This window comes from Melospiza georgiana, chromosome 9 (genome assembly GCF_028018845.1).
Source record: "Melospiza georgiana isolate bMelGeo1 chromosome 9, bMelGeo1.pri, whole genome shotgun sequence".
In the NCBI taxonomy this organism is placed as follows: Eukaryota; Metazoa; Chordata; class Aves; order Passeriformes; family Passerellidae; genus Melospiza; species Melospiza georgiana.
The window spans coordinates 20407208-20518871 of record NC_080438.1 but is presented as its reverse complement, the minus strand read 5'-3'; the positions used below and the strand labels follow the sequence as shown (position 1 = coordinate 20518871).

The following is a 111664-nucleotide window of genomic DNA, read 5'->3' as shown; positions in this document are numbered from 1 at the left end:
TCAGAGCTCCCTCACATATTCTCTACCACCATTTTTCCTGTCTGGTGTACCAAAGAAAACATGCTTTGGCTGGTTTAAAGTTATGTGTAGACTTCTAGTTCAGGTAATAAATGTGAACTCACTCACTGTTTGCTGCTTCCTCCCTCTGAGCAAACTGAACAAAAAGAGACAATTTAAACTGCTCCTGCCTTTCCTTCATTTAAAGTTCTAGAAGGGGCTCTCTCCTGTTATCTGACTGTTGAGCTGCATGAAACTCATGCCTATATTTGAGACCTTTGTTTTTCTGTGAAATTAGTTTCAAATTACCAGTGAAATCCAAAGTTACTTAATGAAAGTAGACAGGCATGCAAACAAGCAGTGTGTCTGTGATAACAGGAGCTTTGTTTGCATTGGGACATTAGGCTTACACAAAAATAAGTGGGAAGATGGAGGCAGTGATTTATTATTCCAGTGGACACCTTTGCTAACTTTCAGGACCAGTTATAAGGCAGATTGCTGGTTTCTCCTTTGGTCACAGACATGGATGGGCTGAGGTGAGGCAGCAGTGAAACCATTGGAGGTTTTATCACTTTTTGTGCTTTTTTTCATCCTGTTTGATCATATGACAGGTGTCAGTCATTTGTTTTTTAAGAGGTTGTCTTGGCACCTGGAGAACTGGAGGTGCCTGTGTTTTATGTGTTAGTACTAGAAAAATAGATCAGAGGTAAGGACAGAAGCAAAGTATGCAGAAGCAAACTCTGGGAAGAGATTTGGAGAGGTCTGGATTGCCAGCTAATGGGGAGGAGAGGAAAGAAAAGAGCAGGCTGACCTTTCTGTGGTGCCCTTCTGAGAGGTCAGAGGAATGAAACAATAATGGCAGCCTTCCATCTGCAAAAGGGCAGCAGGAAGAGAAGGGCAGCAGCAGAACTCAGCCACTGCTATATAGTCGATTAACATTTGCTGCTCACAATCCCATAATTTTTCACTGAGTAGGAGCCAGGATAAAAGCCATCCTACTCAGTGTCCATTTCCCAAAGTGAAATCTAATTAGTTAAATGCTTAAAAGTTAATGAAGAATACTCCATGTCAGAAAATATGTTGTAGTGTAAGTGCAGCCCTCTCATGCAAGCACTGGTGCTGTTGTGAGCTCAGCTGATGTAAATAACACCTCAGTGCCAGTGCTGTAGCAGGCCATGGAGATGGCCCTTGGCAAAGGGCCACGAGGATGCTGTGCAAAAACATCCAATGATCTCCTTAGGGCTCAGCTCCAGCATTAATGAAAGCTCCCCTCGGACACGTACATGGAAGGATCTTCTGGAGTTTGTGTTCATCCCCATCTGTACTGCAGCATGCTGGACAATAAACCAGAGGGAAGGTGTTTTATCTGGGCATGTGGGATGCATGCACTGCTTTGCTTTAGGACTGCTGCTCATACATAGGTGCAATCTAGCTTGAAATACTTACCCAAGAAATCAAGGGGAAAAAAAAACCTGAGAATTGTCTGATGAGTTTCAGATATCACTGGAATTCTGAGTTGTCCAGCTGCAAGTGCATTTATTTGACAGGTAAATACTTGATGCTTGAATACAGAAGTTGGAATATTGCATTTTGAGAGCTCTAATATCTCCAGATGAAAATTTCTGCTACAGGACTAAAATTCAATATTATGTAATATAATATTTTGCCCCATACATGGTGAAATTTCAGCACATTCATCTCTGGAAGAGTTTCCAGGAATTATTACGCTTTTCCAGGAGATGCATCAGAAATGAAAAAAAAAAAAAAAAAAAGTCTTTGAATCAGACAAAGGAAAACCTGTTAAAAAGAAGTATGGGGTGCAATAGTTCCACAGAGAACAAGGCCAGATTGTGTGTGGGAGTACATCAGCATTGCTCCATTGAAGACAAATGGATGATCTGGACTGAATGTTGAGTCCTACAGGGATCTCAGGTAATTTCTTTCTGAGCCTCTGTTCTTCTGTCTGAAAGCTGGTCGATTGCACCTTAACAGAATCTAAGTATTGTAATTTCAAATGCGTCCTCTTCTTACAATAAACACTCATGAAAATTAATTTCAAACTGGTTTGTCAAGATCTAAATACAAGTAATATCCAGCTAGGATACAGGCAAAGCACAAAGCCTTTTCTCATTATATAGTTATCAGAAACAATCTAAAAACTACAGTAGGAAAGACATTTTTTGCTATTTTGATCTATGAGTAATTATATAAAATAGAAGGGGTTTTTTTTAGAGGGAGCTACAGAATGATAATTCTGTGATTTGAAGAGAAGGAACAAAAGGTTGTAGTTGGAAAAATTATATTTTTTCTTGAAGAAAAAATGTGAAAGAAAAATCAGCTTCCAGCAAAGGAGCTAGATGTGATTAGAAAAAAAGATATAAAATGATCCCTAAAGAGTGAAAAGTAGAAACTGTTCAAAGAGGTGGCTGAAATGTAGTGAAAGAATCAACTACCAGGCCTCTCTGGAGGACTTACCCATAGCAAAGTGCTGAGGAAAAATGAGTATACTTGAGACTTGATGTGTAGTATGTATTCAGGCTCAGATAAATATTCACATTTCACAGCCTTTGCAAGAGTAGCTGCTGTGAATATTTTAACATTAACCTGGAGATCACCTGTAAAAGCTGTCACTGTATTTCCTACTCTCTGAACTGGGTTGTTTTGTTTTGGTTTTTATTGGCAGCTGTGGTTAGTGTGAAAATCCTGGTGAATAATAAGGATTACTTCCTACTTCAAATATGGTTGAGTGGATTGTGGGACTGATTTTGATTCATTTTTCATACCTTTTTTACCTAAGTAGTGCATGGGAATCAGATAATCTGCCGTGAGGAGGAGTCCAGGGAGGGTTCAGTGAGATAACAATATTCAGATGTTTGCATTCCCACCAGTCCTTCACCCCAGGGCCAGCTCCTGTGTCTCTGAAAGGCTTCCACAGCCATGTTTTGCCAAAAGAAGTGGTCCTGGTGCTGGGCCAGCAGTGAGCAGGGACTGGGGCACGTTGTGGAAGCTGAAGGCAGCCCAGAAGGACCTCTCAGGTGAACTAAATAGGAGCAGGATTAATCCACCTATGTAGGATGGCTGCAGATGCTCCTCATGTCTGAACACCTAGCAATCACTGAACAGTTAAAAGATAGGAGATTCCCTTTCTCCCTTTTGAGGGTTCTGGAGAAGTATGTAAGTACTGCAGCTGCCTTATGTTAGACTGGTTTTGCTAAGAAAACAAAATTCCTGAACCCATTTTTAGTTTTAAAGATTTTGTCATGTTTGGATTTTTTCTTTTGTGTATGTGTTAATGGCATAGTTTACAAAGACTGGTAGAACACTAGTTACAATCACCTGAAGTTGACAGCATTTCTTCTGCTGTACAAAGAAACTCTGTGGACTTCATTTAGGACTTTTGTCTTGGCTGGTCAAATATTTTGAAGAGTTTTTATCATTTGGATGAGATATGAAATTAGGAAAGGAGCAATTCATAGGCTCAATGTGGCCGCTTTTAATTCTTGAAACCAGGTCCCTCCCATAAAACAGGTAAATATATTTTATTAGTACCTTTGTAGTTAAGATATTGATATTTCTGTGGCTTCCCCATGGACTTTTTAGTGAGTATTTAATGTTTGAATGATGTGAATGGATGTCTAATCACATGATATTATTCCTGTTCCTTGAGTGGATGCCCACAATGCTTTTAATCAGAAAATGAGTTTTGGTAGAGCCTGTTAGGCAATTACTGCCTAAAAAAAGAGGAGAGATGGCTAAGTGAAGGGGAAGGGCACAATATTCTGTTTGTGTTCCTGAATATTGCACATGAAATAGCAAGGACTGCCTGCCTAACTGACTGTTAGCTTTTAGTAGTTGTATTTAAGTTATCTTTAGCTTTTCTCTCTTCAGTGCCCTTCCATGCTTCTCTTAGCCTTACTCTTTACAGAGAATTTCAGAGATGAAGGCATAAATTTTCTGACATAAGGTCTATTTGTGTGTGAATACACTTAGAGAGGGTCCATGAACATTGAAAAGCTCTTCAGAAGATGAAAGCAAAAAGCCATTTTTCCTTATCCTCACTCTCTCAGGCAGGATGAGCACACTCAGAACAGCCATGCCAAGGATATTTCTAAATTTATTTAAGAACAGGTGATTAATTCATGAGAGCAGATTCTCAACTGGTGTAAACCACATATTTCATTCATTAATCTTGCTGTGCTGATTTTCACTGAGAACCATCTCCATAATTTTCAGAATATCATCCTACATGCTTCTTGCCCAGAGTGCTGTCTCACAGGATGGTCAGATACGATGACAATGGATGTGGGATAAATAGGCAGAGACAGATCTCTGAAGGGATTGTTTTGAAAGAGCCAGATGGCAACAACCACATTTATTTCTTTCCCAGTGTCACAAATATGCTTTGCAGTAGGGTTGTGCTTTTTCATTCCAAATGAACCCAACCAAAACCCCATGTATCTTTTTCCATGTATATTTCAGTTCCTCAGGGAGACATCTATGGGCACAATTATACAAAGTCCAAGCCTCATTTTACTGATTTACCATCCAGGAAATGCAGTGACATAACCAGATTGCTTATAATTGTGGTTTTTTAATTGGCTTCCTGAAACATTAAAAAAGAAACAGTGAAAAGCACAGTTGCTGATACAGGGTCCCATGCATACCACTGCTTTGCATGAATAAGCCTCTGATTAATTCTGAGATCCCTTAAACACATCTTAGTCATCCTAAAATCTCAAACCTTTTCTGTGTTCAAACATCCACATCACTGACTCAGTACTTTGCTCTTGATATTTCTTCCACTTCTCTGCCATTTTTTTTCTGTTCTATCTTCTATCAGGTGGCAGAAGTTCATACCTTCTCCTTGATAATTCTGTGCATAGGAGACAGTAGCTTTCAGATAAATAAAATGAGTTTCTCTTCCCTTACCGTGTCTATAGCCAAGTGAAAACTTTTCTGTCTGTAGGGGAGGTAGCACTGTGCTATCCAGAGCAGGTGTTCTCTTGGTATACCAAGCAGCACACTTGAGTCAAAAGACTCATTAACTGAGGTGTGAGCATGCTGTATGAAATTCTGGATTCTGGATTTTTAATCTTCATACCAGACGTGGGACCATACGTGTGCCTTTTCTGCTTTTGCCAAGTTTTTACTAATGATCATTAAGAAGTACAGTTAGATCCAACACTTTTCAGCCTCAGTCTTCATTGACTTGTTGAGCATTTTTCACATAACAAGAATTGCTATTTATAATGTTGCAATCCAGAAGGGGAGAATTTCCAGAGGGCAGGTTCCCACTGAAGCACACCTCCTGTTCAGAGGAGGGAGAGGATTCCTTTCACCTGTCCCCCCTTGGTGGTTATTTGCATTGACCCTAAGGTGAGGCTACCCGGCTAACTTGCAGAAAGGGCTTTGCTCTCACCCAGTCTCTGCTGGGGGATTTGCCTCTCCCCTACCTGGAAAGTGTTTTGGAGGCTGGGATCCTGTTTGGGGTGTTTGCTTCTCCCTCCTCCTCGCTGTGAGTTCACATTCCCCTTTCCCCAGGAGCTGTGTGGGTGCCAGATGCTCAAGCAGCAAGGAAGGTGGCAGAGAGCCAGGAGGGCTCAGGGTGGCAGGGGCAGCCTCAGCCCTCCTGTTCTCAGGCTCAGCCTGAGCTGTGCCCAAGGCACACCACCTGAGCTCGGTGGGAAATGCAGGCTCTGTCTTTGTGCCAGCTCTGTCAGGTGATCACACCTTCAGCTACCTGATCTCTCAGTGTGTGATACTGGCCTGAAAGTGGCAGGCAGTGCGCTGGGAAAACACAGGCAAATACATTTTTTATTTTCAAACTGTCATCTGAATGGAGAGACAAGTGATTTGGGGATTTTTTGTGTATTTTTTATTTCTGCTCAGGAGAAGTTTAGGGCCATTTTTGATCTGTCTTATGTTTGGGGACAGTAAAATAAAGGAAGCAATAAGCCTCTGTAAATACAATTTTCTGGAGTACAGTGGCAATGATACTGATTAGTGATAAGTGCACTATTGTTCCTTGATATCTCTATGAAGTGGAGGCACAAGTATTTTGCTCCCTGGTGATCACTCACTTGAGGATAACTTTTCGTAGGAATTTATGCTTAGCTGCATTCTGCCCTATTTCCTGGTATTTTTGGTAAATCAAACTGGTGCCTTCAGCACGCTTGCCTTTGTACTTTGAATGGATTGTCATTTCAGAGATGACAAATCCTTTATACAAATTTGAAGGATAAAAACTCTGTATGGCTTTTATATTCAAATTTGTTTACAGAATGATATTTGCAGGTAACTCTTTAAGTCACTCTCTTTTTTCTTTTTATTCTTTTTTAAGTGATGGTGTAGTCAGTAGCTTGTTCTGTGCTTGGAGGTGTATTTCTTTTATTATGTCCATTATTCATGATGGTTCTGTACTCATGCTGTGGGAATCTGCTGCATGCATTAAATACCATTTCATAAAATTGATGGACTGTAGCTGGCACAAGTTTATCTATAATGTTTTCAAAGAGAATATATCATTTAACCAGCTTGTAAGATAAGTTTATAAGTTTTAAAACATACACAGATTTATTATGCATTTTCTGTTTGCATTGCTCTGTCACCTCCATGATCAAGTCCTGATGCCTCTTGGAGCTAGAATTTCATTCTATTTTGCTGCTGACATGCAGCAAGCCCTCTTTAGGATTTCCTCTGCTTGTGTGACATTAAACATTCTTCTGTAAAATACAAAGCTTCCAATTTTTGTAACTATTGCATTCTAACTTAATTCCTTCTGCTAGTTCTAACAAGAGAAACTTCATTTTCTCTATCAAATACTTGTGATGCAATTTCAGTGCTGCACACTCATATCTTTATGCAGGCATTGTTTATGGTGTAAAGGTGAATAAACACTACAACACAAAGTTACAAAGGATTTTGAGAAGCCTCAGGGTTTCAGTTCTGTATGCACATAAAGGGGAAAATTACTGTTGTTGTTATGATGGTCTAGGAATACAGATAAGGCAAGGTTTTCAGGGAGAAGTAATATATATTATTATAACAGCTATTACAATTTTTGAGGGGGAAAAACACCCCTCACTTGGCCTTGTGCACCCAAAGCTGGGCTGTTTGTCCTTACTGTGTTCACTTGTATAATAAAGGATATACCTCTCCCTAATGTGTCAAATTCACATTTTTCATAAAAGCTGACCTTGCTTTTGTATTCAGCAAATACAATTTTCTCATAGGCACCAGCATTTTTTCTTTTTCTTTTGGAAAATGTGCATTATAATAATGAAGTAAAAGCTACATAGCAAGGAGATTGTTATTATAGTGGACAACACAAACATGATGGCTTCTGCACTCAGTGCTGTAAAAGTAAATTGCAGATGGTGGGAAGTGCTGTGGTCTGATTACTTTAATGTGGTAATACATTAGCTTAATGTATTGAAGGTCAGGAAGTGTGCATCTCAGTGCCACCAAACTGGAAATCTGCAGAGTATAACAGAGACCAGCAACAAGTGTCATAATTGATAATCATTAAGAAATTAATTTAGCCAAAGAGAACTATTTCTAAACAGAAGTGAGGAGCAGAGGGCTATAGACCTGTATGCAATTTTGCAACCACCTTGTCTCAAGGAATGTTTTATTTGCAAATGCCATTCCTCCTGCAGACACAGTTACCACTGTTTCTCCTTATGCACATTGGTCACAGAAGTCTGTCCACTAAGAATCAGAAATATAGGAAATGCAGGATCAGAGCAGATTGTTGAACACTGATGGTTAGGAATTAAGTAGTTTGTAAGAATTCTCATTTCATCCAGATTATTTTGTTGGTCAGACCTTTAGATCTAGAAATATGCTCTCGATTCTGTGAGTATACGAATCTACTTGACATTTCACAAATGCTAGAATCTGTTAGGCTGTTCTTTGTTGGATATGAATTGGTTTTGTTATGCTGTTCATTAAGAGATGTAAGACTATATAAATCAAAGTACAAGGCAATTATAATAATTTGCTTTGCCCTGATCTGCTGATGCACTGGAAGACATGACAGGACCAGAAAGCCTAGCAACTTCAGCATGTTCCTGGGTTGGTACTGAGGTAATAATCACAAACCATGTTTGGCAAGGCATTTCTTAATCCTTGGGACATTTTTTACTCAAAGACTTTAGAGCACTGAAAATCTGAAGACAAGAAAATTCTTTTTGATTGATCTTGCTTCACCTTTGATTCTCATTCTGCTTAGCAGCTTTGGTCCAAATAGATCCCTCCTGCCTTTTCTTCTTCCAGCTAGTTCTGCTTCCTAGTTGCAATAAAATGGATCTTACTTTTCAGACAGTGAAAACTCAGTGTTTAGGTAGACAAACTGGAGCTTTCAGAGCAAACCACAGGAGAATTTCACTTCTTTCTTGTGCAGGTTGCTTTCTGAAGTCCGTTCAAAGACTTTACTGCTTGGAAACTCTCTTTCATTGAGGAAGAGACATACACAGCTGAGATCCCACAATGACTCTCAAGTTTGTAGTGCTTTACATGGTTTCTCTCTCCTGTCACTGTACGGATGGTTTAGTCCTAAATGGAGCTTGTAATGCAACAAGCCAATGACAAACATTTGCCTTTAGCTTTCAGTACACAGCTATCATCTTTCAAAATGGACAAGTCAGAAATACTGATCTCAGTGGCAGAGCACTCCTGAATGCTTCCCACAGGTAGCAATGCTTCTACTGAATTTCATTATTCTACTTTAGTGACTCAGCAATAAAGAGGAGCTTTAATTACTTCCATTGTAATCTGAAATATGGTTTGCCCATCAACCAGCCTATAGGATTGATTAGTTTATGACTGGTGAAGAGTTTTGCACTGTAAATACTGTGCAGTGCTTTCCCATGATTTACAGCTATGTCATATGTGTATCCATGTCTAGTTCTTATGGTACTGTTAATTTCTGAACTGATCCTGAGCTGAACTGGAGAAGCTGAGCTTCCATCTCATTAGCCTCTTTTTTTTCCTTTTTTTTCTTATAGCAGTCAAAATAGCAACACATACAGAACACTGATAGAATAAGAAACATTTCAGAAATGCAATGTAGTTATATATTCAGTTTCCAAAACAGTGTTTTTGAAGACTATACACCTTTTTTTCTTTCCATGTCTTGTCTTCAGTCAAAAGGATGGTGTATTACTGGATATTTAGTGCATTACTTTTTGTGGTATAATGCTGCTTAGAAAGATGTGCAAGCAGCCTAAATTTGATGGGAATATGCAAATGTCATGCAATACAACAGGCTGTGCTAGGAAGAACACAGACAATGGATCTCAGTTTTATAACAAGGTAGTTTGTTGTTTTTAATGAGGCTATTGGGCAGAATAAAAAGGGTGATACTTTTTTTTTCACTCATTGCGAATATATCTCTCTGATCTCCCTTATTCTCTTATCTTTGGATGAGCTAGATAGCTAGATTATAATAGGAACCCTCAGAATCCTTTGTATTTTTTGAGCCTTTCATATCTCTTATCTGAGAAATCATCTTTTTTCTTTTATAACAGACTTTCTAAAATAGCTTTCTAGCTGGCCTGTTAAACTGCTTTTTCAGATCTATTCTGTTTGTCCAGTAACTGACAGAACCTGGTCTGTCACATTTCCCAGTAACTCTCCTACAGACTGAAAAGCATCCTGCCTCAGAACTGCACTCATAACTCAGTGTGCAGACATTACCACCTGCTTCTCTATTTCATCACTCATTGGCAATTACATGACTCATGCGCGCAAATCAGGGAGAAACAATTCTCATGAAATTTGAGTTTACCCAAACTTTCCAAACATATTCTAATGTTTGCAGATGTACTTTAAGTTTGTGAAACTTTGGGAGGCATGATTTGTTTTTTCTTTTGAACAACAACATCTGGGTACCAGTCCAGTTCTAAAGCATAGATGAATGCAAGTAATGCCCTTGTCTTATAAATAATATAGTCTAGTTGCATTCTCAAGAAATGCAGCCATGCATAGAATTCCCTTTTAATGTCTGGAAAAAAAATACAGACAATCATAAAAAATATGTGAGCTAATTATTCATAATTATTTCCCCAAAGTAGTGAGAATTCAGAGGCTTATAATTAATTTCAATTAGGAATTTGATGCTGTATTCTGGTGACAGGAAATGCTTAACTTCTGATGGAGCAAACCTGAGACAGTCTGTCACATCAGCCATTTGAGCTGATTTTTCCCACTCATCTTACTGAGCAGCTAATGGCCGGAATATTGTGGATATTCTGCTCAGCCCATTTAAAGTCTTTCTTCACTACCTACTTTGCTCTTCACAGACACACCTTTGGATGTATTTTTAGCCATCCTGACAAAAGTATCTTGCCTTGTAGAGTTTCTATCTTCCAACTTAGTAACACCTACATAGCGTGCACAAAGCAGCTTGGATCCAAAACACACCTCTAGTGTCACAGCAGGGATCCTTGGGGTGGTCACAGCCATTTGAGGATCCAAAACATCCCCTTAGTGTCACAGCAGGCATTCACATTTGACCATCACTTCCAGATCTGAGCTGGGGTGCTGGGCCAGCCTTAGATTGCACTGATTTGCACAACTGTCCTGTATTTCAGTGCACAGTTGCCCCAGCACAGTAAGTGGAATTCCTTATGGGTGTTGTAATTTTTTTTTTGAAGAGAGAATGTTTCTTTGCAAAGAACCTCTTGGGAAAACAGGGCAAATCCTTGGTTAGCAAGCTCTCATACTCTGGTAACATTTAATTTAAAGGTTTTCTGTAGAAAGAAGATACTTGTAGACAGTCTACCACGTAATGAGACCATATTTGGAGCAGACAGATGGAGCTAAATGAACCAGGAAAACCTACAGCTCATTTAAAAAAGGTTTGCTGTATCTGGAGAATAAAAAAAAAAAAAAAAAAAAAAAAAAGGAAGAAAAAAAGAAAAGGGAAGTTTTATAGTGTCCCCTAATGTATTGACTACCTGAATAACAATTTTTAGAATTCAGGAATCAATTATATTAGCACATTCAAGAAGATTAAAAATTACCCAGTATTGCTTTATCCATTGCTGTAGTCCTTATATTTTTTAACAGTGACTTTCTGTACTATTTGAAAGATAATCATGCTAGAAAAAGCACACATTGTAAGAAGTTTCAGAAGGTGTAAGAGCAAGGGCTTTCTCTCTGAAGGATAATGAGCAGAGGGGCACCCAGATGAATATGTACAGCTTGTAAAGAAAAAAGCACAAACTCCTCTCAGCAATTTCTGAGGAAAAAGGAAGTTAGCAAGAAAGAGAAAATTGATATAAACATACTGGCTGACTCATACAAATGCTGAATACCAGCAATTAAAACATTTAAAAGATGGCACTGCATGTTAATGCTTCTTCAAAGACAGTGTCTATTCTTCTCTAGTCTTGTGTAATATGCATCATCTCTGGGAACCTGAAAAGTTTGTAGGGAGGTCTTCAAAATACTGTTCCTCCTTCTGAATGAATCATCCCTCCCAGAGACAGTTAACTATTGCCATCTCTTTGCCATAAACCAAATGATAGCCTAAACTCAATTGTAAAGGCAATGTGGTTTTCTCTAGCATCATTTCAAAGCAGGGAACCTGAGGATATGTTTATTTATTGCTTGGTGAACAAATATATTCTCAGCAGATGACAACTGAGGATAACATCCTGCTTTAATGGCACTTTTTCATGGTATGTTTTTTTCCACTTTCCGTCATATTCACCTTCTTGTATTTTCTATTTACTAGTTTCTGATGTGCAGATCAACACTAATCAAACAGGCTATGCTTTTAAAGCTCCATTCTTAGTCATGCTTGGGTTGAATGTGTGAAAACACCACCTTCCCAGCCAGAGACACCACGGATACACTGCAGTCTAAGGAGAAGTCTCATGTTTGAGGCACTGACAGAACAGCCACTCACACACTGCAGGATGTAACTATAATTTGCATGCTGATGCAATGCACTGCCAGTGTAAGTATGGTCTGAAACCTGCAGAGCAGTATCTTAGGGAAGATGAAGGAAACAAGGAGGAAGGGTATGTGGGGAAAGAGACACAATTTATAGTATCACAACATTCTGTCTGGCAGGCATGCTTGAGAAGTGATGGTATGAGTGCCACTAACTTCAGGGTACACTTACAGGTAAATGTAGTTTCTCTTTCAGGGGGATTATCATACTGCATTTTCTCACTTTATCATTCACAAGTCATCTATAATATAGATATTTACATATTTTAGGAATAAATAAACAGCCTGCATTTCAGAAGTAAATGAGTTCTGACTCTGGACGAGAAATACAGGGCTATGTTTACCTTAGAGCTCCTTAGTGGTCTTCTCTGCTATCTCTAGAACATGTTTCTCCATAGCCTACATGGTCCCCACTCCTGAGCTTGAAGATCCTTCTGCTCTTGGTGATCTGGGGACTCATTTTCAGCAACTGACATTTCCTGAGGAACGTATGCAGGGAATATGTGTATATGGAACCAGTTCCATGGAGTAACCAAAGCCTGTAACAAAAGTACCACAGCACAAGGGAGACGTTTGGTACACATTAAGGATAGCTTGATTTTAATTTCATTTTCTTTTAGATAAACACCTTTTTAAGTCAGTAGGTCAATCTCCAATTCACCCTTTCATTCTCAAAATTAATTCCCATTTTAGGAAACTGAGCCAAAGCTCAAAGCCACTTTTCCATACCCATATTCACACTGGTCTTGGGCCTAAATCACCTACTGAATAATTTAGAGCAAACGGGAACATTTTTATGGTCCCTTATAGCATAGTTTTTCCACTGCTTTGAGCAGCCATGGCTACATAAAACAGGCAAAGTTAGTCCCAGAACCTGAACCAAATACACACAGATTGCTAATTGTCATGCTGTTTAAGCCAAGATTTCCCCCATTTTTGTACATATTAATTTCCATGATCCTAGCAAGCTCAGGGCAAAGCCATTGACAAGAATTTTGTTAGAGCATAAGGTTTTGATTATTTTGTTCCTGGCCTTAAAAAAGCATTCATAAGGCATTATGATTTGCGCCTTTAAGTAATTCCTCAATTAGTTAATCCTATTTGCTTTGCCTTTTAAAGTCAAATCTTGGTTTCTTTCTAACCATCTGCACCAAATGATAAAATGTGAGCCCTGAGGTCCTTTCTTTGGTTGCATTCTCTGCCATTCCAAGTTAAATCCATTTTTAAGTTTTGAGCCCTTCTGTGGGAACGGCTGAGAGCTGGTGTGTTTAATAAATCTGTCATGGCGCACTAAATGAAGTAAAAAGCTGATCAACACATACTGATTATTAGTTGAGCTTAGGATGTGTGTTTTAAAAACAATTCCATGACCTGGTATGGAACATTTTACTTCCACAATGCTCAGCACAGTCCCCAGTTAAATCACTGGCCTGGGCAACATTGAAATGGCTGTCCTCTGAATTCTGGAAGATCACTTAATATGTGGACAAACAACACATCCTGTATCTTGTACCAAAACTTTCACCAACTTCCCACCCTTAATTGTTGCCTCTGGCTGTCTAAAGGAAGCTACTTTTGAAAATGATACATTGCTTTATTCAAACATTTCACTTCCATACAATTGCGACAATTGAGGCTTTCCTCTACAGCCTTCCTTGTTTCACCTGTTTCACTCCTTACTCCTTTCCATTCCCTTGCACCCTCACTTGGATGTATACAGCTGAAAATTAAGTTAGCCAAATAAATTTTATCTGAATTCCAATGTGGGAATTTTGTAAGGTCTCTAATGGGTCTGGCACCTAATCTGTCTTGATAAGAGACAAATAATATTTCCATTCATGAACAGCAGCTACTTAGACTGCTTAGAGGGTACCTTAAATTTTTGCATGCTATTTATTTTTCATTTCTGCATGTTCTTAAACATCTTCCTCTGTCTGTTTGCTGACTGATAAATCTAGCTGTTATAGTCTTGTGTAGACATCATTTATACCTAGAAAAGCATATCTGGAAATACATTACCTTTAAATAGCAGGATCCATCACATCTGAGCTCCCATGTCTGATAGCCAAAAAGCTCCATTTCATTTCAGAAGAAAAATTGCTTCTGTCAAGGTAAACAGAATGCATTATCCCCCCTTAATAACCATTTTTAAGCATGCTTCTGTATTACTTTTTTCACAGCTGTATTGCAATAAGCCTTAGAGTAATTGCCAGTTCTTCTATCTAATAGGTTCATTATTCTTTTGCCATAATTGCAGCCATTAAACGTCCAATTGTTAAATTTCCACTCCTACATTTACTTAGTGTTACTTTTTATAATGGGCTATGTCATTACAGCACCCCAGTGGCTACAGCTGTTGTTCAAAGTGTTTCTAAAAGTCAATGAGACCTGAGATATGTCTGTATTCTTGATTTTTCACAGATTCTCTCCACTGCACTTTGTCATCTTTTTTTAGCTTTTATAAAGATAGCTGCATTTAGATACCCTTTACTGAAAGTTTAAGAACCTGACCTATTCAAGAAGCCATAAAACTATGACTTTAATATTTCTAAAGCACCATTTTTTCATTTTTATGAAATGATTCATATATAACAAGGTGATGGAGCAAAGATTTAACTAAGGGAAATTAACACTTATGGCTTAATAGCTTTTCGAGAGCACTGATTTATCTTTTGTCATGTTAAATTTGTTGGGCTTTTTCTTTGTTGTAAAGGAAGCCTAGCTCCTAGTGTTAGCTATGGTTGTGGTAATAAAACAACCTTTCCAATGCCCCTTGCTTCATTACTTGGCATTTCTAGACACGCTAATAAGTATGCTAGGGTTTACTTGTTATTTGTGTGAGAGGGTGAGAGGGACTTCTTGATTTGAAATGTTGCATTTAGACCTGATAACAAAGTTTTATTTTAAAAAATAAGTAAAAACCATTAGGAATTCTCTCTCTTTTTTTTTTTTTTTTTTTGGTAAGACATTGTCATCTATCTGGTTTTTGTGCGATATCTGGTCACAATTTTCTTTTTTAAAATAGCACTGAGAAATGGCTCTAAGACACCTATATTAACACTTGCATTAGTTTTTGTTGCTGACAAGCATGGAGAAGCTGTCCTGGAAATTGCTGGTAACAACCATTGTCAGCCCCAATCAGTCTCCTGGCAAAGCTGATACATGATACCCAATAAGTATTTGTGAGGTTATTCAGCCTCTTTTTAGGATATAACTTCATGTCACTTTAAAACTTTCATAAGCAGTATGTCATTTTTATTACTTAGATTTCATCCTCCTCCATAAGGGGTTGATTAAAACTGCATTTGAAATGTATATCACATAAGGTTTTTTTATAGACCACATTTTCATTCTTAACCTCATTACCAAGCTGTAATTTTTTTCAGTGATTAACCTAAAATTGCAGCATTTCCTATCAGTCTATGCAATATCTCCTGTCTTCTCCCTCACACTTTATAATAAAAATAATATGATACGGAGTACGATTGATTTATAGAAAAAAAATAGATTTTTATTTAAATACTTTTAAAGAAAAGCATTTTTACCATCCAAATTCCTTCCCATATTGTAGAGCATACACTGAAGACAAAAACAGAAAGAAAAGAGGTCACAAAGAAAATCAGCTTGTTATTTTCTGTGTGGAGGTAGACTTTCCACAGAGGAAGGCAAAGAAAAACCTTCTGATTCCTACTTCTAAATTGCAGCTCAAATCTACATCATTATCAAAGGAGAAAGTTGTTACCACATCATGTCTGTGTACATGACATTTATCTGCTTGTTATCATCATGTTTCCAGTGCTGAGGTAGTGGGTAATTAATTCTTTCAGTGCCTGGCACCAGATTGCAGTTATACTAGATATGCCAAGGTGTTGGAGATGCCATTCAGATGTTCTGTTCTCTTCTGGAGGGGTTCTTTTTGAGCAAAGTAGATGTAGCAAATTTCTACTGTAATTGTCAGCTTTACAGCTACAGAGCAGGCTTTGCATTCCAGGATTCCTGGATTATAAAATTCAAGGAGATACAAAGGATGAGAGAAAAAATTCACCAGCTTGTATTTTGGGGGAAAAAATGAAGACGGGATTAATGTTAATATAAGCAAATAGGTAGTAGAAAAGATGTAATCAATTTTACCCCAGTTTTAGCTCTTTGGGGCACTGGGTACAAGAGAAACATATTCTTGTTTTAAAATCCAAGAGTATCACAGTCAGCAGATTATCAGATTGTGAATTTCAGATGTTTTTACCAGATGTACAATTCACAAGTAAATCACAAGCCATTCTGCAAGCCATAACACTTAGTTAATAAATAGAGTTTGTAATTCACACAGGCTAGAAATAATTCCCATTTACATTTTCCATTACAGTTGTTAAAAGTATCATCATCTTCTCTCTTTTACCCACCAGCCATTATGGCTATAACAGCACAATTGTGCAGAAATCATCAATTCAACTCAGCAGTGCTATCAAGAGGAGGCTGCAAGTGCTGAAACTCCTCCTGGCTGGCTGTGCAGCCTAAAACCTGCCCGTGAGCCTTAGGGAATTGCTGTCCCCCTGTAGGAGCTGTGGGTAGGCCTGCGAGGCTGGGGGAACAGTCTGCAGCATAATCTGAAAAGAATGGCAAGGATTTTGCACTGTTTTTTTCATACATGAGTAAATTTCGAGTTGTTTAAGGCTCAAGTTCGTCGGTGAAATTTCACTGAAAGAGTTAGGACCATCCATAAACTGAATGTGAAGGCAAAATGCTTCCCAAGGGGAGGAACAGAGTGCTGTGTCGCTGGGGCTTGAGTGCTGGATGGGACTTGGAATATATGATGATCTCTAAAATGTGCTAGAAGTAATGTCAGGGCTAGGCTGTATTCTGGCCAAGCTCTGTGAAAGTAGGAGGCTGCTCTTCAACTTTCTGGAAAAGGTAAATGATTTTTTCTTGCCAGACAGTGCTGAAGTCAGTGCTGAAAGGCAGAGTTGAGCCTACTTTTATGGGGGCAAATCAAAGTACACATAGCAGTGATCTGGGAACATGCTTCTATGGCATTGATGGATGCCCAGCACCATTTTTAAGGCTTAAAGAGCCAAAGAACCTTGAAAAGGTTCTCACTCCCCAGGATGCTGCATGGGAGTGGAGAGAAGTGCATGTGTACAAAGGTGTTGTACTTTGAATGGTAAATTCTATAACAACTCGTGCTTGTTCATCCAACTGAAATATCTGTGCAGTAAACAGGACCTTTTTTATGCCTGTTCTGCATGAACTGCCATCAACTACATTCCAGATGTAAAAAGTAGTAGTGGAAAAACAGAAAATATGGAAGAAATGTAGTTTAACTTTCTGTTCCCAAATTATGGCTCTTGTTCACATTGTATAATTGTAAACGAGGCCAATCCTTGCATCTTCTAGGCTATTAGCTGAAAAGAAAATTTCCTGTGGCTTGGGAGTAGAATGACTTTGATATGGTATCACTGATGTTGACTGTAACCCACAGTGGATCTGCCCTTTTTTGTATTGGAATAATCCCAAAGTCATTATTACAGTGACTTTTTCTGACTGACTCTGCTTTTACTCCTGCTATTGTATTCTTTTCTTTTCTCCCAACAGTACACCAGCATATCAGCTTGAGCTTGAAATAGTAATAACATTTTAGATAGTTTATGACACAGCCTTAACCTTCTTTAACAGCAGTTTTATGTATTCAATGTTCTGCTGCTCTAGTTGGCTTGCAGCCTTTCAGAAGCGCTGGTCACTAAATAAAATAAAGTTCGTATTTATTGCTGTGTGTCATCTAAAAGCAATCACTCCAAACAAGAATTATAATATCTTCTACAGATAAAAATGTTTTTGTGATGGAACTTGGCAAGGCCAATCTGTTATCAGGAGGCATGGAGAAGAAAGGCCAATGTTCTTGACTGTTTAGTGAATGCACTTATTTTCTTTCTGCAATTTTCATTATGGCAAATTGTTTGACCTAGCAGAGAGACACCTTCTCAAGGCTGGGATCATATTGTTTTGCTAGTATAATTCCATCACAGTCAACAATGGATATAAATGGAAAAATGAGGCAGAAAGGTACAACGGTATAGAATGATATGTTTTCAGATCAGCAATCAGTGTCTATTTAAAATAAAATAGAAATATATTAAATGATATGCTTTGACTCTATTTTATTAAGGTGAAGTGAAGTTTTATTGCTAGTCTCATGATCAAATGAAGGAAAATAGGGGTAGTGAGAGCTATGCACAGGAGAATAAAGCCAAGTAGCTAAAAATCTGCTTTATTAACCTAACAGTTTTTGACATTCTGTAAAGTCATTGAGATGCAATTTTTCATCCAGAGCTAAAAAGTTTCTCTGACAGTATTAGTTAAATAAAAAAAGGAAAATATAAGTCCTGGATATTGTGTGCATCTCCATTGCAGGAGACACATATGTTTGGTTTTTTAGGACAATGTAAAAGGAATAAAAATGCTAATTTTTCCCATCTAAATTCCAGAGAATAAATAGAAAAATAATAGCTAAAGTAGTGCAAATTACTTGCAGAATAGTAACTTCTACAAACAAAAGCACTGGTTTTTCCATTACCTTGCTAAGTCAATACAGTGGCATTTAACTGTTCATATTCTTACTTTCTTTGTAAAATGGATTTGTTTCTTTTTTGTTAGATTTTTCAATGTAATGGAAATATCAAGCCTAAGGTCATTCTTTCTTCAATTTTTATTTAGCAAATATTATTTTACTGTATAAACCAGTATGTGAAGGATCATCAGTCCTTAATTGATGCTTTTGCAGCCTAGTACTCACGTGTAGTTACACTGGACCAAATTTAACAATACTGAAGGAGAAAAACAGACACAGGTTGATCTTATGAACTTTTAAAGACGTGAGGTGCTTGCTCATGTCTGTGGTTCCACAGAAGTTAAATTGAATTATGCAAATTAGACCACATGTGTACACGCTGTCAGGTTCCAGTTAATAAATGGTCTGACTCCTCTGTTATTTTCATGAACTATACAAAAAAGATGCTTATGTAGACACTTCCTCAAAAAATATGAATAAAATTTTCTATGAGATGAGCAAAATAACACCATTTAATCTGGCTGTGAATGAAACTGCAAATACAGTGTTTCACTTTCTGAATTTCTGAACTGTTTTAATTACATTATGAATTTATCTCCATATGGCTGCTGAAATGCACTGAAAGTGTAGTTATTAGCCATTTGAATTTATGTTGTGCTGGTTTTTGTTGGGGCCTGATTCTTATGATTACATGAAGTGTCTGACACCTGTTGAGCAATGGAGAGGAGTGTTTAAAAAGATCTGCTGAGATTTGCTCCCTATTTACAGCCTCATAACATGGCCAAAAGCAGGTACAGTTACCTTAGTGCAAATTGTCATCAGACCCAGTACTTTCATGCACCTTTATTTTAGATTCTGGCATTGCAGATATGTACCCATGTCGTAAGAGAGTGGATGTTCCCAGAAACTTGTGTAATATATGGCAGTGATCTGTGGAAGGAATCACTGCCCGTGTACACACTCACGCCCCAGGACTGTCTGCAAGCAGCAGTGCCTTTCAGAGCTTAACCAGCAGAGATGCTCAAGGCTTATGATAACCTTCAGCAGCTTTTGCCAGCTCTTGCAATACTCCTCAGCCATGTGACCCAAACACACTCACAAACACCCCAGCATCGTGCCCTGCCCCACGTGGCCTTTTGGTCACCAGTGGCTTGGCTTCCTGAGAGGGTGGTGAATCTATTCTTTAGTCTCAGTTTCCTCTGGGTGTGCAAGATATGATAAAAAGAGGTCTGCCTTGCCATGAATTAGGTCACGTCCAGACTTACTTGTAGTTCAGACTACCACAAGCCAGCTCAGAGAAGTGGCAGGAAATACTGCTGTGCCCTTTCTCTCACATCCTTGCATCAATTTGTTTTTGACTAGCCCTGCTCTCAGAGGTGGTGGAACATAGAGTGGAAGTTGCAGCCTTGAAGTAGAGAACACTTAATAAAATAAAGTTATTTTATTTAGTCACTGCTTGCCAAGATATTTCTTACAAACCCAAAATTATTATTTTCATTTTATTGATGCTTTTTAGAATGAGGTGAAGGTTTTTTTGTTTGAGACCATGACAAATTCAACTGTTTAACAATCTGTTTTTATAACAGTTTTTCTGACTGAGCTATGAGTTACAAATCAACTCAATCTTTCTTATTCTCTATTTCATTTTTGAGCTTTATTGATAGTGATGAGTCATATGAAAAAGACTTCACATAGGTTAGTGGTTACTGAAATTGTTCATACAGTCAGCAATGACTTGCCATAGCAGTGGATAAAAAATTTTTATGGAAAAATCTCTGAATGGGAGCTCATTGTTGACGTACATTACCAAGTGTCTGGCCATGTTTGTCCCCTCTTTTCCTCCAAAATTTTGAGAAGGCTGCTATATCTAATTTACAAAACACTTAAAATGGTTGTAAAACTTATATTTTAAAAAGGAAGGGGTTTTATCCATTTTCTGAACACTCCAAATTTAATGAGCTGATATCTGAGATTTACTAAAAAACCCATTTGAGCTACAAGAAGAAAATGTTTTTTCATATATTCACTTTGGTTACTTGAACTCTGTTAATTTCAATGGAGTTAAATAACACAAAGATGCTGGTCCTGAAGACATACATAGCCATGATCTCATGTCATTAGTTCATTACTGACCAGATTACCTGAAGTCCAGATGTTGTCTGTGTGATTCCTTCTGCATCATCTTGCTTTAAGACTGGCTAAACAAATTACAAACTGCAGGCTCAACTCAAACAGAGCCCTTACATCAAAGGTGTTGCTCACTTACCTGTTCAAACCATGTCCTCTCCAAGTACACTGCTTAATTGAAGTCATAGTGAGAACAATCAAGCTGACTGGGGTGTTTTTTTTCAGTGTTTATTAGGCTGCAAAGACTATTACCATCCCTTTCCCCAAATGCTAGTGAGGGCTCCCTGTCATGTGCAACAGGCATAGTCCAGGTGAGTGCACTGTCTGCTAACTTGCCATTGTAAATTCTACTCTGAAAGCACTCAGGGTTAGGGAACATTTGACTTATTTTAAACCAGTGTAAACTATCAGTTATTGACAATATTTATGATGTATTTTAAGGGAAAAATTATTATCCAATGGGTTAATCAATTGTGGCATCTCCATATCTTACGTTTTTGGCAAAAATGTATTTATTTTAAGAATCCTAACTAAATTTAAATTGCTGCATACTTCTGACATTCCCAATCCTACACTTTCCAAAATTGGGTTCAGTTTTATCTTCTTTATAGGCCTTGAGAATATTTTAGGTACTGTTTTACCATACTATGTTATCTTCATGAGGCATTTTTGCATCATCTAAAATTCTTCAAGACTGCATAGAAACTGTTTTTACAATAGTTTTATTTTGGGTATATTGACAATTGTGACAGCAAGTGCTTGTGACTACAGCAATGGATGATAAAAGAGTAGTCTGGTCTTTCTCTGGAAGTTACCATTGAGAGCAGATGAACTGTCAGAGCTTGAGGAGACAGAAGTCACGTCCACACTACTGAGGTGCCAATTAGCCAACTTTGAACACGGTCCATTTGTCAGATTTTAGCGAGCGAGCGTTGCTGGTAGCTGGAAGCAAGAGACAGGGAAAGCTATTACTGGAATAACACATGGAAATATCCAATTGTTCTCTACAAGCTGTAACTTTTGTTTCATCAGCAAGTATGGAAGCAAACCTGGCCAGGCTTCCTGACTAGCAATTGTAGCACAGCTTTCTTTCATCAGATTTTGATGACTTCATCAGAGACAGCTGGCAGTCTCTGGATTTTGACATTGTCAGTTTTCTATAACTTGATAAAATGTCTGAAACAGATTAAAAGTCTCTGCTAAAATCCTTTTAAAATTTTCTTGGTGCTTTGAGTGAGTATCCTGGGGCACAATATGAATATTAATAATAATGTCTAAAGTAATGCTGATCTGTCTGCCAAAACAAAAAAAAATTCCATTCTTTATCTCTGGCTTTTTCCACTATTTTCTCTATCAGTGGTGGTTATTGAAGTACAGAAGCAGTCATGTACCTAATATTTCTCTGTTTAAGTTTTTTGGGAAAATGTCTGTCAATAAATTGTGTGAGCTTCTACAGAAGTATAACTGAAGCTAGTTATTTAAAAATAAATCACAGGATAGGGTTTTTTTTTAATCAATAAATATATATGGACTGCACTTAAACACACACCATTTCATAGGCTGATTTAGGTGTTGAAACCAGATATGAACAGTGTTTTTAAAAAAAAACACATTGTGATAGAAACAATGGAAATTCTAAGTTACTTTTTTCATAGAAAAAGAGGGTTTATGTGTAGTAGTTGAAGGACTAATACTTTTCTCTTGTTTAACCCATTTTAGACATTCTCTGACCTCCTGTTTAAATCCTACATCAATTACTGAAATCATTGCTTCTTTCACCTAAGGCCAAATCTTGAAGCCAATAAATACTTGCAAATGTTTTACTTTTGATGATAATGGTCCAAGAGGCTGCACCCTGTTACCCAGGCTAAAATAAAAGTGTTACACATATATTGGCCACAGACTTAGGAAGCTCCTTCTAATATTCTTGTTATGTTTGTTTTTTTGCCTTCATTTTGAAATTTATTATTGCAATCTATTTTATAACTGAAAAACTTCACTTCTTCCTTGTCAAATGTAGATATTTGTAGATGTTATAATATTCCCTATAGCCTTTCTTTAGCAAATATTAACAGTTCTTCTAATCCTTCTTCAAAAGCATCCTCTCTAATCCACACACACCCCCTCAGGTTTTTTTCTGAATTATGGTTAGTTCACTGGCACTTTTGCAGTATTAGAGTGCCAAAATCTGTGTACAGAATTCCATGTGCAGTGTCACCAAAGCCACAGGGAGAAAGATTATCACCTCATTGGGCTGTGATACAGTATTTCTACAATACAGAGCCAGTTACTGTTTTGGCTTCTTCAGATATCCACTGTAAGGTTTAATTTACCATGCTTGGCTCTCTCTTTAGACTTTCCAGTGTGTCCTTTCTATGGAATTGCAGTGCATAACAAAGCATGACTTGGATTTTTGGAGGAAGGATTGAATTCTTAATATTTTTACTCGTATTTCTAACATTTAAGAGGGTTTTTTTTTGTATGGTTACTCTTTGACTAAAATATAAAACTGGCAAATTTAGTATGAAATTATATGCTAATATATGAAATATTTATTTTCTACTTCCTTTAAATTGTCACTGTTAAAGCATTCTGGCCCCCTGTTTATGGCAATTTTTGCTTGCCGTTGCTAAAACAGTGGTGACATCTGAGATAATTTCAATACATTTTTAATAAGATTGTGTGAGAGATATTTTGTAAAGTCTGTTGATACATCAAACTCTAATGACAAAATAAGTGCAAACCCAGAAGGATCTTTCCTGTGTCTGGTTTCATAAGCATTTTGCTATTGATTGAGATTGTGAAACAGAGGATAGAAAAAGAAATTCAATGTAGATCAGACCAAAAGGTTGGGAGGGTCTGTGAGGGGGAGATTAAAACTGAAAATGGTGATGGAAAAACATTGCCAAATGTTGGATAAACATTCTGAAATCAGTAAGGTGACATCCAATAGAGGCAGATCTCTAGATGGAAACACCAACACACTGTGAATTGATTAGCTGTGCAAAATCACTGCAGATAATTATCTGGCCATCAACTGAATAGGAATCATTCCACAAATGTGGTGCTGGATGAAAAAGAACGCAAATGCTGCCATGAAGTGTGGAACAGGAGTGTGATCTAATTATGCCATGATATTTAGTACTGCTGGGGCTCTCCAGGACCACTGTTCTCCACTTGCAATCTCACACTTGAGCGTGTGGACAGTTTGGAGAAAGCTGAGAGAATGCCAGCGAGAACACAAGGCTTAGAAATGAAAGGCTGATAGAATTGATTGCTAAAGAAGCAGCTGAATGTAATAATCACCTGCAAGAAATGTTGTCATGGAAAAGACAATGATATGGGGGTTATATTTCCCTGTTTCTACTGACAATAAAAAGAAAGAAATTGATCTCTTTGAAACACATGTTGTTGTTCTGATGTTAGGAAATCTTTCTGATTTATAAGAAAAGAGTTGGGAACAGACTACCTCTGGAAGTTTAGCAAGCTTTTGCAGGGGATTTTGGGAAAAGGAAATTGGCCAACTGTTACCTATTCTGCCTCAGAATAAGAACTTGTCTTAAGGCCTTGTCTAGCTCCCTATAGTCATATATTTCCATGCACAGTTCTGTTCCCACCTCTTAGAATTAAAGCAATATAAACTGAGTCAGAGAGGACTCACTTGATACAAACCCCTTGTTTTACAGCCCAGACAGCCTCAGGATCCCTCTTGCAAATGTTACTCTAGGTAATTGTAGAAATAAATACGCTGAAGTCAAGTTTCATTGATAACAACAGTTCATAGAAACTTTTTGGGTTCAGCAAACTTTCCCTGAAGTGAAGGCAGAGATCTGGAGACACATGTCTGTCTCTAGGTGAGTCTGCCCTAGGGAAGGGTGGTAAAACTTTGGGCTCCTGAGCCAGGCATAGAGAAATAACAGATTTTCTTTGCTTCTTTCTTTGCTATCCACACCACCTTTCCTTATTTCTCGTTTTTATAGACCAAACTTGGAACTAAAAAGAAAAAAAACCCCAAACCCACAGTGTGAGCAGCTCAGCTGTGTTTTGAATCATTAGTAAGATAATCCTCCAGATTGTTTATTACCTGGTCTAATTTCTCATTAATGTACTTTTTCTTTTTGATATCTGAAAATATTCTTTTGTTCACTGTTTCTTCTTTAACTAAAATTACCTCACTTGCTCTTATCTTTGTCCAGCTCTGTCCATCTGTATATAATTCTTTCAAATTCTTGCTGCCCTCCATTCTTTGAGTAGACATTTGGGAAGCTGTACTGGCTGCTTGGCATTTTCCTTCCTTTATCAGCAGGATTATATTGTATTCTGATGCCTTTCAGGAGTCTCAGTATCCTTGAACTTCAATATCTACCACTCTAGGAATCCATTCTTTAGCATGCTCCAAAGGATTAATGGGCACTACCAGGGAGCATCCCTAGTATTTTGAATCAGCTCATAGCATGAAAAATTACGGTAATGAAGGCTAGATCCATGTTGAACAGTCTTTGTCTAGAATCTTTACTTTTATGACTCATGAAGTTTTCTCTTGTATACCTTAATTTTCAGATTTAAACTCCATTATTTTGCCACCTTGCAAATAAAAAGGAGCTATATTCAGGCCTTATACAGCCTTCTATATATATTCAGAAACCATGAACAGCCCTATAAATTATTACCTGTATATAGAGGTCAGGAGAGAGATACTCCAAAACCACACTGGAGCTCATTTTAGTTATCACTGTTTTGTTGACATGGGTAATAGGATGCAAGTAAAAGTAGTATGAAGAATTAGTCCTTTGGCAACTGTCAAAGATGAAAATTGAAACTCTCTTTGCATTTTTCACACTGTTTCTAAAAAGAACAGCAACCAGAAAACCAAATGGAGAACCAAGGCTGGTCATTAATTCATACCAGCCTTCCAAAAGTGTTCGGCCAGCTTGAAGTGTTACTATAGTTTGGAGTGTTACTATAACCATCACTGGATCACTCCATTAGTGTTAGAGATTTTACCTGAATTCTTCTGTGGCCATCTCTCAACAGTTTTGCCATGTCTCACAACCATTAAATTTGTGTATCCACACACCATTCTCACAAAGCCACTGTTATTTCTGCTTTCTACATAGGAAAAGTGAGTGCCAAGTAAAAGTCATGTTTAAAGTCTGAAAGGCTTGCAGCAAATCCCAGGTCTATAGGAACCCTAACATTATATGTTAGTTCAGGTTATTGAGAGAAGAAATACCTGAAGATTGATTTAAATGAAATAACCTATAAATTATAATTTTAAAAATCATCATTGGCCATGGCCACTATGCATCCAACTTCTCTAGGAGCGGCAAGTGACTTCTGCTAAGTGTAATGAAACTAGAAAATAAAGCTTGACAAAATCAACAGATTCTGAATGTCCTCCTCAAAACACCACCTTTTTAGTACCTGCAGGCCCTTTAATCAAACAATTCCAGTCTGTTCTGCAGACAACAGAACATGGCAGTCCCAGCTAATAAAACCTGGGATTTGTTGGTAGTGTAGATGTAGAAGTTCATGACTGAGTCATTTAAAGAGTAAAGTTTTTATTTGTGTGGACAGTTAGGAGAAAGCTAGGGATCCATGAAAGACCGGCAGCAAAAAAGGTGAACCCATAAGACGCAGAGATATATGTCATCAGATACTGATGCAGTCACAGGTTGATGGAGGTAAATGGAACTCCTCAACTTTTAATTTAGAATGATTTGATAATATTTCTTATTACATCTGTGTTTACCATTTTACCATTGTCTTCAAAATTAACAAATTTAGTACTTCTGGAAATTGGGATTTTACAGCTATTGCAGCCTTCGCTTGTAAAACTGTAGCCAGAGTTTGAACTTGAAATATGCCCCTTCAACCTTTTAATTTATGGAATATATTAAGCTGTAGAAATGTAAATAGGCATACAGGGGGAAACCTATTAACTAGATTACATTCTTGATTTACAAAAGCAAAGGAAGACTGATAAACAGCACAGATATTGCCTGTGGATTGTCTTATGGGAAGATCCATGTGTGTTGGATAAGGGAAGTAATACCCCATCATCCACTCTTTAACCAGCCCTTGAGGAACATGTTCCAGTTAACAGAGCCAGAAAAAGCTCTGTAGATGAAAGCAGGAGATACTGGGCACAAAGTCAGTCCATGAGCCATGGCATGCAGTGTTCAGAGAACAAAGCAGAGATTTGAAAATGCAATACAGAAATAAATAAAAAAGCATGTTAAATAGTTGCATGGAGTGAAGTGGACTTGCAATAATAAAAAAAAATTTGATGTCCTATAAAGCTCCTCTTTCTTCAGATCATCAATTTTGCCCTATTGATAACTATGTAGAAAGAAAAAAGAGCAAGTACTGTCTTTCTTGTATACTCTTGGTACAACAGTAAGGAATTTCAGGTGTAGAATTTAAATGAAATATTTAATTAATTTTCTGTGCACTGTAGTGATTCTTGGATCACTCAGGCAAGCCAGACATGAGTGGGTAGTGGGAATTGCAGATCTGCATTTGCTCTTACATGTTTTACTTGTTCAGTCACCTTTCGTTTTCTTCCTGGGGCCTGATGGGAGCTCCCAGATTTGGGCTCAGGCCACAGAATTACCAAGAAAGTGGGCTAATAACTAAGTACTGCAGTTGAGTGCTTAGTAACCAGGTGAAGTTGAGATTGATTTGCACGAAATTTGAACTGTGTCCTACTCTAGGAATAAGCAAAGTAAATGACTCATTCCTGTATTGAAGCAGGTAACAACTGTGAAGATTGATACCTTTATTTTCCAAATCTCTTGAGTGGACCCTAAGTCAATCCTACTAAACAGACAGCAAATATTTTAAGATCTGATTAGTGTGTAAGCTGATGGCTTTATAACCTTAAAACCTTTATGACCCATCTCTGCAGGCAGGGAGGGTAGGTTTTGATTTTGTCCTGGATTACAGTCTACAGTTGTTGCAGAATGACTGACAGCTTAGAAAATCAAACCAGCATTATTTTTTGTACACACATATGTGTGTCTCTGTGTGTATTTCTATCCATAAAGCCTTAGAATTTTCAAAAGCAACTGAAGCACCATGTTGATTGGATCATAAGCAGATTTTTTTTCAGCAAAATTCTTGTTCAGTTTGGAAGAATTAGAAAAGGATGGTGAAGACCTGTCCTTAATCATGAGAGTGGCATTTTTCTGTAGCAATTTACATCCCTGGCTGGTCCACATACAAAATTATTAGATGTATATCCTTTATCTTTCTGCCAGGATCTGAGTCCAGAAAAAATCATGGTTGGCACATGAGTAGAACTGAAAGTAATTTTCAAATGCTTTGTTTTAAACTAATTTTTGCCTCCTAAATAACAATATTTAGGAGGCAAAAGTAGCTTCAGCCTGTTAGTGCAGATTGAGGTCTGCTGAAGACTTTCATCAGGCTTGACTCTTGGACACATCAGTCATCCTTTAGATATAAACATGTCTGCTAAATTGCAGCAAGTAAAATATGTGTATTTGTCCTTGCAGGATGAGAGCTTTGAACTATGGGCGAAACTTCCCAAATTGTTTTGTCACCAAAGAGTTTCACGACTTTACTTCAAGTACCAAAAGTGAATTAACAGCATATGTTAATTGCAGTAAACTTTGCTCTTTACATAGGCCTCAAAAACATCTTAACCTAATGGGGTAAATAGTGTAGAAAGGATACAAAAAAATTGCAGTTGCATGCCATTCTTAAGTCATTTTTAAGCTCATTATTATTGCTTTTCTATAAATCCCTAGAAATAGGTGTATCCAATAGATCTGCTGATAGATCCTGGAACACAGTCACACAAATGGCAGGTTGTAATTAGACAGGGGGTGGGGGAATGAGTCTGATGTTCTGCCAGAGCTCAATAAAACAGGTTGTGCACTCCAGTGCTCAGAACATCACTCATGACTGGTAACAGAACATACTACTCGCAGCCTAGGGAGGAGAACATGAAATTATTTTTCTAAAAAAATGAGAAAAAAATGGAGAAGAAAGGGGAAGTAAAGAAGAGTGAGTCTTCTTTTCAAGGACTGAGAAAATGCTGTTCTGACTATATGTTGGTAAACAAAAATGCAATTGTGTTTTACCATTTATTAGCAGGGCAAAGGTTTACTGCTCAAAGGTGCCAGGGCCAGAGTCAGTGTCTGTACTGCCCAGTCTGACTGCCATTTATTTGGCAAGGTGCACAAATTTTTTTTTGGCAGATCTGGTAGTTGCACTTGCCAATCATGTCTTATACATTCCTGTGCATTTATGTTTGACAGTATAAAAAGATGTGTGTAGTGCTGTGAGCTGCCATTTCTTGTTAAAGCTGATGCAGTTCTAGAAAGCATTTCATTTGGGGACAACTTTTATGCATTCTTACTGATCCTTGCTTTCTAATGGCCAGGTTTTGACCCTGAAGGATGCTTTTAATATGTAGATAACACAGATCACCACTTGTCCCAGCAAGGTCAAACAAAATAGGAATTTCTATCTGGCAGCCTTGGCTTTGCTGTGTTTGCTTTGGCCAGACAGAATGGACAACCTGCATGGGGTAGCAGAAGAGAGGGGGGGAAATGCTGTTGAATGCAGTAATGGACTCATGAAGCTTATTTTGCAAAAAAATGCACTGTAGTTCACAGAAAGGTAAAAAGCAGTGAAGCAGGAGTTTGTACAGCAAAATAGCCTTAGGTGCATTGGTAGCCACTTAAAAAAGGAAAAGAAAATAAATACTGTATAAAATACTAAGATATGGTAAAAAATGAGAGCAGATGTAGACTTGAAATGAAGATTTAGGGTAAGCTGTTTAGTAACCAATTAACAAAATTAGTTTAATGAAGCTTTCTTAAATGAATGTAAAAATGCAAGAATATTTCCCCTCTGTTGATTCCCACATAAGAAGAAGCTTTGGCAAGTCTGAAGGTTATTTCTGTCCAGGCATGTCAGAACAGGAGGCCAAAGTTCAGCACCTCTTCTGCACAGATCTTGAGAGAGAACATAGGTCCTTAAAGGTCTAACATCATCTGTTAAATACTTCTTTCAAAAACTTCTTCTTAGTATAAGATATTATTATTCTGTAAATCCTGTACCAAGTAAAATATCATTCTCATTTATATAAGGCAGGTGAGAGGATTTATCCCCAGTTTAGCTAGACTAAAGAATTGAACAGAAGTTTGGTTAGTAAATGGTATCTCCCAGTAAACTAGATTTGTGATTCCTTGTTTGAATGCTATTCCAATATCCTATGGAGATGCTGTGTCCATATTATATGAACAATATTACCCCTGTTCATTGCTTATTGATCAGAGATAATAAAACTCCCTGGATCTGGGTCTGATTTCAGCTGTAATCCTATAAATCTAATGGAAAAGCAAAGCTGATAACTCTTCCTCTGTAGAAGTGGGTGAATCCAGACTGAATACCTGCCAGCCATTCCTAATCCAAATCATGAACAAAAAACCACGTATTAACATATCCATGTAAGACTACACAGAGTGAGGCAAGGTACTGGCAGAAATGCTAATTAAAAATAAACCTTCTTAATTCTGGGGAGAGCAAATAGCAGAATCAGCTCTAAGGCTTGCTTTGGCAGCTGCTCTGGAGTTGGTGGCCATAGGGAGAAGGACATTTGCTGAGAATCTGGGCTAGAGATGCTCTCCTCTCCACAGTAATTTGGGACTGGACCTTACACACCAAGACAACCATGGAAATCACGGCTTTTTGGGAAGGAAAGTTTTCAGTGCTTCTGCTTCTACTGCTCTAGTGTGTTCTCAGCTGCAGTTATAACTGGTTTTGATCTATGCCAATGGTTGGACAAGCTTGGCAAATGCATGGAAAAGTTTTCATTTCAAAATCCAGGGAATAGCAGAGAAAGGTCCTGGAAAAGGAGAATTTTGTGGCTCTGTGACACATTATAACTGATGAAATGGAGCAGTCAGCTGTGCTATCAACAGCTCTGGACTAAGAGATTTTTGGGATGTAGATCAAGACCAAGCTGATAACTTGCCTAAGCCATCAGACAAATTCATAACCCAGAATAACCAAAACCTACAATTATTATTAATACTAAACATAGAAATTATTGGAAAAGGCTGGGAATATGTTGAGGCCTCTACAATACTTCCTGTATTTGCTGCTTTCTTTATGTAGAGTTTCTCTTTGTAAATGTATGAACAGGTGTTAAGATGAACCAGTAAAGAGGTTACAAGAATATTAATTGCTGCTTTGAAGTGTTATCTTTAGGGAAAGTAAATTAAAACATAAACAAAGCAAGTAATAAGTATGCTCCTGAGGCAACAGATAAGACTCACTCAGAGAAGTTTCAACACCAAATGACCCAGCATTTTACTGCCACTGAGGGAGCAGAAAGGCTCTCCTCTATCGCAAGAGACCATTCCTGAAGTCAGGGAGGTATTTAAAGTGGATGCCAATTTCTTGTTGTTCCAAAGTGAGAAGTTCAGAGGTTTTATCCCAGTTCTTCACCAGAGGACTATCCTTTAATTAGTTGAGTCTGCACATGTCTGGCTAAATGGATGCTCTAGCTGTTTTGTACAGTGTATCTGGAGGCCTGGCACACTCTCTGTGTGGCAAACTTGTCCAGCTGGGTATTTGAGAGTTTTTTTTACCTGAGTAAACTCCTAGGATGCTTGGTTGCAAACTGCACCACCTGGGATAGCACTTGCAACCTTGAAGTTTACATGACAGGTGAATGAAGTCTGGATAAAGACAAAGAAATTAATCTTTCTTTGGCAAGAATAATTTTGCCACCAAATTCAATGGTACAGAAAAGGTTTTTATCCAGCATAGACAAATTTGTCTCTTTTCTTTTGATCACAGGGCTGTCTTGATCTTAGTTGTATGGCATGACCCATTGGGAATCAAAGTGCTTTTGGGTGTCAGTTATTGTGATGAACTCCCAAGATATATTCCAAGCTCTGGATTGCTTACTAGGTTTTGGTCCTATTCAGTCATTTTTGTTTCAGTTCTGGGATTTGACATTTCATATTAATAAATGGTGTTTTTGAGACAGTGGGCATTAATATCTGAGTGGGCAGGAGCTTTACTGACCCTGACATTTGATGAAGAGCTCATCTACCTACATAAATCAGCTTGGTTACTGGAAGACTGTGTTGTGTTTATTTCTGAACAATAACATAAGCCAAACAGATAGATCAGTAAAGGCAAAGGAAGAACTTATCAACAGGAGTCTGAATGGAGACCAAATACTGATGAGAATGAAACCTTATCTCAGGATGCAGGAGTTGGCATTCCCTGCTGCTAATAGCTTTCACAGGCCAAATAAGAGAGAGAAATGTTTTATAAAAATTATAAAGGAGTTGGGGGAACCCCTTAGAGAACTCCCCACCTACATGTAGCTGTCCCTGAAAAACCAACAGCAGGAATGAAATACAATAAATGCTTGTTCTTCAGTACAGCCAAATGTCAGCTGTGGGGCTTCAGTGAAATGAACAAGCTCTGTCCTGAGTAAATATATATATTAATAGCTTGGAGCTGCACTATCAAAGAAAAACAGCTGAACAGCGGAACAACAAAACAAAGAAGCTCTGAGGCCTTCCACTGCCTACAGCAATATGCAGTTCAAGATGAATACTCTGCTCATTTCCATTCTAAACTAAACTCTATCTTCAATGCCATCAATATTATCAGTGTCATTATTGCAACTGCAGCATGAGTTTAATGCAATAGCTATTAATTAGACCATTTTGCCCTCCTCCAACAACAACCCTAGTGCATCAGTTCCTAATGGAGTTTATCTTATTGTATTTTGATTTTTCTCAGAGCAGCCTTTCAGAATTTTAAGTTACTGTGCAGTAATTCAAAGTACAGCAAAGGTTATAGAATACCCTTCATACTTTACCAGCTCATCTGCTTCACAACATTACACACCAGCAGCATAAACAGCCAACTCAATAATGAAGAATGCTGACATAAAAAATAGCACCCTACAATCACACACTCCAACTCTTTTCACTCCTCTCTTGGTGGTCAGCAAGGTGAACAAAATTAGAAATGTCAAAGCGAGGGGCAAACCAGTAAAAACTTCACTTTCAGAGGTAAGAAGTTCTTATCCTTAAAACATCATCAGCTGTTGCATTTGTTTTGCACCACAGTGGTTATCCTGTATAGCTTCAATATTTCTAGATTAGTGTAAATCTCATTGTTTCTTTTGTCAGCCTATATTTACCATGTTATCTAACTTGCTGATTGGAGCCTGTCCATTGGTAGATGAAAGAGCAGTAAGTTAATTTGCTTTGTGGGAGCACAGGTTGCTTCCTCACCAGTGCACAGAGAGGGATGCACATCTGCCTGTAGTGACATCTCTGTGCTCCCACCTCCTTTAGTTATTGAGTAGAGATAGGACATGGAATACACACCTTTTCTTACCTTCCTCTGTCTCCTCTGGTCCTCTGTGTTTTCACAGCCCCCATCACAAACAGAGCTCAGCTGCTGAGCTTCAGCAAAATCAAAAAATAAAAACTCAGGGTACCTTCTGAAAACCCAGCTCCTTCAGACTGTTGCAGAAATTAGCCACAAAATGTTGTAAAGATTTCCTAACATTCCAACAAACAATCAGCTCCCTTGCCTAATCTGTGGAGATGACAGTTGTTTCACAGCAAATCATGAAAATGTAAACTGATATTTGCCTATAATTTTGGAAGGGGACTGTGGGTTTTATTGATCATTGCTATTGTAATCCTTGCTGCTGTGGGTGAGTTTCTGCTTTCTCTCTCAAACAAATTATCTAAAGTTTAAGACCTAACCTATCAACCAAGGAAGTTTTGAGATCTATAATCACATATGTATACATAGATAGATGTACACACATATGTTAGTGTGTGTGTTAGAATCATCTGTTCCTGGAAATTGCTATTTCCTGACTTTGGATTGGGGTATATTTTGAAGGAAAGCACATTCTGGTCAAATTTCATTTCAGTAATTAGTGAGATATGTCGGCTTGGTTTTTTGTTGGGTTTTTGTTTTTGTTTTTTAATGGAAAAGAAACTAAAATGGAACCTATTTTTTTTGAAACTACAAAATGCTTTAACTCATATTTGGTTCCAGTTTCTGCTTTTCAGGTTTATCATAACCTGTTAGCCAACATGTAACTAGATTGCAGGCATCCGATCCAGCAGCTTCTATGCAAGCAAACCCCCCACTGACTCCTGCTGACTTAAGGGAAGCATCTTATTGCTACTGATGAGGAGTTTGAGTCCTTACAAGTGAAGCTTTAGGTCCAAATGTGCTGAGAGGCTTAAAATATCCATGAACAGAAATACAGATAATCAGTGTTGCTGAAATGTCAGAGAAGTTACTCAAAAGTGTCATGATGCAATTTCCTTATCACTGGCAAGGAAAGAGAACTATAGGGTCTTCCATAATCTTTTTATAAAATCATTGTGGCCTCTTCCCTTTAGAACACTTGATACTCTTGGCTCCCTGGAGTGGAACAGGAATGAAGTGAGCACGAGGGACAGTTAGTCCTGAAATCTTTGAATCTGAGATTCAGTGCAAGTTCTGCCTGAGTGATTTATGAGGTAGATGTTAGGGAGGAGACTTTGAGATTTAGCCCTATATGTCTCTCTGGTTAGGACTCACAAGTATTTAAAACTCCATTATTGTTTTAGTAAAGCTGTTTAAGAATTTGCTGAAAACACTGTCTCCCTTGATTCTTAATGTCTACAGGATATTTCTTATGATAAATATTAATAATTTTCAAGGACATGGATGAATGCATTTTTATAATTATCAAAACCCAGACATACTGGTTTAGTGTTTAAAATTAATTATAGTATGGAAACCAGCATTCCATAAGGGAATTATATTAACTCATCAGAATTAGTTCATTTTGCCTTTCAATTTACATTTGTTGAATTTTATTTACTGATTTTGTATTTAACTTCTAAGCACTTACTGAAAACTCAGTTTTTGCAACTAGAGGGCCTTATTCCTAAATGTTTGACTGGATGTGTATTTAATTTAGATGACTATGTATTTGAACCTGCAACAAGTACATAAATACAAATAACTTCAGAGAATAAGAGTAACTAATTTTCAAAAAGTGCCTACATTCTTTATGGTATGAGAATGGAAGATTAGTATTTAAGCATTTTAGATTGGTTTTCCTTCAGGATTCCTCAGTTTACTATGTTACTGAAAGGCAAAGATGAGCAAGAACAAATGGCAGTTAGCCAATGCTGATTTCAGGGCCCACTCTGTTTTAGAGTCTTTCAAGGGTTACTGATGTATAACAAAATGGGACACCATTTTAAGGGCAGTTAAAATGCCTCTCAGCTCTAATGCAATCTACTTTAAAGTTGCCACCCAATCTCCCCAATATTTTGAAGACTGGTTTGCTTCTCTTAGCAAAAACAGCACTGACAGTGGGCACCCTTGACTAGTCTCCCTCGAAAGTCAAAATTGAGATAGTATTGTGACATTAGTATGCATCCTTGCTCAGAACGGTGTAACTGATGCAATACATTTACAGCAAATTTTAAAATTTCCATCATAGTAAAGAGAAACTGTCATTCAATCCAGTGAAATGCTTTCTCAGCGTCAAAAGATGCTATTACCACAGGACTGGCATCATTTTTCATCTTAAAGAGGATATTAAACAAGCACAGCAAATTCGTGCAGGTGAGCCCACTGTACTAAACATAAAATAAAACCACGCATTGTTCAGGATGAATTATTTTAATGCTTATACTTTGAGTCAATTGGCCAATAACTTTGCCAATTTGTTAATACCTGCATTTAGGAATAAAATGGATCAATGTAACCTATATTGGTATATGTTTCAGTCTGTTTCAATGTTGCCAGAATCAGCACCCTGCAGTCAGGGAAGTATCTGCTGGTCAGCACCTGGTTTGCATAATGTAGTATTACAAAGATGAAAAAAAACCAGCCAACATCAGCTGGCAAAAAAAAAAAAAAAAGTTCCCCTTTTGAAATGTGAAGGCTAACCTTGTCTAATGATTACAAGATTTATGAACAATTCAGTAGCAATAAACTATAAAAGTGATAGGTCAGGCCACGTGTACACAAAGACTAAGCAGCTTTGGGTGAGATAAAAGATAAGGCAAAGATCCAGCTTAGATCCAGAGCTGTATTTTCAAGACAGCCCAGCATGCTGATCAGTCACATCTTTATACAGAAATACTTAGATTTGAGTTTAGGAATATATTTTAATCACACAGATTTGAATAAATAGCCTCCCTTTTCACGTATCTTGTGCTCCAGGCAGAGGGAAGCAAAGATGTTATTTCCCTTTACACCACTTCTTTATTAAGATTCAGAAATGTTATTTCAGTTACATTAGGCATGATCAAGGAGCATCCATTGCATACCATACTTTCTGTATACCATCTTCAACTTCTAAATCCTGATTAGCTGGCTTGAAATGTCAGCAGCCATGGGCAGCTTTAGACCCCACAGATTTCTTTTCTGTTTGTCTGAGTGAATCTGTACAGATCAGACTTAAGATTTTCATAACATTTTGATTGACTTCTGGACTGTCTGTGATGCTAAGACATTGTTTATCCCTGACACACCCTTCAAAGTGCTTCTCACCTTGCACTGTTTCTGCATTTGCTGTATATACTCTTTCCGCCCTCCTCTCTCACCCTTCAAATATGTAAAGCTGTGAAGAGAGCAGTCTTTCTTCTGCATGTTAGTTAATAATATCTAGACTGTGAAACTAAAACTTACAGTACTGCATTTCTAATTAATCAGAAAGACATGCTGTAATAATATAGGTACAGACAAGGAGCTCTGCTAGCAATCACCCAGTGCTCTGTTGAAAAGCAGCTTGCCAAGCAGACCAGTCATTAGCCAATTACATCATGGAGCTCTGTATGGAATAGATTTGGTACATACGTGGTGGAGCAGATGGTGGGGAAGAGTAGCCAGGGAGGACCTAGTCCAGCTGCTCAATGGCTGGACCAAGAAAAGTTGGAAAAAATAAAAAGGAAAGAAAAGAACACAAGTGGTTTTAGTTGAAGATGAGGATGGGGGGATTTGAGAATGGGTGTTAGTTGTATGTGTAATGTTGGAACAATTAGTACAGGTAATTTGGAAGCACTGCAGTGATCATGGCTCCTGGTTCATGGTTTCTTGTAGGCCCTTGTGCCTTGCTGTCTAGACAGGCGATACAAAGCAAAAAGGGCTGAGGGAAGGAAACTGCAAACCAGAGTTGGACCATATGCTTAAAACATTTGCTAATAGAGGCTGGCTCAGCTTCTCATGAAATGAGCCTTTGTATAGCCTGTCTTTGTCTTCTGGTGAGAGTGAGGAAAACAGGTTTTTTTCCAATGCACATTAGTCTCTCATGTGTCTCATCAGCTTTTGATAACTGCTAATTGTAATTCAGGAAAGTCTGTGGGGCTTCATAACTTATGGTAGCTAGAAATGTGCAGAATCAAAGTCAAGTAATATTCTAAGCCAGTATTTGTGTGCGGTCACTTCCCACCCCATTCTGTTTGAAACTTCTTTCAAGCTGAGATGGGAGAGATTGCTATTGCAGCAATTCTTGGGAATAAGAGAAATAAGAATTCTTGGGTTTTAGGAGTCAAGAAAGTTCAAGTTCCCAAAACAGTCTTCTAATTTTCAGTGCCTAACTTTAGGCTTTGTGGATTTCAATACCCAAGATACTGAATATTCACAGTTCTAAGGTGACAACTCGGAGTTGAGTGAGCAACATTCCTTACCCTCATTACACAACAGTCTTCTGGAAATAGAGACAAAGCCACATAGATTTTGTGAGGGCTAGTTAGTGTGTAGACAACCCTTGAATATGAATAGTGCTTAGGAAAAAATTTTGAGGATCCAAAGAAATTTACGAAGTCAGTTTGATTAAAATGATTGAGCCATCTCTACAAATAACACTGGTACATAATTCCTTCTCTCCTCACTTAGGAGGAAACACTGTCAATGTTTGCTTACTAGCAGGATATTAAAATATATACCAAAAAATCTCCAAAAGCAGTGACCAAACAAACCCAGAAGTACTACATTATTTCATACTAATATATCATGCCCATTTATTCACTTTTTTGCTAAGCTTTGGTTCTTCTTTCCTGTTTACAAGTTCTTGAACCACATCCCACAGTCCTTCAACACAGCAGACTGCTCGTGAGCTGGAGCTGGTGTGCAGATGGACCTGAGCTCCTCTGCACAGGCTCCAGACTGGGTGATGTGAGCCAGCTTCATCCCAGAAGGCTTTAGTCAGTGATGTGGTTCTGTGCCTGAGTTAATGTGCCAGAAGAGACGTGCTTTCACATTCCAAGCTCTGCATTTTCCAGGCTGATATAGCTTAGAAGCAGAGAAGATCTCATTTATCAATGGACAGAAACTGAACCCGCCAAAGTGGAGGAGCCACTGCTGGAGAGTGACTCAGGATTGTGACAGAGATGAAGCGGTAGGACACTGAGCAGAGGAAGCTCATACAATGAGCAAGAACAGCTTGTGTCACATTGCCACCTGTTCCTTTGACATCTGAATTTATGGTCTAAACCATAAATGGCCTAAGGCCTCATTTATTTGAAGTCAGGACAGAAACAGCACATGCTCTACAGAGCTCAGCTTCACGTTTCGAGTACCAAGCACATACAAAACTGAATGAACCTTATGGAATTTGGGGGCTTTTGGTAACAAATAAAATTAGATACCATGCAAAACTATTGTAAAGGGAAAGGCGTCAAATTAATCCCATTTAAACTCAAATAAACCATTAAAAAAAAGGGAAAATTAAGTAAATAGATAAATATGAGTGTTTGAGGCCAAATGCCTCAAATTCACCAAGGGTTTCCTTGTTCCCACCAAGGAAATAATCAGATGGCAGTAAAATTACTGGGGCAAAACTCTAGTTAGTATGTTCCTGGCCCTGTAGTTTATGGGAGAGGATAGAGATATAATCATCACATTGAATAAAATATATGTCATGATTGGGAAAAGTACATGATTTTTTGAGGTCCTGTCACTTGAATAAAAACCATGAGGCAGGTGGAGATGATAAAGGCTAGAGAATGTGATAACATGTATTATTAGCAATTCAAAGAAAGGACTGTACAGCTGCTGCAGGAAATGTTGGATCCAGCTCTGCAGCTGAGCTGAATTTGGTCCTCTGCCCTGAAGTGTTAGAAAGAAAAATGAGTGTATGTAGCCATGGATTTGCTATAATCCATGATTTGAGGATGCCAGTAGACATCCAAGATATCTATCCTGTATGGAACAGAGAAGGCTTGTTTTCTGTATTTGTTTAAGAATGACAAATATCAATAATATGGCAGAAATGTTTAAACAAGGACACAGCACATCGTAAAGGAAAACAATCCATCTGTTTCAGCAGCTGGTTTCAAGCATCCAGTTAGGTATCTCTTGCAGTGAAGAAACTCTCCCAGGTTAGTTCCTACAATACACATTTATCCTGGCTAGAAGAGTTGACTAGGGTGGTTTGCAGGACCTGATTTGGACATAGGAAATAATTTTATAGCTGCTGTACTCTGTACTCTCTGGTAGGTTTAGATTCCATGTGCAATTGCAATTAACCAAGGAAGCTACATAAACATGGCCACTGTCACCATACCTTTCAAATGACTGCACCCCCAGCCGAGATCTCTGGGGTCTGGTAGCAGAGGTCTGTCCCCATCTGGCTCTGCAAACAGCCAGAAACAACAGGGAGCTCACTTGAATGCAGAGATCCTCCTTCCATCTCTGTCAGCTTCTTGGGAAACAAGAGTATTCAAGACCTCTCAGCACTACAGTGAGCCCCCCAGGACTTTATTTATGTATCTGTCTCTGGAGTGTGTTGGGTAAACAGAAGAAATTTGTACTTTGCAAAGGTGGCCACTATATAATTTCAGGAGCACACATGATTCAGGCATGAAATTGCTGAGCTATGACAGAAGTCACTGACAGCTACTGTACATTAGCATTATTGCTCTGCATTAACACATATGCATATATAGTGATATGTGAATAGTAAAGATGATTCCCCTAAACATGTAGATAAGAACAGTAGCTATTACCACCATAAGATCTCTATAGCTTGGTGACTGAAGGACTTCACTTGATTCTATGATTGTGCCTTTTCAGTTGGATACCAGTGCATCCCCTGGCTGCCACAGTTTTTGCTCAGCCTGTCATCATAAGCAATGTTTGTGTTTGTGTTAGAAATAGCAGGAGACTTTTCTATCGACTTTCTAATAATACATAACTGCAAACCAATCCATAATGAGCACTTATCCTTCTTTGCTTCCTTTTTTCTCTGATGCTTCACGTCTGATATTTGCTTGGTTTTTTTTAAAGTTTAGAAATTCTGTTGTGTTTAACACTTTGACTTCCTGTTGGTGTAGTTTTTCTTTCCAAAGGAACAAACATATGTAGACTGAAAACTGAGCCCTTCAGGATCCTCTTAAGATCTCATATATTACAGCAAAGATACCCCACATTTAAATTTATCCAATCTCTCACCAAATCATAGTAATGATGTCCTCAGTTGCTTTTGTCCATGTGTTAAATCTGTGCTTTGTTTACACACAGGATATATGACTTCCTTCTCTTGTTTTGGTAGTGAATGGTAAAACAAAATGCCATGAAGGAGCTCCTGGTCATGCCTGTTTTGCTCCCACAAGTGGCATTTGGTGAACTCCATCTCAAGCCTTCTCTGCTAATTTCTTAATCTTCAAAGTTTCTGACTTTAGATGAGTAATTTTGAGTGCACTGTATATTCCAGGATGTGTCTTGTTTAACTTCTCCAAAAAAGTGATTAGAACGAAGAACAGTGTTTCATGTGTGGTTTTAAAGCAGAGGAGTCAGTTCAGTTGAGCTAGACATTATTTCTGAAACATCCAGCACCTTTTTTTATATTGGGGAGGAAACTAAGAAATAAGAAGGGAAAAACCAGCAGATTCAGCAGATCTTATCTCACTATTTCCCCCTCCTGTTTTCATTTGCACTTCCATTTCCATGCAATATTTCATTTCTTTATGCATCTATCACTGTTTGCTTCTGTCAGAAGTTCAAAGGCAGCCTGCTTTCATAAAGGAGAGGCAGTATTGACTGATCTATAATATTGTTTCTACCTTTTTTGACCAATTCTCAATGCATATTTCGAGTTTTGAGAAGCATTTCATGAGTCACTGGGCAGTTTGAAAAATCTATAGTGTAGGCTCATTACTTTGCTGGCTGCTGAATGTTTTCCATTGGTTGTGTTGCAAGGCAAAAATGCAGCCCTTTTTCTCAGGAAAAAGAGGTTAAAATTTCATATACACATAAATAATAAAACAACACATGGAGGTGATATCAGTGTAATGTATTTCATTTTATATATATTTTTGACTGCCCTGCTGTCCATTAATCCACACAAATTCTCATCATATTCCAACCTCCTTAGCACCTTTAGTCTTGCTTTTCAAGGTAGTCAGTCAAAAAAGTCTCCCTTCTTTCCTCTGAAATGTGGCACTCCCAGCCATCCTCCCAAATGTCACTGGCTGCAGGCCCAGGACAAGCACTGTTCTGTTCTGTTCTATGCTGGTGATCATGGTTTAAGCTCCAACCTCACGAGGCTGCAGAAGTGGGAGCTTTGAACTTCCAAGTGAGCTCCTTGCCCCAGCAAGCAGAGATGGATAAAATGGCTGTAGGAGTTTATTTCAGTAGAGCCAAGAGGTCCAGCTCCTGGAGACAGATCCAGGGCTTCACAGATCACAGAATATAATGGAAATGACAGAATGATGCAACTGACCAAGAGTCACTTTTAGATTAATTTTAAATATTTTACAAATATTTTCTCATGTTTCCTGCCTATCAAATCTTAGTAACTCATTCTGCATTTCAAAGGCATAAGGATATCAAAGTGGTCCCGATACAGTTAACCCCACCCCTCCAATCTATTTTAAGCACTTCTATCACCAATATTTTTCTGAAAAACACCTTCATACACATAGTGTGATGGGAATGTATTTAAGTGCTTTCAGCACTCCTGCAGAGTGACATGCAGAACTCACCTAGAGTTTAACTACTTATATCACACCAGATCCCTTTTCTTCTGCCTCTTTTGTGAAGGGTAGTAGATAAACAAAACCTCCCTTTTTCTTATTCTCTTTAAAATTAGGCACAGATCTAAATCAGTTCTCTAAAATATATTTTTTTCCCAGCAAAAGAACCACACTGCCAATAATTAAACACTTAAGACTGTCTGGGCTTTTGTTCTGAGGAGGTGCCAAGGCTGAAGGGTAGCTGCAGCTTCCAGTTTAGAGGCATTCTGTCTACTGACTGCATGTGCAAACACTGCCTCTGGCCATGGTGGAAAGGAGACAGGCACAGCAAGATCACACAGGTGGTAGACAATGCACTTAGGGAAAACAACATCTGGATCACCCACAGAAACACCCACCATTTCCCTCATCCCAAATTCCACTGAATATTTCCACTACCAGTTGCTGAGGTGCACTGGCATGGAGGCTCCTCCGCTTGAGTACTCATTGCAGGCCGACCACCATGTGGAAAGTATGTTTATAACTGTGCATTATAGTAAGGTGTAAATTATGCCATATAATCTCTTTAGGAACTTCATGAGAAATCAGCCATAGCTTCAAAGGGTTATTTTATATCTATCTAAGGAAATCTCTGAAAGACAAACTGGGCTAAAATGCATTACAAAAAGGTAGTTATTTCATACATCCAGACATCTCAGGGGAACTTGCCATTTGAGCGGTTTTATTTAGGAATCAGTGAAAGAACTCTGTTGCTCCAAGTCCATTGTCAGTTTTTAGAGGTTTCTCTCTCTCTGCACCACTACTTCTTTCACAGATTTCTCACTCTGCATGGATTTTTATGTTGTCATTAGCATCTTAGGTCTTCCTGGAGCTGCCACAAGCAGATTTTTATTCCATATGGCTATTTTGTCAGCCTGTAGCTACTAGAAAGATGAAAACGGGAAGGGTAGGTTTGAAGAGGAGACAACCCAGACCATTCCATGCAGACGAAAAGCTCTCCTCAGTCAGATTTGGTTGGAAAGCCCTACTACCACTCTGCCCCTTTTTCTCCAGGGCTAGGGAAAACAGCTGTTTGTGTTTTAATCTGTCTTTACCTCCAGCTCTAAGGAGGAATAGAAATGCATGGGTTGTTCATTATCCCTTGCATATAGAAAATAAATTGGTTGAAGCAAAAGTCAAATGGACTTTAAGAAGTTTTCTGTATTGACTCATTTCCAAGTTGATTAAGTGCTCTTAAGTGCAGCCTATGCTCTTCTCCTTGCAAATCTGTCTATTGGGTATACAGATTCATATTTACATGTATGCAGATTCCAATAGTGTTAAAACCCCCAAACCTCCAGATAGCTAGTTCATATTAGTTCATAGGAATTTAAAATTAAATTGAATAGCTGGGCTGTTTTCCAGATGATTTTTAAAGTTCCTGTGCTTACACAAAAACCTCCATAGGATTTACATTACACTACTGTATTTGTTTCAGTGAGCATTTGACTGCCAAGAATACAGTCTATGACCAAAATGGCAATCTAATTAAATATTTGACAAGCAGAAAGCTGGACATTATTCAAGTCAACCATTAAATTAGAAAATTTAGTTTGTCTCCTTTATCAGTAGATTTTTAAATCAGCCTATTCTACCAAAACCCATAAGTTTAATGAATTTGGTCAGACATACTGTGTAACAGATGTCTAACATACAGCCAGGAGCCTAAATCATAAAAATGATGCTTCACTTTGGCACTGCAAAATATATATGAAAGATTCAGAAAGGTCAGTCACCAGCAACCTGCTTGCTGGTAGTTGAGAAACAGCACTGTGAAATGCATGAGCTGCCTTCTGTAGTTTCTTATAGGAAGCCTTGGAAAGCCACAGATAATTTGCTTTAATGATTCATCAAGTTGGCCCTTTGTTTCACTAATTTGAGTGTCAACTGCAACGACATAATAAAGAATTACCAAGACCTGATAAGGTTCTTACATTGCTCTGTTTGTCTGAACAACTGGTGCTGTTGAAACCAACCCTACAAACCGCATAAACAGCGGGTGTGTAACTGGTGTCTTCCGTGGAGTGATAAAGCTGTGTTTACTGCGTTATCCGCTGGTGAACCACACCTTCATCTTTCTTTTTCCTCTCTTAAAAGGCACTAATTGCAGCATGCTGTGCCCATGCTAGAGATGGTATATTTGTTTCCCTGTTAGTCCTCCAATGAATTAACAAAGATAAAAAATTGATTTCAATGACACTTCCAGCCTTGAGAAACGTGCTATTGTGACCATGGTTGAGTTACTCTGTTGATAGTTTTCTCCTTAATATAATTTTTAATACCACATAGCTGTAGGTTAGATGTGAAGCCATATATTACAGCTACTATTTCGATGAGTAGTTTCAAGTGAAATAATCTCATGATTAGGAGATAGATTTTTTTTAATGCAGTCAGTCTAGTAACTTCGTAGAGATCAACCCTAAAAATGGCTTGTGTAGAAGAGGCACCATTTATAAACGTGGGATTCCCACAGCAAAAGATATTTGTAATCTGGGATCTGATAAACTTTTCACAACTGAACTGTACACTATTAACACAAAGAAAGAATAAAAAACTTTAAAAGTCTGCTTGTGAGAGTGGGAAAATGTCCGCCTTCAGAAACCAGAGAGATGGCATGGGGAGCAAGTCTGTGAGATTTCATTTATAAGATGAAGAAAGCTTCTGTCAAAAGGGTTTGAAACCGGTTGTTAGAGCTTAGGCAAGACTGTGTGAGGGGGCATTGTCAGCACCGCACAAGGAGTTGAGGGCGTCGATTTTTTTTACTAACGTGAATTTAAAGTATTGCCTGATCGCTGCCACCTCCAGGAAAGCCAGGTAGCGGTGGGAGAACGAGAAATTTTCCGCTAGGGAAAAATACAAATAATGTAACGTGAAGGTCGTGCCCCGCTACCACAAGCAGGACAGAGGCCTGAGCAGAGGGAGGGAGAGAAGGAAGGAAGGAAGGAGCTCCAGCCGCTGCTCCTGCTCGCTCGGGGCGCCGCCCGCCCGGTGCCCGCCCGGTGCCCGCCCGGTGCCCGCCCGGTGCCCGCCCGGTGCCCGCCCGGTGCCCGCCCGGTGCCCGCCCGGTGCCCGCGGCGATCCCGCCGCCGCCGCCCCCTCCGCGCCGCGGGCTCGGCAGCGGAGCAGCCCCGAGCGGAGGCAGAAGTTAACTTCCACCTGCCCTGAAGTCGCCGCTGCGCCGGCAGCAGGAGGCGGAGGCGGAGGCGGAGGCAGGCGGGGCAGCCGAGGACCCGGCTCTGGCAGGCTCCGAGGGTCCGGCCGAGTGTAATTCCCCCCTAATCCCCGCCACGGCGGCGCTTCCCTGGCCGAGCCATGTCTGCGGCTTCCCCGCCATGCCGAGCCTAGCGGGGAGCGGGAGGACTGGCGGCCGGGAGGCGCACAAAATGAAGACCCTGATGGTAAGTGCATTGTTGGCACGGCTCATCCCGGCTCCGGCGGCGGGGAGGAGAGCGGGGGAGCGGCGCGGAGCGGAGCTGCCCCGGGCACCCTGCACACGCTCCAGCCTTCGCCGGGCTGCCTCCCCGCGGCTCTCCGGCATCGCGCGAAGGCGACCGAACCTTGGTGGCGGCGACCAAGAACTTTCCGCCTGCTTTCTTTTATTCGTGTTGCTCGTGGTTTGGGGGTTTTGTGTGTGTGTGCGTTTTAAGGAGCGTACAGAAAACCGATCTGCTTAAAGGACGAGGCTGGAGGTATCTGGGCGGGGGGAAGCGCTACAGTCCCCAACACTCGTTAAAATGCACGGATGAGATGCCCAAAGGGGACGGCGGCACGGGAATGAGAGATGCCGGGTAGCCGGGCGCACGGAGGGGAGAAGAGGCGAGGAAGCAGGGCTGGGGGAGAAGGAGGGAGCCACGGGAGCGGGCTGGCGAGGGGACAGGAGGAGGACGGAGGGGCTTCCCCAGTTCTCTCCTCGCACTTCTGCCGGGTGTGCGGCGGGTGAAACTTGCGGGTGCGCCGGCGGGGAAGCGGCGCGCCCCGCCGGGCCCCGCGGCGGGGGGAGCCCGCTGAGCCGGCTCTCTCTCTGCCCCCCGCAGCGCCACGGGCTGGCCGTCTGCCTGGCGCTCACCACCATGTGCACCAGCTTGTTGCTCATGTACGGCGGCATCGGCATCGGCGGGGGCCACCCGGAGCCGCGGCGGCGGCAGCAGCAGGTGGCGGCGGTGCCCAGCCGCCCGCCCGAACGCGGCCAGCGCCACCCGGCTCTGCCCGTCGGGGCCGGCCTCCTGGAGGGCTACATCAGCGTCCTGGAGCACAAGGTGAGCCGCGGGACCGCCCCTCCGTCCCGGCCCCCTCGGGGGCACCGAGCCCGGAGCTGCCGAGCTCTCCCACCTGCCCCCGTGAGGTGCCCGGTTCCTCTCGGCGGGGCCGACGTGCCCTGCCTGCCTCGCTGCCTGCCAGGCTTAGCCTGGCCCAAGAGCAGGAATTACCGGGGTCAGGAGCCGGGCTCCAGCCCGCGGTTGGGTATTTATGCAGTGCTGCTTCTTTTCTCCCTTGCACGGTAGAAAGGGGGAGGGAAAGATGAAGTGTTTCTAATGTTGTATGCTCTAGGTACAGTACAAATGTATGTTTAAGGTGATATTAGGAAGAGTTAGAGAATGAGGTTTATTTACTGGAGGGCAAAGTCAATAGGTAGGTGTTTATTCTTAGCTCATTTTGTCATAGGAAAAATGAAAAAAGTCTCCTGCACAAATGACCTTTTCATCCCCCCTTCTGGGAAGCAGAAGTTGTCACCCGCAGTTTCCATTCTAGAAATTTGGGGCACTTCTTTAATGGTGAGCAAAATGTTGTCCCTCCCCTTGACAGAGGAATTACCAGGCTGTATTGTCAGACTATAATACTTGTTTACCAGAGATAGGCAGGCTAAGCTTTGATGGCTCACAGGACAGATGTAGTGACATAAAGTGAGCAAGGTGGCACATCTATGCCAAAGAGATACTCAAGCTTCAGTAGTTTTCTTAGGAGGCAGATTCCTCTGCTTTTTGTTTGGTGTTCGTGTTGTTGCTTTCAGCTGGAAATTTCAAGGTCTTCCTCTTCCAAAACCCCAGATATTGTTTAGTGCACACACATCTTGCAGTAAAAATTCACTTTAAAAATAAACAAGAGGAGTGAGGATTCGCAACTTTCTTATGTTTTCACATCCAGACTGACAACCTCCTGAAAGATATGTTGTCAGACAACTTACTGGGCTCCGTTTGGAGGTACTGTGTGGAGGTCCTAGTGACTTTGATATACAGAGGTTTTTATTGTTCCTTCTGGCTTGACTTTCTATGCAAGAGTTATCTGTAGGGCTCTTAGCACAGAAAAATAACACATGATGGTGCCTTGTAGGCTTTATTTGCTTTCTTACATGGTTCTCCTGGAAATTCTCAGATGTAATGCCTATAGAAAAAGCAAGTTTGGCCAGGGCTTCCTACTGTCTGACGTGTACTGTTGTAATTCATTTGTTCTTCTTGAACATGACTGTATGATAGGTGTAGATAGATGTGCACATGGTTGTTATATCCAGCAGTAATTGAAAAGACATCTGTGGGCTTTTTGGGATGCATGTGTGAGTAGTCTTCTGATTCTGATAATACCTCACACTGGTTTCTCCAGACTCACAAACACCCCTCATTAACAGGCCATACTTAAAATCACTGTTCTGTTATTTTCCAGGGTAATTTTCATGTTTCCTTGTGTTTTGGAGAAAGATGATCCTTTGGTTTTTTAATATATTGTAATATGGCTCAAACCCCACAGATACTCTATTTCTGAATTTCATTTCACACAGCTCATGCCTCACAGTAATAATCTCCTGAAGGTTTAATAACTTTTCCACCTAACTTCTGTGGGTCAGAAAGAATATTGTGCTATCCCTGCTGTGTTCCCTGCTTGCTTTGTCTGAATTTAATGCACACGAGATCATGCAGAGAGCTGTGCCACTGTGGTATACAGAGCAGTGAGGACACTGCATTGCCATAAGGAGACGGGGGAGAAAGGGGCTTTGTCTCTTAATAATGTATTTATTTTTGTAATTTCATTTGGTAGTCCATGTACTCGTCACGGATTTATAATCCCAGAATAGATAGGTTTCATCCATAATAAAAAATGGAGAATGCAAAAAATCACAGAAATTCATGGTTTGAAAAAAGAAGGATGCAGGATTGGGGATGGTGAGAGAACAGTGAGAGAGCAAGAACTGAGGAATGGTGAGACATATTCAGGGAACCTGTGGTTTGGGTGGGACATTGGAAACTGCAGAGAAGACAGCTTGAATAGCAAGTGAAATGAGGGAATTGGGGAAGTTTTAAGGAATGTGAAGAGAGCTGCAGGAAGAAAGCAAGGTAAAATTCTGTAGCTGTGAAAAGGACATGGTATTTGAAGAGATGGGGCGGTCTGGAAGGAGATGAGAAGTATCTGTTGTTTGAGGACAACAGGCTTGCAAAGGTAAGGCAGCAATGAATTCAGCAATGGTACATGTTACTGTGATAGCACAGAGGTGATGGTGTGAAATGACAATGAATGGTAGATTTTTCACAGTATGGCTTCCTTAATTTCCCATATAGAATCTTGGAATTATCTGTCAGGTTGAATGACCTGAAACTGAATGACCGTTGTACAGAAATCATCCTTGGTATGTGTTCATGCATGAGTGACAGGTGGCAGTAGACTGAATGTCTGGATCATTCTTGTGCTTGTTTCTGGATCCCATAATTTGCTTTAACAGGAAAATCTCCTTTCATGTTTGTGGTGTTGTACCCATTCTGGTGCATTTAATGAGAGTTAGTATGCACATATATGTAGGAGCTGTCTGCCAGCTACTGAAGTTAGTGATCCATAATCACTATGTGAGTATTGACACATGAGCTGTGTAAGTATGTGACAGTAAAGATGTTTCTCTTCAGGGATAAAATTTAACAATTGTCCTCATTGTGAAATTTCATGTATTACAAATGTCTGTCACTACTAGCAATACAGCTCATTTAGTAGTGCTGGATGATCATGTATGGAGACTATTTGCCAGAAAATCTGGGCACTTAGTACTCAGTAACAATGATTTTGAAATATAGCCTGCAATATTATAATTACCAATTATTTTTCTCCTTTTATTTTATATTCAGTAAGAATTGTAGTTCCTCATCCATACTGTCAAGATAAGCAGGCAGTCTCTGAGAATACAGTAAAATGTCATTTTTTTTTCTAGGTTGAAGATGTTTTTTGCATGAGTTTCTAGTCTTTGCTTTCATAGTTCCTGCAAGCCCATTTTTCCATGAGTCAAGCATCAGAGATCAGAACCCCTGTACTTAGCTTTAGTAGCCTTTCACAGTTTAGCAGTGCATACCTAATTTTTGTTGAGCTGAATTCTTGGAACAAAAAAATATCAGAAATGCTCTGGATTCAGAGATACAAGTGGATCCTTGTCATTTCACCTCTGCATGTCATACAGTAACAGCAGTTGACAGACATTGTTGATGGATGTTTGAAATGAATAAATAGTATCACTTTTTGTTCCCAATAGCTAGATGTTCTATCCTAAGAAAATGTCAGATTTTGAAGAGAAAATATGGTTTGCTGATAGTTGTTATTGAGAGGTCAAGGACTGAAACAAAGGGAAGAAGTGGTGGCTTCTAGTTCAAGGAGCTGTTGGCTCCTACAGAGGCGCTTTGAGTGTAGCACTGCTTAGCTGCTGCATCTGCTCTGCAGTTAGGACAGGAGTCCCACACTGTCAAAGTGACATCTTTCATGAATTCTGTGGGTGTTATCCTGAAATTAAAGAGGTTTTGTCACTGGCATTGAGGGAAGCAGAATTATGCTCTTCTTTGGGGAGGCATGGGGATAAGCCTTTCTGTTGATTTATCATAGTGCTAGCAAGAAATTACAATGCTAATATTTTTAAAGCGATTACTGCATACAAATAAGAGAATGTTAATGAAAGTAGGAAACCTAGCACTATTCCACAACTTGCAAGAAATAAATATTTAACCATTATATTACGATTCTGAAATGAATGTGAGAACATGTCTCTGGATAGTTAAAAGGCTTTTTGCGCAGTATTGACTCAACAGTTGGTGCTGCAAATAAAATATGAGTTTGTCACGTATGTAATTGAATAATATTTCACGCCATCAAGGATTTTGTTCCTTAGAAAATAAAAAAAAAATTAAAATCAATCCTGCAGTCAAAATGTATGATTTATTAGAAATACTTTTAAATACCTTAAGAGCAAATTGAGATCAGCATGATAATTTAAGTGATCACAATGATTTCTTAATTTATGATAATGTGAATTATCATATGCAAAGAAATCTTGATGATCCCTCTAAATTAATGCAGATCAGAGAATAGTGTAGTTAATGAAGTGTTTGAGGAAGAGTCATTCTGCAAATAGTGCTGCTATAGCTCCTTAATCTCTGAGTTGCAAGAAGTTGCTCTTGGGTGAAACTACTTTTTTTGGGATAGTAAACTTTGTGCACTTAAAATCAAATGGGAATCTTACCATGCTTTATATTATTTTTAGTAATGAAGTCAAATGAGTTTGGAATTTTAATTTTTACCTCACTAAACCATTGACAGTTTGGGGCTGGATAGTTTTGAGGGGCTTCACTAAACCAGCCTTCATAACTAAACATAGAGTTGAGAAGGAATCAAATTATTTTGAAGGTTTTATTGGTTTTTAATGAATTTATCACAGAACCATAATGTATCTTACAGCAAAACAGCTTGTCTTGCCTGAGGTGGGATCAAGCCCACAGAGTTATGCAAACCATGTACTATGATTTCATTACATTGTTCCTATTTGCCACTGAAATTCTTACCTGCAAAGGAAGGAACACAAACTTTATTACACAATTAAGGATTTGATGGAGTTTTTATTATGTGAGAGATCCACAAGGGGGAGACTTTATTCTAGAATAACCTTGTTGGGGACTCTTCCATCTGTCTGAGACCTGGGCAAGGTGGGAGTCCAAAATGCCCTTTGCTCAGTGCTCTCTTGGCTTCCTGGCTTTTTGTATTTTTAGGTACCACAGTTACCTACCACTGATAAGCTGTAGGTTTATTTAAATCCTTATAAATTGTCATCTTAAAAAAAAATACCATGACTGTCAGGAAACATAATTGAATATCCACACACAGGGAGCACAGACAATTGTTTTTCCAGATTTACACAGCTTTTAAATAATGACTGTCCTGTACTTTACAATTTCTTACTTTTGAGCTACTGCAGTAGTGTGCTTTTTCAGGCTTACCTTCATTTTGGTGATCCTTGTCTAAAATTTTTAGTAGTTTCTGTGTGCACTAGCTGCCCACACAGGGCAATACAGAGCTCACAGCAATGACAGCAAATTATAGTACATATATAGTACATTTTCCTGTTTTCCAGGTTGCTTGGCACGTCTGAAAGGAACCAGTCGTTCTAGCATAGCACTGCTTCTACTTAGAATATCTTGAAATATTTTTAAATGTTTACATGTATCAGGTGCTGTGCAGTTTATATATTTATTTTATGAAAAAGGCTGTGTTCTGTTGGACCCATCTTTTGTAGAATTCTGACTCCAGTGTGTGCTCGAGAGAGATGTTAACTAGGATAATAAGCAACTCATATTTTACAGTTAACACTATTGCCTAATTCTTTCTAAAACAAGTGCTGTTAAAGAGAAAATCTAAATAGCAGGGGTAGTGGTCCAGGCAGAAGTCAGCATCTGTTGCTTTAAAAAAGTCATCTCAAAAGAGCACAGGTACTATTAAATATTGCAATGTCCCTGAAAACTGGAAGTTGCTTGGTATGCATCTAGTGCATGATGTTGTAAATGTTCATTAATGTAGCAGGATGGATAAAAACCTACCCAACCACAAACTAGCCATGTTCTCATGATTTCCTGGGGATTGGGAAGATAAAGGAGTGACAATCATTGCTGTAATACTGAAAACAAGAGAATGTTTTGGAGTTTATACTGAGTGAAGATCTTGCCCTATGTAATTTGTGACATTATGTGATATAGCCTTATTCTTTCATAGGAACTGAAGCAAAAAGTTTATTTCAGAGACTGTTTAACAAGATATTGATAATTTATTTCAGTAAAAACATAAATAGTAGGTATTCAGGTTGACAGTTGATGCAGAATTGTGTTTTAATTTTCTCACATTTAAAAAAAGTCACATCTCACCACAATATCTGATACCATATATTGGTCATGATGTGTTATCTTCTTTTTGCAGCTGACCAAAACAGAGTGTTTGTTTGGTGGATTTTTTGCAGTTTTTTTTGCTTTTTTTCTCTTTTTTGGTTTGTAGAAGAAAAACTGCAGAAGCATGAAGATGTTCATTATTGCGCTTCTTTTTTTTGACTGATTCTGGATTATATGAATTTTTCACAAATTATCCCGATTTATGAAAGAAGAGTAAATGAAGCTTATGAAGAATGAGTAAATATGCTCCTTTTGGTTTTATGAATATCATACACATAATATTTTAATATGTGGATGCTGTCTGTTTCCCTGTCTGCTTACCTGTCTTCTTTTGTGAACATACAAAATTCTTAATTCAGTGGATTTGCAAAGTACTTTCAGGCAGGGAATTGGTGATATTTTGTCTACTGGTGAAATTTGTTCAGCTCTTATGCAAAACTCCGTAATTTTTTTTCTCTTCACTTTCAGCATTAATTTCAATGACCACATTTGTATTTTTAGTATGTGTTGAAGTATATTATATTTGATAACCATTTAAAGTTGCTATATTGTGAACTTCTTTTTCACATGATCTTTCACTGTGAGCTTTCTAGGCTATTTTCATCTTCCTGTGAAGACAAAGTGTTCTTTTGAAGGTTCTTAATCCTTGGTGGAAGCAAGTCTGAACTAAATGAGATTTTCAATGACAGGAAATGTAATTTTTGCTCACAGCTGATGGATATCTCTCAATAGAGTTCCTTAAATTCTCCCTTTCTGCTTGTCCTGGGGCATAAGTGGATATTGAGTGGCATCCTAACTATGTGATATCCTCAAAGCAGTGGATTGCAGGTAGTTTCCTTTTCCCAGTGACCTTCCTCAGGACTGTAACCTGTATTGCTCAGTAACGCTGTGTGCTCGTCCTTGGTGCTGAGGTGGCACTGATAGGAAGAACTCAGTGCATTAATTGAACTTCTAATTAGGGCAATTATGATCAAATCAGCAGTCGTTTGGTGCTGATATAAGCAGATGTGACAGCACAAAAGCTACTTTGAAGGTGAGGTGAAGCATCATGGTATTTAACCTCACTCTGTTCCACCTCATCCCCACACAATCTCCATTAGTCATCACTCTTTCTCCAAGAGTTAAAATCTGAAGTGCTAAGACCGGATTAACTACTAAGGTTTGCTATCAGCTGGAAAAGCAAGTACTTTCAGTTCAAAAACTGCTGTTAATTGTTCTCTATTGTCAATCCAAAAATAACCAATTGCAGTAAAAAATAGGAGTCAAGAGGAGAGGGAACTAGTCAAGGCTGAAGCTTTCTGCCTTCAGAGCGTTTGTTAGCAACAGAAGTGCAAAATGCAGCTGGGGAAGTGGAGCTCTGAGGTGTCCCTTGGTAGTCCATGTGAAAGACAGAGCTGGGCACTGAGGAACACGTACACATTGCTGTAGAGAATCCAGCAAATTTGAACTGGGTTAGGCAAATCTGGTAACACTGTGTCTGGGAAGGAAGGGAAACATGCTGTGTTTATTACATGCAGTAGTGAATACTGAATCCTTACTGAAACCTTGTGAGACAACTTCAGAAAAAGATTGGATTATTTTAAAACACAGAGAGGGAAAACTGATACATTTAATAGATTAGTAGAATGTTTTTTCACAATGGCAGTGTGGTATAAAGTGTTCATTGTCCAAGATAAGGGAATAGTAATGGGTTTATATGGTAAACAGGCAGCATAGATCAGGTTTTCTTAATTTATATTTAATAATATGGACTATTGTAAGTAACACAGAAGAAGAATATATAAATATGTGTCTTGTTGAATACAACATGTTAGGAATTCATTGCAGCTGCAAAAAAATTTCCATTACAGAATGGATGGCTTAGTTAGAAATAACCTGGAAGAGGAAAATGTTTCCCAATAAACATTCAGTATATTTGGAATATGCATTTTTGTTTAGCAAATAATATATTTTGCATCTAGTGTGTTATTAGCATCCTCAGGTATTGGCATGATGTTAATATTGCAGAAACAAAGTACTCTGTAAATTTTGTACTGTTATAATATATGTTGCCCACAGCTATAGCAAGTCATAAAAGTAGATGTAATAACAGCAGAGCATCAGCCTAAGAGCTAGCTCTAAAGAAAAGAAAAATTCCACAGTGCAAATTTGTGAAAATGTACCAAGCCTTGTGCACAGGAAAGTTAAAGGAACTTTTGTTATGTTTAAGAAATGGCTGGCTGAGAAACACGGTTCTAGAGACTGCATTCATCACCGTGTATGGGCTGCTTACCAGTTTGCTTGCATGAAGTTAGAACCTTTTCTCCCAGCTCGAGATACCAGGCTGTTTTGCAGGCAGTGACATGAGTTACAGCCAGGCTCATTCTCTTCTAAACTTTCTTGCCTGCATTACTGTTCTCTGTGGACAGACACTTTTGTTCCAATCCAGTGAGCTTCATGCTTGTGGCTTGTACAAAACAGCATCTGAGGAAGCACATAGCTACAGAATCCTAGAACCCTACCATGGTTTGGCTTGGAAGGGACCTGAGAGATTATTTTGTTTCACTCCTCACCCCACAATGGGCAGGGACACTTCCCACTAGACCCGGTTGTTCCAAGCCTTGTAGCACCTGGCCTTGAACACTTCCAGGGATGGGGCAACCACAGCTTCTCTGGGCAGCCTGTGCCAGGGCCTCACTACACTTACAGTGAAGAAGTTTCTAATATCCAGACAACGCCTATTCTCTTTCAGTTCAATCCCTCTTGTCATAGCATACAATGTTTTCTGCTTCAGCTCTATTATATTTCATGCACAGTACACACCAAATGTAATAAAATGAGGGATGTAATAATCTAAGAGTATATTTTAAACAACCACAGTTGACACAGCAGGCGGAAGGTAGCATGTGGCTGTGGGCTGATGAAATGATGCAGAGATTCCAAGGCTGGCAGAGGCTGGGTCAGTGAGTCTGCCTGGTGTAGTTTGAGACAGCCTTGTTAGCTTGAAACCAGAATAGTCAGGCTGTATCTGAGTGAGTAAATCCTGGTCTTTGGCAGCCACATTTCCTCTGGAGCTGGGCTGGCTCTGCTCTGTGCTTTCTGTAGCATTTGGAGGTCAAGATAGGTGGAAGCTACATGGAGTGCCTGGGGAATAGTGGTAAAGACACGCCAACAACACATCTGGGCAGTTCTCAAGTGCAGTGCCAAGGACTGAAATTGCATTTGGTGTTCTAACAAATATCAAATTATGTACGCGTTGTATTTGAAGAGACCGAACCTTTAGCCACAGCAAAGGCATGTTGAGAAAACATGGTTTCCAAGACTTGTCCATGGTCCTTATGAGAAAGCTTTTGCCCAAATACATGGAAGCAGTGCTTTCCCAGCTTTATCCTCAGTCAGTGCAGAGCTCAGAGGCTCACAGGGAGTATGTGCTGTTGCACAACCTGTCCTGTCCCTTCCCTGCTTTCTTGGAGCTTTCAGTGTGACATCTTTGGGTCAGTCCTTCTGACACTTGGCCTCATTTCATCCATGGAGATTAAAATAATGTCACATGTGCTCCTAAATTTGATTGCTGTCCGTTTTAGTCCTAATGCTACTGTAAAAGGGTTAGTTTTACACATCTCAGCGTATTGGTTGTCTCTAAAATAGAAACATAAAACCTCAAAATACAGCCAGTGTTCTGAATGCAGCTGCTGAAGCATTGCAGAGTTAGCACTGCCTGTCCTTGCTCAGCTCATCTGCCTGTGCCTGGATAATTGCAGGTGAACTCCTGTTTAAAAAAAAATGATAAAACACTAAATGTTATATTTAGGTAATTTCTTTCTTAGAGTTTGTATTCCATAAATTGGTCATTGTTGATATTATTGCTAACTATCTTAAATACATTTTACAAACAAAATGCCTGTAACAAAGTCACTGCTATTTCCATTTTTTCACCTCCTTGTGTATTCTCTTTGTAACACCGCTCCAGATTTCTTTCTGTTTTTTAATAGTGATTCATGAGCCTGAGGAAAAATGAGACACTTTGTTATAATATTGCTCACATTATCCCTGAGAACTCCCTCGGCCATGAATGGGACTGTACATAATACCCAGCCCTTCAGTGAGGGCTTGCCCGGTGCCAGCTGACACGATGTCTAAGCATATGTCAGGATGGGATTTTGCCAGCAGACAGGAGCACACTCTGCCCTCCCTCTGAGCTGCTTGGAGATGCACAGGCTCTGCTCTGGCAGCAGAGCCACTGCAGTTTGCCTGTTGCTAAGCCAGAACTAATAAGCTTGACTGAAAGGCAGGGTTTATTGTCCTGGGCTCAGCACACTGGTGTGGCTTTGTGGCATTCACTTGGAGCTTCTGTGAGTGCTGCACTCGACTCCTGGGCACTGCTGGAGTGTGGTTGGCTGTGTGGAGCATGATCAGTATTTGCCTGCATCTCACAGAAAAAAAGCTCCTGGTCCATGTCCTGATGGCTTCCTAACTCTGCTCCAGAGGAGCATTTTCAGCCTCTGCCACACTGCCAGGAATTTTTTGTCTGGTATGACTGGAGAATATAACTGAGAGTACTCTTGTCACTTAAATTCTGGTCATTAGTTTGCCACATGTTTAGTACACTTAACAAAAAAAGACTATTTTTCATAATTATTTTCTTGTACTGCAGCCTAATATGATAGATGATGTTGTGGATCAGGTTTTCAAAGTTTGAAATGAGATGCTAAATTTGGTTCACAGAGCATCTGAGTCACCACTTAGAACAAAATCTGCTGTTTTCACTGGATAGATACTCACTGAAGAAAAGATTTTAATTTCTTTGCTTTACAAAATCATGTTTGAGCATGAAACTATGTGGTTTTTCTTGCTTGTAATATGGCTATTTCTGTATGCACAGGTTATTCCATTTGTAATGTTTGTGTTTTCATTTGTCTTTTCTGATATTCTTACCATGTATATATTGCTTTGAAAATATTGACAACTGTATCTTAATTTTGGTCAGTGAAGAATTGTTGCCGATAGGATATTTAGTAACATCTTCACTAACAAGAGACTGGTTTGCCTTTGAGTCTTAATGTTGCTCTTTCCATGTGTAATTATCATATTAATGGGTTTAATTTTGATTTAATTTTTATGAATAGCCAAAAGCTCTGGTTTTTACAAGTAGAATCAAAACTAGAGCTGCATTTTCCACTTTTGCTGTATCTGCTTTATGTCTCAGTAGCAGTGCAAAGAAGCAATGAACCTAGTTACAGATATGCTGAATATTCTTTCTCAGGGGTAGTGTTGATGTGTCCCTGATGGTTTAAGGGCATAATTGAGGCACTTTGTGCAGCTGGTACGTGTGGAGGAGGGATATCAGGGCCAGGAGGGTATCTTTGCTATTAATGTGTCTGATTTCTTCCAGCACAGTGAACCCTTTTGATCTGTAGCAGTTTATGTAATACAAAACAGCTTTCAGGGATCTTTAATTATGCCTGTGGACATTTTGAGATGGAAAGTGAAATGAGGCTTTAGAATCACCTTTCACTCCCAGCTGTGCTGATCTGAAACGGGCACAGCTTGTTACCCACCTGTAAGTGTAGGGATCACGCTCCTGCCCTCATGAGGGGTGTGCAGCATCCTGGGCTGCAGTACAAGGTGTGGGTGGCTGTCAGTCTGTCAGTGCTGCCAGGATGGAAGAGCAATATATCCCATACACAGACATCATATAAACTGTGAGAGCATGTATCTTTAGATCAAACTGAGATTTGAGGCACCTCACAGACCTGCAGACCTGTCTTTGAGGTTTTGTATTGCTAAGGAGCACAGTGAGGCAGCTGCACTGGGAGCACCTGGAATTAGAGTGTGTGCTAACAGAGACTGTGCTTCTATCACTGCTCTCAGACACACTCATACAGAATAAAGTGGTTGATGATATGATGCATCACCTTTATTAATATTTCTCAAAAATTGCTTTATTTTTAAATTATGCCACTTTTTAGGTATATTTTTCAGCATGTTATGAGGATGACATACCATATTTGTAGTGCATAATGTGAAAAAAATCATTTTAACATGAAAATTAATGTCCTGACATTTGAACTTTTGGGTATGTTCGTTAATTTTCACAGTCTGTAGCAAGTAACAAAAGAAGATTAATTCTTTTTGAAGGTGCAAGAGGTGATCTCATCCATGTTATACTAAGTCCAAGGACCTAATAGTTATTTAAGTTCTCAGAATTTCTTAAAAATGAATGCATTGTTCACAGCAAGTGGATGAAAACCTTGTGACTGAGATCAGAGGTAAAACGAGCTGTAACAGACCAGTGTGTAAGCCAGTTTAGCTGAAATTGAGTCCCTCATGATTGTGAATGATGAGGTTGCATCTGCTTGTCCCTTTTTCTCTCTCTTTTTTTTTAATGCTTTTTTGTATACCATTCCTTGCAAAGCACTGAGACTGAAATTCAAAACAGAATTAATCTCTAAAAAATAGTTACCCTTGGAAAACAAATAGATCTGTCAAATTATTTTTTGCTTCATATCCCATACTTGACATCAGTAAAACTACTGAAAATTACATTACACTGTGTTTATTAAAGTTGTGCTCCTATGCAGTAATACACATAAGACATCTTATACTGCCTTAAGGATTAAGTTAAGCTCCTTTGTCAAGCCTGTTGGTCTGGCAGGACTGTTAATCTTTAACTGTCAGACTGGTTAGATCCTTCTTTAGACTGAGGCCATGGCTAAGTGCAAAGAAATTAAAACGAATCAACTCCTAGTATTTATGCTTTCATGTTTTTGCACAGAGCAATCAATAAAATGGGAAGCTGGTTTAGACATACATATTTCTGTAAGAAGATTGTATTTCAAGCTCTTACTTAGCAGCATCATATTTGCTTTATGTTTATGAAATGTTGTGAAATATGAAGACAAAGTTGGCGGTGTTCAAAATATTAAATTCATGGAAGTAAGATATGCACAGGGTGACAGCTCACTGAAAGGAGGACAGAGGATAATTTTGTGAACCTACATTTCCTAGTTAAAAATCCAGAATTATCTACAGTATACCCATGCTTTATTGTTACATCAATAATTATTCTTACATTTTCCTTACAAATTACAACATTAAGTCACAAAAGAAGAAATGTGCTATAATAGCTGCTTTTAGACTTGACAACACTTGAAACAAAACTGTGTGGAAAAGAGGGTCAAGCTGGGAAGCAAAGTTAAATTTATTGTGAAAGATTGACATTAACATTTTATTCCTAAAAGGGTACAGAACTGGTTGTAAGGAACCATAATATTGTGCTATAGGCATCAGAGCTTTGTGTTTCACTGTGAATGTCTATACCACTGAATTAATATTGTTCTTGCTAAAATTTGTGAAGAGGAATTTTTAAATAATTATATGATAATAGCCAACCAGTGCAATTTGTGCAAATATTCATCAATAAAGTGATACAGATTGTATGTTGAAGGAGTACGTAAAATATACTTCAAAGAAGCTTTTGAGTTGATAGGTGCCTAAATTGTACTTTTCTAATCAAGCTGTATTTTTTCTTTTTAGCAATAGGAAAGGAAGCCCCCAGCAAATGCAATTTTTTTACGTACTCCTTCAGGTATAGTTTCAAGTGGCTGTTTTTGCATTTTATGGACCTATAACCTTCCCATTTTTCTGAAACAAGGGATTTTTTTCCTCAAGTCATTAAATAATAATGCTTTCTCTGCTTACATAGCACCTTGCTTCTGAGGATCTCCAAGTGCTATTAGAAGCATTACATGGAGACCCCTGCCATCAAGTACTGGAGTATTAACTCCTCATGGCATAGGAGGATATTGGAACAAAGAAGTTCAAACCATGGTTTTGATCTTCAGTGTCCATTGAGGAATTTAATGTATGAGTTTGGGAAGATTTGGAGTGTTGAAATCTCAGGATATTCAGCCCTGGGACAGGCACACAAGCAATCCCTTTGAGATACCTGACTGTCATGCATGGCTTGCAGGTTAAATTTCAGACTCATTCTATGTAGCACTGAAGTTGTATGCAATGGATTGGGAGAGTGATGCACCTGAAATGGATTTGAGATACCTGCTCTGCTGTGCAGAGCCACCCATCAGAAAAACACAAAAGTGTGCTTTCATTCCAGCCCTTCTGCTTTTACAGAGCCATGGTGGGGGATGGTTCAGTCCAGGTAACAGGTAACAAAAGAGAGCACAAATTGTGGGTTTCAGTTGCAGATGTTGGAAATGGTGTGCAGAGCATTTGAGTTCCTTCTCCAGGAGCTGTTAAAGCACATCTTTTGAGTTGGAGCTCATAACTCTTTGGAGAACTTTCTGATGTGTTTTATGGAGCTGTGTAACTCCTCCAACTTCATCATAGGTGGCAGTGTTGGATGTCCTGCAAGATTGCCAGATTTACCTGGCAGACATTGAAAGAGCAGCTCCTTAAATGCGGATTTGGGTGGTGGCTGAAGGAGGCTTTTGTAGATCACACTTAGGGTTCTGGCTTTCAGCTTCCATCAAAATGTCATCAGCTGTGTCTGACACACTGACATCTCATTCTGAATTAGTACTTGGGCACTTAGAGTAATGCCTGGATTTTTAGAGCATATTGAGCCACATCCACTTGGTGTTCCACTTGGCAGCAGCTCTGGTGGCTTAGGGCTTGTTAACTCTTTAGGCATAAGAGTTGATGTGCACAGCAGTGGTTTGGGCTCTAATAAACTTCAATGGGGCATGCACACACAGGCATTGAGCAGCATAAAATAGGCACCCTCAGGTCCTTAGGGAAACAGTCTATTCATCATACTGGCACCAACTACTTATTTTACATTAATTTATTGTGCTTTGAAATATTTGGTGTGTATTTTATATGGTTATTTATTTTTTGTTATTTATTATATGACATTTTATCAAAAATATATTACGTTTAAAAATAAAATATGTGAATTTCATTGATGGGGGGAAGAATCATGATAACCTGTTTCAGACTTCTTTTTGCATATTCAAATAGTTCCATCTCATTTTAGTTTAAAGCAAAAATAAAATCCTTTCCTGGCTTCAGAAGATGACCAATGAATAGGATGATTTAAAAGATATTTGAATATAAATGTAGCCAGTAATTGACTGATAGTTTTGGAGTATGAAGTCTGTCACACTATGAAACAAGAGTAGTTTGGGAAAAGGAGGAAAGAATCCTGCAATTTACCTGGTTAGACCATCTTTCAGCACAAAGATAGAAGTAGTATTTAAGCTGCCAGCTGACTCCCTAACCTCTCCAGGAATGCTGATCCAGAGTTTCCTTGGACACTGAGTTGTGGCAGAATCACTTGGGTTGTGACTGTGTCTGATCTAGTAAATTAAAACAGTGGGTCTCTTTAAATTCCTTAGACAGCAAGGGCATCCACTGTATGCTTGGTCTTTAGATAGCCCTCAGTTTTCTTTACCTAAAATTTGCAAAGTCTGCAGAGCAGGTACAGAAGTTATAAATACAAGAGTGCAGATACAAAAGGTTTCAATTATTTTATGTGTAGCAGTAGTGAGATATGAGCAACTGGGTACAGAAATACAGGATTTATAAAGTATGACCTTTGAAAAAAATTGAGGTCTTCTTTCAGGCTTAACATTATGCAGCTAAAGATTAAATGACCTCAGTTTTCTTTGCTTTCTATGGATTAGGAATAAATATTTTTCTCTTGCCTTCCAAAGGGTGAAAATAAAGGTAACACAGTTCTATTCTTCTCATTTAAACTAGGAAAGTTTGAGAAGAGAACTGCAAGTAGTGAATCATGTTATCATGGATAACAAACCTGCAATAAAAGCTGCTGTACACCCTTTTCAGAGTGAGATTGTTCAGACCAGGCCATTCTGATTAGACCCTGAGATACACAGTGTTCCACAGTGTTACGGCTTAAGGTGGATACATGACTCACAAATGGTGAACCCTGGCAAATCATCCATCAAGTGATGTTGAGGCTGTCAGGCAAAGCAGACTCAGATAACTTTTTTTTTTCTTTATTATAATCCATCACTTCTTGTTGTGTATCTCCTAACACTCTTATTTTGACAGACGTTCTTGTAACTTTTTCCCCTTTGTATTTCTTGGGAGAACAAAAGCCTAACCCAGGGTAACTGGGGCCATTCCCCCATGCTCTTTGCAGAGCTGGTGAGAGAGACACACAAGGTCAGGAAATGCTATGAATGGAATATCATCATTCAAAGAACCCAGCCTTGCTTCTCCTAAACCTCTGTGGAATTCTCCCCTGGAAATCAGTGGAAGCAGGATTAGTGCCCAGGTCTGCCGCCCAATCAGTTGTTATTAGCAGAGGCTGCTGGCTGCAGCCTGCAGGATGTTGAGCATCAGCTGCTGATCACCTTTCCTGTGCTGGTACAAAGGCATTTTCTGATTCTGCTGTGAACTGTTGCAGTCTATAGATCAATAAAATCTGAAGACAGGAAGGGCAAGGGTCAGGCCAACTCTGTCAGGTTCTTACAGATTAGGAAAAAGAGTGTGAGGCTGCAGTCTAGGGCAGCTGAGTTGTTAATTCCGGAGAAAAGGAGGCTCGGTGGACACTACTGCTTCTGAAAGAAGGTTGTAGACAGGTGATAGTCGCTCTCTTCTTCCAGTTGATAAATTTCTTTTGAAAGGATGGTCAAGCATTGGAACAAACTGCCTGGGGAAGAGATGGAGTCATCATCCCTGGAAGTGTTCAAAACACATTTGAATGTGGTGCTCAGGGACATGGTTCAGTGGTGTGGTTCTGGGATGAGCAACACTGAATCTTTGTTTTCTTCTCAAAACCAGCTAAGAGCTCAAGTCTCAGCAGTTCCCTGAAAGGCCAGGACTTCTTGTATAAACCACTGAGCTTTCTTGATTTATCTTTGTGAACTGGTGCTGTCTTTCAGTTAATGGAACTTTGTAATCAGTGAGCTAAGAGAGATAAAATAAAATGACATATTTTGCTGCTGGTTAGATGTTAATGTGAGTCCTGAAGGCCTTTTAAATATGTTGTTCTAAATCAGAGGAAATGAAGAAGAGCTCTTGTATGTATTAAAAAGCCTAGGAAGACGAACAAAATAACATTTAGTTGATGAGACTGAAGGATTTTTCACATGACTTGAAACTGGAGATATGGGTACAGAAACTGTTTATAAGTACAAAACTACAGTGCTTTGTACATTTTCGTATGCTTTTTTTTTTCTTTTGAGATTAACTATTTTAATATAAATCCTGTTTGTAAATATTACTACATTGTAAATGACTTTGGGTTTTGTCCTGTAGCTGAGACTGAAAGAGAAATTCAAGTAGCAAAGTATTTCTGGAACTGGACTGTTACTTTGTTCCTTATTGAGAGTTAGAGCAGCTCCATGCCATCTCTAAATTTATTCTCTCCTTGTGGTAATACCATTTGCAATGGTGAACAAAGTGGTTCAATTCTCTACTGTTTCCTGCTGTCTGTACTAATGGCTCAGGAAGAGGTTAGTTTGAAGCCATTTTTTGACACTTCACAATATCTGCCCACTTGAACACTCCTATATAATATTGTACAAGTATGAAATGCTCTTAGTGTAAAATAGAATCAGGCTAGCTAGTCCTATTTTGGAATCTTTAGATTAAAACCCCAGCCCTTCAAGTGAATCTCTCTGTGTCTGGATGTTCCTTGGGTTTCAGAGCGGGTGCCCCCAGCCAAGAAAATTCAGGCTCCACATCATGAGGTGTTACAGTTCCTGTGCCACTGGGGAAGAGGAGGTAGAGAAAATCCTGAATAAAGTTAACCTGGGAAGCAGGGATGAGTGAGGGTGTTTTAAGATTTAGCTTTATTTCCCATTATCCTGCTCTGATTTGATTGACAGCAAATTAGGCTAATTTCCCCAAGTCAAGTCCTTTTTGCCCAGGAAGGTAATTGGTGCTCAATCTCTCCCTGTCTTTACCTCAGCCCAGGAGCCTTTTGTTCTATTTTCTCTTCCCTGTTCTGCTGAGGAGGGGAATGATGGAGCAACTTTGGTGTGCACTTGGTGTCCAGCCAGGGTCAACCCACCACAGATGTTTCCACTTCTGAGTTAAACAATTGTTTTACAAAGTTGCATAACTAAATTGTTTAGGTCTGGCACCAGGTGAATCATCATTATCCTTGGAAAACTATACACAGGGCATCACAACCTGTATTTTCCAAGCAGCTGACTTGTACTTTTTTGTGGAATGATTCAGTGATGTTAATCTTTATTTTACCTTGTGCAGCATATTTAACTGTGAAAGTAGCATGCATTCTTTGGTATTTAATCCAGTGACATCTGTGAAATCACCACTTTTGAAGATAGGAGCAAGGGGACACCAGATTCAATATTCTCCCATGGGTAAGCCTTATGGAAAGAAGCATCAGTTGTGCCAGTCCAGATTTGTCTTTGAGAATGGTCCATCTTCTTATTTGCAGTGAAAGTGAGTGAGTGGATGGAGTGGGATACAGATGGGATTTGTAATTCACCTGTAGTGAAATTGTGATATATGGTGGATTTGGTTTAACGAAAGGAATGGTTAGTGCTTTGAAGCCCAATGATGACAATATAAATCAGCTTTTAGTTACATTGTAGCTGTGTTTACCTCAAATTAATTTTGAGACACCAGTGCTAAAGTGGAACATAGTGTAACATTTGTTGTAAAGTCAGAGAAACTTGCTCCTTGGTCTTCTTTCAGTAAAGGTTAAATCCTGTGTTGGAGAACAGTACTTTCAAAATTCCCAATTATACTTCATACATCATCTCAGTGTGATTGTTTTTTAAAAGTTCTTTTTCCTGTGTGTTGTTTTCTCACCTCAGTGCAGTTTGTTGCTGTACATTCAAATGAAATAAACTGTTAAGATGTATAATATTTGAAACCCTCTGCTCTGAAGTCCAGTGAGACACATTTTCACTTTTACTGGTGATAGTGATAACGTAAGTCTCTAATCTCATTAGTTTGTAAAAAACACCCCATAGCACTTGTGTGTTTTAAAAAAGCAGGAGGTAGAAGAGACATGATTAAGTTTTTAAGAATTGTAAGGAAAATGTTTCCTTTGCAGTAAAAATACACTTATATTAGTTCAGTATTAATATTTTGGAAGACAAGGGGGAGAGTCTTTGATTCTGAAGTTAATATGCTCATGTCCTGCATGAAAAAAAACTTAGCATTTACATTAGTATGTTTGTGACAGAACTATAAAATGGTGTGTTGATATATTTTACTATTTGTAATTTACCTTTCTGTCAGTATTCTTTTTCTTGTTTTTCTTATCACCCTGAATGGGACAAGCTAGCAACTTTGGTTTTGTTTATGATTATTCTCAGGGGTGTTATGTTTTTCTTGGCAATTACAGAATCTTCATAGACATGTTTATTAAGTAGTGTTATTATTTTATTCATGCCCTTAAATTTGACTGAAATTAATTTGATATTTTGATATAATTGTCGAGGCTTGTGTTAGAAGATTAAGCATATGCTATAGAATCTAAATTCCAGTTTTTGGTAAGAAAATTACTGATGATTTCAGTGTTTGATTTAGATTAAAAGTTTGATAGGGGACAGACAAGAAAATAAGAAAATTGTAAGAAAATAGTCATGAGATGAATTCTCCATGTATTTGTCATTCACCTGAGCAATTTTCTCCTTGTTTGTAGGTCCATCCTATGCTTCTGCATGTCACAAGTCCTTTGTGCTGTTCTTAAATATAATTATCAACTTAAATTTGGTTCTCAGGCTGTTTTGTTGAAAACATGGAAAAAAGCTAAAAGGTCAATCATATATATCTTAATGGAAATTATTTTCAGTAATTGTATTTTCACTCCCCATTGATTCTAATGGGACATAATATAAGTGCTCTAAAATCAATATAAAATACAAAGTACTATTTATAGCATTATGAGTTAAAGAGAAATGGCCATTAATATTCATGTGATTTTTGTATGTATTTTACTAGCTGTGCAGTATAATTTATCAGATATGGTACACTGAATCCCATTGAAATCTGTGAGAAATAGATTTGTGACTATTCACTGTGCTCACTTACTATAATGTTTTGGTTATTTAGAGCTGCTCAGTGTTTATTGCCAATGTTCTGGCCTTTTCTTCCATCTCCTGGGAGGGGCTTCTCTGAAATTCAGTGCTTTTTCAAACTATCCACTCAAACACATCCTTCAGTAGTGCATCTTTGGCTGTGTCTTTTGGAATGTTAATGACTAGTACTTCCTTAGGGTTAGCTTGGTTTTCATCCTGAACGTCAGGTAGCCTGATGTGGTGAACACAACATTAGGCATTCCAAGTATGTAGACAGAACTTTGATCTTGTACTTGATTAGAATTTATTAAATGAAAATGTCTTGCATTAGATTCTGATGTCCTGGAGTCAGTACTAAATTCATCACTGACTTCTGTGGGGCATCTTAAGTAATAAACACTGAAATATATTCTGTCTTTCTGTTCTTATTGAGGGGGAGAAATGTTCTTTACTTTGGGACGTCTATTGTCTCAAGGAAGCTGGGAGATACATTTCCTTTTGCTTTGTTTCCCAAGAACTTCCAGTTCTGTAGAATTGAAAGCCATAGTCCAGCTAGCATATAGGCTGTTGAGCTGGTGTGGTAGTTGTAATTGTATCAGTGTTTTGTGTAGTAGTGTGTGTTATGGAAATGAGAGGTTGTACTGAAGATCTGCAGTCCTGAAACCAAAGGGTGCTAAAGGACTGACTTGCCCTAGCTTGAGCTGTAATGGACTGGTACCTGTGCATTATATTCTCCATTTGTACTAGAGAGATATAGGGAGAGTGATGGAATTGTAGAATAATTTAGGTTGGAAAATTCCTCTAAGATCATCAAGTGCCACTGTTCCCCCTGCACTGCTAAGTCCATATATGTGTGTGTATATATATATTTATATACATATACATACATACATTCATTTAAATATATGTAATGAGATAATAGATTATTGCAACATCCACACTGGAAACTGTTTTGGTTCTTGGAATATGAGAAAAACTGAAATACAGAGGAACTTGTGTCATGAATCTTAACTCTTGAATTAAAAACTTGACTTGTTCATACACCATCTACTTGCACCTTTTGAGCTGAAATGATTAAACACCTGTCTCCCATCCTGTATATGGTTTAGCATAAACTCTAGCTTTTTGAAATCATAAAAAAGTGTTTTGAGTTTTGTAGCTTTCCTTCTTTTTGGAGTAAAATTCTATGGGCATTTTAAAAATTATTTTTGAGATTCCAGTTTAAGTTCAACTACTCTGAACACAATGTAGTATCATTCAATCTTTTGAACACTTCTGCAGTATTGCTCAAATGATTCCTACTGTCTGCTTGAGGCTGGAACTAACACAGTTCATATGCTTTCCTCTGTAAGTCAGGTCTGGTTCTTTGCACAGATATGGGGAACAGTATAATTCAAGCACTTTTTCATCAACAAGTGTAGTTTCATTACCTCTTAGAGCTCATTTACTTACTGTTGGTTTCACGTTGTAGAAGATCATGATTGAAATTTTCCTCCCTGGAGCAGTTTGAAAGTCAGAGCAGCAGCAGTGGCAGCAGCCACAGCCCTCTGTGCTTTTCATCCTGCCAGGAGCTGTGTCTGCAGTTCTCCCTGTAGTCATCTTGTGTGGGGTTCATCCTGTTTGGGGTTTGTCCTCCGTGGAGTTCATCCTGTGTGGAGTTGGTGCTCCAGCCCCCTCCCTCGGGTGCTTTTCCTCCTGTAAGCACCTCGTGCTGTGTTATCTGGGTTGGTTGTCTGGTAGGTGGAATGAGCTTTTGATCACTGTCCTTTTTTAACCAGGTTTTGATGTCAGGAAGAAAGCTGATGAATGCTTTTTTTTCTGATCCTCTCTAAGGAGGTATGTTTAAAGGACCATGAACTGTATTCCCACTTACTGAAGAAATTCTCTTTAAAAATTATCTCATGTCAGTATCCATTATATTTTCTAGTACTCTCTTTGAGACTTCTGGATTTTGTCTACTCCATAAACACTACTCTTCATGAAATTTAACATTTTCTTGCCTTTAGCCTTGTCTTTTTTTGTCTTTTTTTTGCTTTCTACTTTGTACTTCCTGCTTGCTTAGGTAATCTTGTTTCATGTTTTGTTTTACTTCTGCCTTTCAGTTTTCCCAGCCTTCAGTTGTATCTTTGTGCTAAGTACACCCTTGGAGGCTTATGGCACTAATCGGGGCTTATGATGCTTGTTTGCCTATTAAATGTAATAAGAATCAATACCTCAGCTTGATTCCACCTAAGACTTCCATGTCTTTAAACAGGAATTAGGTTTGAGCCCCATAGCTCTGGCTAATGCCAGACATCACATCTGTATTGCAGCTCCTGAGGACAGCTTTCCTGTCCAGGCACAGATGGAGATTTGGAGGACTGCAGCTCCTCCGTGACCGCAGCCAAATTACCCGAAACTCTCAGCTCAAAAAAGCCAGGCCTCCCTGGAGTAAATCTACTCAGGCATCCAGCCTGGAGCTGGGCGCAATCTCTCAATCCTGTTTAATTACACAGATCTGTCTCTAAATTGTGTTTCTGCAGGCACATTTATTTTGTCATAAAAAGTCTTAATCTTAAAAAAGAAGGGGTTTAAATTTAAGCATTGAACAAATCTATTGTTAATTACAAACTACACTGTAATACAAATAAAGCGAAATTTGATGCCACATGCCTAAATCTTCATATTAGTTACTTATTTAAAGCTAACCTATATTGTCAGTTAATATTTACAGTCAGCTGTAAATATTCTTGGTTCTTATATATCAGTAGCTTTTATGGATAGCCTGTTTGACTAGAGTTGTAGCTATGTTTTGACAATTATAAACATTTGTTTTTCCTTTGTAGGTGATTGCTTAGAGAAATAAAGTGTCAGGAATAGTCCAGAATATAACAAATTATATAGGAATGGTATAGGAATCCTATAACACGTAGGATTTGTTATACTATATAACAAATATAGTATATTTGTTGTATTTTGGACTATAGGAATATTCCAGAATATAACAAATTATAACAAATTATTTTAGCTATTTAATGGATAAATTAGTAGCCTGCACTTCTGCAGTTTTTTAATGGACATTCATAAATAACCTATGGGAGAGAGGTAATCCCTTTGAGCATTGCTGTGTGTTGTCCTAAAATGAGGCTGAGGTTTGGTGACTCTAGTTTGTGGAGAAATTAATGATATTGAATGTACAAAATCACTTTAATACGCAGTAGATTTCCCCGTGTTTTGAAGATCAAAGAAAGCAAAAACATGAAAACAAATAGGATTTGTTTACTTCTTTTGCTCTAAGATAAGTGGAATCCCAAGTGAAATTAAATTTATTTTAATTATTGATTTAATGTCAAATAACTTGCATGGCAGGAATGTTTCTTCAGTTGCTTGTTAGTGAGTGGAATTGATCTGAATGTGTTACATATGGTTTATACACTTTGTGTTTACCTGTGAGCCATGTTATAATAATAGTGAGAGGATGAGTTTCTTTCATAATTCTCCCATACTGTTCTGTATATAAAGGGATCAAACTTTGATATCAGTATATCTGACTTCTTGTAGGGGTGACCTACCAGAAAGCAAAAACATTTAAAAATATTTCAAGGGTTTTTCTGCGTTTTTTTTTTTTTTTAATTTGTTGATATTTTAAAACCAGATTTTATATTTCATATGGCATATTTTTTATATTTGTAATTTTTCTTTAGAAAAATAATTTTAGGAAAACCAAGTAACCGTGGTATTGAGAGAAAAATTTCCAGGAAGCTTAGGTTTTGCTTGTTTTTTTAAATAAACAATTTTCAAAGCAGAAGTGTTTTGAAGTATTTTCTGTGAAGAGAATCTGTGTTCAAATTGTGACCATCATCAGTATTTTGCTTTTCTTCAAGAAGAATTGTTTAGCAATGACTGTGGTGGGGTATTAGTTTGACAGGTACAGATGTGCCATTAAGGACTTTTATCCATTGTGCAAATCATTCATTTCCTTTCATGGTCCTGTTACAATGTTTTAAGTTTGACCATTAAATATATGTAACTGAATATTTACCTACATCTGTAAATATTTCAAGGCCAGGACTCACCTAGCTCCTTCCAAACAGTTCTCCTTGACTACCAATGCCTTCACTGTATAATTTCAGATTCTTAAATGAAAATAAACTCCTGAAAACCCAAACTTATTTTGTAGTCTGTAATGTTCTGTTATGAGCAAGCATCTGATGCAGTAATTCAAGTTCCAATGTTACAGTATGTCAGGGGTTCAGTGAATAATCAGGGCAAGTCACATTTCTCTGTACTAACAAATTGGGTGTTTTCAAGTGTTCCATATTTTCAACTTGATAAATGTTTAATGATGACAGCATTTAATTATGTGTTCAAATTCCAAAGATTGTGTTTATCATGAATTATTTACTAGGGTGAAGATTTTATTCAATTTTTTTTGTTCAGTATGGATTACTTCAGGAAAAGGGACTTCAGAATTGATTTAATGCCTGTTTAATACCTAACTGACTATGACTTTCTGATGCTTCATAAACCCTTTGATGGGTGGGGAAGCAGGGGGGAGGGAATGTTTAGTCAAATATTTAATCTTTATTTCCAGATCACAGGATATTCTGAGTTGGAAGGAACCCAAAAGGATCATCACGTCTAGCTCTTAAGTGAATGGCCCACACAAAAGTTGAACCCCCACCCCCATTTTCAGTTTCGTGTTGTACTCTAGGATATAAATTGCATGAGTTTTTTGTGCAGTTATGGGAAAAGTGTTTTTGAGAAGGATCAGTACAAAGGACAGTGTCTTTTGGAACAGAGATCAATTGATACTTTATGTAAATGAGCATACACTCCATGAATTCTTCAAAGTAGATTGTAGAGTGATTTTTTTTTTCCCAAGGATGGTTAAATTCTGCTCATTACATTGGTCACATGGGTCAAGCTGGGCTGAACTGCCCTTTCTGTAGTTGTAGATTGCTGTGAGTGGAGCAAATTAGTGTTACTTTGGCTAGAGAGCTGGAAAGAAATGAGCACTGGGATGTTGGTGGGGAAGGGTCCCTGGGGAATTGCAGTGGAGAACCTCTTCTGTTACTGTGTATTTATTTTAAGGCACAAGTGGGGAACCAAACCTCAATGTGCTGGGAAATCTATAAACATGTAATAAATAGATCAATTGCCAGACCTAAAGAATTTGGGGGCTAAGTCAGATGAAAGACAGTAGGTAAGGCAAGAAGTTGCAAGGTAAACATAAAGTAACTGTTACAGTATACTTGTGTCTGAACTCTGGGAAATATTTGTGATAAAAATATTGTGGGAACTGATTATCTCATATTGATACAGTTACATGGTAATTTAAATGATGTAACTGGATCAAAAACCAGGAGCAAAAAGTGAAAAAGAAAGTTAAAACATCAGAAGCTAAAATAAGTAACTGGACTACCTACAAATGTCTATGCTGATTATTTGTGCCTCTGCAGTTCAAGGTTCCTGCAGTATTGCAGAATGTCCTGAAGGCTCTAAACTCCTGTAACCCAGAGGGATTCGTTTTGGTAGCAGAACACAGGTTCTCAGTATGAGTGTGAGGGGGCATGCCTGTGTGTGTCACTTCTGATTAGGCTGGGTGGGGTAGATAGAATAAAATGTTCTACAGTGTATAAAAATATACTAGATGAGATTATTAACTGCTTACTAGGCTGCAAAGGAAGGTTGAAATGCTTGTTTAGAGCACTGATATCAAAGCAACTGTCCGATGCATGTGAAACATTTACTGTGAGGATTACCTCATATATCAGGTGTCTTTTTCAGTTAATGTGTCTATGCCTGTTGCTTTCTCAGATCAGCCATCTTGTGTCCTTGTATTTGGTTGTGATCCATTAAGAACACAAAAGGACATCTCTTTCATACTACTTCAGCATCTGTAGAGGTATCACTTCAGGCACACAGTGAGAGGAGGTTTTGGAGTATGCATTTTAGTAGCATATGAATATTAAAGAATTTTGGGATGATACATCAAATTCTTGAAGTATGCTCTGAAGGAGAAGTTTAATATGTAAAATAAGTTTTGAAAGAGAGATTCAGCCTCATTTGGGTTTGCTGTGCAACACTGATGTACTTCAGCGTCTGTCAGACTTGTAATCTGATGAGCTATACTTGGAATAAACCTGAGTTGATGAAACAATCACTGAGCCTTTGGCTCTCTCAGAACTGATTAGTGAGAATCTAGCAGGTCTTTGCTCATGTGACACATAACACTGTGCTCTATGTACCAAGGCTGAGCCATGGAGATTTTGCACCGTGCCTGACCATTACTTAATGCTAATAGCTGCTAAGGGCATGGTCGCCTCATTAGAGAGAGCCTACATCCTTGCAAACATCAGAATTGTGATTATGTAAATACTTCAGTATTTGCTGACAGGCTGGGGAGTTTCTTATTGATATTCCAGACAGCTCTGGTCATTTTTCCATAGACATCAGTAGTGCAGTGACTGCTAAATGCAGAGGAATGATTGATTCAAATTTATGCATGTTAATTTTCAAACTTCTGTCTAGACTCCATAAAATTAACCAGTCATCCACAGAGATACAACTGAATTTCAAGGTATTGCTTGCTTCAGTCTGACACGTGCTCACCTGACAGCTGCACAAAAAGCAATGACTGCTTGCTGTGTACATACAATACCCTGTGTGGAATGTACTGTTCATGCATTTGGTGTGTAGAAAATGCACTCAACGTGGTTCAGGGAAACCTTCTATTGGAGAAGGATTTGTACAAACCAATTGATGTGATTAATCACATAGATCAGATTATGGGATTGGTCCTGAAGTCTGTGGGCTTATTTGAAAGTACAGTCAAGGCTTGTGGCTTTCATTTGCAAGCAAGCAAGAATACTGCAAAATAAACTGAGGCAGTGTTATACTGAGTGACTTGATCCAAAATCTGGCTAATAATAATTCAGTGAAATTCCAGAATGTCTTTGGCACTCTGCATTAGTATCAAGTAATTATCTCCAGCTAAGATAAAATGAGGGTCAAGATTGGTTCTGGCTCTTAGAGCTGAAGTGTTGCTTGTGTTATTGAACATGTAAATTTAAAACTGCATTAGGAAGAGATGAAAAAAAAAATCCTCCAAAATGAATTATGTAATGACTTTTTTGAAAGACTGGTCTCGAGTTGTTTTCAGAAGTAAAGGAGGGTTACTGGCAATTAAATCTATACTAGTTGGACAGACACAAGCTGCCATAAATTGCTATTAGTGGAATACTTCTTGTGTTGAGCTCGGTATCTCAAGTTTAAGGCTCTTAACTGGAAAGATGTCATTTCTTATAAAATGATTACACTAGGTTTATAATTTGGCATTTTGTGAAACTCATCAAAATTATACATATGGGAGAAGATCATAGCCTGCTGTCTTATCTTGACATACTTTAGACTAGTAAAATAGTAAATGATGCCACTTGGTTTGTGTGGCTTGGTGTAGCCCTGCCATCATGGGATCATTGTACTAAGGTCTGACAGGCAGTGCCACCTAAATGTTTCTCTAAATATTGCAAATACTATTTGACCTATGTGTCCTTTATCTGATGCCTGCTTTCAGATCATTGGATATGAAACTGGTGTTGCTGTGGGTGCCGTGCTGCAGCACAAACAGTTTCAAGGGCTTTCCTGCCCAGCCTTTCCTTCATGACAGGACCTTTCCCCAGACATTGTCTTCTTCATGCATGTTCTCCTCAAAACCTAGGGACACTTTTTGCAGGGGTCACGTAGCAGTTCTGCTTTTGCTTTGGAGGAGGGTGTGAACAGCTCTTCCCAGCACTCCCAGGCCAGGAGCCCCATTTGAGCCCAGCCTGAGGCGCAGTGACGCTGACACCAGCGCTGCAGTGGTGCCAGCCTCCAGCTGTGTCCCAGCCCTGCTCAGCCAGGCCCAGCCTCAGGGTGCCATGCTGGCCTGGCCTCAGCACATCCCTGTCCCCGGGGAGCTGCCCAGGGCTGGGGCTGCCCCAGCTGAGCTGTTCCCTGGCTGGGAAGCTGGGGCTGTGCCCTCCCAGCTCCGTGGAGAGCCCCCTCCTCGTGCCCTCCTGCATCCCAGGGAGCCGCTGGACCTCCCTGGCACTCGGGTGCTGTGATAGCCTGCTAGGATCATGGAATTCAAACCCCTGCTAGTTTTCATAGAATTCACTATTTCATGGGTTTAGCACCTTGATTTTACAGTGATATCAGCATATTAGCCAGCACTATGGGAAGGGAGCAAGCTGCACAGAACAATATTAATCCTCGAAACAGTTTGAAAATGTACAAAATTCTAATATGAGACTATTTTCTTCACTGAGGAGGGTGCAGCAAGTCTCAGCTTGTGACTGAGCCAATTCCTTTCCTGTGTGAATACATTAACTGTGATGATAATACCCTGAGAAATCCAGAGGGTCAGTTCTTCAGAAGTAGTTTGATGAAAATTTGCATTTATTGCTAACAGATTTCAGTGTCTATCTGTTTTAAAGATTTAGGTGTAAATATTTTAAAATCCACATCATGAAATAGGAATAATGGAATTTAACATTTTTTGACTGTGACTCTGTGTTAGGTGAATGTATTGGTTGGCTGTCAATCACTACTATGATTCTCACCTAACTGTCTAAATCAGTACTTGTGCAGAGGTTTGTTGGAGTTAATCACTCTTTTATAATGACCCCTGTAAATCCAAATATAAAAATATATTCTCAGTTGTTTATATTCATTTCTTCTAGCACAAGAGAAGTGCTTTAGAGTATGAATTTGCATCAGAATAATTCATAAAGCAGTTTGTTTCAGGGTTGTTTATTGCCTTCCAAGCCCTCTCACAAAGCAGCCACAGTAGAATTATGAATATTGAGGTATTTTTTTGAATCACTTGCACAGTTGTCCCATGGGAGCAACTTGATCCTGGATAGGGATTTAGTAGATTGTGGGTGCAAGTTAGGATTGCAGGAGGTGTTGCCAAAGAATGCAGCTGGAGGTAAGAGTGCTCAATGCCAGGGACAAAAAACACAAACTCTGATGTGAGTTTCCATGGCATACAGAGTTGGTGAGGCCATCCAGGCAAAGTAAGATTATATATATATATATATATATGTATAATTATGCATGTTCATCCCAGCACACCACAGCTAAGAGGAGAAAAACCTCATGGAATAGTGTTGGTGCCACAGCAAAACATTTCAATTAGGCTGGTGCCTGGAATTTATCTGTACTGTATCTACATCTAACCCCAGAAGGGGAAAGTAGAGTATTTTCACAATAAAAATAGCTTTGGTTGTACTCATGAGTTGTGTTGGTATTTCAGAGGAACATGTGTGGTTAGCAGGTAGGAAGGTTCTGTCAGAGTGAGTATTTCTGTTTTTCCAGCAGATACTCCTGTGTGAGCAGCTGTCCTGCAGAGGTCTGTTGCTTTGCTTCTCAGACAGCTTTGCCTTGTAAACATTTTTGGTTCTTATCAGCCCTGTCAGGAAGCAGACAGTCTGCTGCTCTGTCTATACATTAAATTATATTCTGAAAATGGAAATATTTGGAACACAAATGCTTTGAATAAATATTCAAAGCAGCACAGTGATACAATGCAGCACAAATAATGAAAATACTAGGCTCAGTGTTGCAAAGTGATAACTCCATTGAAAGCACATTGTGGAGGTGGGTGTATTTCTGTTTGCTATAATTACACAATGTGGAGAACTATTAATGGAAAGCCTGTTTGTGCAAACCCTGAGGAGGACGTCACTGAGATGCAGAGTTCCCTTTGTGTTCATGATGGCATGCCTTTGATGTACAAACAAAAGACAACTGCTTTTTTCAAATGCTTTTTAAATCAAGAACCCAATTTTGTCCTTTTCTGCTCTCTTTTGTCGGGACTGGTCTCTGTGCACTTTTTTTTCCATTATGTTCACATCCCTAATGGAAATACTTGTCTTTTGGCATGGGCATAGATGTATAGTGTCAAGATACCTTATCCCAGAGATGTCCTTTATTCTTGCTTTCTAAGACTTGCTTATCATGAAACAAACACCTTTGTACCTCTAAGTCTCCATCCACATTAGGACAATTGCACCACTTTAATTACACTTTTATAATTAAATGATATGACTTCTGCACGTGCACTGTATTTCATTGAGCACATTACTTTTGAAGTGTTTTTTTAAGATATCCATCTTATTCCTAACATGTTTGTGTATAATCCTACCTCTCAGTACCAGCAGTCTGTTATGTGTATCTAGGTCCCTGATGGTGCATTGTATCCTCAAGTAATTTAGCCCTTTCTCTGTTCATAATGACATGACTGACCCTTTTGAGGCAATTCTTTAAAAGAAGATAACAGTTTTTTCCCCTGACCTTGACCACCAGGCTGACATGTTCGCTCTCCTGAGGACACTGTTCTGTTTCCCTCAGGAATGTGAAAAAGTAATTTCCCCAGATAACAGCCAAAAACCCAATTAAGCTTAGATTAAAGAAAAAGAGGATTTATTGCTATTTTATGGAATAGAGAGAAAAGGAAAATAAAAGATGGGAGATATTAAATTGCCTGAAGTAGAGTCACAGACTGTCCAGTTTCTAGCATTACTCTTCAGTTTACTGAAAAATTGGTGGAATTTTAGCTGGTTTTAACCACATAACAGTCCAGCATTGTCTCAGTCGCAGCCCAAAGCCATGTCTGTCTTTTTCTGTCAGAGCTGAAAGCTTGTGACACGCTGTCTTTGAAGCCCTGTGTGAGGCTGGAAAACCCCCTCAGTGACTTGGTCTCTGAAGTTGATGTGAAGATGTCAGTAGTTACAAAACATGTTTATTTTCCCTGTGGGATGCTAAAAGGGACGCAGATTGAACCAGTGCACAGGATTTTAATTTCTGTTTTCCTAGAATGTTGTATTTCAACACATGATTTTTAACACCTTTTGTACAATGTGTTTCACATCTCATTGTGATCTTCCAGAGGATCTATTGTTTTCTCATCACCTATTTGAATGGGACACTAGGTACCTCCTAGTTTGAAACACAAGAACATGAACTATTTGCATATTTTTAATTAACCCTCTCTTTGTATAGATTAAGATTGCCTTTAGTAACTGTCAGATTTCTTGGCCAGTTGAATAAACAGCTTCTTGCATGCATTTCAATTACTGCACTATTATATTGCTAATGAGTCTAAGCAGCAGTTTCTTGGAGGCAATCTTAATTTAGCAATTTCATTCACATTTTTATACAGGTACAGTGTTCCAGCTATGTAATTAATGGCGCCATCTCAGCTTTAGAGGTGGATAGAGAATTAAAAATCAGCATGACAAATACAACAGGTATAATTCAAACTGAGAAGCTGTGTTATAACTTATTTTCATACCACAGAGTCCCAGACTGTTCAGTGGCGTACACACAGAATGTGCATTGTACAGACCGCTCTGCCCTCAGAAGGCAGCAGCCAAATGTGCAGCGTTTGACTTGGGAAGGTTTAGTCATGGCCAGACCATGACTGTTGTGAACCAGACATTCCATCTTCATCTCTGGCAGCAGACAGGCTTTTAGGGCTTTCATGGTCTTGTTGGGAGGGTTTCCTCATGACAAATGGAGTGAGCCTTGCAAGGTGAAAGGTTGAGCTTACCAGTCTTACCAGTATAGCCAAATTCTTACCACAACCAGTGTTTATGTGTACAGTTGCAAATTCTGAAGTTTCAGCAGCATACAGAATGTTCTGTGAAGCTGTTTGCTGATGGACTGCTGCAAAAACAGTGGGATAAGCAGCAGCAGGATGATTTGTAAATGAACCTTAAGTCTTTTGCAGTTAGAGAGAGGAAACGTGATTGGAAGTAATTCTCAATATCCTGTTAAAACCAGGGCTCGGCTTTTTGGCCAGAGAGTTCAAAGTCAATTTTGGAGCTACTGTATTAGGAAAGCAATGAAAGAAATTCTAGGGTCAAATGTAAAACAGCAACAGGAAGGTCAGAGAGATGCATTTGCAAGTCAAGAAGACATTGAAGGGGATCTAATTATAGGCTTAATTGCTGTAGGTAATGACAATTCAAGCTACTATATTTAACATAGCCTGGGTAGTATAACTGAGGTCATCCAACAGATGAATCAACAAATCCAAGGCAGATTTTCAGGAAACATTTAGAATAAGAGGGGAAGTCCTAGACCCACTGAAGCCAAGAAGGCTTTTATCAGCAGGTTTTCCAGCAGAGCTCAGGTTTCACCCTTAGCACAGAAAGGCTGTGGCTCTGCTTCAATGTGATTATTCATAAATTTCTAGTAATGTATCTGCTTATAATTTTGCTGGAGCAATGCCCATGATACTCTGTGGGGTTTAGAGCTGGAAGTTGATCCAGGGAACTGTGATCCCATTACAGACCCATTTCTGGCTTGTGTGGTGACTTTGGCTGAGGAATGTGGGAATTTTTTATGATTATTTGCTCCTTAGTCTCTTCACATCTAAACTACCAATGTGTCTTCATAAAAGCTTAAACATCTTTGATGAACAGTCCTATGTAAGTGCAGCAGCTTGATGCTCAAGGAGGAGACAAACAAGGCCCTGTGAAGAGTTGGTGAAGTTAGATGGGTGAAGTTAGCTGCATTTACTGCATTCCTGCTTGTTCATATTTGTAGTTCACAAAAGTGGAAACAATGTGATATTGGTTCATGGTCTATAAAACAAAATCACAATTTTAGTCTTGCATTTCAGTTGGTCTCATTTTTATGAACTTTGCAGTTGTGTTTCACTTGGGATGTATTTGGCTGCTTGACAAAGTGGCTGGAGATTTATAATTCCTTATTAGTAACTCAGGGCTCTAAAGGGAATAGCAGAGTACTTATTTACTTTTCTAGGTCAAACTCATGATGTAGGAGTTTAATGAACTTCTGCTAAACAGGAATTGAAGCAGAATTAGAATCTCAGAGTGCATCTGTCCAATAAGGTTATTAATCTTATTTTCTATAGGTTAGATATTTTTTGCTTGCACAGGGTGGTTTAGGCTGTGTTTTCTAAGTAATCAGCCAAGAATAAGAGACCATCATACAGAACTTGGTATTAGGTCAATGCACTGATGTGATTTTGCTCTGAAATTACATTATGTCAAATAACTATATTTATGTATCAGTGTTTAGGGCAGAAAGATTCCAATTCACATGTGCTGAAAAAGAGTTTGTGATTTACATTAGCAGCCTAACTATTACTGCAACTTTGATGCCTCTCAGATGTTGTTTGGATAACATCAAGGAGGACAGTTCTCTGTAAAGAATGCATTGAAATCTCTCTTCAGGAAGAAAGGTATAGTATTTATGCTTCCCTGTTAGTGTGAAGGCAATACAGTGTTTCATATTCTTACAGGAGATAAACATTGGGATTTACATGGTGGTACAAAATTAATGATGAAGATAAAGATGCAGGAAAGGAAGAGAAAAGCATATTACATAAGTAGAGTCATGCTTTGTATTCGACTTGTATGGCAGGAAATAACATCTCCTCCTATAACATTCAGAAAGGTCTGTGAAAGTGGGTAAAACAGTAATATATTTGAAGCATTTAAACTATTACTGTCTAAACTTTAGAGAGGTAACTGTGTATGGACATAAAATGCCATATCGGCTTAGTTTATGTAGTATTCAGTAGATATATGTACATTAGCATAAGTATAAAAGAGAATATAGTTATCTGGGGAAAAAAAACCCCAAAAAACTTAAATACAAACCAAGAATAATAATAGAAAAAACAATGAGGGAGGGGTTGCCTTAAATATCTATCTTTATGCTTGTTCATAGCTCTGAGTTCTTCACACTATCCTAATGCTGGTCCTAAAATAAGTTCCTGTGCCCTTTTTTCAAAAATTGGTGTTCAAGGTAAACTTTGCAAAAGTCCTCTGAGCCCTCAGTTAAACAAGGTCCTCTGCTCTGCCATGGAGAGTAGCCTGGTGGTTAGTGTGCTCATCCACAGAGCAGGAGGCAAACCCTTCATTCTTCCTTGGTCAGAAGGGATTTACAGTTCTTTCTCAAGGACGCAACCCCAATCTTTAAACTACAAACTCATGTAGGGGTCAGACTGCTGTGCAGTTGTGGTTGAAGCTGTGTCTGTAGGCACAGAGTGCTGGGAAGAGCTGGGCTCAGCCCCTGCTCTGTCTGCATCTTATCCAGTGACCAGAGAGCTCCTGAAAGCCCTGGGGTGTGGATGAGCTCCTTGAGCCATCAGGCAGGCCTCTTGTGCAATCCCTGTTCACCATCTCTTCTCCTTGTTCACTCTTTGGCTTATTTCTGCATTAAGTAATGGAAAGGAGTATTGAACCTAAAATGCATTTTCTGCCTTACTCCTCAGCAACCAAGTGGCCAAATGGCAGAGTGTTTCAAATCCTGATTATGCTTTACAATGTAAGAGAAAGCACCTGGCATCCAAATATTGAGCTAGGCTCTAAGAGATATGGGAAAAAACTAGGCTGTAAGAGATACAGCCATTTTATTAAATGATCTGATGTGGAAGAGAGGAAGAGGGGGGATTTTTTTCTCCTTTTCTGGTTTTGACCAGAGAATTTCTTGTTTCAAAAACAATAAACTACCATTATTCTTGTAAAAACCACTTAAACAGCCCTTCAAATAGTAAGATGAAGTTCCTATTTAGTAGTAATCAAGCGAGGCTGTTCTCATGTTGTCACAGCTAAGCAGAGAAGTGGATATAGGAAACTTTCAAAACATTATTGGTCAGCCTGATTTTGTAGTTGGTCAGTGGAAGGACTGGTTGTAGTTGCTTGTTTACCACAAAGAAAGACTAAAGCAGATGGAAATTCTAGAGCTTTTGAGGGCAATGCCTTGTCCAAATGGCAGTGGAGGTTGTTGCCTTCTGTAGGATGTCAATAATGGAAATAACTTCTTGTGTGCAGCTGTTGATGGTGATGGGAGGACATCATGCCCCAGACCTGTGGTAAGGAGCCAGGTAGATGCTGAGAGAGGAGAAGAGGTGTGATCACAGCCAGGCACAGTTGTTTTAGAGGAGACTGTAATGTAGAATGATTTGTAATGTGAATCTGGCAGAATTTGGCATGATTGAGGGGGTGATGCAGCTTGCCTTGTAAAAAGCACTTTCTTTACTGTATAGCTGAATCTCTGCTAAGATTGCTTTTTCCAAACATAATATACTTGTTTTGCTGTAACAATGACAAGTCTCTAGAATAAAAAATTTCTGAGAATGGGAAAGGCTGGCTACTAAGGAAGGTTCTCTCTCTTTGGGAGGGGTCAGTAGAGACAATATTGTGTATTAATAGCATTCCTATCCTTTCCATTGATATGGATTTTTTTTCCCACTAAGATATATGAACTGCCTTGAAAACTGGGTCAGCCTAAATGCTGTCACAAGTGCTCATCACCAAGCATATATTGCTGCATACCTGTCACACTCGGCAGCTGGAACGAATTTCATGAAGAAACCAGGGTAAAAGGTGAAGCTCAGCAGGATTACTGGCTGTGAAGGAATCACCCCTTTGCAGTTTTTCTGGTACAAAACAAAGAAAATGGATGAAATTATGCTCAATACTGATAAATACAAATTGTATCTGACTTTTTGTATTTAAACTGATGTTTTTGTTAGTCAAATTTATTTGCATACATATGGTGAATGCAGTGTAATTCCCATGGTGGATTATTCTTGCTGCTTAAGAGGCTGAATTTATTGACATATCTAGACATGGAAATTTACTGGGAATTGCTTGAAACCCTTTAGGGGTTGAAAGTTCTTTAAATTGAGTCAGTTTCAGTGTAATAATGGCTTGTTGGTAATAAATTAAAATACTGTATATTTTCTGCTCACCAGGGAAGAGCTTTTTAGAAGATGCTCCTTTTTTTTATGCCAAAGTAAAGTTACATGGATGAAATCCATGGTGTCTGCTCATGGTATATCTTTTCTCCAGCAACTCTTGATCATGGTTCATCGTAGTTTACGATTGGAGCTGGAGAACACCAGGATCTCATCCTAGAGGGACTGTCCAGCAGTTACAGAGATACTACAAAAATCATCAAAGACCACAGTTCTTCTCAGTTGGTGATGCCTGAGTCAAGAAAAGCCCTAGAAGGAAGGTTGTGTGCTAAGGTCCACAAGTGCTATAATTTCTACGTTTAAGTCATATAGCTTAAGTCATATGACTTAAGTCATAAGTACAAAAGAAATAGAAAAAGTTATTTAAGCCATTACAGAAAGCACAGATGAATTTCTATTACATCTTAAAATTCACATTCATGTTGTCAGTTTTTGATCTTCTTCCTTCATATTTCAAAATTAATTTCAGGATGTTTCAAATACATTCTTAATTTAATATCTTCATTTTAGTTGTATCACTGTAATGGCATGTGCATAGAGATTTTAGCCTGGGAAAAAAACAATGTATTGGGGAGTGAGCAACTGTGAAAGAAAGAAAAACCAGAAAAAATAGTGAGTAGAGAAGCTGGGTGCAAAGAAAGTGGCCTGGATTGGAAAGAGATTTCATTGGTGCCCGCCTGCCTTTGAAAGCTTGCCAAAGTGCCTTAGAGAGTTGGAAACAGAGTTTAAAAGGAGAAATTTAATCTCCTTCCTAGAAGACAGCAGAATTTAACTGATGCTGGATAAAGGGGAACCTCCTGTGATGCTGGATGGCTAATTTTCACAGAGAATGTTTAATTCTCTCAGATATTTCAAGACAGCATTTACACTTTACTAAATAGAAATTGCTGCTTGTGAAAATCTGTTTAGTAAATGTTATTTTGTTGGGCGTGTTGGCATGTTAGGCAGTCCTGAGGCTTCTTTATCCATTTTGACCTGACCTGCTAAACAACTGCATATTTTCCTTCCTTCAGTGAGCTTTAGCTGAATAAAAAACCCCTGCCCATACTCAGTAAAACAATCAGATAAGAAGAGGAATGGTATTAAGATGAATGGTTAACATGGGCAATATTTTTCAATATAGAAGTATTCTACTTGCAGTTCTGTTCATTTTATCCATGCATGTATAGTGCAAAATTATGGTATAAAGGATTCCATACACCCATGTGCAGCAGACTGCATGGTAGCTACCAAATCTTTACTCTGTAAATAATTCACATTTATTGCCAAGTGGAATCAGAATTTTCGAGTCTTGGAGGAAAATAAAGTCTTGTCAGTCCATCATGTTGTCATTATCGCTGATGCCTACTAACCAATTCCACAAATATGAAAGTCTAGATATCCTACCTGTTCTTGGATAAGCTGTTTGATTCCTGGAGCTAATTTGCTCAAGTTGCATCTGTCTTTCTCAAACTTCATGTAGGATTTGCTCTGGGTGAGAAGAACAAAGAGAATACTGTTATTAGTTTGTGCTTTGGGCTAATTTGGAAGGAGTAGAATATTTTATGGTTTGTATCCCACCTGCTGCTAGTCTTGCTAGTAGGGAGGAAGGAGGCATTTTTTTTCTGTGATACTCACGGTGCTTAATTAATACTCACCAGAGCTAAGCCCTGTTAAAAAAAACACTGATAATTTTTTTTTCTTTTATTTTGGGTTGGGTTGTTTTTTTTTTTTTGGTGAGTTTTTTTGTGGTGGATTTTGTTTTGTTGTTGGATGTTGCTTTTTTTCATGAAAAGAAAAGAGGCTGGCCAACTGCCATGAGTAATACAGGAAGGATGCAGTTATTTCTGATGAAGACTGTCTGTTAACATTTTGTCTGCCTCTGGGCTTGGAGTTGGTCATTCCAGTCTTTTATTCAGGAGGGATGAACACATTGTTAAATATTGTGAGATAATATTGGATAATGGGTCTTCAAATAGAATTAAGAGGCATGATTCAGAACATACAAGGGAGGTGTTTTGACTTGTGAAATGTACAGAACCAGGTTTCCTCAGACTATATTAATCAGCAAATAGTAAATACATCTGTACATTTCCACAGGAAGAATTGCCTGCACAGCACTTGCATAGCCTGTACTTCATAGGTGGCCACTGTTGAAGCAATTCAGGGTGTTGATCAGTCAGACAAACTGCCAGCACTAGGATGGGTATGAGATTTTCTGCCAGTTGAAAAACAAAGACCTAGGACAGGGTGCTGAGGAAGCTTTGTGTTGATATCAAGTTATGGCATTGTGCTCTTAACCTGCTGTCGGCCCAGAAGGAAAGATGAATCTGCTTCCTTTGGGTTGAGATGCCACTACCCGTCAAACCAAAATGTCTTCTGTTTATGCACATTGAAGTGAGCATTGAGCAGCACATGTCTTCATTGGGACTTAGCTATTCTTAAATAGCAAGGGCTAGGATTTGTTACAGCATAGCATGGAAAGAAATTAGTCATCCATGAGGTGGAGTAAGATAGGTCATATCCAACCTAACTGATTTTGTAATTCTGTGATTTTCCTTTTAACATGGTTTCTTCATTCCTGCCTTGTAAGCCACCATCCCTTTCCTTCATTTTAGGTGATACATTTGCAATTTCATTTTCTATGTTTCCCTTTTTGGTTTTGCTCTTCATTGGTATATAGGAGGGGAATAAATATGAGAATTAGGGGGGAAAGTGGTGAGCACACTCAAAGCTTCAGCAGAATGGTTTTGGGAGAAGTGGCGTCTTTAGATATGGCTATGACATCTGGATACTTGGGAATTGCATCCATGTGTGTGAACTAAAGTTAGAAATGCTGAAATACTTATAAAGGGTCCAATTTACAAGTCATGTATCATTTTTGCACTGAATAACTGATTTGTGTTTGAAGTTAACACCATTTATGTCTGAAATAGAACAGTAAGTGCAGTGTCCCTGTTTGCTAGCACTTCAGGCTTGGGACTGTAATGTGAAGTATAATGTCAGGCAGTGCCTTGCTGAGCCTAATTTATGGCTTTGGAACAGCTTGTTACACACCCGGTGTGGGACTGGGTGATGGGAGTAAAGAAACCTTTCCATGTGCCCTAACAGCAGATTGCCAGGTCTGCAGAGCTCTGCTGCATCAAAAGTAGATTAAATCTTTATTTAAGAAGCACAAGATGGTGATAGTGCTCTTAAACAGTAGCTGCTATTAAAATGTCAGCGTTGCTGTCAGTCACCACCCAGCACCTGAGTTAACGCCTCTTGCCCTGGTATGAGAGTGGAAAATAGGTTGGTACTTACAGTGAATTATTGTAAATGAGGAGCACAGATGTAATCCTTTTTGATATGGCTTATTATTCATCTGTAAGATTAAAAATGTATGTTGTATTACTTCAGGGGTTACACTGACCTCTAGATTTCATGCTCCTGGATTCTAATACTTCTTATGTACTGTTACGTTTTTATTCCATATTTTGGCAATATCAAGGCTTAGCCACAAATGTGAAAGAAAATGTGAAGTTACAGATAATGTGGTGATTGTCCATTTTCTGAGAACTTAAGGGTTTTGTCTTGTGAACGTTGTGCAAAATGGCAGATATTGATATCTTAGCTAATTATTCAATCAAAGAGTTGTCAGGTCTGTCAGTGGGAACAATGTACAGTGGACTGGAATTGATCACACTTCATTTCCCATCAATTGGCAGAGCAAATGGTAGCTTGGATGATAAGTTAGGATCATTGCCAGTCATTTCCTGGGCTTATGCCTTCCATTATTTATTTTTTTCCCTCCAGATGAGACCCCCCCAGACTATTAGATGAAAGTGAATGCCCTCTGATGTTGGTGAATAAAGCAACGTAGAGTTTTTGTAGCCTCTGAGGGACATGAAACTATTTCTGGCTCCATAACTGATGCTGCTGCATAGTCCTATAATCACCTAACCTTATTGAATTGTCCCCATGTGAAGATTTGATTTCAAATTTTGTAATCATTATACATCATTTATTTTCACATAGATTACAGGTTCATCTGTAAAGTGACACAATTTCACCCCAGAGCTCTTTGAATATTCAACTTTTCACTTTAACTCTTTTGGATATGCTTCTGACACTTCCAACTTTGTTGATTTACTAGTAATTAGTAGGGTTCCATGACAGATGTATTGTAGCCTTCCAAGGAGTGATGAATCAGACATGTGGCTATGAAGAAATGGTTCCCTAAGACTTTTATTTAATACAGAAACCCAGAGATAGATGCTGTGAATAGCTTTGGTGTGTAAAGCAGGACTTAACCCAGTTAAAGCTCTACTCCTAAACCTAAATTTAAAGTTTCAGTTAAAAAAAATCTTTGCTTAGCTGCTGACTAACCCTGAAAGCACATAAATGAGCTTTGCTGTTTCCTCATTTGAATTTCAAGAGAACTGGATGCCTACATTTGTTTTTTTGCGTCTGCCAAAATCTTTGCCCGATTCCCGTGTAAGGCAGCTCAGGAGCTGAAAATGAGAATTTCTTTCTCCCAAATGCTCTGCCAGGTTTGGCAGGCCCGGCCTGCATTCCCACAGCCACCAATGCCCTTCCACAGCTGGAAGGGACGATGCCATCTACCCCCAGGAGCTGTTTCTTCAGATCACTCTGGGCTGCAGGGTAGCTCACACTTGCTGTGGGGATTCTGCACGTGTTCCAGTTTCTGGGGTTATGTTATTTTGTTCCTGTCACAAAGGTAACATCCTGTTATGCTTCTGGGATAGAGATTGATTCTTTTGGAAAAGGTGGATGTTCAAAAATAATCTAGTTGCGACAGGCCAAATGTTTTTGCATTAACAAGCTTTCTTTTGAAAATACGTTGGTTTCAGGTGCTCTCCCAGGTGTCTGTTGACACCTAATTTAAAAAAAATCTTATTTCTGATTTGAAGTCATCCACATGCTAAATAAATATACAATGAACCAAAATAAACTGTTTTAATAACTTATTTTTTAATTAAATGCAAATGTAGCATCCTTTGCAGTCTGTTAAAGCAAACATAACCCCCAGCACATTTAGCATGTTAAAAAGAAGATTTTTGCTGTGTTCACAATATTACACAGTAATTAAAAAGGATACCAGCTAAGCCTTTGGAACCTGTCCCCTTCTCTAAAATGTAATTAATTTCTGTTTAATTATAATAGTAGGGCTGTAGCGTGATTATTATTTTTGAGGGGTAGAAATCCTGCACTGTTGCTTTTTTTTCTGAGTGAGTGTTTCTGGAAGCAGAACACAGGACAGAAAGGGAAGGATTTGAACCTCACTCCAGCTGTAATTAAGTGCTGACACATCAGTGGAGTTTGGCTGCATTTCTTCAAATGTGGGTTTCCAGGACAGAGGCTCCTCCCGGCTGTGCTGTGCTGTGCTGGCAGGAGCTGGCCTTTCTCCTGGGAGGATGCTGCTTTTCTCCTCAGTTGTGCAAATCTGGGCTGACACAGAGCAGGCACTGCCCTGCCCAAGGTGAAATTCCCACTTTGTCCACCCTGGTTTTCAGAATGTCAGGTTGCCAGCTGTCCTCAGTGGCGTTCCTTTGTCAGCGCTTTGGGCTCTCCTGGGCTCCCGGTGCCTGTGACTGAGCCAGGATTGTGCTCTCGTGCCATCTCCTGGCAGACTGTCCCCCTGTGCCCTGTCCTGTGCAGATGTGTTTGTCCCTGTGTGCCAGCCCTGTTTGTCCTTGTGTGCCAGCTGGGTGAGATCAGTGTCAGGGCTGGAGTGGCCTCCAGTGGGTTCTGGGGGCTCAGCAATGCCAGTGCAGGCACAGGGACAGTGCCCAGGGCCCTGCTGAGGCTGCCCCTGCTGGGGCTGGCACCTTCACCTGCACAGGGCATGCACAGCAAGGTGGGCACAACTCAGGGATCTGAGGGTGTGCCAGGAGTGAGAAGCAGCAGGACTGTGGGCATGTGGGCAGCAGATTCACATACAAAAGGCTGTTGATGCTCCAGTGTTCCTCCCTTACAAGAAGACAATGTCCTGCCCTCTGTCCCTACAGTTGAAATTGTGGCTCTAGAGAGATGGGTGAGCATTGTTTGGGGCAGTAAAGCTGGAAAGATGAATTTTCATGTCCAGTGCAGAAAAACTGCTTTACAATATGCCTATTGTTCTGAGGAAACTGACAGAAGTTCATTCACATGAAAGAAGAATCCTGGGCTGCAGCCAGGTGTGGTGCAGAGCCCTGAAAAGCCAACATTGGTTATAGAATTTAAAACTTCCTGCTGACAGGTTATCAATTAGATGTCAAGGCATCAGTAATGGTGACTTTTAAACAATGAAAGACTGAGAGGTACCTTGTGAAATGTAGAACTTCTTGGTTGTGCTGCCATGTTCTCCTTGTCATTCTTCCATCACCACTACCACTGTTACCCATCTTATCATAGCAATGTGGGCTGAATTTTATGTGCATTCAGTGTTACTAAAGACAGCAGTGCTGGATATGTGCATCCACCTATCTTTTCTTTTTGTTCCTGCCTTCTTTTGATTTCTCTTTGCCTCCTGTTCTGATTGTGAAATGGATCCACGGAGTGATCCAGTGAAACACACTCCACCCCCCAACCCAGGAAGAACTGAGTAGGAATTGTTCAGTGCCACTGTCAGGTAAAATGCACTTAAATGACACACACATCACATCCCAGGAGTACAGTTTAGGACTTATTATGTAAAATAAAAAGCAGATAAAGTGTATAAAGCACTCAGAAATCCCCTGTGACTCTGGGACTCCACATTGCACCTCTTTGTAGGAAGGTTTTGTTTCTGCTGCTATTCACTAAGAGGTGATTCCTTTTTTCTTAATTTTTGTAGTATCTGTTTTAAACCATCCTTCTGCATTCTCTCTGGCACACCTTCCTACACTTCATATTCCTTGACCAAATGCATTAGGTAGCTGTGATTTTAAGTTCCATCATTTTGGCAGTTTCAGATCAGTTACATCTTTCAGTAAGGAATATTACTGAAGAGTGTTTAATAAGTGCCCGGGAATCATGCTTGGGGTAAACATAAATAAAAGCATTTGTGTGCCACAGCCACAAGCCAGTGCCCTAAACATCTGTGAAATAGATCTAAAATAGACTGAAACAGATCTAAAATAGACTTTACTTCCAGCAAGGTCAGCCCCTGCTCTTGCCCTGTAATTAGCTGGCTTGCTATCAGCTCTTCCCTGGCTCTGTTTTTTAAGGGCTCCCTCTTCTCATTTTTCTGCAGCCCAGGGTACCTTCCTCTGGGGGAGACCTTCCTTTCTGTCCAGCCATCCTTTTTCAGTGGTTCCTCCAGAGATTCCAGTTAACCTCATCCTTTTCACCCCCACAGAACATTCTGCTGTGAACTGAAGAGCACCTCTTTGGAGCAGCAATGCCAATGTTGGCAGACTCTTGTCTGCCAGCTCTTGTCCTTGATTGTCTAATTAACCCTCACTGGCAGGTTCATTTCAGTGCTAAATATTTCCATCTACAAAGTGTTTAATTTCATATTAACCTGCATGCAGACAAATAGACTCAATACAAACATCCTGATTGGATGTGTTTGTTTTTAGCTCCTGATCAGGACTGTGGTAATAGTGAACAAGTGGAGAGACATATTTTGAATGCTTGAGACCTTTTAACAAAACCCCCAAAGCTGAAAGAGCTGACCCCTGATTTCAAACATTTATTTTTCAAATGCAGTTGTCCAAAATCAGTTAAAATTGTAGCGACACATAGTTGCAGATACACAAATGTTTATATGCCTGTCTTCAAGATGTTTTCTTGCATCTGGTTTTTGTTCACAACTAAATATACAAATACTTTAGCACAAAACATTCTCTCTTTTTCTTTTCTACATATGTGCATGGGAGAAATTTGCAGTGTGTTTCTGCAATCTGTCACTCCCAAATTGAATGGATGTTTTGGCCACTTCAGCTGCCAGTACCTGTTTCCAGCATCTGTCTTTGGTGTCAATATGCCAGTGATTTTGGAGGCTGCCTTGGGATTCTGCTGTGGAGGTGGTACAACTTTGTGTATTATTGAATCTGATACATCCTCAGAAAAACATTTTAAATTCAGATTCAGTATCTTCCGGGGCAGGGGGAATAGGGTTTAAATCTGCTTTCTTTAATTCTGTTCTCTAGTTTCTGGTGTGCTGATAAATCAGAGGGAGAGAAGTAAGAGGATATAGAACAGCCTGGTTTGCATAAAACAGGCTGATGAAGATTACATGGAGCTACCACATGAGAATGAAAAGACCACGAGGCTGAATGTTTTTGACAGATTTTGAAGGAAAGACATTTGAATAAAATTTTTGAACAAAGGCCTTTCAAAAGAATAAGGAGCATTATTTTTTATTTCACTCTACTTCAACCAGGTAGAGAAATACAAGACAAAATATATTTTAGAAAAATTCTCTGTGGGGGCAGTGACTTTCTAATTAGAGATTTGGTCTTATATTTCATCTGGCCTGTTCTAGGGGCTCTGCATGCTGTGCTAAGTGCTGTTAAAACTGGACACCATTGGAAAGGCTTGCTTTGTCCTTGCAGTGCCCATCCCATTATTGCCTTGTAGAGATAATAGTTGTAGTGAGAGTTGAGATGCATTTGGATGAACCAGATAGTGCTACAGAAAGAAAAAAGTGCTTGAATTTGAAAACTTAGGTACAAACTTTAAAGATCACTGATGCTTGGCTTTAGAGCTGGGTTAGATAAGAAAGGGGAGCCTGTGAAGCTTGAAGCTCAAAAAATATCCTGCATAGCCATGACAGGTGCAGAGAGAGCATATGAGGGCATACTCACATGAAGTATTTAAACTGGAAAGAACTGCCAAAACATACCAAAGCAAAGCAGAGAAGTTGATGTGAAAACATTCTGAAGCAAAAATCCAAACTGTCCAATACTTTTCCCAAAGATCATTATAATTTCTGTTTTTCTGACACTTCAGTGATAACAATTTGCATAGTTAAGACACCATGCCTATGGCTCTGTTTCATTATAGTGGAAGCACTTTTGCTGCAGAACAAAAGTAAAGCAGTTTGATGTAATATGGATGTCTATTTGCACTCCTTTTAAGATAAACATTAGGCAATAACCATTTCTTTAGATCCTGTGTATTGTTCATATGATACTCTCTCTTGTATAACAGTTCATGTTCATCAACATGATACATTCTTGCCTGATTTTCCAGTTCTGCCTTTCACTGAGGATATTCTTTTCTTTCTCTGATTGCTTTTTCTTGTGAGACCATTACTCTAGTTGATAGCTTCAGGTTATCATTGTATCCTATCTCCCTCTCCAATAAGCCTATGATTGATACTAATCTTCCTCATGGGACACATTTATAGGTTTCAGGATGGAAACTACTCTCTAAATCTTAGCTTTATATGTGCTGACAATTTGCAAGGTTGCACCTTATATTCACTTCAGGTGGCTTAGGGGAAAACATCAGCACCTGGTAATCATGCTTCTAAAATAAGAAGAGAAATGTGCCCCATATACCAAAAGTTACCCCGTTGTTCATCTCCTGTGCTGCTGCTCCTGCTCGTGGATTTTGTGTAACCAGAAAGGGCTCAGTTCCTGTAGGTGGTCAATGTCCTGTAACCAAACTCATGCCTTTTCTTTCCAGAGAGAGAAACCATATTTTAATTAATCTAATGGAAGCTTTGACTAGCAGGCAGTGCCCTGAAAAGGAGTTAATGTGCCGGAAAACACTTCACACAAGCAGAAGACTCTTCATTGACTAATGTGCTTAACGGGACTTTTTCTAAGGAAATTGCTCCACTGAAAGCTTTGTGAAGTGCATTTCTTGGGTTTTTTCCCTCTTCATAATATAGCTGCATGTTCTGAAATTTAATTAGATTTAAGGACCATTTCAAAATAGGATTATTATGTTTTTCCTACAGGTTTTGCAGATGCCCCTCAGTAGGGTATCATGGCAAAAAAAAAAAAAAGGAATTCCCTGGCAGAATACAACATAAGGTGCTGTGATCCCTAGTGTGAGGAGTGCATGTGCTGGAGTTTGGCAATTTCACTGTCTTATCCAGTATCTGAAGGCAGAGTCCAGTTATATAACTATCTCAGAGGAGTCAATGGGAAATTACAATGCTAATGTTTCCACAATATTTGCATATTCAAGCTCCACAGCCCAAGGAACAAAGAGAAGTAATAAGAAATTCAGTTGTTTTATCTTTTATCTTTTTAAACAGACGTGCATTTATCTCTATGAGCAGACTTGCCAGACCTTTTTTGAATTGCAAAGTTTCACTGCAAATGCTTGTTATTTGGATTTGCATAAGGATTAACAATGTTGGGCAAGTGGTATCTCCTAACCCTTTCTGTTTACTTGTGTGATATCAGTCACTGGGATATAGTTTTGAAGGCAATCAGTGCTTTTAGTTCAGTGGATAATGCAGTTTGTTTTCATGGTAAATTCTCTAATGTTGCAAAAGTGTACTTCAGCAATAATTATAAATGTATTTGCTCAGAGGATTTTTTCCCCCTCTTTGACACCATTCTGTACCTGCATAAGGTGCTCTTATCTAGCATAATGGCTAAAGAATGAAAATTTATGAAACTTGAGGGTTCAGTCTGAGCTGGCATGCAGAGTGTAGAAATTAAGCTACACTCCCTCTATGAATACGCATGTGAAAATGTCATGGTCAAAGCAAAATAATCTTTTTGATCCAAACTAGGCACCACAAAATCAAAACTCACAGAGACTTTAAAAGGGCATTTACCTCAGCAAGTTGAACTTGAAAACTCTTCCCATGCTTTTGGTGTTTTAGTTTGGCTTTTTTGCTCCAGCTTTTTATACACAGAAGTGTATAAATATTCCTGCAATATTCCAATATGCATTTAAATGACTTCTACTGTTCAGAGAAGACTGGCTTGATAGCATCATTTCATAGATGGGACTTGAAAACTAGCAAACTCTTTCAGCTTGTATGTGGTTGGGTTTATTTTATTGGGTTTTTTGTTTGCTTGTATTTTTTAATTTGTTTCATTTTGGTTTTTTGTTTGTTGTTTGTCTGCTTTTTAATTTTTTATTCCTTTCATGGTATTATGAAAGTACTATTCCATCAATATATTACAAACCAAAAATAATCAGGGAACCTGCATTATTTTCCTGGGATCATGTCTCCCAGAGTCCCTGCATTGTGGAAATCACTTCTGAAGTGCACAGCTGTGCTTCAGTGATGACACAGCTCGAGACCCACAGCTCGCTGCATTGGCTCACAGAACACAAGTTACTTGGCAAATGTGAAGCCTCAGCGTTTCCATTCTGCTTTAAGGTGGTTGTTGGGAATCTCTCAAAGAAAAGTAGATTTGGCCTTACAGTTTTCAGTCTTCTAGGGAAAATACTAAAGGAGGCACACTGATAGAAACAATACATGTAGCTTGTCATGGGGAATGGACATAATGGCATGAGCAGCTTTACAGTTGGGGCAATGCAGAATGACAGGGGCTCACCAGAGCTGGAGCATTCAGCTGATTGTGATGTGCCAGCAGTGGGCTGGCCATGGCTGGAGCTCCTGCACAGCTTGGGATGTAGTTGTGACAGGACATTGTCCTCCAAGCCTCTGGGAGAGGAGCCCTGGGAAGGAGCAGCCAGCCTGGTAGACCAGTGGTTCCCAGCCAGCAGCTTGTGAGAAACCAAAGAGCTGCTCAGAGCTACAAGAAAGTTAAAAAAATTGAAGCTGCCAGGACAAAATGTTGTGTCACTGGCAAAGCCTTAAATATTTAGTGGTTTTGCTGATGATGCAGCAATCAAGAGCAAGCCATAAGTAACAAATGGCATTGAACATGGTGTGAAACTCAGGGTTCATTAGCATCACGTAGGAAATGTTGTTTAAGTTCTGTGCACAAGGCAAGGAACATAAAAAGCAAATATTGAGGTAACATACAGTGAGTGTCACAAGCTGTTGTGCTTAGGCCAGGCACAATGGGCACCAGGTGGAGGAGACATGAAACTCCTCCCAAAGAAATCGCCTGCTTTGTAACAAAAAGAAAGGAAGGCTGCTCTGGAATAAGGTCACTTTCTCCTGAACCAGTAAGACCGGCTCTTACAGGGTTTATGTGTGCTTTTTCAACCATTAACATACTGAATTCAACTGAATTACTTTAGTTGAACATGGGAACAGATTTGCTTTCCTGTACATCAGTCTTCTCTGTACCAGTGCTTTTACTTGTGCAGTCGGTGTGGGAGCTGTTGCAGAGAGGCTGTTGGTTCAGGGATGCAGTTCAGTGGCTGGTTCCCACAGAGAGGAGCAGCTCTGTAGCCCCCAGCCCCAGCTCTGGCACGAGAGAGCTGGCCCACAGTACAGGTGTTGCAGTGCAAGACAAACATTTTGCACTTTGTCTCAAGTACTTAGTTAAAGGTTATACATCCAAAACAAATTTGGATATTCTTTAACTTTTCATGGTATCTCTTGTCTCCCAATACACTCTGAAGTCATCTGTGAAATTTCCAGATGTATCCATGAGGAATACTGGTGTTCATGAACTGACAGGTGGTCTTTTTCTGCTGAACTCAGTAGTGAACTGTTCTCACTGCAGGTCAATTTTTGTTGTTTTGGCTTCGGTTTTTCTGGGGAGGTGGGTTTGCTTGTTTGGTTTGATTTGGTTTGTTGTTGTTGTGGCCAGGTCATCATTGCCAAGATAAAATACTCTAGCTTTTATTTATAGAACAGAAATTGTTATGCTACTGACAATGGAGCGATCTGAACCCAGGGGTCTTGAAAGTAGGTCATTAAGGACTCAGTATAAGAAAAAGTGTGTTTTACAGTGTTCGTGATTTTACTGGAGAGAACTGTCTTCTTATCTAAATCTTGGCTTTAAAATCAAGAGACTTCTATAAGCAAAAAAATTTAATTGATTTCATCACAAAGAAAATAATTATATCTGAGAATAACTTATTTTGTATCAGGAAGAACATTTTTCAATTTATTCTTCTTGAGCACTTGAGCATTAAAGTGTCTGAAAATAACATTTTTCGATCATTGGACAATGTAGATTTTAAAGTCAATAACAGAGCAAATTGCCTCAAATTGGAAAATACAGAAACAACCATGGCTTTGTTTTTTGTTTCATTAACCAAATCAGGCATTTGTGATAGAGCAGCAACACTTCTGGGCTAATCTCTGGGAGTGGGAGTTGCCAGGAGTCAGTTTGGCCTGTGGGAATACTTGTAGCTGTGAAAAGCTGCACAAACTCGTGGATACAAAGGTGCTGTTACGGGGTTTATCCCATGACAGAGTTCCCCTGCTGCCTTCATTCCCTCAGGATAGCCCATCTATCCTTGAAAAGCACCAGCTGATTTGCCATCTTCTGGGGCTCTGCACTGTGAACTCGTACTGTAACCTCTGTTCTCCCTCTCTCCATGTGTCTTGAGATGACTGGAACTGAGAGGTGATTTGGGCAATTTTTTGGACAGTACTTGGCTCCTGTGGTGTCCAAGTGCCTGACCTGTGTTGTAGCAGTTGCCATGTGCTCTGCCCTGTCAAAAGGTGCTGTCCATGGAGTTCAGGTACACATGAACTGGGGCTGCTGATTAACAAAGGGTACGTTCAATGTCAGCAGCTTTTACATGCATGGTATGTTACACTTCCGAGTAATTAACAAGATGCTATAAAACTTGCCTTCCTCTCACCCTCTCCCTTTTGAAGCAAGGCTCCTGAAATACAACTCATATTTCATGGAGTTTGCTTTTTTTTCACTTTGCTTTTTTTTCCCAAAATATCACTGTAATAATTACTGTAACAGCATTTTCTGTGGAGTTAATGTTCTTCTGGCTTAATGGCCCCTGGTTATTCTCAGGCCATCAACTTTTTCCAGCTGGTCATCAATCCCAAAGAACTGCCTTGTGCTTCCATTATTATTGCTTAAGTAGATGACATTTCTGGTGCCACCGCTGCCTCCCAGTGAGACGATATTACAGCCAATGGCATTTCCCCCCCTTGCTCTCACTGTTGTCAAAGCATTATAAACAGCTGGGGTGAGAATGTTGTGGCTGTTCCCTGTGAATTCCTCTGATAGTTTTTAGGTGCGAGTTTTGTAGACTTCAGCTGAAGGAATCTGAGTGAGGCAACTGAAAATGACTTGCCTGGAGCAGCTACAAGGGCTCAGTCCCCATGCATCATTCAGGAAGTGGCTGGGAATACCTGACTGTTCCACTCTAAAGACTATTTCCCAGAAGGAACATGTTTCAAACAAGATCTGGGACAGATGTGCTGGGGGGTGTTAATGTTCATTAGGTAGCCTCAGACCCCTCCCCAAGTTTCCTCAGCTCTGCTCCCTTGTTTCCTAACAAGGGATGTATTCTGTGACAGGCTTTTTTAAAAGAAGAAGGAAGTTGGAGCTCAGTAGGCCAGAAACCAGCAGAGATTGTTTAGGTGAAAATGCCTTGCTATGTGGATATTCAAACCTGTGTGAGTTAACATTGGTGCTGACTACATTTCCTTTAACCTCATTAACACCTTGTCTTGCTTTCCCAAGCATGGTGGTGGAGCAGCTAGTTCACCTTAGAGCCTTTCACTAGGTAATTTATCAAAGTGGCAGACGAAAGCTTAAAGGAAAATGCATGTAAATACTACATTAGGAACCTTGGCTCACAAAGGCATGAACATTTTCACCCATACCATTAGCTCTGGATTATAGTCCACAGATGTGAAAGGGATGTTTATTGGGGGAGATGGAAATACAAGGCTTACTGGTAGAATCACTGTGCAGATTGTATACTTTTTCTTACTTTTTCTTTAATTAAAAAGCATTAAGCATTCATGAGCTAGTCTCACAGAATAAAAGAATCTCAGACTGTAACTGTAACCACTTAATACCTTCAAAATTAAAAACTAGTTACTGCAGTAAAACACACTTATTAAGTCCTCAGGGCCAAAGCATTTTCAAACAGGGGCCTGAGATTGTGTCAGACCTACATCATGCATCCTTTTCAGCTTTACAGTTTTAAGCTGTGCCTCACTGCAGACTGATGTAGTCATTGGATACCTGTATATGAGTAGATCAGAATGATCGAGCAGCTGCAGTTCAGTCTCTGTGCCAGAGGTTTATCTGATGGTTTTGGTTTTTTTTTTTGTTTTTTTTTTTTCTTAGGCTGGTTTGGGTTTTTTTTCAGGGGTGGGTGGGCACTGTTGTTTGTTTGGTTTGTTGCTGTTGTTTGTTGTTTTTCAAAGACACTAAGATGTACACCAAGTGCAAGATATTGTTTCCTGGAGGGCTACCAAGGCACACCCTCAAACAGTTTTTATTTACCTCACAGTTTATTGTATTCTTGTTAGAAAGTAGCACTTTGGGAATACTGTTAACCCTTGCACCTTTTAGTTCTCATGCTGAGCAGTAGATAGTGACATACTCCTCTATAATTGATACTGTGGTGGTGGCATACTTCAGTAACATGATTTATCATGCATTTTCATTTTCATGAAAGCTTGTTTTACTCTTCTGCTTCCATTAGGTCAGCACTCACTGAACAGGCACCTCCCATTCCATTTTACTGAGTAACTTTCAAACATGACCTGACAAGGTAGCAAAAGTTCATTGCACTAACTCACTGTCATGTAGAATACACACAGACATTACTGACCAGCTCTGACTGTTGAACCATAAAGGAGGTACGAGAGCACTGCAGTGCTTGTGGCACAACTTGCAAATAGCAGGGAAGCACTGGGCCAGGGTATCAATCTCTTCCTGTAGCAAAATGTCCTGGCCCCAGGGTTGAACACAGGAACTTAGGAAGACTTAGGATTTATTATTTCCCAAAAAAAAAAAAAAAAAAAAAAAGGAAGTGGAAAAATAAAAAATACTGTAATTATAGCTGTTATAGCAAGTGGAGGAAGGACAATCCTAAGCAGTTGGGAAGAGTAGAGAGGCTGTTGTTACTTGTGTTTATGAAGCAGCAGTGGAAAGGAGGATTTACACAATGGGCTTAGCTCCACAGAGGAACTCTTAGGGCTGTCCCCATATTCCCCCCAGACACGTACAGGTGACGGGTCCCCAGCTACTTGGGCAGACTGCAGGGAGAGATTTCTGCACCTCGCTCTGAGGTTTTTGCTGTGAAATACACCATGAAGGTGTAAAGCAGAGCTGTGCAGGGACAGGAGATGCCTGCAGCTGACTGTGTGTCTTTGCAGCCGCTGAGGATGCACTGCAGGAGCTGCGCGCTGGTCACCAGCTCGGGGCAGCTCCTGGGGAGCCGGCAGGGCCGCAGGATCGACGAGAGCGAGTGCGTGATCCGCATGAACGACGCGCCCACGCGCGGCTACGGCAACGACGTGGGCAACAAAACCAGCCTGCGCGTCATCGCGCACTCCAGCATCCAGAGGATCCTCCGCAACCGCAACGAACTCTTGAACATGAGCCACGGCGCCGTGTTCATCTTCTGGGGCCCCAGCAGCTACATGAGGAGAGATGGCAAAGGCCTGGTGTACAACAACCTGCAGCTGATGAACCAGATACTGCCTCAGTTAAAGGTGTACATGATTTCTCGCCACAAGATGCTTCAGTTTGATGACCTTTTCAAACGGGAGACTGGGAAAGACAGGTGAGAACTTACATGGGTACACCTAGGGGATGTCACAGAGTAGTAAAATAATGCAGTTTATATATACCAATTTCAGATCTGCTCAGAGGGACAATCCTGCCCATTAAATCCTCTGCCTCGTGAGTTGTAATGTGGCATGACATGCCAAATAACATCACTGATAACATAAGTAAAAAATACACATCAAAATGATTTGTATGGAGCACTGCCTCATCAGTCTAGAATACCAGAGTCTGCATGTAATGTTTATGGAGTCAAGGAGGCAGGAACTATTTAAATCTCACTTTAGGGTAATATACATTAAAGTTTTTTCCACTGACTCTGAAAAATTAGAATGGATAGGTTATGTTTTCTTATAGAGGAAATGCCACCATTCAGTGAATTATAATAGCTGTTTATTGAATTTAAGCATTTTTGGAACATTGCAGCTGTAAAGCTTCTTGTAAAACAAATAAACATTAGTCATACATTAGGTGCTTCAGAACAGTTCATCTTACATTTGCAACTGGAAAATGGAAAGTTATTATGATAGTTACATCTTTATGAGACTGTTTATGAGACTTGTAGGCTGATCTTCAAATCAAATTTGTAGTAAGTGACCCACTGCAGTACTTGAATATTTTCAGATGTAATGTTTGAAAATGGGCATTCAAACTAAAGACTTCCCAGAATGAAAGACATTTATTTTTAATGAAGTTCTGATATTTTTTACTTATTAAATATGCTGCTGTAAAAATGGCACAGAGTCCCCACTTAGATACAAATGAAGAGGTAGGTTTATTGTGCAGTAACTCACAGTCAGATGTTCTACCTTACAAATACAAAACATACACACCAAAGCTTGAACAGGGATTGATCTTGTCATGGTCTCGAGCACAGATCTCATTTTCTGGGCTACATGAGAAAGGCAGAACCAGTGTTAGAGGAAACTGTTGTACCCTCTTAGCTGAAGGCAATGTTTGCTTGGCATTTGCTGCCTTTGTCACACCCCACATGGTTGGCTTGCAGAGGTCTGTTCAGTTATAGCAGATCTGAGTTTGTGCCTGACTCAGGCTCAAACCAGAGCACAGAGTAACTTGGTCAGTTTTGTAACATTAAATTGTAACATTAAAGGTTCTTCTCTTCATCTTCCAACTGGTGTATTTGGGTCTCTGCCAGAACAAGAAGGAAGGATAACAAGAGGAGATACCCTGCCAGTTGTGATGTGTTTGTCTTTTCCAGAGTAAAGCAGAGTGAGAAGGTGAATTAATAATTTGAGCTCTTCAAGCAATGTGCAGAGGGTTATCTGTGTGCTCAGTATTTACAAAGGCATGCAAGCCAACAAACTGCACTGTAACCTGGCCACCATGAGCCCCAGGGGAGGCCCTGGACACAAGGAATGCACGCTGCCAGTTCCTTTCCTGGACCGTGCTTTTGGTGATCGAGGGCAGCATCACGTGCTGTTCCCAGTTCTGAGGAACAGCTTCCCTTCCTGCTTCACTCTCAGAACTTCAGTTCTGCCATGGGGAGCCAGGGTCCCCTTCCTTCCCTGACATTGCCAGCATCCTGTTCTTTTTCTGACACATGCTGTGCAATTTCAGGCAAGCTGCTCTTTCTGGTTCTGCATCACCCATCCAGAGCCAGAGGCCTGTAGTGAGTGTGATGGAAGCATTTCTTTTTCTGCACAGGCACCAGGCTCACGTCCTGAAATATTCTCAAGGCATTTGAGCCATTAATGACATTGTAACAAGTTTAGAGTGAACTCAGTCATGGGCACCCAGAACTCTCAGAGTGAATCAAGGGCACGCAGATGCCAGCAAAAGTCAGCCTGAGGAACAGGCCCTGTTGGTTTTAATAAACTGCAGGCTCTCTGAATGAACCACTCCTTTAGAGGGCACAGACAGCATACTTGAAGGGCTAAGAAGATTATAACAGGAGATGAAAATAAATGAATAAGCTGCACAGAAGAAAGGGAAAATGAAAAGAAACATGGATAGGAAATAATTTGTAAGGGAAAAACTTCAGGTACTTGTGGGGGCAGGAGCAGACCATTGTAAGGCCCAGAATGCTGCTGCTCCCTGGAGGGTTTCTGCTGAACTCTTGACATTCGTGCCTACAGAAAAATAAAGGAGGGAGAGAGAAGCATGATTGCAAGGTTGCAAGAATCAGACTATTAATTTCCATCTTGAAAATGATGAGAAGAAAGGTAATTGGATGTATTGTGTTTTTTGGAAAAAAATGGTTTCGAAATTAAGAAAAACCTTCAGAAAACATTGCCAGTTAAATAGCATGGTGAAAGACAAAGGCTGCAGAGCAATACATTTGGCATTATAAAGTAACTGTACTTGAAAATAACTTTATAATTGAATAAGGGTACATTAAGAAAATACGATTCAGAACCAATATTATAGTAATTAGATAAAAGCAGCATAAATGAAATAACTGCAGGAAGAGTATTTCCAAAGAGATTATAAATGAGATTCTGGTGGAGCAGAAAGGCCTTTAATTGTAATTTAGTGTGCACTACAGAATTATCAGCACAGTGTGTTAGTTCATCATATAAAAGAATATCTGATAATTTCCCCTAATAAGCACATGACAGTTCTTCATATTCTCTCATTACTGCTGATTAGGTATAAAAATAGTATTCTTTTGTTGGACTCTTGCTTAGATCTTTTAGGAAATGCAAGACACTGTAACCCTGTTTCTGTGTCGCTGTCCTTACAGACATGGTATTTAAAGAGGGCAGAGCGGTATGAATGAATTTTTGAATCTTTATTTGATTATTCAGCTTCTAAGCCAGTTTAGTTATATTCAGCTGTTTTCCTGTTTTTGGAAAACATTAAATGACAGCCTAAGTGTGTGTAAGCAGAAAAGAAGCTAACCCAGAAAATAAAGCAGAGAGCCTAGCTGGGTGTCCTGCCCTGGGCAAAGCTTTGGTCGTGCCTGGCTGCAATGGCTCCCTTGGTTTTGGAATGTAAGTGTTGGGCACCTGGAACAGCAGACTTGTGCAAGCTCCAAAGCACTCTTAGCCTGAACATGTTCCTGAATTATCTAGCGATTCAGAGCTCAGGTGGCAGAGAAACAAATTTTTTAGGCTTTTCCCTACCATTCTTTTTCCTAATTATTTTGAGCCAAAATTTCTCAGTGTTGTATATTTTTATATGCCTGAAGGCCTCCTCTGAACTTATGACCCAGCTCTGACATTGTGACAAACTGCACCACCCCTCCAAGCTTCAGTGCACAGTCAGAAAATAAATAAGGCCCCATAATTGGAAATAATGAGATGCTTATAACATGGCATTCTCCAAATGCTAGCTTAGCTTGAAAGTCTGGTGTGTCAGGAGCAGTAAAAATGTGTGTTTCGGGAGTTTAAACATTACCAGGTGATCCAGTAAGGACGGGACAAATTACCTAGGCTCCTCAGCATCCTCCAGGCATAGTTAGTCAAAGAATTCCCTTATGTTTAGAAGTGTCTTTTTAAGCAGCTGGCACAGACACCACCACTTTTTTTTTTTTTTTTTTCCTTGTGGTAGTCTGATTCCCTGAGGAAATGGGAAACCTTGGTACAAGGCATTCCTCAATCTGACAGTGCTCAAAACATCTCCTCCTACTGCCCTGTAGGTGACCTACTTGGAACCAGCTTGTTTAGCATTAGCTTGGAAGCTGTACGGTGGCTCCTGTCAGCTGAATTAGATGTTAGTGATTGCTGGCACTTGCTTGCAGTGGCTTTTGTGGCCTCAGGTCCCTGTTTCCAAGAGTGTTCCACATCCTGCTATCACTGGGTAAACTGTAAAAGATGGCCTTGGAACTTGGGCCAGGACCTGGGATTCCCTGGTGACTTCTCTGAAGAGAATCCCATGTTTTCTGCTGTGCTTTTTTGGGGGGCTGTGACCAAGTTTCACAGGTATCTGGCAGATGCAGGTGTGGGGGAATGGGATTAATGTAGGTCCTACATTAATATATTCAGGTAGAGTGCCCAGGCCTTCCCAGAGCCTGCACTTGCTCCCCTGGTGCCTCAGCTTTAGTAGGAGATGAAGGGAGAGCCTGTCACTGTGACAGGCAGTCAGCAGGGATCTGAGGACTCTTTGGGCTGCAGATAACACAAGCCTCAACTTCTTCCTGTGGGACTTTCCTAGCTGGGTGAGGAGCCATTAGGGAGAATTCCTGTTTATTCTTTAATAGCATTTTAAAGGAGACCTTTGAGTGAACCTTTGCAGATAAGAACCTGTGATACAGCAAAATTTAAACACAACTTTTAAATCCCTTACATCTGTGAGCAGTTACAGGCTGGTATCTCCTACTTTGCCTAATTAATACTGGGATCAGTTGAGCTTCTTTTAAAGCCATGTCCCAGCCTGCAGTGAAGGCAGGAGAGATGCTGTCCTAGGGGCTCCCTGCCAGCGCTCTCATTCCCATTGTCAGGCTCCCCTCGGGCAGGGATGGCACCTGGGGTGGTTCCTAGGATGATTTCCCAGGCTGGGAGCTTCTAGAAACCAAGTCAGAAGGTCAGTTAAATATTAATGTTGCTGTGCTTAAAATTAATTACAGTGAGGAAAGTTCCTGCCCAGGTTCCACTGACAGGAGGCACCAGAAAAATCATTAAAAGGTGGATGAGCAAAGGAGTCTTGGTTACCCAGTTTTCAAAGCCTTTTACAAGAATGAAGAAAATGCCGAGAAATTGCTTCTGAATGAATGAATAAATAAATAAATCTCGAGAATTATTTGCCAGCTTAGAAACTTAATTATGTTTTTGCTTTCAGGAAGATATCCAACACTTGGCTTAGCACGGGCTGGTTCACAATGACTATCGCATTAGAGCTCTGCGACAGGATAAATGTTTATGGCATGGTGCCACCGGATTTCTGCAGGTAGGATTTATTTTAGAACCATTATTAGCCAACAAAGTTAATGTTACAGATAAATATCTGAATCTTTTAATCTTTTTCTTTTGCAACAAGTCTTCAGTCCTTTTAAAGCAATTAATGAGATGCCCCATGATCTCATTCTGAAAACAACAAACAGCATTTAATTATGTTATATAAAATATTTTAAAAATTTGTTTGTACTGTGGGAGAATTAATCCATCTTGTTGCTTTCTTTTAGTCTCTGAATATTTATCAGCTAAAAGTAATGGAATAATTGGCATGAAATTAATCTGAAGAAAGAAGTACGGGAAAACATTACTTTTAATTTGTTTTTCAAGTTCCCCCCAAATTAATAGAGGAACAGTGTTCTCTCAGTGACTAGTTTCTAAATTGAACTTTCTGTGCAACTCAAATTAACATTATTGTACCTCTGTCACACAAATGCCAATCCTGCAGCTTCCTAAATGGTGCCTAGGAACCATCCCATGAATTTGGCCCCAGAGAGTCAGTCCTGTGATCCTGTTCTGGGCATGGCAGGGGCGGGTCACAGGAGGCAAAGGCAGCACAACTCTGCCAGTGGGAGCTGCTGTACACACAACAGCCTGTGCCTTTTTCCAGCCCCCTTCTGCCTCCAGCCATGCTCAGCACCCAGTCCCCAGCTCCTGGTTAAGCTTTTCCCACTGTGGATCAGTGACACAGGGAGAGGCTCCAGAACTTCCAGTGCTAGACCAAAATTGCATTAGCCACAAGTACCAGTATGAACACAGACAAATTTGTATTACAGCAGCAGTCTTGATGCTGACATAAGTCTCACCTGCCCACCCAGCACTAGCCCAGCACTGAGTGGTTCCTGCCCACAGCTGGTGCTGATCCCATTTGTCCTGCTGGGTGACCTGGGAAGAGCTGGAACCAGTCTGGAACAAGGCCTCAGTGCAGCATTTCATCACCTGCTCACAAGTCCCTCTCACCAAGAAGTACTTGCTTAAATTTTCTAGTAGTGATCTGTCTCAAGTGTGGTTCATTGGGTAATTCCAGATGCCTTTCAGGGGCAGGGAGGGCAAGGCTGCAGTGCTGGGTCAGTCTCCAAGAATGGGACTGCTTTGACTTTCCTCTGAGCACTTACAGGGATCGTTCAGGAATCTGCATTTGTCTTGGGCACGTTGTAGAAATCCCCAAAGAAATTGCAGCATAAAATGTCAACACTAAACTCCACTTAGTGAGAATTTCTACAAATTATAACAAAATACTGATGATAAATGCTGTGATGTACTGGCAGACTTCAGCATGAATTCTCCAAGGAAAATTGCAAACTAGATCAGATATGCCAGACAACAAATACCTTCCACAGCATCTCGTTCCTCTGTCATCTCAGTTGGCCAACACATACTACTTCAGTTTCTGTAAGTGGCTGGTCTGTCTTACTCCAGAAGGGGCTGTATTCCCGTGGCACATGGAAGTAATTCTTAAACTGATGATCTAATAATACATAAGACAGCATTTTACTGCAAAATAATGTGTAATCCTTACATTTCAGACAAAGTCAGAATAGTTTGGATACATATTAAAAAAAGCCAGCTAAACCTTAACAAACTGTTTTGAGAGAGACTAAAAATGTCACTGAGAGTATATGAAAGGCTTTCATAGAATCAATACACTGAAATCAAATGGACTTAAATTATAACACAAGAAAGGCTGTAGATCAGTCCTGCCAGTGAAAGATGTAATTGTTCTTACGGCCTGCATAAAAAAATCCTAACATAAAGGTACACACACTTGGTTGTAAAAAGGGAAAAGGTCATTTCTTAATCAAAGTAATATGAAATGTCTTTACGTCAGCTTGATTCCTCAGGGAATGAAGGGGAAAACTGTAGTTGCCATGCCTGGAAGAAGCTGTCCATGAAGATCTGTGAAAGGAGTTTCTTGCCATAAATATAGTTAACCTTCTTAGCTGGCTCTTCAGCCACTCATTAAGAAGTTAAAACAGTGCTTTCCTTGAAAGAAATCACACAACAGAACAGAATAACAGAAAGAAATATTCTGTAATCGTAAGCCATATTTCCTGGTTTTCAGTCAGACAGAATAAGAATCTACTATTAAAATAAAAAAATCAAACAAAAAAATCCTAACAAAACAACTGAAATGTGTGTGTGCTAGATGTGTGTGTGTAGGTATCCTACTTGCTGTGCAAGTAAAGAATCATTAAGATTGAAAAAAAAACCACCAAGAAATCTTATTTCTGTTCATAATTAGTATCACCAAATTTATAACTTCAGCAGATAGATACCCATTCATTTTTAAGTATTAATTTGTGGAATAAGTAATGAGTGTGGTGATCACTGTCATGGAACTAAATTAGTGTCACATTTGTAACGTGAAGGACACCTCAAAGGTACCAGGAATCTCATGCTGTTGATTCTGCTACAAATTATTAGCTTAAGATCATTAACCAAACTGCTTTGGACCCGTGCAGGAAAAATAGTTTAGTGCAGGAGTCTGGAGCACAGACTAAAAGATTTGTCCCTATTACTTGCAACGAGGTGTTTTAGATTCATTTTTATTTACTTTCATTGGACACTGAGTTTCATAGCTGAACTGGACTTGGTGTCCTAATTATTATAAATTTCTAGTACTTTACAACAAAACTATAAGTAATTTCAAGCCCCTTTGCTTCCTACAGATTTATGCTGTAGTAAGGGTTAATGGCTTGATACTGCTCTCATGCTGCCTTGTGCCCTCTGTAATAAGATGAAAGCTTGTGCTTCCATGCACATTGCACACATTTCTGTGAAGTGTGCACACCTCTCACTCTTTTGTCCCAAGACAGACAAGCTATACATCTTGCTGTATTTTTTCCAGTGCCCAGGGATCCAATCCAGGCCTTTCCAGATGGGAAGCACTTCCCTCTCAGAACTCCCATTGGCAGCCCTGCATGAACAGCACTCACTCCTCAACTGGGACATGCTGGATTCTCCTCTTGCCTCCCTTCAGTAGCAGCCTGACAGTGGTGCCAGATACCACAGCAATTCCTGAAGGCACTGCAGGGCTGCTGCTTCCCTTTGTGGGTGCTCAGCAGCAGGGCTGGGAAGGACAAGACAAGTCTTAGTGAGTTTGTAGGAATTCCAGCCCCTGTCTGTGGCATTACGGCAGCAGGGACAGAAAGGCTGATTCCCTGCAGGTCTCAGGGTACTCCTGTACACAAGGAAAACTCAGGAGGTTAGTGAGATGAACCCTCTAACTCTTCTCCTCTTCATGGGCATTCTGGAACTCCCAGAAACTTAAAACTTAATTCTGAGCCTTATTTTAACTAATATGAATAATTTTCATTCCAGTTATTGAACCAGATAATTTTCCTGTAAGAATCCTCATTTGACTGCCAGGTCATTTTTCATGATAATTCACCTGAAAATTGGTATTTGAAATACTTTAGTGTTTTCTTACCTCTCTCTCTCTCCACTTTCAGTTCCTTTAAATCAAATGCAAAGCAGCAGTTGTTGCTGGTTACATTTCCTGGAGCTTATGAGAAACTATAAGCTGTATGTGAGCTAATCCTGCTCTTTGTACCATATGCCTCACCTCATTAGCTTAATAACAAAATGCATACATGGTTTGGAAGACAGGACTAATTATGGAGGTCAGGAAAAGAAGATCCTGGGAATAGCAGGCAAAAGATTATCTAGAAATCTTCATGGTCCTGACACAACACCTTGCCCATCACTCAACATATAAATGGCACTTTACTCACACATCAAAATATGAGTTATTTTACAAAGTATGTCAGTACCTATAGTTTTAGAGGGTTGATTTAGTATGGCTCTTCATTTCTAAGGAAAGAGGCTGACCAGAATGTGGTATGGGGTGGCCTGATTTCCCTTTTCTTTTGTGTTGTACCTCTAGCTTTTGCTGTAGGTGGATACCATCTGTGGGAAAATGTGCACTCAAGTGGCAAACAGCAGCTGACTGACAGGGGTACAGGCACTTCCACGGGTGCTGTGCTGGCAGGAAGCACAGGATATCTTACAGAGGAACTTCCAGAGATTCCTCCCAGCTGTGCTATTAATATGCATGCGGAGTCTGACAAAATACTGATTAATGTCCAGTATCAGTCAGTGATAAAACAGCATCTGTTTTAATGTTAATAAATGAGGTGGCAAGCAATTTCCTTATAGAAATTACTCATGCATTTCATTTGCTGGTGACACAAGCTAATTGCAGAGTTAGAAGATAACACAGCACAGTTAATTTGGGTTATGGTGTACTCAAGCCAGAATTCAAATCCAAAGCTTACCAGCATGCAATCTGGGGGAATCCAGAGCTCCCATAAAATGAGAAGGTCCTCCATATGTAAATACCCTTCAGAATTTCAAATCTAAAAGCTTTTGGAATTTAGCCATAAAACCTCAGTCAGCTGCAGAGTATTCCTAGAGAGGTCTGCAGCCAGCAGCCCCCATTCCTGCCCTGATCTCAGCCCCAGCTCAGCCAGCAGAGCTGCACACAAGGCCTGAGCCCCACAGGCTGCCTGCACTGAGCTCCTGCCCCTCTCACCTGCCAGGCCCTGTGCACCAGGTGCCTCTGGGCTGGTTCTGGTGGCATGGTGCACAGGATGCAGTGACCTGGTACAGCCTGCCAGGAGCTAAGGACATCCACTTAGGACTCACTGGTGTTAGTTCAGAGCCTTCCATGGAATGTGGAATCCCTGGCTTCCAAACCACCTTGCCTGGAGGGACCTGCAGCCTGAGAGGGTCACCTTGCCCCTTAACTGGGGCTGCGTATTTCCCAAGTCTGTTGGACATATGATTTCAACTTTACTAATCCTAACTTTAAAGCAGTAAATTTATACCAAGCAAAACAGGTTGAGGACTCAAGAACAAAATCCAGCTTTAGTGCAAGAAGGAGGTGCAGTCTGTGTGAAAGGCAGAGGCCTATTTGTTTAGTAGTTCTTAACAAAAACACATCACATGAAAATGTATCCTATTAGATTTATAGTAACCATACAAATTATTCATTTAAGCGACAATAAGAGGTCCAATGTATCAAAAGAGTGAAAAATTAATTGAAGATTGAGTTCTAATAGTTGTAGTTTAGAAATAATAAATTTCTACATGAAGGGCAGCTTTAGATTACAAATGCATTTTCTGTAGGTGAGGTGATGAAGGATTTGGTTTCACTCTTATGTATTCCAGTGAGAATATATTTAATAAGTTTAGAATCCATCTTATTCTAGAAATGTAATTTTATTGTTGTTCTGGTCTTGTATGATTGATCACCATGTTGTGTTACAAGGAAGGCAGACTGATCGAATTAAAACGTTAATCTAAGGCACAAATGGGAAGCAGCAGCAATATCATACATTACTCTGCATATACAATATGGATAATGGTAAAATAAGAAAAATTAGAAAATTGCGTAGGTGACAGAATTACACAGTAAAAATAATGACCAGCACAGACTACTGACAGATTGTGGATGCATTCAGTTGAAAGTGACCTTAAATATTAGCTCTTCAAAATGAAAATAATCAACTGTATATTAGAGCTGACAGCCCTGAGCCTGTATCAGATTTCTTGCTCTGTGCTGGGGTCCTGTTCAGCTCAGGCTGTAACACAGCACAGCTCTACTAAATGCTGATACTGGAAAATTTTCTGCTACAGCAAAATAGCTGGTAGCAATCAGGGAGAGAGGGATACAACTGGGTAATTCTGTCTGGGACAGCTTGCTTTCTTAGTATTTATGACACAGAGAGAGTGTGAGTTCCTGTCAGCCCAAAACGCCCGTGCCCAAAGTAATAAACCATCATGGGTACAGGTAGAGATGAAAATAAAAGAAGAATGAATTGCTCTGGCTTATTATAATACAGATGTGCCATTTACAGAATGTTACATGGAAACACTGAGGTCAGAACTGCTAAAATGAACTTTATCCTAAGTATCTAATTGGTGTTTGGCATATCCAGTGTGTCAGCACGAGTCACTCATCTCCTGCTGGGAAATGTGAACAGGTTCACAAGGTCAGATGGATACTATGGGTGAACTGGTTTAATTTTTAGCTTAGATACATGAGAACTACTGTTGTAAAATAATTTGTGCATGAGATGTTTGATTAAAATGCCAGCACCATCAGCCTGTAGCACTAACCTGGCGAGCAGACTCTCACTGAAGCTGTGCTCTCGGAACCTCGCGCAGCACGCTGGGAACGCTCAGCTGAGCTGACGTGACACAGATCACCACCTCCCTCTGTCATCTTCTCTTTCTTCCCCAGTTCAGGAAATACCTCTGCAGGACCTTTAACAAATTACAATCCTGATTTAAATCTCTTTTAAGCAGTTTACTTCAAATTTCATAGTAGTAACACAGCTCTGCAGCACTCTCCCTTGTTTCTGAGGTACTGCTGTCCTTCATTTAGCTGGGAGGAAGAGGATTAAAGGAGAGCAAAAGAAAAAGCAAAGAAAACACCTTTGCCCCATTCTGATGTATTAGATATGCAAGAAAAAAACCAGCTACATGGTTTAACTGGGAGGAAAAGTGGATTTGAGCCCATCAGTTCATTAAAGATAACATCTTTTCAATCAACAAGAAAGAACATCTTGGGCTTCCATCTATTTTCTTTTTTCCACAGGGATCCTAATCATCTTTCAGTACCTTATCACTACTACGAGCCTCTGGGGCCAGACGAGTGCACAATGTACATTTCCCACGAGCGGGGCCGCAAGGGCAGCCACCACCGCTTCCTCACGGAGAAGCGCGTCTTCGAGAACTGGGCTCGGACATTCAACATCCGCTTCTTCCAGCCCGACTGGGAGCCACAGCCGCTGCCTGGAGCCCAGCCCGAGGCCAGCCCGCTGGCCTGAGCACGGACACATGGACACACAGACCCAGCCCGCTGGCCTGAGCACGGACACACGGACACACAGACCCAGCCCGCTGGCCTGAGGCACGGACACAGACCCAGCCCGCTGGCCTGAGCACGGACACACGGACACATGGACACACAGACCCAGCCCGCTGGCCTGAGCACGGACACACGGACACATGGACACACAGACCCAGCCCGCTGGCCTGAGCACGGACACAGACCCAGCCCGCTGGCCTGAGCACGGACACACGGACACACAGACCCAGCCCGCTGGCCTGAGCACGGACACACGGACACACAGACCCAGCCCGCTGGCCTGAGCACGGACACACGGACACACGGACCCAGCCCGCTGGCCTGAGGCACGGACACACGGACACACAGACCCAGCCATGGCACCTCCCACAGGAGCCTCTGGGCTGTGGGCCAGCACGGCAGCCTGGAGGAGAAGGGTCCCAGGGTGTGCAGCGGGCACGGGCAGGACCAGCAGGCAGGAATGGCATGGAGGAGCAGCACACACCCCCAGTACTTGCTGTTGAACTGTATGAACCCAGTCTGTCATCTTTTGGGGCCATCTGACGTCCTGTGTGTGTTTGTGATTCATGAAACACAATCTGAGTGTCATTAAGGTACCTTTAACTCATTATGGCTTTTTTAAGTACAATGCCACTGAATTTTCATAGTGAAAACTTTCCGTATTTATTTAATGGACGTTTTTATGCAACCTAGGCCAGTATTTTTCTAATTCACAGTTATGTGGTTATCTTTCATAATCTTTTAAATCCAAAATTAATATTGCTGATGGTTTGAAAGGCCTAGCTTTTTATTTATAAAACTTGTTTGAAATATATAATTCGATATGGCATGTAATTAATATTTGATCAAGAAATGTTGGATTTCTTCTAAGAATTTTGGGCTCCATTCCAGCCTAAAGCCTTTAACAGCAAGAGTGGTCCCATGCGCAGATCCAGCTCACTTTACATTCTAACATCTTATGTTAATAGGAAAATTATAGTGAAAATTCTGTTTGATATTAATGTGCATTTGCTGCTGTGCTGTCGAGCTGCTGTTTTTTAAATAGGGGTGGGAGGAAGGAGGGCAAACAAAATTTATCCACAAAAAGCCAAACCCCCCCACTGGCCATGGCAGCAGCTTCTCAGTGAAGACAAGCTAAGGCTGGAGGAGTTGTGTTCTGTTTTGCCTCTTGTACTCCTGCAAGAGGCTGCCAGCAACCCCCCTGGGGCAACTGACTACGAACCAGGCCACAGCTGCTCAGCACAATGTCATCAAATTTCTGGAATGAAGAAGGTAAACTACCAGTACTACAATACCAGTCATGGTAGCCAAAGAGATCACAGCGCTGCACCTGCAAAAATCTCTGCTTTCCACTGTCCCAAGATCATCACTGATCTCGGAGATTCTGGATCACACTCAAGCTGGGATGAGAAAAGTGTTCCATGAGTACAAAATTGTCCTCCTGAGAGGAGCAAAGTTAAACTCTGCTTTTTTTTCCATGAAGTCCCTGTATGTGGCGAGTCCCTGCAAGACAAAGGGGAAGGACAATGCTCATGCTGTGTATGGAACCTCACAGGGGGAATTACTGGGTTACATGTGGCTTGTGAATAAAGAAGATTTCAGTTACAGTATTACTTTTCCTTTTGCTTCACAAATATCAAATCTCAAATTTTTTTTTAAGTAATCAGTAACTATTGCATGAAACATATCTCAGGTGATGAAAAGTGTCTCTCATTAGACAAGTGCAAAAGCTAGAACAAAGATACTACCTTTAAACACCTAAATCCAAGAAGCTGAACCTCAGAGGTGAGACACAGAACTGGACCAAACACT

General features: G+C 39.6%; 1 protein-coding gene and 1 long non-coding RNA gene across 2 annotated transcripts; one reads left to right on the top strand and one right to left on the bottom strand.

The window, feature by feature from the left end:
- The first annotated feature begins 44839 nt into the window (after positions 1 to 44839).
- On the top strand, positions 44840 to 111457 carry ST6GALNAC5 (ST6 N-acetylgalactosaminide alpha-2,6-sialyltransferase 5). Its single transcript, XM_058029756.1, has 5 exons — positions 44840 to 45104; positions 45741 to 45962; positions 97711 to 98120; positions 102863 to 102970; positions 109580 to 111457. The coding sequence occupies exons 1-5, from the start codon at positions 45039 to 45041 to the stop codon at positions 109809 to 109811; spliced, it is 1038 nt and encodes a 345-aa protein (XP_057885739.1). The 5' UTR covers positions 44840 to 45038; the 3' UTR covers positions 109812 to 111457.
- On the bottom strand, positions 98499 to 109568 carry LOC131086664 (uncharacterized). Its single transcript, XR_009114779.1, has 3 exons — positions 109099 to 109568; positions 104307 to 104443; positions 98499 to 100212 (listed from the first exon to the last, which is right to left on the bottom strand). It is a non-coding gene; the product is annotated as an uncharacterized LOC131086664 (long non-coding RNA).
- Positions 111458 to 111664: the final 207 nt, after the last annotated feature.

Bases quoted from the DNA above. Each gene is read 5' to 3' on its own strand.
- ST6GALNAC5 (XM_058029756.1), top strand. From the start codon at position 45,039: ATGCCGAGCCTAGCGGGGAGCGGGAGGACTGGCGGCCGGGAGGCGCAC. The intron at 45,105-45,740 runs GTAAGTGCATTG...TGCCCCCCGCAG, and splicing joins ACAAAATGAAGACCCTGATG to CGCCACGGGCTGGCCGTCTG. The intron at 45,963-97,710 runs GTGAGCCGCGGG...GTGTCTTTGCAG, and splicing joins TCAGCGTCCTGGAGCACAAG to CCGCTGAGGATGCACTGCAG.